Source organism: Peromyscus maniculatus, chromosome 20 (genome assembly GCF_049852395.1).
Source record: "Peromyscus maniculatus bairdii isolate BWxNUB_F1_BW_parent chromosome 20, HU_Pman_BW_mat_3.1, whole genome shotgun sequence".
NCBI lineage: Eukaryota > Metazoa > Chordata > Mammalia > Rodentia > Cricetidae > Peromyscus > Peromyscus maniculatus.
The window spans coordinates 73,286,835-73,390,370 of NC_134871.1; the positions used below are offsets into that span (position 1 = coordinate 73,286,835).

At 41.7% G+C, this 103,536-nt stretch overlaps 3 protein-coding genes across 7 annotated transcripts; 1 reads left to right on the forward strand and 2 right to left on the reverse strand.

Moving 5' to 3' along the window:
- Positions 1 to 3,479: 3,479 nt before the first annotated feature.
- Positions 3,480 to 25,089, reverse strand: Gtsf1 (gametocyte specific factor 1). Of its 4 annotated transcripts, none has more exons than XM_006981794.4 (9): positions 24,995 to 25,089; positions 23,128 to 23,172; positions 19,525 to 19,625; positions 12,415 to 12,541; positions 11,760 to 11,843; positions 11,231 to 11,294; positions 8,205 to 8,299; positions 7,369 to 7,402; positions 3,480 to 3,581 (listed from the first exon to the last, which is right to left on the reverse strand). In XM_006981794.4, exons 2-8 carry the CDS (start codon positions 23,141 to 23,143, stop codon positions 7,386 to 7,388), a joined length of 504 nt encoding a protein of 167 aa, XP_006981856.1. In that variant the 5' UTR covers positions 23,144 to 23,172; positions 24,995 to 25,089; the 3' UTR covers positions 3,480 to 3,581; positions 7,369 to 7,385. The 4 variants fall into 4 exon arrangements, with proteins under 4 accessions (XP_006981856.1, XP_042121046.1, XP_042121045.1 ...); XM_042265112.2 differs by having other exon boundaries at positions 24,919 to 25,026; XM_042265111.2 differs by lacking the exon at positions 24,995 to 25,089 and adding an exon at positions 24,154 to 24,217.
- Positions 25,090 to 42,962: 17,873 nt separating this feature from the next.
- On the reverse strand, positions 42,963 to 50,031 carry LOC102925177 (gametocyte-specific factor 1-like). Its single transcript, XM_006981793.4, has 7 exons — positions 49,871 to 50,031; positions 47,952 to 48,049; positions 47,649 to 47,769; positions 47,396 to 47,494; positions 45,235 to 45,301; positions 43,634 to 43,701; positions 42,963 to 43,120 (listed from the first exon to the last, which is right to left on the reverse strand). Exons 2-7 carry the CDS (start codon positions 48,042 to 48,044, stop codon positions 43,107 to 43,109), a joined length of 462 nt encoding a protein of 153 aa, XP_006981855.1. The 5' UTR covers positions 48,045 to 48,049; positions 49,871 to 50,031; the 3' UTR covers positions 42,963 to 43,106.
- Positions 50,032 to 53,579: 3,548 nt separating this feature from the next.
- Nckap1l (NCK associated protein 1 like) lies at positions 53,580 to 100,605 on the forward strand. 2 transcript variants are annotated; one of them, XM_006981792.4, is made up of 31 exons: positions 53,580 to 53,764; positions 54,832 to 54,942; positions 55,651 to 55,743; positions 62,239 to 62,295; positions 63,517 to 63,659; positions 65,034 to 65,124; positions 65,214 to 65,351; positions 66,900 to 66,948; positions 67,040 to 67,196; positions 73,846 to 73,902; positions 74,187 to 74,283; positions 75,244 to 75,353; positions 75,505 to 75,637; positions 75,975 to 76,056; positions 76,238 to 76,296; positions 76,503 to 76,648; positions 78,019 to 78,151; positions 78,414 to 78,533; positions 80,754 to 80,899; positions 81,188 to 81,319; positions 84,262 to 84,480; positions 85,822 to 85,952; positions 88,864 to 88,961; positions 89,073 to 89,166; positions 89,316 to 89,398; positions 89,629 to 89,709; positions 92,427 to 92,520; positions 93,352 to 93,468; positions 94,182 to 94,291; positions 95,988 to 96,077; positions 100,216 to 100,605. In XM_006981792.4, exons 1-31 carry the CDS (start codon positions 53,663 to 53,665, stop codon positions 100,345 to 100,347), a joined length of 3,405 nt encoding a protein of 1,134 aa, XP_006981854.2. In that variant the 5' UTR covers positions 53,580 to 53,662; the 3' UTR covers positions 100,348 to 100,605. The 2 variants fall into 2 exon arrangements, with proteins under 2 accessions (XP_006981854.2, XP_076413102.1); XM_076556987.1 differs by having other exon boundaries at positions 53,584 to 53,764; positions 84,247 to 84,480.
- Positions 100,606 to 103,536: the final 2,931 nt, after the last annotated feature.

Below are 103,536 nucleotides of genomic sequence, written 5' to 3' on the forward strand. Positions count from 1 at the left end.
CCCGATTTTTATTTTAAAAGAACTTATTACCTAGTAAGTTCCAGGATAGCCAGGGCTACATAGAGAGATCGTGTCTCACCTGCCCTCTCAATCAAATTAAAAAAAAATTATTGTATTACCTCCAAAATGCTAAGACTGCAGGTATGTGGACCACACCCAGTGGTAAATACCAAAACAAAATGTAAAAGTAAAAAGCTCTCCCTTCAGCTCTTACCTATTATGAAACTTAGTATGAATTATGAGGAAGACAGCTAAAGGATCTGAGAATGCCAGTGTGGTAGATGCTGTGGCCACCGCCTCTCAAGTGAAAGGGTACTGCAGGGAATCATTTCAAGTTAAATTTAAATATTTTCCCTCTTCAGCTCAGGTACTGCTACTAGGAGAGCTAAGCATCACTTATCATCTACACTTGAACAGCTACCGATTTTTAAAAACATTTTATTAGAAAAGTTTTATATGTATGGGTATTTTGCATGCATGTTTGTGCACCATGTGTATTAAGTGCCTAAGGCAAGGCAGAAGAGGGTCTCAGATCTCCTGAGACTGGATTTCTAGATGACAGTTGCCATGTGGGTGCTGGTACTTGAACCCAGGTCCTCTGCAAGAACAGCTGGTGCTCTTAACCACTGAGACATCTCTTCAGGCCCACTTTTAATTTTTGGTCATAATACTTGTTTTTAATGGAAAAGGAGGACTGTTTACGTCTTTCTCATTCTTCACATTATCCTCTGACAAGGATGTTCTGAGGCAAGAAGTCCCAGAGATGCCTTCCTCCAGTTCCCAACAAGCAGTAAAGAGAAGAGCTGCTTCTTTGGACTAGTTTTTGGGGACCCCAAACATTTCCAGCAAATGAAACCAGATGAGTGAGTCTTAGGTCCCCCAAAATTGTAAGCAGTCTGTTAAAGCTTGTGATCCAGACAGAAGGGTAGTTTTAATTATTAGTTTGCTGAAGAAAATAACATCCAAAGCTACATCTGAAAAGTCTCACCAAACATGACTGCACAAACATGAGCTGAACAAAGAGGACACCAATGAACTTGCCAAACTACAGGGGAAAAGCCCAGGAGGCCTCCACCCTACACAAAGAACTACAGGCAACTAAATAAAGCTGGGAGTAGCAGAGTTGTCCTCAGTGAAGAACACACCAATTGGTTGTCTAGTGCCAAACAGCTCTGAAAACATACATACAAGCAACATTATATGTACTCAACAGGTTATGTATATACAAATACATGTATACATGCAATAACAACTGACGAAAAAAGGCCATGAATTTGAAGTAGAGAGGGGAAGCATACATGGGAGAGTTTGAAGGTGGACAGGGAAGGGAGAATGTTGTAATTAAAATACAATATACAATCTCAAAATAAACAAAAAAGATAAAATGTAGACTATCCATACCAAAAACAAAACAATAAGCCTATTTTGTGAGCTACCTAAATTAACATATGTAAGCATTCTTCTATATTAAGTGCTATGTACATTTCAGAAGGCCAGGTGTTTTATGAATAAGTTCCAAGGAGTAGAGATGTTCCAAAATAGCAAACTACGGGGCTAGAGAGACAGAACTTGCTGCTCTTTCAAGAACCTGAGTCCACTAGACTCCAGCACCTATATTGGGTGGCTTACAACTATCTGCAACTCTAGCTTCAGGGGATCAAATGCTCTTTTCTGTCCTCCTTGGGTACCTGCACACATGTGGCATACACATATAGACACATATAGATCAATAAAAATCTAAACAAAAAAAAATCCCCAAAACTAAACTTTTTTTTTTTTTTTTTTGAGATAGGGTTACATGTATAATGTGATACATGTACTGAGATATTGTATCAAAAAACCCAAATCAAACCAAAACAGTATCCAGGGGCTGATGGTGGTGTGTATTTCTGCTGTAATTCCCCCCCCCCCTTTTTTTTTCTGGTTTTGTTTTTTTCAAGACAGGGTTTCTCTATGTTACCTTAGCTGTCCTGGAACTCACTATGTAGCCCAGGTTGGCCTCAAACATGGAGGCAATCTTCCTGCCTCAGCTGCCAAGGCTGGTTATATAAGCTACCGCACCTGGGTTAGGGTTTCTCTGTGTAACATTCCTGGCTGTCCTGGAACTAGCTCTGTAGACCAGGCTGAGACAGTCTTTTTTTTTTTTTTTTTTTTTGGTTTTTTGAGACAGGGTTTCTCTGTGTAGCTTTGTGCCTTTCCTGGAACTCACTTGGTAGCCCAGGCTGTCCTCGAACTCACAAAGATCCACCTGGCTCTGCCTCCCGAGTGCTGGAATTAAAGGCGTGCGCCACCACCGCCCGGCGAGACAGTCTTAAAAAGAGAAAAAAGGGGGTGGGATAGTAGGGATGTAGCTCCTTAGCATAATGCTTGCCTAGCATACATTTGATCCCTAGCCTCTCAAACCATGAAGGCCATCCTCAGCTACATAGTGAGTTCGAAGCTAGCTTGGGCAGGCTATTTGAGATCCTGTCAAGAAAAAAGTAAAAACCAAAAACAAAAACAAAACAAAACAACCAAAAAAACCAAAAACAAAAAACCCCCCAAAATATAATCACCATCCAAAAGGAAAAAAAAAATCAAATGACAAAACAAAATAAAACAAAAACCTTTCAGAAATAAAATGAGTTTAAAATGTCATTTTAAGGGCCTACAAGGTACTAGGATAGCCAGAGTTTTGGGCAATTTAGAAATCTAAATTGCTAGGCACACATCTGAAGTCAGTGACCAGGGCCTCTCATATATTTACATTCCTAAGCTGAATCAAATTTGACAGGTGGAAAGCCTATGCCTTCTCCAATTATCCATTTGAGCCTCCCTTTGTTTATATAGAAGCCACAGCTAGCTTGATAGTACATTTTCTAGCTAGAACACAGGGAGATAAAAAACAAAAGCAAAAACCTACCCTATGCTGGAAATACTCAAGCAGCAAAATATCTAAATGAGAATGGGGCGTTTTGCTGTACATAAGCTATTGCCATCTCAAAGACGCTGGATGAAGAGATGTATTGTTCAGAAAAGTCTAGTTTTTTAAATGCTTAAAAGAATTTGGTTTACATATGCCAGAGAACACAAATACAGAGTTACTTTTTCTTTTTTTGTTTTTTCGAGACAGGGTTTCTCCATGTAGTTTTGGTGCCTGTCCTGGATCTTGCTTTGTAGATCAGGCTGGACTCGAACTCACAGAGATCCACCTGGCTCTGCCTCCCGAGTGCTGGGATTAAAGGCGTGTGCCACCACCGCCCGGCATCAGAGTTACTTTTTCTAATCCAAGTTTTCTAGTTTATGGATCTTGTATGATAATTTCACATCATTATGTTTCATTAACTAGAATGGGAAGTGATTTTTTTTTTTTTAATTTGGGGCAGTAGGTATTTAACCAAACTATCAAGCTGTCTAATTCAGCAATGTGTAGAAGGTTCTGGCATCAAATAATTGAGGAGTCAAAGTCTCAGTAGTTAAAAAAAAAAGGTACTTGCCAGTTTGAAAGTCACAGACAGTTTACTGTTCTATAATTAGATAAAGAGAAAAAAGAAGAACCCTTGGGTAGCAGGAAAAAGCAAGAGTCTTCCACAGTCTGGCATCTGCAAGGAAATGAGAAAAAAGTTTTTACTTCCCTTCAGAAGTACCAACTACATCTGACAACAGTCCACACAACTGTAATCCCTCAAACTGTCTTATAAATGATCTTCCAGAAATTCACAGTTGCTAATAACAAGAAATCTTCCCCTCTTTAGTACCTCTGTGTACACGGAAACTTGCTAACTGAATTAAAAACATTCTTCACAGTCATCAATATGCATTTTTTGTGTCAACAGTTTCACAAGTGAGAACTGACTCTCTAGGCAGCTGACTACTTTGAACAATTCTGAAGAATTCTAATTAACTTATGTTGGTATTTTTCTTCTCAAATACTCTATCTATTACTCATTAACAGTATTGATATGTGTGTGTACCAAGACTTAAAAAATACATTCATCCAGGGCTGGAGAGATGGCTCAGCAGTTAAGAGCATTTGATGTTCTTGCAGAGGACTCAGGTTCGGTTCCCAACACTCACAAGGTGGTTCACAAACATCTGTAACTCCACTTCTAGGGAATCTGGTACCCTTTTCTGACCTCCATGGGTAGACATATGTGGTAGCCATATATACATGCAGGCAAAACATTCACAAAATATAAATGAATAAATCTAACAAAAATTTAAAAATTACATTTTAAAATTTATTGTGTGTGTGTGTGTGTGTGTGTGTGTGTGTGTGTGTGTGTGTGTGTGTGTACTTGCACAGTGGTTAGAGGTCAACTTTTGGGAAATGGTTCTTTCCTTCTAACACATGGATCCCAGGGATAGAGCTCAGTTCTTTAGGCTTGGAAGCAAGTACCTTTATCTGCTGGCCTCTCTCCACTTCTCCTTTTTTGAGAGAGTTTCATATAAACTAGGTTGTCCTTAAACTAAATAGCCAAGGCTAATCTTAAATTCTGGATTCTCTTGTCTTCACTTCCCAAGTCCTGGGATTACAGGTTTGTGCTATCACACCCAGCTTTTCATACTTGGTCCTTAAGGGAAATCATATCTTCTACTTCTTTTGAATCCTTCCACTAAAAGCTTGAAAAATTTGCAACAGGTTTAATAAATAATGCTTCTTTTTTATTAAGAGGATTAAGAAAGAGCTGTATATGTTTGTGCATATCTGTAATCCCAGCACACATAGAGGCTTAATGAGGCAGGAGAACCTTGAGTTTGAGGTCAGCCTTGGTTTAAATAATCTAGATGCTGTCCTAAATAAAAAGGAGTTATACAGAAAAAGAAATTCATCATGTAAGAGTGTGTAATAGCACTATAACAGTGAAGTTAAAAAGCCAAGTACCAGCAGATACCACTGCCTTTAATCCTAGTACCCAGGAGACAGAGAAAGGTGGATTTCTATGAGTTGGAGGCCAGCCTGGTCTAGTTCCAGGACAGCTAAGGTTATATAATCAAGAGACCTTGTCTGGGGTAGGGTGAGTGGAAGGGAATATCGTGTCTTAATCTTATGAGAAGCTTCTAGGTTTTCATGGAGTTGCCTTTCTTATTTACTAGACAGCTATATACTGTATTATCATCAGACATCTTGTGAGAGATGTAAGACAGCAATTCCAAGTTCATCATTTATCCAGGTCTGTTCTTTGTATTCTTTCTGACACATCTCAGTGCTGCTCTGTCTCTTCTGGGGCCAAATTTCATTTTCTGGTTTCCAGATACATTTAACAATTTAAAGTCAGAACCTACCAAGCTGGGCAGTGGAGGCACACACCTTTAGTCCTAGCATTCAGGAGGCAGGGGCAGGCAGATCTTTGAGATTGAGGTTTACAGAACAAGTTCCAGGACAGCCAGGGCTAAACAGAGAAATCCTGTCTGGGGGAGTGGTCAGAACCTACCAAAAGTGGCCAATTGCTAGAAAAACTATTAACAATTTAAAGTCAGAACCTACCAAGCTGGGCAGTGGAGGCACATACCTTTAGTCCTAGCATTCAGGAGGCGGAGGCAGGCAGATCTTTGAACCTGGTTTACAGAACAAGTTCCAGGACAGCCAGGGCTAAACAGAGAAATCCTGTCTGGGGGAGCGGTCAGAACCTATCAAAAGTGGTCAATTGCTAGAAAAACTAATAAATCTAATTGCTAATGACTAAATGGTGCTTCCTTTTATTATTATTATTTCTTAACACTTTTTGAAAACTTTTTTTTTTTTTGAGACAGGTTCTTACTATGTAGCTCTGGCTGTCCTGGAACTCACAATGTGGACCAACCTGGCCTTGAACCTACATAGATCTGCCTGCCTCTGCCTCCCAAGTGCTGGGATTAAAGGTGTGCACTACTACATCTGGAGTTTATTTATTGTGGTGATATATTGTGTACCCTAATAAACTTGCCTGAGGATCAGATGACAGAGCCAGCCACCAGATAGACACAGAGCCAGGCAGCAGTGGCACATACCTTTAATCCCAGCGCTTCAGATCTCAAGCCTTTGCTTGGGAAGCACACACTCTTTTAATCCCAGGAAGTAATTTGGCAGGGCAGAGAAAGGTATATAAGGCCTGAGGAAACAGGAACTCACTCTCTCTCTCTTTTTTTTTAAACATTTTTTTTAAAGATTTTATTTATTTATTATGTATACAGAAGAGGGCGCCAGATCTCATTACAGATGGTTGTGAGCCACCACGTGGTTGCTGGGAATTGAACTCAGGACCTCTGGTTAGTGCTCTTAACCTCTGAGCCATCTCTCCAGCCTGGAACTCACACTCTTTAGGCTGAGGATTTCGTAGAGGTAAGAACTAGTGGCTGGCTGTTCTGCTTCTCTGATCTCTTAGCTTTTACCCTGATATCTGGCTCTGGGATTTTTATTAAAAGACCATCTAGATTCGAACAACAACTTATTACTTATTATTATTTTTTGTTTTTTTGAGACAGGGCTTTTACGTAGTCCTGTCTGTCCTAGAGCTTGCTATGTAGATCAGTCTGGCCTTGAACTCAGAGATGCTGTTGCCTGTAATTCTCTGAATGCTGTGTGACACCATGCCTGGCTGGGTGTTTCCATCTAGCTTTTCTAACTTATCAGAGGAAAATATTAGGTCTGGTACAAAATGAACCCTACCACAGATTCATCTGCTTCAGTTTAGATGGGGACTGGACAGCAACAGACCAATCACTCATTCATTCGATAAATACACGCTGAAGGATTATCTGCAAGATAGCTGAAACAGAATCCTGTCCCAGCCTTCCTAAAGTCCTGCCACCAGTAGTAGGGCTGGGCAACCTCAGGCAAGACAGCGAAGCTTCGCTCTACCACGAGCCCACAGAAGGGCCTTCAGGAAAGGTTTCATCTGGGAAAAGTAAAGGATTTTGGTATTTTTGTGAGGTTCTGCACTTAAACTACTAGATAATATCAACAGTGCAAGACTCTTAAGAGACCTTAAACTTTTAAATACTCATTAAAAAAAGTATAAATTTTTTAAAAAATGAGAATTAAACAGTACTGTATAGAGAAAAAAATTGCAGAGCAGTGAGGCACAGCTGTTTGATTTATCTTAGTCCATTACAAGAGGCAGGATAGATCTAGATTGCAACTCTGATGTAAAAAAAAAAAAAGCAGTGTGTACTAACATTAGGGGAAAGAACTTAGCATGGTAACAATGGTAACAGAATTTTAAGTAGTAAATGCCTATTCATTAGCCTGTAAAGCCATTATAGAGGCTATATTTGATATGTAACACACATACACACAAAGCTTTAATTTAGTATGAAAATCTGAAAGAAAATTGTAATCAAATTGCTTTATGTCCAGTTAAATCTTGCTACCATCTGAAGAGATAGTAGAATGAAACAAATACTTACTTGAGAAAGATGTTCAGTTACTGCGCATTTCCATCTATGAGAATAAACATTTCAAAATAAGTATGCCATGTCAATTGAAATTCATTCCACCCTCAGTGCTTATTAACACAAATTACTTTTTTTTTAAGATTTTAAGATACATATTTTTTATTTATGTATACAGTATTCTACCTGCATGTGTCCCTGCAGGCCAGAAGAGGGCACCAGATCTCATTACAGATGGTTTGTGAGCCACCATGTGGTTCCTGGGAATTGAACTCAGTACCTCTGGAAGGACAAACAGCCAGTGCTCTTAACCTCTGAGCCAACTCTCCAGCCCAAATTACTTTTTTTTTTGAAACAGGGTTTCTTTGTGTAGTCTTGGCTGTCCTGGAACTTGCTCTATAGACCAGGCTGGTCTGGAACTCACAGAGACCCACCTGCCTCTGCCTCTGCCTCCCAGGTGTTGGGATTAAAGGTGTGCACCACGTCTGCCTGGCATAAACACAAATTACTTATTCCTAGAACATATGGGTTAATAATCTTAAAGCAGAATTCAAAATTAATGATTGAATTCCATTGAGAATCATGGGAAAAGAAAGCAGTTTTGCCAGGCAGTGGTGGCACACCTCCCTCTGCTTCCTGAGCTGGGATTAAAGGCATGCACCACCACACCCAGCTTTAATTTCTTGTTTGTAACCAGGCATAGGAGTACTGTGAAGTAAGTAAGGTGCTTTGAACACAAAATCTACAGTCACACTTACTTTCGGCATCAGGCTGGACACACCACAATAATCAAACCAATTGTTTTGTCACCACGAAGAGAGTAAGAATACTTGGACCTCTATGTGACTTACTGTTTTTCCATGGCAGAACATAGGGCAGAGACTTGGGAACTCGCATGCCTGAAGCCAGGTTACTCTTATGTTCCATAACTATGTTGTTTGCAGGACTAAAAAAGAAATAATTTGATGTCATCATCAATATTCTTCAGGCATACACACAAGACAATCAAAATGTGTTTTTAAGTGGGGAAAACAAGAACCACACAAGCGTAGTTCTTTCAAAATATTCTTGCACTTAGGATGATTACCATTTCTCTGGAATGTTCCTTATTTCATATGTGCATTATGATGGAATTAACTGTGTGGTGGTACACACCTTTAATCCCAGTACTTGAGAGGCAAAGGTAGGCAGATCTCTGAGTTAAAGGCCAGCCTTGTCTAAAAATTGAGTTCTAGGACAGCCAGGGCTACATAAAGGATCCCTGTCTTGAAAAGCAAAACAAAACAATAACAAAAGAGTTAACCATTTACATTTTATAGAAATTGAGATAAACACAATGACATCTACTGGTCAGTAGCATGATATAAAATCCCACTCCTGTAAACAAGAAAGGTGTGTCTATTACTGGCTGGAACTCTCTACCAGGTTGCCATCAAACTCAGTGATTTGTTGGTCTTTGCCTCCTGAGTGTCAGTGCTGGAATAAAAGCTGTTTCCCACCATGCTTGGCTGCAACAGATCTCTTTATAAATTATTTTTATGTGTATGAGTATTTTATCTACATGTATGCCCATATGCATCACTTGTGTGACTAGTGCCTACAGAGGGCAGTGGAGGGTGTTGGGAATCCCGTGGAGCTGGAGTAACAGAGAGCTGGGAGACAGTATGTGGGTTATGGGAATTGAACCTGGGTCCTCTGAAAAAGCAGTCAGTTCTCTTAACCATTGTGCCATCTCTCCAGCTCCTATAATAAATCTTTTAAGAACCGAAGTTAAAGTTGCCACCAATAAAATTAATCTAAGTTTTTGTTATTGACTAAAAATAATATGCATTTATTAACTGACCTCAGTAAGTAAGAAATAAAAAAATAAGTATTTTATGAGTGCTGGAGAGATGGCTCAACAATTAAGAGCATGTACTACTCTTCCAGAGGACCTGAGTTTGATTCCCAGCATCCACATTAGGTAGCCAGGGGATCTGACACCTCCAGCCTCTGTGAGCACATCCACTCATGTGCACATATCCACATACACATAATTAAAAATAAAAAATTAAGCATTTAGGGAAAAATAAAGTATAGCATTTTATTCCTTTATTTTCTAACCCTGAAATGGTCTCACTTGTATTTGAAACTTGATCTTCTAAGGCAAATTATTGATATAATGAGAAATCTGACTTCTAAATTGGATACAAAGTATTAGTAATAAGAGATATATTCTCTTTCTTACTCATTAGATACTTTGGATTTCCTAATCTCAAAGAACTTTCAGGATTTTAAAAAATATTTACGGACTGAACAGAGATAGCTCAGTGGTTAAGAGCACTGGCTGCTCTTCCAGAGGTCCTGAGTTCAATTCCCAGCTACCACATGGTGGCTCACAACCACCTATAATTCAAGTTGATCCCCTCCTCTGGCATGCAGGAATATATGTATATAACCGAAGAGTTTATGTGTATTACAGGGTACTCATATACATAAAATATATAAATAAATCTTTAAAAAAATATTTACGTGTGTATGTGCATATGTGTGTTGGGGTCCACAGAGCTTAGAAGAGGGTGTGGATTCCATGGATCTGGAATTATAAGCAGTTGTAGGTTTGGCTGATGTGGGTGTGGGGACTAAACCTGGTCCTTTAAAGAGCAACAAGTGCTCTTAATCCCTGAAGTCATCCCTCCAATCTCCTTTGAAAAAAACTTTTAGAAAAAAATCCTGCTGGGCGGTGGTGGTGCACGCCTTTAATCCCAGCATTTGGGAGGCAGAGCCAGGCAGATCTCAGTGAGTTTGAGGCCAGCCTGGTCTACTGAGTGAGATCCAGGAAAGGTGCAAAGCTACACAGAGAAACCTTGTCTCGGAAAAACCAAAAAAAAAAAAAAAAGAAAGAAAAAATCCTGTTTGTGTCTCTGTGTGTGAATGAGTGTGCACACCACAGTGTGTATGCAGAGGTCAGAGAACAACTTGCATAAGCCTATTTTCTTCTTTCACTATGTGCGTCTTGGAGATCAAACTCAGGTGTCAGGCATAGTCACAAATGCTTGCACTCATTGAGCATTCTCACCAGCTAGAGGATTTGTTCCCTACCACAGCTATTGGTGATCTAGGGTTAAAATTGTCTAAGTAGTATAACTGGAGAACTTTTTTTTTCAATCTTAAAACAATGCAAACCCAGCAAAAATATCAACAAAGAAGAAAGCCCCAAACAGTTAAAATACAAGAATATCAGGCACTATTGCTTTTCTTATTAGACTAGAATAGTAGTATTATATTTCCGGTATAAAGTCCATGATTTTATGGATCAAAGAACAAGTAAGGCTTAACAGTTAAGAGCACTTGCTGCTCTTGTAGGGCACTGTAGCTTGCTTCCCAGCGTTCATGGCACCACCCCTATCTCCAGCTCCTGTATTTGACAACCTCTTGTGGCCTCCAGAGGATCAAAGGAAAATACACATACACGCGCGCGCACGCGCGCGCACACACACACACACACACACACACACACACACACACACACACTTCTGACAACTTCTTCTGGCCTCACATACCACCCCCATCTCTCTCAAAAGAGCAAGAAAAGAAAAACCCTCACCAAACAGTATTTGTACTAGGTTATGACCATGAATCCTCATCAAGGAAAGATGGTACTTGCATTATTACTATTAGTTTTTTGAGATAGTTTCCCTGCGTAGCTCTTGCTGTCCTGGAACTCACTCTGTAGACCAGGCTGGCCTCGAACTCACAGAGATCCACCTGCCTCTGCCTCCCTAATGCTGGGATTAAAGGTGTGTGCCACGGCACCTGACTCTATTATTTATTAATAATATTATTATTAATTTTGGATTTGGGGAGGTAGTGATGAGAGTAAGATCATTTAATTTACCTGTTGTTGCCACAGAAGTTGGCTGTGCCCCAAACAAATGGGGTGCTGGTCTGTTCCCACAAATCTGCCAAAGGAAACAAAACAGTTTGTGATACTACTAGAAAAAACACCAATCCATGTTAGTTGAATTTGTTAGATGGGAAATAACACAGCTAGGTTTTGAGGGGTATAAGTGAAAACTGATTGAGTGCCCTGTCCAAGTAATACAGAAGCAGGAATTTAACATCTGAAGGATAAAACCGTAAGAGCCATAAATAATAGTAATTGTGCCTAGTAACAATCACGCACAGATGGTACAATAGAATTTATGGGGAAAACAGATGTAAAGAAATGCTTCTTCTAATCAAGTGGGATAGGCTGTTCTATGTGTCTGCACAGTGATACAAATGTGCTCATTTTGTGGCCCAATAAAAATAATACGGCATTCCAAACAACATGGTATGCTCATAAAAAAGAAAATCTTCCTTCTGTCTTAAGCAAATGATCTGAGATTTAAATTTGTGAAGAAAAAAATGTAGAGGCATCTCACCTTTATCCCAGTCTTCATCACAAGGAGGGCACTGCCATGTGCTCTCAGCCAGAGTCTCTTGTCCAAGGTTCCTGGTTTGGTTGACTGCAAGACAACAGAGATTTGACATAAAAAGGGCAGAGTGGGAGGACCAGCTAGGTTATTCTGTTTAAGGGATTTAAGGCCTTTAAAGGCTGCGGGGTAGCCTATTGAGTCTTTGTTTCTAAATATGGATAGGATGGAAGCTGACAGGAACAAGAAGCAGAAACAAAGACCATTACCATATTTTCGGCAATAACAGGATTATTTATTTATTGAGACAAAGTCTTAAACTAAAAAATGACCTTGACCTTCAGGTTCTCCTGCTCCATTTCTTGAGTTTGGGGATTACAGGTTAGTGCCAACCATGCCTATGATTTTTCTGGCACAGGAGCTGGAACCTACAGAGCTTGACCCACAGAGCTCTATCTCCAGCCTCAAGAACTTTATTTTTAGATGATTTATTATAATAGTAGAAAACAGTCTGACCTATATAAGAATCTAACAACCCACTGCTACAATGACATAACCATCTCAAAGGCGGAAAAATGTTCCTTTGAAATGGTGAAAGCCTAGCATAACTACAAACTGACCGGCTAACCCCCAGTACTGGAACATTTTAGCTAGTCAGACTTACCCACATCCTGCTCAATACAGCTCTTGTCATCACAACTTGAGATGTGATGACTGATTTCAGCCCGGGGAACCTGGTGCCGAGCATTGAAGGGACAAGTAGCCAATTTGTTTGCAACATCAGGATGATTCTGTGTAATCAAAATTAAGGGATCTATCAATTTTTTAGATATCATAAAATCCATGGAAACTAGCTCAGCCTTTTTCTATAAATGGCTCTGTGTAATTCCTCAGCAAGTTTTTATGTCTCAGCTGTGGTGGGTACACTCAGCCAAGGTGGGCAACTCATCACAGAAACCTAAGAGGGAATTAGTTATCACCCACATAGACCATGCAGCTACTATCTCAGTAGCGTCAAAATGCAAACCTTTTGGTTATGACTGTAGGGATTACCCTCCCCTTGGCCCCGTCCCCATACTGGGATTTTAGTGGCTTATAAAGAGCAAAGCAGTCAGTATGAGCCATCTCTTCTCCGTCTGTCAGAGAGCACAGCCTGCAATGCTGGAGCCCTCTGGGTGTCTTTGAAAGCTGACATTCAGGATCAACACTAACAATGAAACACAGCCTGCACTGCAGCAGGACCCTGCTATTGCAATGTGACAGTGCTGGGAAAGAGGGAGCTGCAGAGACAAGCTAATGATTTTTCAGACCAACACAGGGACACTTACTTATAGTATTGATGCCTGAAATGAGGTCCTGAACAACTTAACCTCTTTTGTTTGTTTTTAGGGAAAGAGTTTCTCTGTACAGCCCTGGCTGTCCTGGAACTCTGTAGACCAGGCCTTGAACCCAGAAATCCATTTGCCTCTGCCTCCCAAGTGCTGAGATAAAAGGCACATGTCACCACTACTTGGTGAACAATTTAACCTTTATTTCATCTATTTCACTTAGGAAAAACCCAAATGATAAGCACTTTGTGGGCTAGTACCTTGTTTTAACGCCCCCCAATGATTTATTATCACCTAAATGTCATGACAAATGTACCAGCAATTAAGAAATTTAAGAAAATGAGGGCCTGAAGAGATGTCTCAGTGGATCATTAAGAGTGCTGCTATCCTTCCAGAGGCTCTGAGTTTTTTTCTGGTACCCAAAGTGGAGGCCTTTTTTTGTAACTACAGCTCCCAGGAATTTAACAGTCTCTACTGGTCTCTGTGGGTACTCTCTCACACACACACATATTAAAAAAAAAAAAAAAAAAGAGGGGCAATAAGATGTCTCAGTGGGTCAAGGAGCTTGCCACCAAGTCTGACAACCTGAGTTTGATATCCAGGACCTATATGGTGGAAGGAGAGGGCTGATTCTCACAGGTTGTTTTCTTTCACAAGCACACTGTGGCACACACATACTTATAAACATATACATGCTAAAATGTTTTATTATTATTTTAAAGAGAAAGAACATAAAGTTGGATGGATAGGGAGGTAGGGAGGATCTGAGATGAATCAGGGGAAGGGAAACACAATCAAAATATATTGTATGAAAAACTTTTGTCAATAAAAAGTTTTAAAGATGTATCACAAACAAAACTCAAAATGTAAAACTAGTGAGAAGGAGGCTGGAAAAAAATGAAAGACTAAGAAATTTGCATGGTCTGTAGAGATGGCTTACTGGTTAAGATTGCTGCTTACTGAGCAATCATGAGAGGCTTGGTTTGGATTCCAGCACTGCTGGTGGCTATATCAGAGGAGCAGCAGGTGGCAATTAAAATTCAAGGTCAAGTTCAGGAGGTCAAGGATCAAGTTCAGGGGGCAACCCCTGACAGGTGAATCTCGGATAGGCATGGCCTCAAGACCACAGACCCTGGAATGTCTTTTGCTTCTGCTGTGCCTTTACATGTTTGCTTCTGCTATCTTTCTCTGGTATCTGGCATGGTGTGAATGGGTATGGGGAGATCCCCACTGTTTGTAATGTAGTGTGTTTATTTCCTGGAAACACCCCGTTCCATTGGGCATTTTTACCTGTGATTATGAAGATGATTACTCCCTAAACTGTACTGTCTAGCTGATAATATTAGTTTAAATAGAGTTTTGATAAAAAATAAAACAAGGAAGTGTCACACTGCTACAACACATGAGTTTCTACTGAGAAGCTGTATAGACTGTGGCTTAGGTTAATGATTAAGAAAAACAATTGAGTCCTAGGAGCCCAGCTAGTTTAAATTTTTTTAACATTAATGTTAGAAGATGTGTTCATAGGTTTTGGAGTCATCATAGCTGAAACAAAGCTTTGAAAATAACTTAAAGTTAGACTAAGATGTTTTTGTCAAATAGCTTTGAGATGAAAAACCCAAGAAGATAATCTAAAGTTTTAGAAAGGCACATAGTTGAGTGAGGAACTCTTTAAGGTCAGGGAACAAGAACAAAGCAGCCCAATTATCAATCATTAGCTGATGTGCCTTTCTTGCTAGGATTGGTTGGTAATCAAAGGTGATGATTAATTTCTTACACCAATTTCTGCCCTCATTCTCCTGATATAAAAAAACTATTGATGAGTGGGTATGCACTCTAAAGATTTAAAGTAGAGCTAGCTGACTGATTTTCATGTATAAAAGTTTAGGTTTATAATTTCTTTAAGATTCTTTATAAGATTATACCTTTCAAGATAATAAAGTAATTGGCCCTTTCTTTGTAACTGCAAAACACAGCCTGCCAATGAAACACCTGGCTAAGAAGAATACCTTGCTTGCCTACACAGTTAATCTATAACAAGTTGCTTGGGTATGAATGTACGTGGGTTCTTGGGATAAGTTACTTTTCACCTGTAATATGTAAAATGTTTAATGATGTAAAGGATATGGAAAACATGCTGTTTTTTTTTTTTACTTGTATTCATTATAGTCATTCACTTGAAAAACAGAATGTAACCACATTGTAATTTTTATATTGCTTGAAAGATTTTGCTGGGGTATATAAGCTGTAAGGAAAAGAATAAAGACAGAGTTAAATTGAGTTAAAAGGAAAACATCAAGAATAAGAGTTAAAATGGGTTAGAAGGAAAACATCAAGAATGAGTTAGAAGGAAAACATCAAGAATGGAGAATCAGGAGGAGAACATCAAGAGAGTTAGAAGAAGGAGGAAAACATCTAGAGAGACAGAAGGGACATTTCTGAATACAGATAAGAAAAGAGAATATAGAACACACAGAATAAAGAATACAGAAGAATAAAGAAGGAAACCAAGAGAATATGAGTGTCTTTCCTCCTAACCTCCTCAGGTAAAAAAAGTCTTAGTACATGCTGACTCTGGATTCCCTTTGAGCCCTGTGCTGCTGGGGGCTGGCCCCCCAGCAGCAAAACAGCACCCAGTAATAAACTGGGCATGGTCTTGCATGCCTGTAAAGCAGCCAGTGCTGGTAGGCAGCAAAGATAGTAGGTAACTTGCTGGGGTTTATTGGCTGCCAACCTAGTTGACAAAAGAAGCTCCAGGTTCTGGGAGAGACTCTGTCTCAAAGGAATAAGGTAGAGTGATAGATGGCAGCACCCTATACCTTCTTCTAGCTTCCTCTGTGCACACATATGCACATACACTTCATACACCACACTCACACAAAGAAAACTGGAGCCAGCTATAGTGGCATAGACCTTCAATTCCAGCATTGGGAGGTGGAGGTAGGGAGATCTGAAGGTAAAGGCTATCCTTAACTAGTGACTTGAGACCAACCTTGGCTACAAAAAGCCCTACTTCAAAAAACTCCCCAACAACTCCAAGCAAACAAAAAAAGCAGTTTGTGGCTCAGGCCTATAATACCAGATATAAGGAGTCTAAGGTAGGAGGATGAAAAGTTCAAAGTCTGCCTGGGCTGTGAGTTCAAGGTCACTTTGGACAACTCAGTAAGTCCTGTCTCAAAATTAAAGGCAGGCAACACAGCTCAGTGGTAAGGGCACTTACTCCTCTGATGTGAGGCCTTAAATTAAATTCCCAGTACTGCCTTCCCTTTCCCCCACAAAAAATGAAAAGAAAAATAAAACACAGTCTCCATTACTTACATAAGGCATGTTAGACATTAAAAGCAAAGGTTTTTGGAGACAGGGTCTTGTTATACAGCCTTGACTGGACTTGAATTTGTGGCAACCCTCTTGCTTTACCCCTGCAAGTGGTAGGATTACAGGCATGCACCACCGTATCCACTTAAGGAAAATAGCTTAAAAATTTTAAATTTAATTATTTTAAATGTGTATGAGGTGTTGGGTTCTCCTGGAGCAGTTATGAGCCACTCAATGCGAACTTGGGTGCTCTGAAAGAGCAATACAGGTGCTCTTAACTGCTGGTCATCTCTCCAGCCTCCACTACTTTTTTTTTTTTTTTTTTTTTGTTTTTTTGGTTGGTTTGGAACAGGGTCTCTCTATGCAGCTTTGGCTAACCTGGCTGGCACTTATTCTATAGACCAGGCTGACCTTGAACTCATAGATTATCTCTGTCTACCTCTGCCTCCTGAATGCTGGCATTAAACGCATAAACCACCATTCCCAGCTAATTATTTTTTTAATTTTATACGTGTGAATGTTTTGTCTGTGTGTATGTATATGCATCATATGTGTGTTTAATCAGAAGAGTGGGTCAGATCCCCTGGAACTGGAGTTACAGATGGTTGTAAGCCACTATGTGGATGCTGGGAATCAAACCCAGTCTTCTGCAAAAACAAGTGCTCTTAACTGCTGAATCATTTCTTCATTTTCCACCTAGTTTTTTCAGACAGGGTCTTTTTTTTTTGCCAGGGAAGAGGAGGAGTGTTTCAAAATAGGCTTTCTCTGTATAGCCTTGGCTGTCCTGGGACTCTCTCTGTAGACCAGGCTGTCCTCAAACTCAGAAATCCGACTGCCTCTGCCTTCCAAGTGCTGGGATTAAAGGCATGTGTCACCACCTTTCCTTGAGACCGGGTCTTATCATATATCCCAGGAGGTCACTATATAATTTACCTGTCCTTGACCTCATGGCAATTCTCCTGCCTCAACTTCCTGATTACAACGTCTGGATTATAGGTGTGTGCCACTATGTGTGGTTGGTTTGTGTGCTTCTTTGTTTTGAGACAGTCTCATGTAGCCCAGACTAGCAAGCTCAACTTGCTATATAGTTGAGGGTAACCTTGAACTTTTGATTCTCTTGCCTCTACCTCCTTAGTGCTGGAATTATAGGCTTGAAAAAAAATCACACATGGTTTTATGTGGTGCAAGGGATTGAACCCAAGGGCTTTATACATGTTAGGTAAACATTCTATAAATTAAACTACACTCCCAGCCCTAGATACTTTTTTAAAAATATTAAATATTAATTATATATAGTTTAGATTAAATACTAACCTTTTTTTGGTATCTGTATCTAATACTGGTATTCTTTAAAAAAAAAATTAGGAGCTGAAGAGATTGCTCAGAGGTTAAGGGCACTACTGCTCTTGCAGAAGACCTGGGTTTGGTCCCAGAACCCACATGGTAGCTTACAACTATTTGTAACTTCAGTTCCAGGGGATCTGATGCCTTCTTACAAATTTTTTTCTTGGGCACCAGGTACACATGTGTTACACATATGTATATGTAGGCAAAACACATACAAAAAATATAAATCTTAAAAAACTTCTTTTTTAAATATCTTACTTTAAAAACCACTGAAGTACATTTTCCCCTAAGATTTACTCATGTATTTTATGTATATGAGTGCTCTGTCTTCATGCACTGATCCCATTACATGGTTTTGTGGTTGCTGAGAATTGAACTCAGGACCTCTGGAAGAGCCAAGTGCTCTTAACTGCTGAGCCAACTCTCCAACCCCCAAGATCTTACTTTGTTAATTATGTGTGTGTGTGTCTTTGTGTGCATATGCGCACATGAGTACATGTGCCTGTGGAAAGCCAGAAGAGGGCACTGGATTCCCTAGATTTGGAATTACAGGAAGTTGTGAGCTGCCTGATATAGTTGGTAGAATTTGTGACCTCTGGAAAAGCAGTAAGCCATCTCTCCAGCTCTGACATCAGTATTCTAACAACCCTATAAAAGTATTTATGTATTTTTTTTTTTTTGAGACAGGGTTTCTCTGTGTAACAGCTCTAGATATCCCAGAACTTGCTTTGTAGATCAGGCTGGCCTCAAACTCATAGAGATCCACCTGTCTCTGCCTCCCGAGTGCTGGGATTAAAGTTGTATACCACCACTGCTTGGCTAGTACTTTTTAATTAACAGAGGACTAGAGTACATTATATTATCTAAGTCTATAAAGAAGTAAGCAGAGAGAAAACAAATTAGAAAGAAAAGAGATTTTGGGGCTGGAGAGAAGACTCATTGGTTAACAGTATTTACTACTCTTGCAGAGGACCTAACTACAGTTCCCAGCACCTACATGGTGGCTCAAAACTGTCTGTTAATTCCAGTTCCAAGATATCCGATGCCTTCTTCTGGCCTCTGTGGACTTCTGTGTACATTGTGCATATAAACTTACACAGACAGACATACATATACATAAATTAAAAAAAATAAAAAAAGATGTTGAAACTTGGAGAGTTACTTTTAGGAAGAATACTTTCTTGAAGTCAGAAAGAAATGTAAAAGAGGGATTAAAGAAGACCCAGTGGTTAAAAACATTTGTGTTTTCAGAGGACCTAGGTCTGTTTTGTAGCACCCACACAGTAGTTCAGAACTATCTTTTTAACTCCAGTTCCAGGGGATCCAATACCCTCTCTCTTCAAATCTCCACGGGCACTAGGCACACACATGGTGCACATATATATATCCAACCCATATACATAAATCTAAAAATATTTTTAAAAAATAGGGTACTTAGTACTTATCAGAATAAAGAACACATCAAATTTGTAAGGTAAGAGGGATTTCTCATTACTAGGAAAAAAATTAGTGATTCTTCTGTTTTCCAAAGGATAAGATTCTAGAGATATTGTTTATAAACAATGCTTTGTTGATAGTTAGAAGAAAGAAAAAAAAGACAAAAATTTATAAACTTCAAAGAATAAGACATCTGTAAATATTGGAACTTAACAAGGTAGAATCACCAAACAATCTGGCATTCAATTAAAATATTTATGTTAAACAATTTGTTGCCTATAAAGCTTGGCTCTTCAGAAGAACTCAAGGTGGCATGAAAGGTCATATTTATGAAAATAATACCCTACCTTTCTGCACTTGATAAGATGATAAGGAAACCTGCAGGCCCTGATCTGGTGATTTTTATCATAGGGGCACTGTAATAACTTTTCAGGGTCCAGGGAGTCGACTGAAAGAGAGAAAAAAATACAGTAAGTATAATGTATAATAGGATCCTGTAAAACTATAGTAGCCTTTAAGGTATATTAATGTTTTCAATAAATCCTTAGTGAAAGAATAAGGCAGTCTAAAGAAAACTTTGACTAAAATAAAGTGTGACTGGCCTGGCAGTGGTGGCATCCACCTTTAATCCCAGAGCACTTAGGAGGCAGAGGTAGGCAGATCTCTGAGTTTGAGGCCAGCCTGGTCTACAGAGTAAGTTCTAGGACAGCCAGGACTACACAGAGAAACCCTGTCTAAAAACAAAAAAAAAAACAAAAACAAAACAAGCAAACAAAAACCCAAAACCAAACGAAACAACCAAAAAACCAACCAAACAAAAAATACCCCCCCCCCCAAACTGTGACTAAATGATAACTGAGAAAATAAAATTGTGCTATCACTGACTCTTAAGCACAGTAGTACCAACAATGGCACGTTGAGGTCTCATTCACATTTCACTGAATATAGTTTTCATTCTTATTATAAAACAAACATGTTAAATGACATCCAAAGTATTTTTCTTCCTTTTCTTTTCTTAAAGGTAACAATTCGGGGTCATTTCTATTCTCTAGCTACTCCAACTGAGGTTTCTCAAATAGTCCACCAAAGGTGGAATGTACTGTTGGTGTACCAATAACCATTGTGGCCCACTGCACTTGGGAACTCTACTCTCCCAATCCAGCTGGCCCTATGGAAAGCTGAGGATAATTAGCATCCTTGTCTATTTCTAGTAAACAAGTTGATAGCCATAGAGTTTCAATAGCATGTTCTATGGAAGTAGTGATAACTAGAGCTTCCCCCAATCTGTTCTTTGCTTTACTCCTTTATGTTGTACTGGTTGTTCTAGTTTTCTTGTCCATGATCTCATTACTTTTGTCAGATAATTTTACTTTTCATATTTTGGAACATAGATGAGAAAAAAAATTCCTTAATCTAATGACTACTAAACCAGCCAGCAAAAATAACAATATACTATGATGATATTTTATTTGTACTGGATTGTGATTTTATTTGTATGTTAATAAATAAAGTTGCCTGGGGGTCAGAGCTAATAGTATGCCATAGCGGAGCTGGACGTTCATGGTATACTTTAATCCTTTAATCCCAGCACTTGGTAGGCAGAGCTAGGTAGATCTCTGTGTGGTCAAGGATACAGCCAGCATTGGAGACACACACCTTTAATCTCAATACCAACCACAGAAGACCTGGAGGTCTGTATAGACAGGCAGTGATGAGGCAGTCATATGGTTGGGTTTACAACCAATGAGAAGGCAGAACAGAAAGTCTATATAAAGACAAACACACAGGAAGTAGGTCTCTCTTGGCTGAAGAGGATCGCTGATGCAGGAAGGGTAAGGCTCTTAGCTCTGACCTCTTGGGCTTTTATCTTTACATCGGCTCTGTGTTTCTTATTTAATAAGATGGTTACTTCTACAATATACTGCAAAGACAGAGTCTCCTACAGCTAAGACAACTGTAGGCGTGGACTGCTGTGTCCAGAAAACCCTGCCCTTAGGCTATCCAAGCTGCCTTGGCTGTGCTCCCAATAATAACAAGCCTGGTTTAGGAAACAAAATTAAATGGCTAAGTACATTCTGAGAGCAAAAGGCAACCTAATAAAACACTCTTGCCACCCCTTGAAGGTAAGGATAAAAGATAAACAATTCACCTTTGATAAGCAGCTTATAAACCAGAAGACTGCAATGAAAATAAGAAACCAGAGGGGAATTGAAACAGACAGTTTCACTGGAAGAGTGGTAAACATGGAATAAATTGCTAACCATGGTCATGATGCAAATGAGCCTGAAAGGTTATCTGAAGGACAGAACGAACAGGGAGGAACAAGTCCTAGAGGACTGGCATGCTTATTATGCCAACTGAGCTCTTCTTAGGCTGCAATCTTATTTCTGAAGCTTCAGAACACCCAGGGAGCATTCACAGATGAAATTCTTATTAGTTTTCCTTCATTTAATCCATTCCATCACTAGCAAATGTCAGCAATTGACAGAATGGAGCACTCTATGATTCACACAAATTATAACTGCCCATATAGAGTATGAGTCAAAGTTGATAATGAGAACTACCATATGCTTTACTTCTTGGTCTGGCAATTTAGGTCAGCTCTGTTCTACATAGAAAAGAAATATCCATCCATTACCCATCCACCCATCCATCCATCTATCTATCTTGGTGTTGGTGACCAAATTATGGGTCTTAAGAATGCTATACAAATGCTCTACCACTGAGCTACAGTTCAGTCTTGTAAAAATTTTGTATTTATTATTGTATGTATGGTGTGTGTGTAGATCAGAGGACAACTTTATGAAGTCAGTTTTCTCTCTTACATGATTTCCGAACTCAAACTAAGGCTATCAGGCTTGTATGGCAAACACTTCAGTGCTGAGCCATCTAACTGGCCTGTTGGTTTGTCTTTTGATAATCTTGCTGTGAAGCCCATGCTGGCCTAGAAGTTATGATCCTCCTGACTAAGCCTCCTATGAGTTGGGATTACAGTGCATCCCATTACAACTGGTTCTCATAGCTCTTTAATTACTTAAAGTGTTTTGTTTCAGACCAATTTGTTCAGGGTGATATGGCTGGAGACTAAAGTGTCTTTCTTAAAATTTGAGTATTTCTTTTTAACAAAAATTTTTAAAAAATGATTTGTGGTTGATATATTGTGCACCCCAATAAAGTTATCTGGGGGTCAGAGAACAGAACAGCATAATATTAAACATAGAGGTTAGGCAGTGGTAGCACATGCCTTTAATCCTAGCATTCCAGAGGCAGAGATCCATCTGGATCTCTGTGAGTTCAAAGCCACATTGGAAACAGTCAGGCATGGTGACTCATGCCTTTAATCCCAGGAAATGATGGCAGAAAGCAGAAAGGTATACAAGGCGTGAGGACCAGGAACTAGAGCTGGTTAAGCTTTTAGGCTTTTAGCAGCAGTTCAGCTGAGATCCATTTGGATGAGGACTCAAAGGCTTCCAGTATGAGGAAACAGGATTAGCTGAGGAATTGGCAAGGTGAGGTAGCTGTGGCTTGTTCCATTTCTCTGATCTTCCAGCTTTAACCCAACACCTGGCTCTGGGTTTGGTTTTATAAGACCTTTTAAGATTTGTGTTACATTGATTTATTTTCATTTTGTGTGCATTGGTGTTTTGCCTGCATGGATGTCTGTGTGATGTATGTGATCCCCTGCAACTGGAGTTACTGACAGTTGTGAGCTGCCATACAGGTGCTGAGAATTGAACCCAGGTCCTCTGAAAGAGTAGCCACTGCCTTTAACCACTGAGCCATCTCTCCAGTCCTAAAATTTGAATTATTCTATACCTCAACACCACATAGACCTTTCTTTCTCAGCATTTCACAGAGAAATCTGAATTTTTCATAACATACAGTCTAGTCAGGCATCAAACTATGCATAAATGATGTATTATTTTCTAAAAGCAGCAAGTAGTACATACTGTAAGTGTCTTCCATGCTGATGGCAAAGGAGTCCTGTTCAAGTGCTAGAGGGAAAAACATGGTTCAGAGAATCAGAAGTGAGGAGCATCAAAAGGCAGCCCTAAAATGTAGAGTCATTCCTGGAACTGAGGCTGCCCAAGTTCAATAAAACAAACCCTTAGTACACGACCTCCTCCCCAAACATCTCTCTTCTTTGAAGCATTCTTTACTCCTATGACTAATTTTAGCATCATCACATAATTCATACTCTTGGAATAAAATCTAGGGCCCACAAACGGGCCAAATATGACTACTGACCTAAACTACATTCAAGTGACAACACAGCAAAGTATTTTAAGTGGAATTACAACGCCTGCCATTGTTCACCTGCTATTAGAGTTTGATGCTATTTAACATTAGCAATAGGGGGTAAGTTGAAGCCATAAAACACCATTATTTAAAATTTCAGATAAACTACTTTAAAGTTTTTCTTTCCAGCCAGAGAGATGGCTAAATGGTTAAGAGCTCTGGGGCTCTTGCAGAGGATCTGGGTTTGGTTCCCAGCACCTACATAGCTTACAAGTGCAGTTTTAGGGGATCAAATGCCCTCTTTGGCCTGTGTGGGCAATGCATGCCCATAGTGCACTCATAAATGCACACAAACACATGTAAAATAAAAAAAAATCTTATTTGATGATTTTTCTTAAATGTGATCAGAAAATGTCATACCAATGTTCTCCCTTTCTAGCAATGCTTCACTCTGTCCCTCTCATTTCTTACACAATGGCAAGATGAGTACTACTCCAGTCAGCACTGATTCTCTCTCTATACTGAGGGAACATGTGAATTTAAGAACTCATAGAGAACACGTAAAAGAACAATTATAACAGAAATGAAAAACGTTAAAAGAGAAAACGTCTCAGTTTGAATTCTCTTTTACTGGAGAGCTCTATTACACACTGATTTAATTCACTTAATATTATGGGAAAACTAATCTTGTATATAACCACTCCCATAGGAATCCTCTGAAAATTGGATGCACATACAGTTGTCTCCAGGCAAGCTCTCCTTTGGCCTCTCACACAATTCCACACCCCTTCTCCCCATTCTATGACATAAGCAGCATTAGAACCTTTGTTAGGAAATACAGGTGATCAGCTGAACTCTAGTTTAGTGCTTTGCTGCAGAGCCCACTTGTTAATGACAATCACTAGGGAAACTATCTGAAAATTATTCTTCATGTTTGGATTAAACTATCTTGACCTTTTGGAACCTCTACTACAATTATGTCATACTTTGTTAAAAATAAAAAAGGTTTGGAAGGACGAATCAAGCATTACTTTTTTAAATTTTACTTTAAGGTATAAGAGTGATGAACGCAGTATTCAGCAACTTAGGCAGTCGACCTGTTCTTTCCCAGAAAGCACATTGACTATAAGTAGGTCAAGAGCGCTGGAATTTATAACATCATCCAGCTGTCTCTTACTTCCCCATCAAACTGTTAACAGGTGATTCGATTTCTTTTCCTCGGTACTAGGCTGCTGTGAACTGGAAAAAGTGAGAATCTGAAGCCACTATTTGAACCCTGAAAAAAATCGCAGATCTCGGTAAAGCAGTAATTTCTCTCCCTCTACACAAAAGTCCCTAGATTCGAGAAGAGTCAAACAACGAGAGGGAAAAGGGGGCAGGCAAGGGGGAGGAGGTTACCCTGAAAACAAGGTAGAAAAGGTGCCGCCGGGCCGGCGTCGAGGGGACGATGGCCGCCGCGGCGGTGACCAGGGCTCACGTCTGGGGAGTAAGGAGGACACTACCTTGAAGGTATCCCGCCCGTGAACCGCTTCCAGGGGCTGACCAGGCCAAGGCCATACCACCTTTCCTCTTTCCTACCTCACTCAGACGCTCTCCCCACCGCCGACTTCGACTTCGCCTCACACCCAGGCCCCGGCAACGCCCACTTCCGGCCTGGCCTGATGCCAGGGCGGGGCCGCACTTCCTGTGACTGGCTTGCGCAGGCCCAGTGCTGCGAGGCCCACGCCAGCGACCCCTTCTGCTCTTGGCTCGCCCTCCTGCCATCAAGGCTACCTCTTGGGGATCTCTGGCCACTTTGCTTTTAGCCACCGTGCCTCCTTCACTCCCTGGCCCAAACGGCCCTATGTGGGTGGAGAGCTTCCTTTGCTGGCTTCAGGGCGGCCATCTTAGAAAAACTAGGGAAGAATGGGACTGGTTGGAGCTGGGTGCTGTGTGCAAGAAAGCCTTGTTTGTGGAAGTTGTTGAGACAGAAACGTAATTTAGATTTTGAGAGCTCCAAAGAGGAATGATGGAGACAAATACAATGGTTGAAGAAAAGGGAAGAAGGGCAGGGTTTTTGTGTTTATGTAGTACCTGTAGTCTCTCAATTGAGACTACACTTGATCTTAGCCAAAAGGCCGAGAAGCCATAAGTCTCTCAATTGAAAAGGCAACATGAGTCTCTGAGAATAGTTGGGAGGATGATAAGTTTCTTGGTGGGATTAAAGGGAGTTTTAATTTGGAGAGGACAGGTGGGTCAAAGAACTGGAAGCAGGAAACTCAAAACGCTGGGAGCCTTTGTTCAGAAAACAACACTATTCCAAAGCTGTATTTGTATACCTGCTTAAGACTAAATACTTGTCCTTAAAGTATTTAGGAAAACAGTTACTAAGTTGGACTGATGGTCCAACATATGCCAGGAACTGGCAGAGATGGTAAATTCCTGTAAGGAAATTAGTAGGGTCCGAGATGACCTGGGAAAGCATTAGGGAGAAAAATGATTTATATTATAAATTTTATAGCCTTTGAAAAGGTGTTGACACTGTGGGTAGATTTGGTGACACTTTAAAAATACCAAGTTGTAAAATATGTTATATGACAAGTTTTTTGTACTGTCTAAAGCTTAGAAGGCAGTCTAGAAGTTGGCTAGCTGCTGAAATATTGAGGCTTCTGACACATTTTAGTAGATAAGAGTCTAAATATGCTTTGAGGATCATCAGGATAGCAAAAACAAGGTGAATAGGATCTTAGGAGTGGGACATTTTATTTTTACTTGAATAATATGTAAATAAATGTAGATGTAACCAACCGTCTTATTAAATAAGAAACACAGAACCAATGCAAAGAAGAAAGCCAAGAGATCAGAGCTAAGAGCCTTACCCGCCTGCTGCAGCTAGCCAAGAGACCTCTCCAAAAGGGGCCTTCCTGTGTGGTTGTCTTTATATAGTCTTTCTGTTCTGCCTTCTCATTGGTTGTAAACCCAAACACATGACTGCCTCGTCACTGCCTGTCTGTAGAGACTTCAAGGTCTTCTATGGTATTGAAATTAAAGGCATGTATCTCCAATGCTGGCTGTATCCTTGACCACACAGAGATTTACCTAGCTCTGTCTACCAAGTGCTGGGATTAAAGGCATGCGCCACCACCGCCACACTCTTGCTATGGCTCTAATAGCTCTGACCCCCGGGCAACTTTATTTATTAACATACAATTAAAATCACATTTCAGTACAAATAAAATACCACCATATATCCCCTTTTCTATTTTAATAAAAAGAAAAAGGCAAAAGGTTATAACTAACAAAAGAAAAACTATATACAAAAGTACAACAACTATATACAATATATACAAGTAATAAATACCTAAACAATGTCTAGTCCATTTGTATTTCACAAATCAGAGAAAATAATTTCATTATCTATCCTATTTTGGTAAGTCCAAAATGTATCTAATTCACTTTCTATCCTAATTAATCTTCAACTATAACTAACTAACCTTCAACTATAACTAATCTTCAACTCCCTCAGAGACCCAAGAAGGAAATAATATTAGCTAACAAAAATAAAAACAGGAAGTGCATCAAGCAACTTCCAAAAAATTTGTGAGTTGACAGAAACAGCCAGCTGCCTGGACATTCACCTGAGGTTTCTCCGCAGTGTTGGGGCATCATCTTCAGCCTATAGGCTTAGCATATCTGACAGACTCATTTGTGAAGTAGGATGTACACAAGGTCAACAGTTCAACCTCACATTGGGTGAGAGCAGTCCATGTACCAGAAACACTTGAATTCCACTAGTGTCCTGTCATGATTCAGGATTTTAAATTCTGGAAATTGTTGACAGTTTTTGAATTCAGCTGTCCATTCTTCTTGGCTGTGCATATATGGCTTCACCTCAGCATCCCCTTCTTCTCCACATCCCTCTATTAAATGCCAGTCTACTATTGAGAGGCGTGAGCTTAGTTACTCTTCAAGAATAACTGTTTCAGCTGCTGTTCCATTGCACATCAGAAACCATCGGCCCACTGCCTGTTCAATTGCCTTTGAAGAAAAGGGCACTGTACCTTTTCTGGATTGGGAAGGCCACTTCAGATATGGTGCCATATTGTCTTGGCCTAGAAGATGCCTTTTGATAAAGCCATAACCACACTTGTTTTGGCAAGAATCAGTAGTCCTTTGTTTCGTGTTCTGTCTGTCCATTTTATCCTGTTGATTCGAGGATACTTTGTTGTCTAGTGGCTAACTTTTGCCACAATGAAAGTTGACTCCATGTGCAGTTTCTTCAATGCCCATATTTTCTCTGAAGTAGAATGGTACTGCCAAGAGCTGACATGTCTCAAAAAAGAAAAATTTCTAAGTTATTCTAACATTTTAAATGCCATATTCTGTAGATCTCTGAAGGGTTTGAAGATGACCTGTCTATCTAAAATATATCTGCTCAATTTTTAAAACATATCTAATATGACTACAAGTTCTATTGTAATGTCTAACTACTAACTTTCATTTCTTTATATCCTAATAGTTGGTAATAATAACATTCAAGGATCAGAAAATTGCATTACATTGTTAAATGAACGGTATAAGTACAATTAGAAATATACATATAGCATTTTCTAACAATATCAATTTCAATATATATAATTTGTATACAATATAAAACAATCCAATCCAATGTAAAGTATTTAAAACAAGTAATTGTCTTTTTCTTCTTTTCTTTTCTTTTTTACAACAAGAACCTTAAATCTAATGTCCTTTGCTTAGCCTTTTTCCTAACCCTTGACAACAACTTGTAACCAACCCCCCTAAACAATGAAAATTATCCCAGACCCAAAAACCATTAAAAAGACCAAAAAACCACCCACCCCACACCACCTCTTTGGGAATTTGGGCATCATATTCTTAAAATTGCTTCCTGCTGGGTATGGGCAAAGTTATCTTTATCCTGAAAGAAAAATTTTAGGTTAATTGTCAAATTCTAGGAAAGGTAACTATATCCTTCAAATAAATTACCAGTTCTGCTTCCCGCTCCAGTCAGCAGGCTGAAGAGTGCTTGCTTCATAGTTTTCAGTACAGAAGAGAGCTGGGGAGCAGAGGCACAACAAGCCTTACATCTCAGCACTAGGGGTGCTGAGGCAAGAGGATTGCCATGGATCTGAGGCCAGCTGAGACAGCCTAAGCTACAGAGGGAGACTCTGTCCTGCTGAAAACCTGCTTCGGTAGGGCATGGGGAGTGGGGTCCCAAAGAGGATCTGTGGAGTTGGGGAGGAGAAGGAGGAAACAGACACAATCTGAGGGTGAATTGGGATGGCTGCCAGCAACATTTAATTGAGAAAAAGCCACACCTTTTATACTGTATAGTTGCACATAGGATTAGAAGGTAGACAAGGGGCATGTGAGCTGGAGTATGGCTCGAGATCAGGGGTTGAGAAATCTAACATTGACTTTGACAATAGGCATCAGTCATATGTTAATGGAAGGGCCACCAACCAACCATCCAAAACCCCAAAAAGAAATAGGTTGTGGATGGGAGATGGGCTCAAGTCATTCTTGTTACAGGATAATGTTTTTTTTTCTGTTAAGTATATAAAGTATATAAAGAACTCAAGAAACTAGACGTCAAAATACTGAACAATCCAATTAAAAAATGGGCCAAAGAGCTAAACAGAGAATTCTCAAAAGAAGACTTTCAAGTGGCTGAAAGACATTTAAAGAAATGATCAACATCCTTAATCATCAGGGAAATGCAAATCAAAATGACTCTGATACAGCCTTATACCTGTCAGGATGGCTACGATCAAAAACACTACTGACAGCTTATGTTGGAGAGGATACGGAGCAAGGGGAACACTCCTCCACTGTTGGTGGGAATGCACACTTGTACAACCACTGTGGAAATCAGTATGGCGGTTTCTCAGAAAATTGGAAATCGATCTACCTCAAAACCCAGCCATACCACTCTTGGGCATATACCCAAAGAATGCTCAATCATACCACAAAGATACATGCTCAACTATGTTCATAGCAGCACTATTTGTAATAGACAGAACCTGGAAACAACCTAGATGCCCGTTAACTGAAGAATGAATTAAGAAAATGTGGTACATATACACAATGGAGTACTACTCAGCAGAGAAAAACAATGACAGCATGAAATTTGCAGGCAAATGGATGGAACTAGAAAACCCAGATGGTAACCCAAACCCAGAAGGACAAACATGTTATGTACTCACTCATAAGTGGATTCTAGATATAAAGCAAAGAACAATCAGACTGCAACCCACAGAACCAGGGAAGCTATATAGCAGGGGGGACCCTAGGATAACTGTGGTTTATAATACTTTTTGGTTTTACTCAATTACTGGGCAAGCCTCAATGAAACATTTTACTATTAGGATAAGAATTTTTACTGTCTCAAACTGATAATAGAAAAATAAATTAAAAGAAGATTTATTTATTATGTATACACTGTTCTGCCTGCATGTATGCCTGCAGACCAGAAGAGGGCACCAGTTCTCATTACAAATGGTTGGGAGCCACCATGTGATTGCTGGGAACTGAACTCAGAACCTCTGAAAGAGCAGCCAGTGCTCTTAACACCTGAGCTATCTCTCCAGCCCTATAGGATAATGGTTCTTTTTTTGTTTTTCAAGATATGGTTTCTCTGTGTAACAGTCCTGGCTGTCCTGGAACTCGCTTTGTAGACCATGCTGGTCTTGAACTCAATGAGATCCACCTGCCTCTGCTTCCCAAGAGCTGGGATTAAAGGTGTGCACTACTGCCGCCGCCGCCGCAGCCACCACCACCACCACCACCGTCACCACCACTGCCGGGCGGATAATGGTTCTTAATCATGTCTGCATATTAGAATCATCTATGGAGTGCTTAAGATATATCATGTAGCTGGGCGGCGGCGGCGGCACACACCTTTAAATCCCAGCACTTGGGAGGCAGAGGCAGGTGGATCTCTGAGTTTGAGCCCAGTCTGGATTACAGATCGAGTTCCAGGATAGCCAGGGTTCCATACTCTGAGAAATTCTGTCTCAAAAAACCAAAACACGCCCTCTCCCCCCCAAAAAAGACCATGTAAATTCGCCTCTTAGACCAACTAATCAGAAAAGAGCCAGGCATAGTTATTTTTAAAAACCTACCCAGTGGGGGTGGGGGTGGGGTAGGGTAGGGGACCCAAACTTACCCAGATGATTCTAATGTGCAGCCAGACTAAGAAATACTGACCTAGGCACTGTCTTGAATTTGCAAAAGCATTTCTTTCACTTGGATGGCCTGGATGATTCATAGGTGCAAGCTGTTAAATGCTTTTTCAGAAAGAAATTGCTTCATTGTAAACTTAGCACAAAGCGCTTTAGGAAAAGCTGTTTTTTTCCCCCCAAGTTCACTTCAAATCATTAGGAAACAGCTTAAAACAATTGTTTTTTGTTGTTTTTGAACTCACTCTGTAGACCAGGCTGGCCTTGAACTCATAGAAATCAGCCTGCCTCTGCCCCCTGAATGCTGGGATTAAAGGCGTGCGCCACCACCGCCCAGCTTTGAAACAATTCTTAGGAGATTCTGAATTTTGAATTTATCACAATATCACTCATGAAGAATTAGTGGGGCCAGAGTAGTGTGAACTAATTTCCCCCCCAGAGATCCGGTGCAATTTTTGTCACTGTTGCTATGACCCATTTAGATATGTACAGATCGAAATTTCTGAGGAAGAAAGAGCTAAGGGCTTGAGAGAATGGGAGCAGGGAGCGCCACTGCAGTCACTGATCCTTCCTTGTCAGGACGGCAGGGTCCTTAGCTGACACTACTGGGCCAGCCCACTGACTCACAAACAAAAGACAAAGCTGTCTTTCAGTGGTGATTTGGAAATAAGGATGCACCACACATCTGTTCCTTCTGTTCTTCAATGCTTTGTTTATTCCCTTTCAAGCCAAAAAATTTATGCTTTATCTGAGATCCCTGCTGAGTTTTCTTTCAGACTGTTTTTTTCTGCCCAGGTTGATAATATTTGAAAATGGAAAAACAATGAAATGAAGTAATTTACATAAGGGTCATTCCAGGAGCTAGCTGAGATTACTATCCAAAGCTGAATTTGGTCCTTGCTGGTTCCATCTGTGCATATATTACCATCCTTAATATATAATATAATAAATAATATAATAAATATAATATAATAATATAATATAACATAATACGATATAATATAACATAATAATATAATATAATAAATAAATATAATATATAATATAATAATTTATAATATAATTATTGTATAAATATACTATATAATTATATATTAAAATTTGAAATAAAATATGTACATTAAAATTTATAATAGCTAAAAATAAAGCCAATGTTCTAATCAGCCTAATCAGTAATAAGAACTCTTGAGATTCTTCAGAAACATCCAATGTTTGATGGATTGAGGAAATGGCTCAGTGGGTAAATGACTTGCTGCTAAGGCTGATGACCCAAGTTCAATCCCTGGAATCAACTCCAGAAAGTTGCCCTCTGACATCCACACGTGCACCATGACATGCATGCGTACACACATGCAAATAAATACGTGTAATAATATTAATACAAAGAATCAGTGTTTCAGAAAGCCTAATAGCCAGAAGACTCAGCATTTCTTTGTTTCTGGCTTGAATTGTATTGCATCCTGGTTCTCTTATCTCATTATGATTTCTGATTGTCAGTTAAGTGTATAATTAAAAATAGAAAAATTGTTCCATAGATGTAGTTGAAGAATCTGTCAAAATTAAGGCTTATAGAGCTGAAGAGATTCCCTGTGGGTAAGATGCTTTTCCTCAAGCATGAAGACCTCAGCACTCATGTAGAAGCCTTATGTAGTGATAAATCTAAAATGGAATGTATGCACTCACATTCTGTGTGTGTGTGTGTGTGTGTGTGTGTGTGTGTGTGTGTGTGTGTGTGTGTGTGTGTAGAATGCTTAAAATCTACTCAGTAAATTTCAGGTAATAATACACATTTATTAACTATAGCTGCCCTATTTTACATTAGATCTTTAGAACTAACATAATATAGCTGTATACTTGTAGGCTTCCACGAATATCTTCTTCTTACTTCTCTGCATACAGTTCTTAGTGTCTCAGAGTAGATCTTAACTGACTTGAGAATTCGTGTACTTGGGTAATGTTGCAGCATCTGTAAGAAATCATCTACCTTGTCAGAGTGTGAGAGGCAAGAAGAGAGTACAATACTTGAAGCTTTTTCTTTCTATTTTATACTTCAGCTGCTTGGAAAGCATAAGAGTATAGATAGACCACAGGAGTGATGATGTGGGACCAGTGAAGTATGTTCCAGAGCAATAAGACATGAAGAATGCTCCCCTCCCCCACTTATACCATGAATGAAGAGTGACAAGCTGATAACTTGACTTTAGGCAAGAAACTTTGTAGCTGGAAAGTCTTATTATTCTGTTGTGGAATAATCTTTTTGTACACTGTGAAGATGTCTTTGCCAAGGCACTTTCTGATTGGTTTAATAAAGAGTTGAATGGCCAATAGCTAGGCAGGAGAGATAGGTGGGATTTCCAGGGAGAGAGAGGAAGAAGAGAAGGAATCTAGGTGTAGAGAGACACCAGCAAGACACCACAAGCAAGTTGGACATATGGTACAGAGGAGAGGTAACTGAGCCAGGTGGCAAAATGTAGATTAATAAAAGCAGGTTAGTTAAGTTATAAGAGCTAGTTGGGAAAAAGCCTAAGCTAAAGGCCAAGTTTTCATGATTAATATTAAGTCTCCATGTTGTTATTGGGGAGCTGGCCATCCTACAAAGAAAGTCCGACTACATTTGAGAAAACATGCTACATTATTGTATTGATATAACTTGCCTTGGAAGGAGTTTTTGAAAAATGAAAACCTGTCACTAAGAGTTTTGAAAGGCTGATTTATTTATTTATTTTTAAAATAATTTATTTAACTTTATGTGCATTGGTGTGACAGTGTCAGATATCCTGGAACTGTAGTTACAGACAGTTGTGAGTTGCCATGTGGGTGTTGAGAATCGAACCTGAGTCCTCTGAAAGAAGAGTCAGTGCTCTTAACTGCCAAGCTATCTCTCCAGCCCTGAAAAGATGATTTATTATGAGAGAAATATTTAGCCCAGAGCACTGAATCTCTTTTTTACCTCATCATGTCTATAAAGGGTTCTTCACATTCAGCAGCTGTAGCTATGGGTTCAGGATCATGCCTGTCTTAAAATAGCCCATAGTTTAATGATAATAAAGTAGGAAGAAAAGCTATGTAAAGACATGTGCTATTTGTATGGGAGCATGTGGGCATAGCTGGAACATTGGGGGATTTGGGAATTCTTTGAAGTAATTATTTATTTTTGAGTGAGGTCTCTCTGTGTAGCTCCAGCTGCCCTAGAACTTGCCATGTAGACCAGGCTGGTTTAGAACCCACAGATATTCAACTACCTCTACTTCCTGAATACTGGGATTAAAGTTGTGTGCTCCCATTCCCAGCTTGAGGTAATTACATTAAAACTACTATTGGTCCGGAGAGATGGTTCAGCGCTGAAGAGTACTTGTTGCAGAAAACCTAGGTTTGGTTCCCAGTACCTGCATAACAGCTCACCACAGCCTATAACTCCATAACCTTGATGCCCTCTTCTTACTTCTGTAGGCAGTAGATATGCACATGCAGGCAAAACATTCATATGCATAAAATAAGTAAATATAAAAAGGAATTTAAAATTTACTACCTTTTTTTCCCCCCCAGAATAAATACTCCTCACCTCTGTAAGTTTGTTTGGGTTTTACTGAAGCTTTGACCAAATGTTAGAAGTTAAAAAATATCCATGTGGTGGCGCACACTTTTAATTCCAGGAGGCAGAGGCAGGTGGATCTCTGAGGTCAAGGCCAGCCTGATCTATATAGTCAGTTCCAGGATAACCAGGGTAACCCTGTTTTGAAAAACCAAAAAAATTTTTTTCAAGATAAGTCTCACTATGTAGCTTTGGCTGTCCTGGAACTCATTATGTAGTTCAGGATGCCTTATTTTTTTTAATTTTTTTTTTTTTTTAATTTTTGGAGACAGGGTTTCTCTTTGTAGCTTTGTGCCTTTCCTGGAACTCACTTGGCAGCCCAGGCTGGCCTCGAATTCATAGAGATCTGCCTGGCTCTGCCTCCCAAGTGCTGGGATTAAAGGCATGTGCCACTATGCCCAGTGAGTTCAAATCTTTTTAAAAATTATTATTTCATTATTGGTTTCTTTGAGACAAGGTTTCTTTGTATAGTCCTGGCTGTCCTGGAACTCACTCTGTAGATCAGGCTGGCCTCAAACTCAGAGCTCTGTCTGAGTCTCTCTTGAGAGTGCTGGGATTAAAGGCATGAGTCACCACCTCCTGGTTGCATCCCAGATCTTAAAAAAAAAAAAGAAATCACTCAAGGTGGGATGGCTAGGCACCACTATAATGAACAAGTATGTGGTGGAGAGAGGGGAGAGAAAGAAAAGCAGAATGGTTTTGGTACTATGAAGAGAGGTGCAACTGGAGACATGAAGGCATTGAGAAGCAGCCTGACCTGAGAGGCCTGTGCTACCATCTGAGGCCTTGGTGATGTCTGGGCTTGTACTGCCTCCGAGGGCCACAGACCTGCAGGTGGGGTCTGTGTTGTTGTTTGTTACCACCAAATGCCATGCAGATGTCCATGGTCTGGGCTGCTACCTGTAGCCATGGTGATGTCTGAGGGCCTTGCTGAGCTGTCCCTGACCCTTGTTTGGGCAGTGTGGGAGAGCTGGCCCCGGTGGTGTGAGCACAGGAGGGCTAGCAGGCTGACCAACTCAGCTACCACCCAGGCCCAGGGTCAGAGCTTTAAGTTGGTCTACCCCAACATCTAGATGGGGCCATCTATGAGCTACTGGAACTTGTGAAGGGGCCAGTTCTATGGATCCATAGCTGCAAAATCTCCATGACCCATGACAGCAGCAGGATATCCGAGAGGAATGTTAGTGAGGTCCAGTATTGTTGGTGTAGCAGGAGCCAGAGGACTTGAACCAGACCAATGACTCATTGTAAAGATGTTTGGGCAAGAATGTATACTGTGTGACACACCACAGCTTCCAATGCCACTATGATGAAAGAATATGTCATAGGCAGGAAAGATGGAGGAGCAGAATGGCGCATGCACAGCAGAACTGGAGACTTGACAGCTGTGATGGGAGTGAGAGAATGCCTCGGTTGATAAGAAAAGCAGGTCGTGCCTAGAGGGGTCGGCGAGACTTCTTAATTTTAATTTTTTATTTTCCTTTGGGGTTGGTTATAAAGAAGGAGGGTGGATATGGAAGGATTGGGAATGAGTGGGATTGGGGCACCTGATGGGTAATTCACAAAGAATCAACAAAAAATTATGTTAAAAATTACTTATATGTATGTGTGTGTTCTTGTCTGTCTGTATGTGCACCAGGTGCTGGAGGAGTGGAGGATTTGCCAGAACTATAGTTACAAGCTGCTGTGAGCCATCTGATGTGGTGCTGGGAATTGAGTTCCTGTTTTTTTGTTTGTTTTGTTTTTGGTTTTAATTATTTTCTGTGTTTGAGTGTTTTGCTTAAATATATGTCTGTGCAACATGTGCATGCCTGGTACCTATGGAAGCCAGAAGAGGACGTCAGATCCCCTGGGACTGGAGTTACATAAGGTTGTGAGTTGGAAATTTGAACCTGATTCCTCTGGAAGAGCAGCCAGTGCTCTTATGCTGAGCCATTTCTTCTCTACAGAACCCTGCCCCTGCACCCCCCACCCCGCCTTTTTTTTTTTTGCCACAGTGTGAACCTGATTAGTCTTATCAATAAAAACCAGGAGTCAGATATCAAAGTAATAACCTAAAAGATTAGAGAGGCAGAAGAGCAGCCACCAGTGACTTCTTACCTTTCCAGATAAGTGTGAACAAAAGGGGTGGAGATCCTGTCTCCACCCCACCTTACCACTTCCTGTCTCCACTTCTGGATTATGCTGGGATTAAAGGTATGAGCCTCCCCAGTGCTGGGATTAAAAGCATGCACCATCACCACCAGGCTGTATGGTTAACTAGTGGCTAGCTAGCTCTAGCCTCTGATCTCCAGGCAAGCTTTATTTGTCAGAACATGAACAAAATATCACACAACAGACAGGATTTCATTTTGTAGCACACCATGGCCTGGAACTCATTTGCTGTGGAATAATCCTTCTGTACACTGTGAAAATGTATTGCTCTCATTGTTAATAAAGAGTTGATTGGCCGATAGCTAGGCAGGAATTTTAAGGGCAGAGAGAATGCTGGGAAGAAGAAGGGTGGAGTCTGGGGAGTTGTGAGCAGATGCAGAGAGAAGAAAGATGAACTTATGTTGAAAGAAGGTACTGCCATGTGGCAGAGGGTGGAATATGGGTTAATTTAAAATGTAAGAGTTAGCTAGTAACAAGCCTGAGCTATTACCTGAGCATTTATAATTAATAAAAGTCTCTGAATGGTTATTTAGGAATTGGCTGACGGGACAGAGAAACTCTGCCTACATTTGCTATTCCTCAAACTTGTGGCAGTACTCCAGTTTCAGCTTTCTTAGAGCTGGGATTACAGATGTGAGCCTCCACATCCAGACGAAAATTTCTTAAAATTTTGAGTAGATCTGGCACCTATATTTTGAATAATACAACCATATGAACGATCTTTTATCTGTTAGGAATAGGATGACCAATTTGGTGTGTCCTGTTGTCCTAGGATAAATATTGGTAGTGCTTACTTTCATGCTTAAAAATGTCCTTGTTGGAGGGCTCCAATTTGCAGCAAGGCTCGTTAAGGAAGGGAATGGCTCAGCTGCCTTTAGCCTACTGGCTATGGGTGGGATAGGACCTCTGTTGGTCTTTTCTGTGTCGAACACACAGATTGCAAGCCCATTGTCACTTTGAGATCTTTGGCAGCAGTTAACTCTGCAACTCACACACGATTGAGCCTGTATGATAATGAGTATTGAGAGACGGGTAATGCCTGGGGGTGCTCACCAACCTAAGACAGAACGCCTGTGTGGCCTGGGCAGGCGTCTCCATGATGGGTACAGTGACCTGCTGACATCCCATGCAACGTAAGTCAGAAGCTCATTTTTTAGTAAAAAGGGGGACCTGCAGGACCCTGGCCCCCGTTTGCTTGCTGACCTTGACCTTGATATCCTCCCTATGCTAATTCCCTGCCAGGTTCCACCTCCTGAATGCTTAAGGGAAGTTCCTTGTCTGTGTATCCTGCATAATGGGCGTTAACAGCTTAGATGCAAGATTGTAAAACATTGGTAGTGAACTTCTGCCCTCCAAGGTTCTCCCAGTGTGCTGTAAGCCTGTATTTAAGACCTCTTCCCTCCTTCAATAAACAGCATTTAGCATTAAAAAAAAATGTCCTTGTTGGAAGAAAGAATATGTAGTTACTGAAACTAAGATTTCATGGTCTATTGATTCCACATAGAAAAATATAATACAGGTCTAAGATGATGATATTTGGCCTTATTCCTAGGGAAGATTCTTTTGTCTTTATAGTCTGTTAAGTCAAAGTGTATGCTAGGTGGCGATGGCACATGCCTCTGCCTCCTGAGTGCTGGGATTAAAGGCATGTGCCAGCCTGGTCTACAGAGTGAGTTCCAGGACAGCCAGGGCTGTTACAAAGAGAAACCCTGTCTCAAAAACAAAAGACAAAAAGTCAAAGTGTATTTTAAGAACCAGAATGTGAAGACAGGTATATGGTGGGGTAGGTGCCAGGCTTTTTCTTTTAGGTCACAAACCAGCTCCTAAATCATGACATGGAGATTTATTATTATTATTATTATTATTTTTTTTTTTTTCGTTTTTTCGAGACAGGGTTTCTCTGTGTAGCTTTGCGCCTTTCCTGGAGCTCACTTGGTAGCCCAGGCTGGCCTCGAACTCACAGAGATCCGCCTGGCTCTGCCTCCCAAGTGCTGGGATTAAAGGCGTGCGCCACCACGCCCGGCCGGAGATTTATTATTAGTTTTGAATGCTTGACTTAGCTTAGGCTTGTTTCTGGCTAGCTCTTTTAACTTAACATGTTTCTCTGTTAGAAATTTTTTATGGTTTATTAAAATGCAAAATCCCATGCACAAATATTAAAAAACAAAAGAGGAACTTGAGCCGAATCACAAGCCACTGCCAATATCTATCATTGCTCGCTGTTCTGCCGGACTGAGCACTCCTGCACTCTGCCTTTGCTCCTGGTCATGTCCATCCCCAATGAAAACCCTGCCTGTTGGACCAAAGTAAACAAACAAACAAACAAATAAATAAAAAATAAATGAAAATAAAAAATAAATGCTCATCTCAGTGGGCTAGCTGACTGGTGACAGAATTCCCGTAACAATCTACTTTGTGCCTGAGGCTTTTTAACTTTCTTACTTTCTGTATGTCTTACTTTCACTGCTTCTCCTGTCTGCCTCTTGTTCTATCTCATTCTACTGGAGCCTAGATTTCTCCTATTTATTCTTTCTGCCCTCTAGTCATGCCTATCCCTTTCTCTGTCTAGACATTGGCCATTCAGATGCCTTAAGTAGGCAAGGTGAAACAAATAAAACACATCTTTTCATAAACAAATGCAGCAGAAACAATGTAACACATCTTAGCCTAGTTAAAGTAATATTTCACAGCATAAACAAATGTAACATATCTTTGCCTAGTTAAAGTAATATTCCACAACAGGGGTATGCCTACAATTCCATCACTTGAAAGGTGGAGAGAGGAGGATTAGAAGTTGAAGGTCATTCTTAGCTATATAGTGAGTTTGAGCCTAGCCTAAGCTACGTGAGGACCTGTGTGTGTGTATGTGTGTTACATGCATGCTACAGTGTGTGTGAGGTTAGAGGACAACCTGAAGGAGTTTGTTGTCTCCTATGTAGATTCCAGGGATGGAACTTAAGGTTGTCAAGCTTGGTAGCAAGAGCCCTTGCAAGCTGAGCCATATCACCTTATTTTTCAACAGTGTCTTTTACTGAATCTTACTGACTTGGCAAGACTAACTGGCTAGTGGGATCCAGGAATCCTGTCTCTTGTACTTGGATTACAGCTGTATACAACCACACCTGGCTTTCTATGTGTGTGTTGGTGATGTGAACTGAGATCCTTATGCTTGTATGGAAAGCACTTTACCGACTGAACAACATATCAGTCTCCATTCAGACCCTGTCTTAAAAAAAACCAAAAACAGCTGGGTGTGGTGGTACATGTCTTTAATCCTGGCACTCAGGAGGTAGAGGCAGGTGGATCTCTGTGAGTTTGAGGCCACCCTGGTCTACAGAGCTAGTTTCAGGACAGCCAAGGCTACACAGAGAAACCCTGTCTCAAAGGAACAAAACAACAACAACAACTCAAAACTACAACACATTGAAATGTGTAATTCTTTAGTTAGGAAATGAAAGCAAACTGAGTATGACTGGAAACGTCTGTAGTCCCATGCTACTTGGAAGTGAGGAGGCTCACTTCAGTTCAAGAGTTCAAGATAAACAAAAACAGAGTGGTAAACACCTGTGATTGTAGTACATAAGGAAGCTGAGACAGGAGAATTTTGAGTTTGAGGCTAGCCTGGACTATGTATTGAGAAACCTTCAAAAAGAAACTAAATTGTTAATATTATATAAATTTAAGGGAGAACTTCAGTAGGTCTCCTTAGTATAACGTATGCAGGAGGACCCACGGGATATTAAATTGCTAGTTCAGTTTTGTTCTGGTTTTGCCATTTTTGGAGAAAACAGATCACTTGAAAAGACTCTAGTGAACTTGTACAGGGATGAGCCTCAAAAGGCTATAAATATTCATTTATGTGATATTTTTTTTTTTCTGTTGGGGGGGCGTGGTTTGAGACAGGGACCCTCTGTGTAGCCTTGGCTGTCCTGGAACTTGCTTTATAAACCAGACTGGCCTTGGACTCACGGAGATCCATCTGCCTCTGCCTCCCAAATGCTAGGATTAAAGTCATGTGCCACCACTGTCCCCGTGCATATATATATATATATTTTATATTTTTTATATATATATATTTTAAAATTTTTATTGAGTCTTTGTGGATTTTACATCATGCATTCCAATCCCACTCATTTCCATGTCCCCTCACCTCTGCCCTCTGCCCTTGTGGCCTGCCCCCAAAATAACCTAAAAACAAAACAACCCCCTCCCCAAAAAACAAAAAAACAAAACAAAACAAAAAAATAAAGGAAAAAAAGAGAAAATTTTTGGCTTGGAAGCTGTAGTGTGGCTCAGTGAGTCACACCATATACACCTTAGTCCATACATTTTTACTTGTAAATGTTCTCTGCAACAAATTGTTTGTCTGGCTCAAGGCTTCTGGCTTCTGCTACTCTATTGATACTGGGCCCTCACTGGGACTCCTCCTGGATATCCTGTTGTGGTCTAGTGTCATGGGGATCCTGTAGCTTTGCATCTGTAGATCTGGCCCCTTCACATGCTCCAGCAGTTCATAGATGAGGTGGATGTTGGGGTAGGCCAACTCATAACACTGGTTCTGGGCCTGGGTGGTAGCTGGGTTGGTCAGCCCACCAGCTTTCCTTCCAGGGTGAGCTTTCCAGTACTGCCCCAGCTAGCTTACCCAATGCAGCAGGCAGCAAGAAGCAGGGCCAGTTTTCCTGCTCTCATGCTCTCCAGTCTGCAGACTGCATATTTTTAAGTCTAACTATGTCTGGATTACAACAAACAAGAAAAACAAAACTAAAAACAAAGCAAAACAAAAAAACCTCCCAATGTCATTATTTAAAAAGGGTCAGTAAATTTAATAAAGTGATACAGCTTAGCGGGATGGCTCAGAGACTAGGGTAGAACCAAACATGAACAAGAGAAAAAAAGTCAATGTAATGATTCCTATCGCTATTCTGCTATACTCATAGACTGGTGCCTAGCCCAATTGTCATTAGAAAGGCTTCCTCTGGCAGCTGATGGGAGCAGATGCAGAGACCCACATCCAAACATTAGGTGGAACCCTGTAGAAGAGGGGGAGGAAAGACTGTAGGAGCCAGAGGGGTTGAGGACTCCAGGAGAACACAGCCCACAGGCAGACTCAACTAAGGAGGACTTACAAGGACTCCAGAGACTAAAGCAGCAATCATGAAGCCTGTGCTAGGTCCTCTGTATTGTGGGACTCCTAACAGTGGGAGAGGGGCTGTCTCTGATTCTTTTGAAGGGTCTTGGGACACTTTTCCTACTGGGTTGCCTGGTCCAGCCTTGATGTGAAGATTTGTGCCTTGTTTTATTGCATCTTGTTATGCAGTATTCTGTTGATATCACTGGGAAGCCTGCTCTCTTCTGAAGGGAAATAGAGGGGCAGTGGATCTGAGGGAGATGGAGGTGAGGTAGGGACAGGGAGGAGTGGAGGGAGGGGAGACTGGTGGGGATGTATTACATGAGAAGAATAAAAAAATATAAAAAAAAGATACAGCTTAAAAGAAATTTCAGTAGAAAGTATCCAGCACTTGGGTATGTCTTATACATACAGTGCCAGGCTGGTGTGTGGGAAATACAAAGAAACACACAATTCTGACTTTTCTTGAGATTGGTGGCATGGTAGAAAGGAGAAAATTGTCTTTTTAACTGCCATGTTAGAAATCACTAAAGGAGGAGCTCCAGGAGTCCAATTGGTGAGAAAGAGGAGGGTTTGTATGAGCGAGAATTGTTGAGACCAAGATTGGAAAAAGCACAGGGACAAATAACCAAACTAATGGAGACACATGAACTATGAACCAATCGCTGAGGAGCCCCCAACTGGATCAGGCCCTCTGGATAAGTGAGACAGTTGATTAGCTTGAGCTGTTTGGGAGGCACCCAGACAGTGGGACCAGGCCCTGTCCTCAGGGCATGAGCTGGCTGTTTGGAACCTGGGGCTTATACAGGGACACTTGGCTCAGCCTGGGAGGAGAGGACTGGACCTGCCTGGACTGAATCTACCAGGTTGAGCTGAATCCCCAGGGGAGTCCTTGCCCTGGAGGAGATGGGAATGGGGGGTGGGCTGAGGGGAAGGTTGTGAGGGGTGGGGGGTGGGGGGTGGGGAGGACAGGGGAATCTGTGGCTGGTATGTAAAATTAAATTATAAAATTAAAAAAATACAAAAAAAAAAAGAAATCACTAAAGGAGACAGGAAAGGTTTTAGTTCGGCAAGAGTTGGACTTAAAGCTAGAATAGGGCTTTGAATGCCTAAAGGGTTAAGGATGACATTTAAAAATAAACAGTGGAAAGTAAGGTGTAATAAGACAAGGACACATCAAATAAGGACACAGAGTTATTAAGGTAGGTTTAGAGCTTTGTTCCAAACTCAGCTTGTCATAAAAAGTGTATCCTTTAAAAGCACGGGAGATTTGTGTAGCAGATTGAAGAAGAGTGATTGGAGGGTCACACAACACACGGCAATAAGTGAGGGAAAACTTGGGGAATGAATAATCTAATCGTGGAATAGTTTCACAGCCCGCAGACCGACGGTAATTCCCCTTCTAATAATAGAAATAGGCAAATGAGCTCTGTAGCATTCAGGTGACTGACACATGCGGGTATAAAAACGAGGAGTAAGAAATCAAGCAAGTTTGTCAAAGGAAAATATTCTTTATTTAAATAAAAACATGTTAAGATGGCAGACACCAGGGTTGTTACTTAAAAGCTGAGATTTTCCTAAGGTTTAAAAACGAGTTCTAGTTGTTTGCTGGCACTTCAGTTTGCAATGTTTCCATCAGTTTTTCTGACCTGTAGGGGGAAAGAAAAAGATTGAAGTTGTGTCGTTTTCACAGCTTGAGCTGTGCCAGAAGCATTTAAAAACAGCCTTTTACAGCCTTGTCTCCAGTTCTGACCTGAAGTCCCTAGGACTTTCCTGTATCCTCTTGTGGGTTGAGGAGGAACAGAATAACATTAATTTTTTTTCCTGGGCATTGAACTAGGACCAAGTGCATATGAGGCAGGAGCACTATCACTGAGCTGAATCCCCAGACCAATATTTCAATAAATTATTTAGTTTTTGAGACGGGGAGTCCTATTCTGTAGCCCTGGCTGGCCTGGAACTCATTATGTAGACCAGGGTGGACTTGAACTCACAGAGATCTGCCTGCCTCTGCCTTCTGAGTTTGGGGATTAAAGGTGTACGCCACCTCACCCAATAGCTTTAATTTTTTTTTTTTAAGAAGTAAGGTTTGTCTAAGAATCTTTGAAAGTTTAGACCACAATGTTAGACTTTGATGTTAACCTGACAAAGGTGGACTTTACCTCTTCCCCAGGACTTGTAGCTGTTAGGATGTTTATCAGCCACAGCCTCTTGTAGGTCCCTTGAGTCACTGTAGGAGAGAATCACAAGAAAAAAGTTAATAGGGAAGCAGGAATGGGGAATGAGCTGATATATCCAGTTCCAGGCAGTCAGAGTAACATTATCCAACAGAATTGATGTTACTCAGGGTTAGAGTAGGAATAATTTGATTTCTGTCTTGTTCCACATGGTTCCTTTATGCCTTTCCTTCTCATGTGGTAGGAGACTCCATCAATGTCCCCCATAACTCTTGTATGTGCTCTCCAAGCTTGTTTGGCTAGGGATCCTGAGCTATTTGTGTATAGATGGTCCCCTTAATTCTGAGAAATTGGTCTTTTATACAGGATTATGTTGTATATACAAGGCCTTGATCCTCCACACACATTTATATGCGTGTATGTGGTATGTAATTATGTGGTGTGTATGTGTGTGCAGCTGCCTATGTGCTAGAGGTCAGTGTTGGATGTTTCTTCAACTGTTTTCCACTCTATTTATTTTAAAACATGTAAAATTTTATGTATATGGGTGTTTTGTCTGCATATATGTCTGCACACCACGTGGTGGGTGCCTCATACCCATGGAGGCCAGAAGAACATGTTTGATTCCTGGAACTAGAGTTATAGATGGCTGTGATCTGCTGTGGGTTCTGGGAATCAAACCTGGATCCTCTGGAAGAGCATCAAGACTCTTAACTCCTGAGCCATTGTGTGTGTGTGTGTAGGTCAGAGGACAATTTATGGGGTGGTTCATCTACCATATGGGTCTTAGGATTGAATGCAGGCTGCCAGGCTTGGCAAGAAGCGCATTTTACCCACTGGAACATCTGACTAGGCTTCCACCTTATTATTATTTTTTTTAAATCTTTTTTTTTTTTTTTCTTCCGAGACAGGGTTTCTCTGTGTAGCTTTGCGCCTTTCCTGGATCTCGCGCTGTAGATCAGGCTGGCCTCGAACTCACAAAGATCCTCCTGCCTCGGCCTCCCGAGTGCTGGGATTAAGGAGTGTGCCACCACCGCCCGGCCTCACCTTTTTTTTTTTTTTATATGAAATTTCCTACTGAACCTGGAGCTTACTGATTTGGTTAGACTACCTGGCCAGCACGTTTCAGGGAACCTCCTGTCTCTGCTTTCTCAGTGCTCTGATTATAGGAGCACACTACCATACCTGACTATTTTATGTGGGCCTGGGATCTAAATCAGGTCCTTGTGTTTGTGCAGCAAGCGTTTACCAACTGAGCCACTCCACGGCCCTGAGCACAGGGCTTTCAAGTTAGTGACTAAAGCTCATGCATTTTGAACCTATGGTCTAATGGCCGTCTTCCCTTTAAATGTCCAATTTTAAGACTGGTGAGATGGCTGAGTGGGCAAAAGCACATACCACCAAGCCTTACAACCTGAGTTTAAAACCCAGAGTTCATGGGTGGATGGAGAAAACTGTTGACAACAGGTTGTCCTCTGACCTGCCAACAAATGCCCTGGCCATGCTAAAAACAAACAAATATTAGAAAAAAAAAAAGAGTCAACTTATTACCTTGAATGATGGTGATAGCATATAGTTTATCTTACCTTTCACAAACCAGCATTTTTGGAGCAAAAGTCTCAAGAACAAATGAAGGAGAATGATGCATATGATCTGGAAAGAACGAGGAAGAAGAAACAAGTCCTGAGCATTTTCAGATTGTTGGTAGCAGAGCTTCTCTTTGTCCTCTTTGTTGCTGGTGAGCAGCTCTGCCAGAGACCGCATGTCCACCCCTTACGTTTAGGTATGATTATGTGACTGCTTTTACCAGGGGAATGGAAATATAAGTATCTTCTCAAATTAGGTGGTTAAAGGCAGTTGTACATTTCCATTTTCCTTTGTGTGTTATCTTTGGAAGCTAAATGTGGAAGGCTGACAGCCACAAGATGAAACGAGCTTATATCCTCATGTTGTTATTATCCACTAAATTACTGTCTTAGAGTTTTTATTATTGTGACAATGAACAAAATCAACTTGGGGACGAAAGGGTTTATTTCAATTACACTTCCAGGTAACAGTGTACCAGTGAGGGAAGTCAGGACAGGATCCTAGAGACAGGAACTAAAGCAGAGGCCATCATGAAGGAGTGCCACTTGCTGCCTTGATCAGCTTGTTCTTTATTTTTTTTTTTCTTTTTCTTTGGCTTTTGGAGACAGGGTTTCTCTGTGTGGCCCTGGCTGTCCTGGAACTCTCTCTGTAGACCAGGCTGGCCTTGAACTTGCAGAGATCCATCTGCCTCTGCCTTCTGAGTGCTGGGATTAAAAGCATGTGCCACCACCTTCCCAGCCCTCAGCCTGCTTTCTTATAGAACACAGAACTACCTTCCCAGGAGTGGCACCACCCACAATGGGCTGGATCCTCCAACATCAATCACTAATCAAGCAAATGTCCTACAGGCTTACTTTACCTATACCCTGATTTTGTGGAGGCATTTTCTCAATTGAGGTTCCTTCCTCTCAGATGATTCTAGCTTGTGTCAAGTTGACATAAAACTAGTCAGCACAATACTTGCCTTGAGATTTTAAATTATGATATTAACATAATTTAGATTTATATTATGGGAAGGAACATTGTTCTAACATACTCATTTAGTTATTTTTATTGTTTTACAGTGCTGGGAATAGAGCTTAGTGATCCTAGGCAAGGGCTGTGCCACTGGCCACAGCCCTTTTCTATATTTAATTAAGTTTGATTATGAGGCAGCCTTTTATAGATGAGCATTTAGAGGATGTGTTTAAGAAATAAATCCCTTAATAGCCAAGTCTAGTTTGGACTGAAACTGGTGAGGTCTTTTTAAAATTAGAGACAAGGTTTCTCTGTGTAGCCCTGGCTGTCATGGAACTCACTCTGTAGACCAGACTGGCCTTGAACTTGGAGATCCACCTGCCTCAGCCTCCCAAATGCTGGGATAAAAGGAGTGCACAATCACTGTCTGACAAAGTCTTTTTATTTATTTTGGTTTTCTTTCTTACTTTTTGAGACAGTGTTTCTCTATATAGTTCTGGCTCCCTTGGAGCTTTCTATGTAGACCAGGCTGGACTTGAACTCACAGAATCCTCCTGCCTCTGTCCCCTGAGTTTTGGGATTATAGATAAATCATAATACCTGGCAAGATAAACTTTTTTTTTAAATGAATGAATTTAGATTTTAGGTAGATGACTTTTTTTTTTTTTTAAAGGAACAATAGTTTATTGAATACACTTTGCTTAAGGAGCACTTGTTTATTGAGTATGATGAAGGAAGGCAGAGTGGCTGGGCATTAACAACAGTACTCTTGTAGCACAAGGCTGTGGACTACATGGAGGTGCAGGGGGGAGTGTCTCCAATTGGGGCATGTACTTGTTTGGTTAGGGCCAGTGTATGATATTAGGACCTTAGCGTGAGCTGCTGTGTCTGAAATTTCCAGTTGCACAATCTCTGCCATGCAAATCAAGAGGCCATGCTAAGTATGGCCACCTTGGCTGATGAAGGCTCAGCTCTAGTCAAAGGCTGCAGCCATGGGATGCTGGCCTTTAGCTCAGTGAGACTATTATTTTTAACTGGGCCACCCCTCTAGAGATAGGTGGCATTCTTAAACTTGGTAATTTAATGTAGTGAAGGGTTTTGTGAGATAAGCATAAAGATTTGTTACTCGGGGCTGTGTTTACTGTCTCCTAGTTCTAAAGAACACTTCTGTTCACAGCTGTGTTCAGTTTCACCCTTGCTCACCCACATTCCAGACATCGGGGTCAGTAATCTGATTGCCAGCATTGGAGTTTTCATTTCCTTCAAAACTTGGGCAAGTAATCTTTAGAAGATTAAGTGGCTCTGAAACAAAGTAGAAAAGAAAGTGTTGAAATAGAATAGACAAAATTTTTTATCTGCTCTGTATAGCTAAGGCTTCTAAGTAACTATGAGATATGGGGATGTAGGAAGCCATAGAATTTGGTATTACCTACATGTGCTCAAATGAAAAGCTTACCATCATCAATTGCAGTTCTGTTGACACAGTTGGCCTCATGTTCCTTGAGCCTTTTGATTGGGACCACATGACAAGCATTATATTTGCAGTTAGCCATCTTTTTAGCTATCTTTGGATTTTTCTAGAAGGAAAAATTCTTGTTAGACTATTCATTTCTGAAAATACTGAAAAGATATTATGTCTCAAGAATGACTAGTTTCTAGTTGTCAGTGGAAGCAAAAAGCAAAACCAAAGAACTATCTTTTCATATTCTGAAAAAAATTTCATCTCTTGTAATTTACAGCTATTATTGGGGAAACTTACCTTTTTGCATGATGCCAGATGGTATTGTAACCTGCTGGCTGGTATCCTGTGGTTTGGGTCATAAGGACAGAGTTCTATGGCTTCTAACTCCATTAGTCCTAAAAGGCAGGAAACATAGGTTGGAAAAGAAAAGATTACCACTTAAGATCAGGTTGTCTTGACATAGGCCTATTTTCTAGTCTTAAAATCAATGTGGTATTGGGGCTGGAGAAATAAGCAGTTAAGATTGGGGTCTGCTCAGTCATGAAGCCTAGAGTTCAAATCCCAGCACCCAAATTGGGTGGCTGACAAACTCTGGTAATACCCACTCCTAGGGATCCCACACCCTCTTTTTACCATCTGGGGATTCCTACAAGCGCGCGCGCGCGCACACACACACACACACACACACACACACACACACACACACAAAGACATACCACTCACAAAGACATATTTGAATAACAAAAGCGATAGTTTAGCTGGTTAGACCTTAGGGGAAAGTCTCTGCTTCTTTGTTTTGGGAAGCCAAAATTTAACATTATACATACTCATAGGTAGCTTTAAATAGAGTGCTTACTTCCCAAATAGAATTAAACAGGCAAGAATCCCTGGAAAAACAACAGACCTGACTATGATGAAATTCAACATTTGTGCACTATTTAAAGTAAGGCTGGGGAGCTGATTCCTTTAGTGTTTCCCACTCTCCCTTCCCTCCAACTTTTCTAAAACTGAGCTACTAATTGTCAGATAATTCAGCATAACCACTGAGAAGGAATCAGAAGAACCACAACATAAAGTCCGAGATTAGGCCACTTACATTTACCTAAGAATGCTAGCCTGAAATCACTAGACTTGTGGATATTAACATATAAAGACTCCTAGAACTGAGCTGAAAATAAACCATCTCAAAGTTGCTGCATTTTACTGCCAACAGGAGTCCCACTCTCCCCTATGGCTAGCTGTCTTTAGCTATCCAAGCAGACATTCATTTCAAGGACTACCAAGTTTCCAGGCAACAGCTATAGCTGAGATTTCTGCAAAACAGTTATGTATAGTTTGGTGGTGGTAGTGTTGTTGTTGTGTGTGTGTGTGACAGAAAAGATCAAGGCAGAGTGGCATAAACAATATGGATAGAAAAGTGCCCTAGAATAGCCCATTTCAATTTGGCTGTGCACCATGCCTGGAGCATAGACAAAGGGCATAGAGCTAGACTGTTAAATGTCAGATTTTCCTGACAGCATTTTGGTGATTAAATCCAGGGATTTAGACTCAGGTAGTTTTTGGGAACACAAGCCAGATTCTTTATGCCTTCACTGCTTATTAATGATTGTATTTGAGCCATGGATACTTAAAGTTAATCGACTTTCTGGAAAATTAAAGCTAGTAAAATCCATTATTATATATAATTATCTTTAGATTAAAAAAAGATAATGGAGCCAGGTAGTGGTGGCACACGCCTTTAATCCCAGCATTTGGGAGGCAGAGGCAGGTGGATCGAGACCAGCCTGGTCTACAAAGAGAGTTCCAGGACAGCTGGGGCTGTTACACAGAGAAACCTTGTCTCAAAAAAAAAAAAAAAAGAAAAAGAAAAAGAAAACAGAAAAAAAAAAAACAAAAATAAAAAAACACCCTTCCAAAAAAAGGATAATGAAAAATGTGTTTTAATATCTATGTGTAGTCTTCAGAAAATCTGTTATTTCAGCCCGTGGCCTAGGAAAAGTATGAATTTTGGTCACACTGATAAGTCTGGTCTTAAGAAACAAAGATTGCTGGAGGAGTCACAGTGACTACAGCTTATATTGGTTTGTTCATTAATCAAAAACTACATTTCCCATGGAGGGAGGGCATGACTATGATACAGGCCATTTGATTTAACATGTCAGACTCCTCAAAGTTACCTTCATACTTGAACCTAGCATAAGGATGGTGAGACTCACCTTATTCTCCAAGCACTGTCCCTCAATCCCAAGGGAAGTGTCAATGGAAGAAGTTTGAGAAGACAGAAAGCACAGTACTCTCCAGTTAAGAAAGGAAATCAGCTTGCTGTCTAAGCTTCCTGTTCAGTTCCTCTCCTCTCACCATAGGTTCTACGTTTCTCAGAAGTTTGGAAAGTTTTGATGTCATAGTGAAGTCTTAGAGAAGTGATTCTCAGTCTAGTTACATGTAGAAATCACCAGAAAGTTTTAAAGTGACAGATCCTTTAGGGCCATTCCAGAACTATTGGATCAGAATCTTAAAAGTGCAGGCTGGCTGAGTGTAGCTTTAAGAGTTCCTCAGGGGATTCTGGTTGATAGTTACTAGGTTACTAGGCTACTGCCACCATTGCTAGGCCTTGCTCTGGGGTAACTAAATATTTTTAGAAGGGTTCTTCAAGTTCACAGAAGGAACTAAAGTATCATCTTTTTGATAAGTTCCTAAAGACTACCTGTTGCCACATAAGCCCATCTTTCAACCTGTCCCCTTTCTTTATGGGGAGCCAAATATAGAATTCCACAGAAAGTGATAGGACAAGCTCAGTACACCTTCAAAATCAAAATTTTAGTTCATTTTTGGTGTATTTAATCCAATATACCAGGACCTAAGCTAAACATACACATGTAACACGTCATTTAATCACTTCCATAGTTGTGTAAGGGATTATCATTTAATTGATTAGGAAAACCAGTGAGGATAGCCTAAAGTTACAAGGCTTACCTGTTTCAGTAGCATTATTATTAATTATTATTATTATTATTATTATTGAGACAGGGTTTCTCTGTGTAGTTTTGTGCCTGTCCTGGAACTCACTCTGTAGCCCAGGCTGGCCTCAAACTCACAGAGATCCGCCTGGCTCTGCCTCCCGAGTGCTGGGATTAAAAACATGTGCCACCACTGCCCAGCTTCAGTAGCATTATTAATATTGTTTGAAGTAATACATGTAGAACATTGAAATATTGGATACGTAGCAAACAGTTAGGTTACACTTTACATATATTAATCAATTTAATAAAATAACCCCATGAGATAGAAATTATTAATCAATATAATCACATTTAAAGGTAAACTGGATCAGCTGGTAATTCGTAGAGTAGGGATGGAAAGTCAAGTGACCTGGGTCTAGAATCTGGGCTCTTAGCCACTAAGTCATAAGGTTCAGCTCACTGTACTGAGCTACATTAATCAGATTCTGATTAATGATTCTGAAGTGTAGGCTTTCCCTCATACCAGCTGGTATTGCCAGGCTCCAGAAGTTTTTCACTGAAAGTGGGGAGGGAATATAATACGAAATGTGTATTTAAAGGTAGAACCTAAACTGGGCGGGATGGTGCACACTTGTAATCCCAGCACTTAGAAGATGGAGGTGGGAGAATCAGGAGTTCAGGATACCCTTGGCTACAAATTGAGTTTAAAGTCAACCAGGGTTCTATGAGACTTTATCTCAAAATCCAAATAAATGAATAAAAATAAATAAATGGAGGCAGAATCTGATTTAGATGTAAAGTAAATGAGTACAGACCCAGTGTTGTAGGAATTTAGGAAGAACTGGGTTTAGGACTGTTGAGCAAGACCCTGAAGTTTGAATAGGATTTGGCTCAGCAACAGGAAAAGCTATATAAGTGAAGTCAGAAACAAAGATAGCACACCCCAGTAGACAGAGACCACAGTCCTCTTTGATGGGGGAGTGTATATCAGAGGGGCAGAAAACAAGATTGGTTTGGCATAGAGAGTCTTTAAATTTTTTTTGGACAAGGACAAGAATATAAGCGAGAGACAACAGAAAGATACTGACCCTGTGAAGGCTGTGGCTGGGCTGTTAAACTGCCTCTGACAGCCTGTTATTTATCCTCCCCCATCAAGGTAAAAGACCAATAGAACCCGCAGACCTCTTCAGTAGTACTTGGGTTTCCTTGATAACAGCAGGTGATTTAAATCTTCAGGGCCCATATCACGTTACTCTAGGCCCATAGCGTTTGAGGCCCCTATAAATAAACGAAGACAGAGTCTCTTTTCTAAAAAGGCAAAGTCTCTCTCAGAGGTGTTTGAAATTTTATACCTTAAGCATTTGATTGTTTCTTCAAAATAAAACATTCTCTTGGGAGCAAGCATGCTAAGTTCTTTCAGTAATAATGTTGATCATCCCTGACTCTTTTCTCCCACCCCCACCCAGGATTTTGGGCTCATGTGAAAGCTCTGGGTATGGAAAAAATGGGATTATTAAACAAGCAGAGAAAAGGCTGTGGGAAGGAAGCAGGTGCAAAGGCATCTCTGACATGGAACTTTCCTGGAACCTTTTACTCTCTACCTTGAAAGAAACTTGGAGTTGAAAGTTTCTTTAGGTAGAGAGTTGAGGCTTGGTTGGAATGTAAGAATTATCTCAGTGCTAAAATTTATTCAAACATCTAAGATTCAAGAGTCATTATTAATTTTCTCTTGCTAATTAATCTGGCTTTTCATCATGGGGCATATTTCATCGATTTAGTCTTAATAATTCAATAAATTATTAGTATTATGTCTTTAATTTTTTAAGACAAATTCTTATGTCTGAAGGGCTCTAGCAGGCCTGGTCATGGCAAACATGGTGCTGGCAGGCCTTGCCCTTTCCCTTCCCTCTCCTTGTAAACCATAGATTACATCCCTAGAGCTAGCCATCAAGGTCTATTCCCTTATTTGGATACTTTTTTTTTGTTGTGTGGCTTTTCAAGACAGGGTTTCTCTGTGTACCCTGGCTGTCCTAGAGCTTGCTTTGTAGACCAGGCTATCCTGGAACTCATAGAGATCTGCCTGCCTCTGCCTCCTGAGTGCTGGGATTAAAGGCATGTACCACCACTGCCTGGCTAAGAATTTGCATGTTTAGTATGCTTCTTTTAAAACACTTTTATTTTTTGTAGTATCTAACAAGTTTCCAAGGTGCTGCTGCTTCTGTTGTATCACACTTGCAGACTCACTGTACTAGATACTGCAAAGGAAATCAATATTGGGCATCATACTGGTCATTAGGGTGTGGGTGGGAGAGACAAAGCATATGCTTGAAAATATAGCAAGGAAGCTAGGTCTGATGTGACATGCCTGTAATCCCAGCACTCTGGAGGTGGAGGCAGGAGATCAGAGGTGGAAGGTCTTTCTCAACTATATAAGGAGATATAGATTTAGTATATCCTGGAGTTCACAAGACCCTTTCTCAACCCTCCCAATCTTTTATATAAATAGGTTTATACATAAAATAGAGTAGAATAGAACACAAAATTGAATGGAATAGTTGGAAAGAGATAGGATCTGACCTGGGTCCTAAAAGGATGCTGGGGCCTAAGGGTCAGTAGAAAATAACAGGCATTCTAGATGGGGATACAAAAGGGAAAGTGTAGAGGTGTATGGGGCTGGTAGTAGATATTTGTTTGGTGTAGGTTTTGTCCGGGACACTTGAGGAGGGGTAAGGCCAAAACGGTTGGTGCTGCTTTATGAGGAGCCTTGAAAGCCTGTTCCTCTCCTCAGCCTCCGCCCAATTCTTAACACAGTACTGCACAACCAGAAAGAGGAAGTCTCCTCTGCTGAGGGTGCAACAGGAAGTGCAAGAGGCCTCTGAAAGCCTGTGAGCCACAGTGACTGTTCTCCCCCAGGAACCAATTGCAGTGGCACCCGGAAACACGGTGCACCAACCAGGCTTCTACATAGAGGGTGTTGCCACCCAGGCTGAGACTATTTGGGGCGATTGGGTCTTGCTATCTGGATGATCCTCTTTCTCGGTGGCCATCATGTCTTTGACCTCTGCCTACCATCATAAATTAGCAGAGAAACTCACCATCCTGAATGACCGAGGCCAGGGAGTTCTCATCCGCATGTACAACATCAAGAAGGTAGGTACAGATCATTTTATCGAATCAGGGCAGGAGCCTGGAGGCCTACAGGCCCAATAGTTAAGCCTTTCCCCCACTACTGCTTTAAGTGGCTTTCAGGCACTCAGATGATATAGGGCACTCAGTCTGGGTAGCTAGAGGGAGGCTTCTTTTTAAGGCTTGCCCTTTCTAGGTATGATTCTTGCCTTTCTGAGAGCATCATCTTTCCCCTAGGACTGGGGGTAGGGGTAAAAATGGGGATGAGAATATTTATGTTCTGAGTGATTTGGATAAGGGTCTGGGATCTAGAGTTTTGGGTCTATTTATTGCTAATTCCTCTACTTTTTGAGATTTCAAGTTGGGTTTCTGTCAAAAGCTTTTTTTGTGGAATCATTTCCCCAAATAGATTTTTTTTTTTTAAAGGAGGTAGGTATCTTCTAAGGTACTTTGTGGCTGTGCATTCTCTCTCTCTCTCTCTCTCTCTCTCTCTCTCTCTCTCTCTCTCTCTCTCTCTCTCTGTGTGTGTGTGTGTTTAAGACAGAAACTATGAAACTGGGCAAAGCTGATGTTGAGAGGTGAGCCAGGGGCTGGGCAAGCTGTAGGAAGTAGAAATAAAGGTGGGTAATTTTGAGACTCTTCTGGGAGAAAAAAGAAGGGACTTATGGGAGGGACATTTGTGCACTTGTAGTAAAGCACCAGGAATATGGTTTCTGTGTCCTCATGTCATCTATGAAAGCCTCTTAGGGTGAGATCCTCACGTACTGGACAGAGCTGTGACACCGAGCTTTATGTGAAGTCCAACTTTTGAGCAGCCACTTTTCTCGATACTTCCGGCTTCAGCAGAGGGGCGAGGAAGAGGCTTCCTCTTTGTGTTAGAATCAAGCCTCTGTTAAGACGAGATGCCAGGTTGTTAGCTCTTAGGGGTGCTGGTTCATGTCTGGAACTTGTTTCTCACCTATTCTCATGCTTTTATAATGAATTCCCAGCAGTCATTCCCAAGAGAGATAGTGGGAATGAAAGATCAGTTAGAGGTGTGTATCTGAGTAGAAATATAACATGGTGGTTTTATTTTATTTTTGTCTGTGCAGACCTGTTCAGATCCAAAATCTAAGCCACCTTTCTTACTGGAAAAGTCCATGGAATCAAGTCTCAAGTACATCAACAAGAAATTTCCCAACATAGATGTCCGAAATAGCACGGTGAGAACTTGGGCCCATTTTCCCCCTTTCTGTGACATTATTCTTGCATGACTCAGATTCTCCACTTTTGCCTGCTTGTCTTCAAGTGTTGCCATCTCTTAGATTTTCTAGGCTCATATATAGGGCTTCAGGTATTGAGGATTGTGAGCTCAGATGGGAGTCTCCTATGGTGAGCTGGAGCACAGCCCTTATGAGCCAGGTTCATGAGGACACTGGTCCTTACAGAGAGGCAGCTTCATTAGCCTCACAGGGCACATCTTTTACTGTAGTTCTTGATACCCACACTGTGTTTCTTTACTGCTGGATGCTATGCATCGAATGGCAGTCTTAACTTTTCCCTGTCTTAACGATAGAGTTCTCACAATCTATGCAAAGTATTTTTATATTCTGCTTCTATTCCTATTGATTCATATAGCAAACCTCTTCAGCTGAAAGGAAATTGGAAATCTTTCGGCCAGCCTTCTGCTTATAGTCAGAATCACATGTGGCCATCAATCGAGATAGAGAATTTCTGTGTAGAGACTGGAGAACACTGGCAAGTTTCTGATTCCTCCCCAGCATGTTTTGCCCTTTTAAGAATGATTGGGTAATTAGCTGGAGAGATGGCTCAGTGGTTAAGAATGTTTGAGTAGTACTCCTAGCTTTTAGTTACCTGGATCAATCACTTTTTTTATTTTACATGTTTTGTTTTGTTTGTGTTTCTCTCAGCAACATTTAGGACCAGTACATCGTGAAAAAGCTGAGATAATTAGATTCCTCACCAACTACTACCAGTCATTTGTGGACGTCATGGAATTCCGGGTGAGTCCTTGTAGCCAGTGTTGACATGGGCTTCAGAGGCTGAGCTTCTTAGTAGTTATTCATTTCTGTTGCTTGACTCAAGTTCTTGAAAGAAAAGAGGAGAGAGGTGCTGATATGCAATGATGTTTAAATTGTATTGCTAATTAACTATATATGAAATACCATATTTTTACTTCAAGAGATACATAGGGTAGATGTAGTTGGTGGCACACACCTACAGTCCCAATTCTTAGGAGGTAAAGGCAGGGGAATCAGAAGTTCAAAGTCATCTTCAGCTACATATTGAGTTCTAGGCTAGCCTGGCTTACATGAAACGCTGTTTCAAAAACAACAATAAAACCCAAACTTATGTCAAATAGTATTAATATAGTCACACTAAGTACTTAGAATATTATGCATCAGATATAAAAATTAAATAATTTGGTGATGGATTATGGCTGGCTTCAGTTTACTGAGCCATAGTTTTCCCAGTGTTCTTTTATATTTGTTTTTTTTTTTTTCCAATCATGAATGTTTTATTATGTAATTCCTGTCACAAGAGTGTTCATGCATCTAAAAAGTTACAGAGATTTTCTCCATCATGAATTGGTTCATGTAACAAAAAGAAAGCATTGAAGTCAGAGAAATAAATCCTTTTCAGTCTATGATATCATTTTGGAAGATTTAGGAAATGCTTCCCTGCTAGATGAAATATGTCACTGGAGGTTGGCCTGAGAATTTACATCTGAACAGCATTTCTAATTTACACTTTCTTCTTTTATATTTGTATATGTATGTGTATTGTGTGTGTGCACTTGCAGGCGTGTTTATGCTGAGGAGTGGGTGTGAAGGTCTGTGGGAGACCATTTTCAGGTTTCCTAGTGGCTTTACCCAGCACATCTGCATAGAGAAGATGATTAGATCATGGGCCTGAGTGCAGGCGTCTGAGATGGTCTGCACTGGGCTGTGCTGGGGGGAGGTCTTCTGCTCCACCCCTTGGCATTTCTATAAATACCCTAGGGCAGAGACAGTTGGGCCTGTTGGAATAGGTTCCAGGTCCTCTCGAGGCTATCCTGTATTTTCTATCTGTTTCTCCCCACTTTAAATCCTTCTATCTAATATTTCCTGCTGCTTCTACTCAAGAGCAGGGGAAATGTGGGGGTGGTGGGTAGTCCCCCCACAAAGGTCAGAGGACAACTTTCGGAGGTTGGTTCTCTCCCTGCAGGTTTTACTTGTTTCTGCTACTGTGCTTCACATTCCAGGCTTGCTGGCCCATGTGAAGATCCTACCGAGTCTGCTATTGCTGCCTCCTATCTTGCTGCAGGAGTGCTGCAATTACAGATGTGTGCCCTTATATCTGTGGGTTCACTGGACTTGTAAGGCTAATGCCTTCACCTGCAGGTGTAAACTGTGTGTATGGTGCGTGTATGTGTCGCGGCATGGGTGTGGAGGTCAGAGAACACATTTCAGGAGTTTGTTCTGTTTCCACCTTGTTGAGCCATTTTCCTGGTCCCCTTCACAGTTTTTAGTGTGGTACACATACCATAAAATTTACTACCTTAACCATTTTAAGTATACAAATCAGTGATATTAAATGTCGTCATAATACATAACTATCTTTTCATGTTGTAAAACTGACATTCTCCACATTTTAAACAACAGTTCCTCATTTTTTCCTGTCCCTCAGCCCTTGATGGCAATCATTCTATTTCTGTTTTTATGATTTTAAGAATGCTAACTGTTTTTTGTAAGTGGCACCTTTTATCTTTTTGTGACTGGGCTTATTTAACTTAGTAGGATGTGTTAAGGCTCATCTATGTGGTAGAATATTGGAGAATTTCCTCCATTTTAAGACAGAACAATATTCCATCCTGTGGTTATACTCTATTTTGCTTCCCTATTTATCCATCCATGAACATTTGGGTTGCCTTCATGTTTTAGCTGTTGTTACTAATACTGCTATGAATGTAGGTGTTCAATTGCCTTTCAGATCTTGATTTTAATTCTTCTTTGAGATATCCATAAGTGGAACTATTGGATTTTGGTAATTCATTTTTTTAAAATTTAATTATTATTATTTTCATGTTTGGGAATGTGAGTATGCATGTGTCCTGTGTGCATGGGGGTCAGAGGAAAACTTCAGGAGTTGGTTACTATATTGTTTTCTTTTTTCATAGTGGATGTACCATTTAATTGACTACCAACAGTACATAAGGGATATATTTTATCAACATTCTGATCAACAACTGTTTTTGGATAGTGGGTATCAAACCTAAGGTCTCACAAATAGTAGGCAAAGCCCTAACCACTCAGCTACACCCTTGTCTCATTGCTGTTGTAATTTGTCTTGCTAATTGGCAATGCTATGTGTCTTTTATTATATTTGTTTGTTTTTAAGCTTTTCAAGACAAGGTTTCTCTGTGTAGCCCTGGCTGTCCTGGAACTCACTCTGTAGACCAGGCTGACCTCAAACTCAGATATCTGTCTGCCTCTGCCTCCCAAGTGCTGGGATTAAAGGTGTGTGCCACCACTACCCAGCTTCTTTTATTGTTTTTATTGGATATTTGTATATCTTCTTTGGAGAAATAGCTTCTTTAAGTTCTTTGTACATTTTTGAATCAGTTTTGTTTAGTTTTTGTTGTGAGTGTTAGGAGATTTGTATATAGGCCACACCTTTTTTACATTAGGATTTCCCCCCATATTTTATTATAAACATAGTAAAACATTTCAAATGTTAGTCTGGCATGGTAATGCACACATTTAACCCTAGCACTTGAAAGGCAGAAGCAGACAGATCTCTGAGTTTGAGGCCAGCCTGGTCTACAGAGTGAAAACCTGTCTAAACCTACTACCTCTGCCCCTGCAAAAGTAAATGTAGTACTGGTTGCTCATCTCTAACCTGAAAATTTGAATTCTGGAATACTCTAACACTGGAAACTTCTTGAGCATTGACATGACTGCTGTAAGTCTGACTATGTGACCAGTTACAGTAAAAACATAAGACCACAAAAAATTGCATAAAGTTATCATTAGGCTATGAATTATTTTTCTATTGTATGATAAGATACCATGACCCAGGCAACATATAGAAGATACTGTTCTAGAGGGAGAATCCCTAATAGCAAAGGAGGATGGCATTGGGGGAAGGAGCAAGAAGCTGAGAGATCACATCTTCGATAATAATCTCATTCAAACCCACATAGGCCATGTATATGAGCTGTGCATGAAACAGATGAATTTTATGTTTAGATTTGGGTTCCATCCCCAAGATGGATGGAACATTCATCCAAGACATTCTATATATACATGTAAACATTTCCAAATCTGAAATATACAAGATATGAGGCACTCTTGGTCCTAAGCATTTTAGATCAGGGATAGTCAGCCTGTATAGTAAATGCTGCTTTCTTCTGGATCTCCTAATTGTTAATATTTTGCCATATTGCTTGTCACTCTTCTGCCCCCGCCCCCACAAACCATTTTACTTATTTGCAGACATCATGACATTTCCTTCCCAAAATATTTTATCATACATCTGCAAAGGACAGGAATATTTCTTACATAATCCTATTACAATTATCCTGCTAAGAAATATAATATTCTACAATATTATTGGCTAATACAGAGCCGATGTTTGCACTCATTTTGGTATAATAATTCTTGCCTTTGTCTTTCATGTCCTGACCTTTTGAAGAGTCCAGGAAAGTTGTTCAGAATATGTCTCAGTTTGGATTTGTCTTGTTAAAAGCTTTCAGTAGCTGTAGCACATAAGTGATAATTTGTTTAGCTTTTAAAGGATAATGCTGCTTTTGGAAATTAAGGAAAATAATATTAAGGAAATAAATTAAGGAAAATAATTAAAAATTATTTCATATAGCATTCTGAAATGTAAATTGATGATGCCTTTCAAAACTGAAAAATTAATGAAGTAATTATACTTCTAGAACTTGTCTTTAAGAAATAGAAGTGCAAAGACACATATACAAGAATGTACTCTGATGCGTTGTTTGTAGTAGTGTCAATTTGATAATTAATATAGCCAATAAAAATTCAGTCAAAAGCTCAGGATCTGACTGTAAACAAATATTATGCAGTTGTTAAAGATGATAGCATATGTGTACATTAGTTGGCATGCAAAAACATTCTTTACATATTTTTTAATGTTGAGAAAATTACAATGCAGTTTAAGATGTAGTCAGTCTCTAAAATACATATTTACATAGATAAATATGCATATACAGAAGGTTGAAATTTCTGAGTGGTGGGATTATGAGTTTTAAAAACTGGGGATGGAAGGGGCTAGATATATGGCTTAGTGGTTAAGAGTACTTGTTGCTCTTTCAGGGGACCTGGGTTTGGTTCTCAGCACCTGTAACTTCAGTTTCAGGGGATCCAACACCCTTTCTGGCCTCCACACACACCTGCACACACATGGTGCACATAATACACTCAGGCACATACATTTACATATAAAATAAACGTTTTTAAATTGGTGGAGGGGTTGGGGATTTAGCTCAGTGGTAGAGTGCTTGCTTAGCAAGCACAAGGCTCTAGGTTCAGTCCTCAGCTCAAAAAAAAAATTGGTGGAGGGGAGATGGCTTAGTGAGTAAAGTCCTTACATACAAGGACCTGAATTTGGATCCTCAGAACCCTGGTAAAGCCCGTACACTAGTGTGTCTTTATCCTGATGCTATTAAGGTGAGTTGGAGACAGAGACAGGATAATCCCATGGAAACTAGGTGTGGTGGTTTATGCCTTTAATCCCAGCACAGAGAGATCTTTGTAAGTTCGAGACTAGCCTGACCTACATACTGAGTTCCAGGGTAGTAGGGGCTATGTGGTGAGACCCTGTCTCAAAAACAGCAAAAATAAACCCCACAACAACAAATAAACATACACACAAAAAATCAAGAGGCAATCCTAAACAAGGTGGAAGTTGAGAACCAGCAACAAAATTGTCCTCTGATCTCTACATTCCTACTGTAACACATGTATGGTAGTACTCACACACAAGAACATGCACACATGTGAGTGTGTGTGCATGCACACACATATGCATTCGAATACAGATTTAAAAAACAATTAATTGCTGGGCATGGTAGCTCATGCCTATAATCTTATCATTGGAGAGACAGAACTAAGATCATTGTGTATTTGAGCCAAGGCTATAGTCTCAAAAAGTCTAAACCCAACAAACAAAAGTAAAAAACTAATAGCTTTATGTGGTGGCAGATGTCTATAATCCCAGGACTTGGTAGGCAGAGGCAACATAAGGGATTTGAGGTCAGCCTGTGTTACAGCAACAACACTACCCTAATTAGAATTAAGCTCATCTGTATTTTCTAATTTTTACATATTGAACATGAGTTATTATTATTATTTTTTTCTGAGACAAGGTTTCTCTGCATAGCTCTGGCTGTCCTGGAACTCTCTGTAAACCAGGATGAACTTGAACTCATGGAGTTCTCTGCCTGTCTCTGCCTCCTGAGTGCTGGGATCAAAGTCAATGCTCAGCTACCCCTTGTCAATTCTTATCCTGCATTTGTGGTCTCAGGCAACTGTTAATCTGCTCTCTAGAATGACGTTTCTTTTCTAAAGGTTCAGATAAATGGAGTCTAATCAGCATGTATTCTTTTGTGTCTTGAGATTTGTCTACATTGTTTCATGTATCAAAGATTCACTACTTATTTTTGCTTAGAACTATTCCATTGTATGGATACAAATGGTTAATTTATTTACTGGTTGGTGGGTTGCTTCCAGATTTGAATCAGTTTGTACAAATTGCTATTAAAGGTCAAGTACAATCTTTGTAGGAATTTGTTTTTCATTTCACAAGGGTTGTTGAATCATATGGTAAGAATATATTTAATGTATTTGAGCTTTTTCAATTTTTAAAATAATTCATGTACATTATGCAAATGTCTGGGATATAGTGCTATCATTTGATATATGCATACAGTGTACTGTTGTTAAATTAGGATAACAAGCATTCCTATTTTCTTAAACACTATCATGTCTTTGTATGGAGAACTTTCAAATTTCTCTCTTCTTGTTCTTTAGAAAAGAATGTCAATTTTATTTTTTAACAAATGCCAAACTTTTAGCTGGGCGTGGTAGTGGTGTACACCTTTAATCCCATCACTCAGGAGGCAGAGGCTGTTCTCTGTGAGTTCGAGGCCAGCCTGATCTACAAAGTGAGTTCCAGAGCTATACAGTGAAACCCTGTCTCAAAACAAGTTTTCAAGTTTGGCTTTCTTTCTTTCTTTTTAATTTCCTCTTGTGGGAAAACGAGGCCCAGGGATCTTAAGTCAGATATTATGTTCATGAACATCAGTGCCTTGTGCCTGTGGCCAGGTAGCCTGACGGAGGTCACTGACAGCTTGTGAGAAGGATAATCTTCCCTCTTTTGAATAATGCCCTTCCTTAAGGTAGACCTCCAGGGAGGTCATCACTTCCTGTCTTGGTAGCTCACATTACCTTGTTCTTACTCATTTTCTTCTTCACTTCTACCCACAGGATCATGTATATGAACTTCTCAACACCATTGATGCCTGCCAGTGCCATTTTGATATCGTAAGAGCCTTTGTAACATTTTTTTATTGTAGAAGAAAATTGAAGAAAAGACCAAGCATACACTGAGACGAAGTGTGGGACAGAATTGGACAAATGATTATTTATTTGTTCCTTCTCAGGACTATGGTTCTTTTTTAAAAAATTAAAAAATGTATTTATTTATTGTGTGTATGTAGGTGAGAGGGTGTGTGCATTTATGTGCCATAGCACATGTATGGAAGTCAGAGGAAAATTTGTGGCAGTCAGTTCTCTCTTTCTACCATGTGGGTTTCAAGGGTCAGATTTAGATAGTTAGGCTTGGCAACAAGTGTTTTTTACCTACTGAGCCATTTTGATGGCCATAGGTACTGTAAATCTTTTAAAAAATGTGCTAAGGTTAAATGCTTTTAAATAGTGAGCAGATCATCAATGTAATTTAAATAACACAAAATTATACAGCAATATTTTTATTTCATTTCCTTTAATCCCCCAACAATACCTTATTTCCTAGTATCTTTGTATCCTTTTTTGTTTATTGTTCATACTGGGCTTTGAATCTAGGGTCCTGTGCATTCTAGGTAAGAGCTCTACTATTGACTTAAATTCTTACTTTTTTTTTTTTTTTTTTTTTTGAGACAGTTTCTCTGTGTAACCTTGGCTGTCCTGGAACTCTCTCTGTAGACCAGGCTGGCTTAGAACTCAGAGATCCTTCTGCTTCTGCTTTCCCAGTGTTGGGATTAAAGGTGTGCACCACTTCCTGGCTCCCACTTTTATTTTTTAACACTACTTTTTTTTTTCCCCCTCAAGACATGGTTTCTCTATGTAACCCTGGCTGCCCTGGAACTTGCTCTGCAGACCAGGCTGGCCTTAAACTCAGAGACCCACCTGTCTCTGCCTTCCACATGCTGGTTTTAAGGGTGTGTTTCACCATGCTTTTGTGAGAGTCTCACTAATTTGTTCAAGCTGGCCTGAAACTTACTCCATAGTCTGAGCTGGCCTTAAACTTGTAACTCTTCTGCCTCAGTCTCCTGAGCAGCTGTGATTATGGACTAGTGTGTGGCTCCAGGTTCTCCAGTATCTTGAGCTCATATTTAGCTCCTGCTTTTGTTTCAATTTTCTTCTGAAAACATATACTATTGGTTCTAATTCTAATAAACATTGAGTACTGTAGGGGATGGTTGGAGAAGCAGAGGGTGGTCTAGGTTAATACTGATCTGGGGGTTCCTATGTATTTCCTTGTAGAATCTCAACTTTGACTTCACTCGGAGCTACCTGGACTTGATCGTGACTTACACCTCAGTCATCTTACTCTTGTCACGGATTGAGGACCGCCGGATACTCATTGGCATGTACAACTGTGCCCATGAGATGCTGCATGGGCACAGGTAACTTAGGAGGAAATAAAGAACTTCACATGTATCAGGTGGTGGTGGCACACCCCTTTAATCCCAGCAGGGAGGCAGAGGCAGATGGATCTCTGAGTTGGAAGCCAGCCTGGTCTACAGAATGAGTTCCAGGACAGGTAGGGCTACACAGAGAAATCCTGTCTCAAAACCCAACCAACCAACCAACCAAACAAAAAGAGCCTCACCTGTGGTGCTGCAAGAAGTGGATGGAGACAAAGGAACTTGATATCATGATTTCTCATATGAAAACCTATAATCCATGTTGTGTCCCAGGCTAAATAAGATACACTTTCACATATAGTTAACTGTTGAATCTCTGCCAGTGGATTATCCACTCTGCATTATCTCTGATCTATTTATAATCCTTGACTGGCTTCCACTTTGCTTCTCAGGTTATTATAAAAGGCAAAGATAATTCTTTTTAGTATCAGTAGGACTAATAACAGTAAGGTTAAGCCATCAGAGGTAAGTAATGTAAGATAATGCATATTAAGGATAATGAATATTTGGAAACCAAATAGAAATGGATGTTGGATTATCTGCAATTCTGTCCATTTATTAATGCAATATAAATATTTAAAGGGTGAAAAAAATGAAGACTGGAAAGGCGAAAGTGAGACACAGAACAATGTCCTGTGTGTGACGTACCTTCCCCCATGTCTGTATCGGTGTCTTGGTACAAGCTTTATCTAATAGATAAGCTTTGGATGATTATCTCCCATTTGGGATTTTCAGAGATTTGGCTCCAGGCATGTTTGATACAGACTAGCAAAAGCAAAATTAGACTAGCTATTATGCATCCAGCCTTGTCTGCCTACAAGGGAGAAACTTCATGGGTCTGTCCAAAACCATGTAGTTTTTTCTTCCTTCCTTCCTTCCTTCCTTCCTTCCTTCCTTCCTTCCTTCCTTCCTTCCTTCCTTCCTTCCTTCCTTCCTTCCTTCTTTCCTTCCTTCCTTCTTTCCTTCCTTCCTTCCTTCCTTTCTCTCTCTCTCTCTTTCTTTTTCTTTTTCTTTCTTTTTTTTTTTTTTTCCAAGACAGGGTTTTCTTTGTGGTAGCCCTGGCTGTTCTAGAACTTGTTCTCTAGATCAGGCTGGCCTCAAACTCATAGAGATCTACCTGCCTCTGACTTCTGAGTTCTGGGATTAAAACATGTTCCACCACTGCCTGGCCTGTGTGAGTATTTCTAAACATAGCTTGGTATGCCTACAGTTGGACATTAGTATATGTAATTCACAGATTAGCATATCTGTCTTTGGAAGGGATAGGGAATGCCAGCCTCTGTACACATATACATCATCTCCTACATATATAGGGAAAGGCCCATAACTCCTCTCTCTTCTGCTTTCCTCCAGTGACCCCAGTTTTGCTCGCCTGGGCCAGATGGTATTAGAGTATGACCATCCTCTGAAGAAGCTGACTGAAGAATTTGGACCTCACACAAAGGTGAGCTCCCTGAGAGTGGGGAGAATCATCCAGGCAGAAGCATCCATCCCATCTTTGACATTAAGGATTTATTTATTTATTTTTTACAGGCTGTGAGTGGGGCCCTCCTCTCTCTGCACTTCCTCTTTGTTCGGAGGAACCAGGGTGCTGAGCAGTGGCGCAGTGCCCAGCTTCTAAGCCTCATCAGCAGCCCCCCAGCCATGATTAACCCTGCCAATTCAGACACAGTGAGTTCCCCTTTCCTTCTGTTAGGAGAGGAATTCTCTGCCAAGGCCCTCTCTCTAGAAGGTGCTTCTTTTAGGAAACATCAGCTCCAGGGCTGTTTCAGCATTCTTCTAGGGCCTGCTTCTTGGTTGGTCTCTTCTTAAGATAAAAAGTCATTACTAATTTTGTGCTTCTGATTGAACCAGTCAGTATGTGCTGAATTAACAAATGGATGAAACTGAGTTAGTGTGGTGTGGTGGCACATATACTTGTGACCCTGACTCTTGGGAGACTGAGGCAAGAGGACTGTTATGTGGCCATAGACAGCTCTGCTTACATAACAAGTACCCAGCCAGCCAGCCAAGGCTATAGTAAGACTTTGACTCAAAATTCAAACAAAAAAGAAAAGGAGTCATTAGGCATAAGAGGAAATTTGCATTAGGAGTCAATTGACTAATAAATGTTACTCATCTATGATGAGACTGGTACCTTCCTTCAAAGAATTTATAGTTTTGAAAGGAAGATATGCCATAGAAATGCAACTGATGTCAGGGCATAGTGGTGTATCCTGTAATCTCAGCACTTGGCAGGACGAAGTGGGAGGATTGCCACAAGTTTGAGGCCAGCCAGGACTATATAGTAAGAACATGTCTCAAAAGACCAAAACCAATAAAAACATGGGGGGTGGGGTGGGAGTGGGGTGTGGGAGATGATTGCTTTGCTATGTGACTTCAGATTCTTAGCAACTGTATAAAAGCTGGACACAGTGTGATGTGTGTAACCTCAGCACTGGGGAGTGGCGACAGGCACATCTTTGGAGCATCTGATCAGCTAAGCCAATCAGCTATGAGCTTTGTGTTCAATGAGAGACTCTGTCTCAGAAACATAGAGAGTGATTGAAGAAGACAGGTGATGTCATGAATATGCATAAATGTGTATACGTGCCCAAATTTACAACTGATGCTGAGAGGTCATGGATAAGTTGCAAATGAATGTTTACACTTCAAGTGTGATTAGAGAACACAATGGAGAAAGAAATTATGAGATTTTGAGTTGAAGCTTTTTGAAAGTATCTCAGTATTGATGTCATGCTATACATTTTGTTTGTTCTTCCTTCCAGCTCAACCTTGTTCTTTTCCTCAACTATGTCCTTTGCCCCTTAGTCCCCTTCCAGGGCCCCCTTTCCTTCATGACAGCTTTCCTAGCTGTTGTCTCATCAAAGTGCTTTAATCCACTCCAGTAAATGAAATGTTTTTGCTTTTAGAGCTGGGGATTTTGCCCTGGGCCCTGTGCATGCTAGGCATGAGTTCCTCCAGACTTTTATTTAGAAAACTTTAAATTGCATTTTTATTTATTTATTTTGTGACACATGTGGGTGGAGCACAAGTACAGAGGTCAGAGGACAACTTTCGGAGATCAGTTTTGTCCGTCCACCATGTGGGTTCTGTGCATTAAACTCAGGTTGTCAGGTTGGTAGCTGTCTCCTGTACCTGTTGATCCGTCTTGCTGGCTCTGTCCTTTCTTTAGAAGTCCTAAACAGCTACTTGGTCCTCTCTGTCTGCTTCTTGTAGATGGCCTGTGAGTATCTGTCTGTGGAAGTGATGGAGCGATGGATCGTAAGTAAGTGGTGGGAGAAGCTGGGAAAGGGCAAGGTGGCACTCTCAGAAGTGTGCTATCTAAAAGCCTCCCTCTGGTTCTTATTCACTTGTAGTTGGGTTTCTTCTTTGTCATGGGTGCCTCAACTCCAACAGCCAGTGCCAACAGCTGTGGAAGCTGTGTCTGCAGGGCTCCCTGTACATCACCCTCATCCGGGACGATGTGCTGCAAGTGCACAAGGTCACTGAGGACCTCTTCAGTAGTTTGAAAGGGTAAGTGGTTTGCAAGTCAAACTGATCTTTTGGGAGGTATAACCTCATCAATATCCCTTTTCCCAAAGTATGAGTGGTCATGGGTAATTCTAACTTTGAAATATTATCAAACACCTTTTCTTTGTTGGTGCCTCACTGGATATTAGGGATAGAAAGGTTACTAAGATATTGTGAGGCCAGACTGCCTGGTTTGAATTCAAGCTGAGCCACTTTCTAGCTCTGTGACTAGCTCTAGGTAGGTTACTTAATTTCTCCATTCCAATGGCTTAATTTCCTCATCTGTAAAATGTGAATAAAGCAATACCTTTCATCTGGTTGTGGTGGTGTACCCTTATAATCCCAGCACTCAGGGAGGCGGAGGCAGGAGGACCAAGAATTTAAGCTTGGCCCTTTTGCTTGCTCCACAGTGATTTCCAGGCCAGTCTGGACTACAAAAGACCCTATTTCAAAACCAAAACAAAATCAAGTAGGCACAAAGAAAACACCAAACCACAACAAAATGAAGTTGTATCTATGACCTCATAGTGTTCTGAAGAGTTCCCATATGTAAAGCATATGGAAAAAGACCTGGTACATTGTATTATGCACTTGATTTTTTTTCTAATGTATTAAGCTGAGTTTGGTGGCACACACCAGTAACCCCAGCACTCAGCATCTGAGGCAGGAGGATTAACATAGGCTACATAGTGAGACCTTATTATTATTTTTTTATTTTTTATTTTTTTTTAAATTTTCTTTTTTTTAATTTTACAATACCATTCAGTTCTACATATCAGCCACGGGTTCCCCTATTCTCCCCTCTCCCACCCCCTCCCCTTACCCCCAGCCTACCCCCCATTCCCACCTCCTCCAGGGCAAATCCTCCCCCGAGGACTGCGATCAACCTGGTAGACTCAGTTCAGGCAGGTCCAGTCCCTTCCTCCCAGACTGAGCCAAGTGTCCCTGCATAAGCTCCAGGTTTCAAACAGCCGACTCATGCAATGAGCATAGGACTTGGTCCCACTGCCTAGTTGCCTCCCAAACTGATCAAGCCAATCAACTGTCCATAGTGAGACCTTATTAAAATAAAAGGTAGCAGCTTCTGAATTACTCAGAAAAGCTTAGCTTTTTCTTTTCTGTTTTAAATGTGCTTTCCCTAACACTGTGAGCTTTCTTACGATTTCCCTGAAGTTTGTGATTAGGTTGATTGTCTACTGTGTGTCTGACTTCTGCTCTAACGCAAATGGTCTGGTTCTCTCTGTTTCTGTTTTCCTCCCTGTAGCTGCTGAGATTTACAGCTTGCCTGACTTGTTCCCCTCCCCCTTCTTCTTCTCTTAGACCCTAAAATTGTCCTTAAGCTTAAAAAAATGAAAGTTTACAAATTGTTGGAAAAAAGGCAAACTTGTGATAGAGTGGGGGTTGTGGTGTGTAAATACAAAGTGCTGTGCAAGCAGTAAGGGCATTAAGGGCATTTGTACTGGCTTTGAAGGATCTAAAGAAAACAGGACACAGGCAGACACTAGTTAGATAGTTGCCGTAAAGAAACTCAGCTCTCTCCCCTTTTCATTCTCTCTCTCTCCCGCCCCTGTATTTGAAGACAGGGTTTCTCTACATAGCCTTGGATGTCCTGGAACTAACTGTGTAGACCAGGCTAACCTCAAATTCACAGAGATATTCCTGGTTCCTGAATGCTGGCATTATCAGGTGTTTGCTACCATATCTAGCTTGAAGTTCACAGCCTTCGAGGCAAGAGAACAATGTGTTCAGAGGTTCAAGTTGCTCAGTGCTGGGACAGCGTGGGTTACAAAGGTGGGGCTGTAAAAGTTGGTTTTGGAGCAGTGAATTGGGATGTCATAAGCTGTGCCTTAGAGTTTAAATCTGTGCTCAAGAGAATGCAGAGTCATCGAATGAATTCAAACGAGGCAGTTGAAAGGATCAGATTTGCATTTTAGAGAAGATTACTGCTCCAGGGGAAAAAGATTAGATGGGTAAAGCTAGAGGCAGGGATTAATTTAGTAAATTAGGAAAAATTGAGGATGTCAAGATCTCTGGAATGGGCATCTGGTATTCCTTAGGGTAGAGACATGAGAGCTACAGTAAGTGTGGAGAAAGACTGTGATTCAATTTTTTATTTTTAGACTTTTAGTTTATTTTTATTTTATGTGTATTAATGTTTTACTTGAATATGTGTCTGTGTACCATGTGTGTGCAGTGCTCTTGGAGGCCAGAAGAGAGTGTCAGATCCTCTTGACAGGACCTGGAGATGGTTGTGAGCCTCTATGTGGGGGCTGGAACCCCGAAAAGTGCTCTTTACTGCTGAGCCATTGCTCCAGCCCTGTGGATTCATTTTTGAACAGACTGAATTGGAAATGTCTGTAGGACATACAGGTTATATATGTCAGGCCTCTTGCTATGTGATTCAGTAACTAGTCATACTATCTGGACTAGATGACAACTGGTGACATGGTAATCAAAGCCCTGAGAATGAATGGGTGTGATTGTTTAAGAAGAAGATCGGGGACAAAACTTTTGAGAACACTGATATTTAAGGGTCAAGCAGAGGCAGGAAAATCCATGATGGACATTGAGGAGAAAAATCAAGCCACTGGAAGAAAGCATGGCAAGATGGAAGGACCCGTCATCATCTGCTAGACGATGTAAAGAGAACAAACAACATGAGGGTTGGAAAAGTTCACTGGATTTCGCTACAGAGGTCATCTTTGTGTCCTGTGAACAATATCAATAGAGTGGTGAGGTTGAAAGTTGGTTTCAGTAGGTTTAGGAGTAATGGGAGATAAGGAATTAACTCAATGTCGGAGTTACAAGAGGAGGAGGAGGAAGGTATGGGATTAAGGGAAGGGTGGGTTTACCTATATTTGTTTCTGGTGACAAATATTGTACCTGGAAATGTGAAAAAAATGAAGGCTCTCTGTAGATGTAACCAACCGTCTTATTAAATAAGAAACACAGAACCAATGCAAAGAAGAAAGCCAGGAGGTCAGAGCTAAGAGCTAAAACCTTACCCTTCCTCCTGCAGTGGTCCTACCTCTCCGAACCAGAGCTACTTCCTGTGTGTCTGTCTTTTTATAGTGTTTCTGTTCTGCCTTCTCATTGGTTGTAAACCCAACCACATGACCGCCTCGTCACGGCCTGTCTGTGTAGACCTCCAGGTTTTCTATTGATTGGTATTGAGATTAAAGGCATGTGTATCCAATACTGGCTGTATCCCTGAACATACAGAGACTTACCTAGCTCTGCCTACCAAGTGCTGGGATTACAAGCGTATGCCACCACTGCCCTGTTTTCCTATGGCTTGTTAATAGCTCTGACCCCTGGGCAACTTTATTTATTAACATACAAATAATATTTGAATACAAATAAAATATCACCATAGCTCACCTCCCAGAATGGTTTGATGTGTGTGCTACAGGTGTGTGTGTATGTATGTATGTGTGTATGTATGGATGTATGTATGTGTGTATATTTGTGTACATATACAGAAGTATGCATGCATTTTCAACCTTATGTAAGAAGTTTTGGAAAAGCATTGGCTCTACATTTTACATTATATTTACAGATTTATTAAATTATTACTATATTTTGGTTATCTTTGAATATCAGTTTATAGAGACTTTTTCTTTTTTGTTGTTTCCTTGATATAGGTCTGACTTTGTAGCTCAGGCTAGCTTCAGACTTGCTGCAATCCTCCTGCCTCAGTCTCAGTATACTAGGATTCAGGCATGAGCCACGACACCTGCCTGAGACTTACTCTTTTTAATAGTTGAGGGGCTGGAGAGATGACTCAGTGGTTAAGAGCACTGGCTGCTCTTCTAGAGACCTGGATTCAATTCCTAGCACCCATATGGTAGCTACAACCATCTGTACCTCCAGTTTCATGGTATCTGACATTTCTGGTCTCTTTGCACACCATGCACACATGTGGTATGCAGACATACATGCAGGCAAAACATCCATACACATAAAATAAAATAAATAAATAAATTTGAATAAAACTTCATTATGTATTTATAATATTTACGCAGTCTCTCTCTCTCTCTCTCTCTCTCTCTCTCTCTCTCTCTCTCTCTCTCACACACACACACACACACACATTTTTTTTGAGACAGGGTCTCACTATGGAGCTCTGGCTGGCCTGAAATTCCCTATGTATACCAGGGTGATCTTGAACTCACAAAGCTGTGCCTACCTTTGCCTCCTGAACACTTGGAATAAAGGGCTTGAATTTCCTGTTGTGTGTATGTGTATCTGATGGGGGGATGCAAGGAGTTTTCAGAGTGGAGGTCAGAAGACAGTTTTGGGGAGTCTGCCCTCTCCTTCCACCTTTTACCTGTGTTTCAGGGATCAGAGGTCACCAAGCTTGAAGAGCAGGCTTGTGTAGCTCCTTAATTTCCTGTTGATGGACATTTGAACTGTTTCCATTTAAAAAGATCATTTTAAACAAATTCTGTTTGTTTGAATGTTTTTTTGTTTTTGTTTTTTGATATGAGGTCTCTTTATGTATTCTGGATATCCTGGAACACTCTGTGTAGACCAGGCTCGCCTTGAACACAGGGAGATTCCTTGCCTCTGCCTCTCAAGTTAAACAAATACTTTAGAGACTATCCATTGATATATTTTTGTGAACATACTCAAATGTTTCTGTAGGGTAAGTTCTGGATGTGGAGGGTAACACACTTCAAACTTTTCTTTCTCTCCCCACTCACAAGCTAGAGATCAAACCCAGGGTTTTGCACATGCTAGGCAAGCATTCTACCTCTGAGCTATATTCCCAGCCTGTATTTAAATAATAGCTTTTTACCAAATTCTGCCCCCCACTGGTTGTCTTAGTTACAATATATTAAGGAGTAGGACTATGACTTAGAGGTAGAAGGCTTGCCTAGCTTGTGCAAGATCCTAGAGTTTAATCCTCTGCGCTGAAAAGAAACAAACAGAAACACAGTAAAGAGAATACTAGTTCTTCAACAACTGATTAAAGTGATTAGGATTCTTGTTTTGAAAAGGTTGCCAAAGGACTAGTGAGACAGCTCAGCACTTGTCACCAGCCTGACAACCTGAGTTCCATCCTTGGAAACCACACGGTGCAAGGAGAAAACCTTCTCCTAAACACTGTCCTCTGACCTCCACAAAAGAACAAAGAAATAACAACATAGAAGAATGCATTTCCAAAGTTAGGAGAGAAGGACTCTTTAACAGAAGTTACCGGAAGTAGGAATGTATATATGAAGTTTTCTGGTGAGATGGAAAAAGCTGTTTGGTTCCTGCCACTAAGGACAGCAGCTGATATGTATGATATAGTTCAGGACGTTCTATGATCTTTATGACAACTTAAGTATACACATATATTTAAATATATACACAGACATACTATGTATGTATGTAAATAAGATGACAGGAGGCTCAGTCTGAATGTCCTACAGTTAGTGAGAGGTGAGAATATGAAATAATTCTAGATTTTTTTTTTTATTCTTAATCTTGTGTCTTTCCCTGTACTGGATGGAGGTTGAAACAATTATAAGCAGTGCTGTAGAGTTGAATCCTGATTTAATTAAGATAGTTTTCAATTCCAAATGCCTTTAATTTTTATGCTAAGTTCAATAAAGGGAGAGGCTTGGAGAAGGGAAATGAGAGGTTATAAAATCTCCCCGTTGCTGTGGCTGCAGCTGACAGGATGAATGAAGACAGCAAGAGTTGCAGAGGGCAGAGACCATTTAGTGTGGGATTCTGGGTGCAGGTCTCTAACAGAAAAAAAAAAAAAGATATGGTCAAATATTGCAGATGAACCACAGCAATGAAAAAGGTTATTTAATTTGGTGATTCAGAAGTTCACATTGACCTCAGAGGAACAGATTGTTCAGTGTTGAAGGTCTTGTGAGATGGGAAGGGTCAGTGAACGGTGAAGAGGGAAAGGAGTGTATCTTGGAGGAGCTGGTGATGTGGGAGAATGGGTGAAGTTCAGGGTGTTGGGGTCAAGTGAGGGTTTCCAGAATAAGAGAGGCTTTGAACTTGTTTGTTGCAAGAGGAGCCAACAGAGAGGGAGATAAGAACTGACAGATAATTGGTGAGCTAAATACCAAGATAAAGTGGGTGGGGCCTGGGGTAAGCAGGGGAGGGGGTGGGGATGGTGGTGACATTTTTACTTACAAACAGGGGTGGTATTTATGACTCCCTTCCTCATCCTAATCAAATTTGGAAGAGTGGTTGACAGGAAGGTATCCAGCAGAGTGCAGTGTGAGAAAGGTGGAACCCAGCTCACCACTGCAAGTCATTTCCTTCCCACGCTGGTGTACTGTCTCCTTTCCTTTTCTCTTCTTTCTTCCTACTTTACCCTTTCTTCTCCTAACTCCCGTACCCTCCTTTTTAAAAAATTTTTCTTTTGACGGATTCTCTGTATATATCCCTGGCTGGCCTTAAACCCATGAATTTCCTGCTCTGCCTCCTGAGTGCTGGGATGACAGGCATGCATTATCACAACCTGGCTTGGTTCCTGTAGTGATTGCCTTTGCAGAATGAAGCGTAGAGCAGGATGGTCTCTAAGCTGAGTCTTGTTTGTATAGGGTGAGAAGAGTGGGTGAAAGTCCTGCTGGTTAGGGCGCCTGTACTTACTAACTGGTGGCATGACGCCCTGCTGTGCTTGACATGTCAATTCCAGGTACAGTAAGCGAGTGGCAGACGTCAAGGAGAGCAAGGAGCATGCCATTGCAAACAGGTACGGTTGGGACATGGGCTCGGAGGGGCTGGGGTAGGAATCTCCCCAGACTTTTGTTTTCACTTCAGCACACTGAGTTTCTGTACAGACTTGTGTCCTCACCCCCAAGAACTTCTTGCAGCCCCACAGATGCTTGTATTTTCTCTCCAAGTTTGAGTTTAGCACTGAACCTTCCTTCTGCCTGACACGCCCCCCCCCAACTGCAGCTCTCTTCTGCACTACTTCTGGGGAACTTGTGAGGGAGGGAAAGACACTATTCTCCACTTTCCATTTTCCTCCCTCAGTGGCCAGTTTCACTGTCAGCGTCGGCAGTTTCTTCGGATAGCTGTGAAGGAGTTGGAGACTGTGTTAAATGATGAACCAGGCCTGCTGGGTCCTAAGGCAAGAGAAATGTTGGGGGAGGGATAGTGACCAATGACTGTGTGGGTGCTGACTTAGCATTTATGAGATACTGCATTTCCAAATCCACCCCCCCCCCCCCCCCCGTGTGTGTGTGTGTGTGTGTGTGTACGTGCATATTAGCATATATGAGTGTGGAGGTCAGAGGACAGTCTCAGGTACTGTTCTTTAGAAGCTGTCCACCTTGTTTTTTTGAGACAGTCTTTCACTGGCCTGAGGCTCATGCATTAGGCAAGGCTGATTGACCAGTGAGTTCAGGGATCTGGAAGTCTCCTGATCACTGGGGTTAGGAGTGCGTGCCACCGTACATGGCTTCTTTTTACATGGGGTCTGGGGACTGAACTCAGAACCTCATGCTTTCATGACAAGCACTTTACCAACTGTCTCTCCTGCCCCCTTCCTGAGTCTCTTGTGATCAGTTTGTGTGTGTCTGTGCTGATACTCTCAGAGTATCCAAATGTTTTGTGTTTTCCCTTGGCACCACCATAGCACTCCATCTAACAGCTGTTTGTAGACTTGGCCTATCTTCTATTTGAGTGTGAACTAATTGATGACAGAACTTGCTTTCTGTTTTAAGTCATATAAATACCCATAAAATATTTCTAAAATTTAGTTTTATGGGGAGGGAGGAGTATTGACTATGAGCCAGGCCCAACATGTGTGTGTCTGGTTCTGTGTCATATGGTTCAGCTTTCTGTGTGCCTGTTTCTAGATGCTATTGGTATGGCTACATAATTACACCACATATAGATTATTTCAATAGTTTTCTCTGTGTTTAAAACCCATTTTCTTTCCTGTTCTGGGGATTGAACCCAGAGCCTTGTACCTGATAGATAAGCACTCTATCAACTGAGTGCTTTTTTTTTTTTTTTTTTTTTTTTTTAGCCCACACTGAAATCCATTTTTAAGTAGAAAATTCTAATAGGCTTTGTTCTCTCTTAGGCCCTTTTTGCTTTCATGGCCCTGTCTTTCATTCGTGATGAGGTCACTTGGCTGGTTCGTCATACAGAAAATGTTACCAAGACTAAGACACCTGAAGACTATTCTGACTCGTTAGTATTTGCTTAAGAACCTGTCCTTAGACTGGGGGATGGGGGGCAAGGGGATATCAAATGATCCGGAACATTTCAATCCCTGCTTTGTATGGCTGTGTGTCTTCCTTCATGGTTTTGTTGATGTCTATCCTTGTCCTTATCTTTACAGGAGCATTGCAGAGCTCCTCTTCCTGCTGGAGGAGATCAGGGCTCTGGTTCGACGACACATCCAAGTGATTCAGCAGTACCATGTTCAGTACCTGGCCAGGTTTGATGTCCTTGTGCTCAGTGACATCATTCAGGTATGTCCTACTGATGACACTTTGGAGATTCCAGCATGATATCTGGTAATTTTTCCTTCTGGAGCCACTCTGACTGAATGATTGTAGTTTGGGTGTCAAAAGCTGCTGTACACTAAAGATGAATAAACTCAGCAGATTTTTTTCCCCCTAAGCAAGAAGAGAGAAAAATGAAGAGAAATTGGAGTCCACATGGCAGGGATCCTGGGCAGTGTTGTCTGTTCCTTTTCTGTTTTGGGAGGCCAGCAGTTCTACCTTCACAGGCTGACTGAGCCCGAGGTTGTACTTTCCATCCTGTGGAACTTGTGAGCACTGACAGTACCTCCTACTTTTCTTTTAGAACCTATCTGTGTGTCCAGAGGAGGAGTCTGTCATCATGTCTTCGTTTGTTAGCACCCTGTCCTCTCTGAATCTCAAGCAAGGTAACTGGAAGGAGTGAAGGTGTCAGGGCACTTACGAGGGCTAATAAAGTTTTTCTGGAAATATTGGTCTGTCAGCCAGAGCACTGGCTAAGAAAACTCTGAATGGGCCTGCCATTCTGTGTAGCCAGGTACTAGGTGCTGTTTTATCATTTTCTTTTACATTTGCTTCTTTTTTTTATAGTTGATAATGAAGAGAAATTTGACTTTTCTGGATTGAGGCTGGATTGGTTCCGCCTACAGGTAAGGCTCTTGTCTTGTGGTAGCCCCCATCCTCAGGTTCCTCCTCTTCCACAAGTCTCTCCCCCATTTTAATCTCTTAAACTCTGCTTCAGAGACTAAGTAATCCTTGAAAACTGCTGACTAGACAGGACACAACACACTGAGAACAGCTTATAGCCCCAAGGCTCGGCTTCATCCCATTTATCTTGTTTTCTTTCCAATCACAGGCATATACCAGTGTGTTGAAGGCACCTTTGCACCTACATGAGAACCCTGACCTAGCCAAGGTCATGAACCTCATCATCTTTCACTCCCAGATGCTGGACTCAGTAGAGCAAATGCTGGTGGAAACCTCTGACCTTTCTATTTTCTGGTGTGTCTTGGTTAATTATCAGTCCATTTTATTTCTGTTTTTTTTTTTTTGTTGTTGTTATTGTTGTTTGTGTTTGTTTTTCGAGACAGGGTTTCTCTGTGTAGCCTTGTCTGTCCTGGAACTCACTCTGTAGACCAGGCTGGCCTCGAACTTAGAGATCTGCTTGCCTCTGTCTCCCAAGTTCTGGGACTAAAAGGATGTGTTCCAAGTTCTCTTGTTACCTTTTTAAGTTTTTTTTTTTTATTTTGTTCTTTTGAATTTTTAGGACATATAATTTTAAAGATTTATTTTCATTTGTGGGTATGAATGTATGTCTCTCTGTGTATGCCACTTACATGTGGGTACCCAACAAAGGATGGAGGAAGACACTGGGTTGCCTGGAGCTGGAGTTACAGATGTTTGTGAGCCATCTGCTCTGCATTCTGGGAACTGAACCTGGGTCCTCTGGAACCCAGTAAATGTTCTGAACCACTTAGCCATCTCTCCAGTCATAACATTGAGATTTAAAAGACATAAAACCAGGTGTGGTGGCAGATATCTATAATCTCAGTACTTGGAAACTATGGAAAGGATGATCAGGAATTCAAGGTCATCCTTGGCTACTTACTTGTTTTTGGGCTACAAGGAAACTGTCTCCAAAAAACAAAGAAATATGAATACTTGGGAGCCTATCGGAGGAGGATTGCTATGAGTTTTAGGCCAGGCTAGGCTATCCAGTGAGTCCCAAAAGAACTTGTCTCAAAAACCCAAAATAAAATAAAATAAAAGAAACATGAATGTTATGGAAATTTAGTATTGGGAAAATAAGAAATAGTTGAGAGGGCTGGATAATAGGATTGTTGGAGAATGAATACTTAATTGTCTTCCACAGATGACACTTGGCAATAATTAGTTGACCAATGTGATGTGTAACTCTACTCCTTGAAGGATCGGGGGTGGGGGGGGGGAAGAAACATGATTGTCATGTCTGCTCTTTGCAATCTATAGAAATGGAGAGCTATAACACACACATGCTAAACACACATAAACATAGTGCTTCTGAGGGAAAGGCAAGTTTCATACAATTAATCTAAGTAGGTTTTCTGGAGCCCAAGCATCATTTTTTGAAGGGAATGTGAATTTGGAACTTCTGAATTAGAGGGGATGGCCTGAACCAGGCAATGATTGCCAGGGAAGAAATGTGAATTTTGTCCAGGAAGTGGAAGGATATCATTTTGCTGCCCTGGAAGCCATTGTAAGACCCTGGAAAGGTTAAGATTCTTTGGTTCCCTTCTACCTATAGGATAGAAAGTAGGAGGGAGTGCAAATAGAAGAAAAATTTTGAAAGGGTCTGGTTCTAAATCCTCGTTTTCAATCTTCTTTCTTTGCAGCTTTCATCTCCGTACCTTTGAGAAGATGTTTGCCATGACCCTGGAGGAACCTTCCATGCTTCGATACACCATCGCATTCCCCCTGATTTGTGCTCATTTTGTCCACTGCACTCATGAAATGTGCCCGGAGGAGGTGGATATCCTATCTCTCAAGTTCTAACATCTCTCTAGTCATGTCTCTTCTTTGTTTCTCAGAACACAGTTCCAGGGGTTGGTTTTGATCCTAGGAAGAGAACAGGAATGAGTGTGTGAATGAGTCCCCAAACATCTCAGTTTGATAGAGAATGTATCCTTTCTGGTCTCTGTTTCTTTTTCCGTAGGAGAGGATGGCTCAGGCAAGGAGCAAGGGCAGTGTGGGGAAGAAGTAGCCTTCATGTGATTCATTTCTCCCACAGTACACTCACCTGAAGAACCATGGTCTTCACCACTGCAAGTCCTTCCTGGAAGAGCTGGCCAAGCAGACCAGCAACTGCGTGTTGGAGATCTGTGCTGAGCAGCGGAACCTGAGTGAGCAGGTGGTCCTCATCCTGCTTCAGTCTTCCTTCTCATCCTCAGTGTCTTTTCCTCCGGCCACCCTTGTTTCTCTCTCACAGGCCAAATTTTCTTTCTTGAGTAAGGGTAGGGCTTTTGTGAACTTTGGTTTATGGCAGGATTCCTCTCTCAGTACAGTCACTCCAAGCACTCTCTTGGGTTAGAATCTCATGTACAACCTTTGGATATTGTGACTGGGGATAGCTATCAACAAAGTTCATGCTGGAGAACTCCTCAACTGAGTTACAAAATGGCAATCACACACAAAAAGTCCTAACGTTTTAAGTAAGCTTGTGATTTTGTGTTATTCTTGGTTTCACAGGACCTGTGGTGGTAGCTTGGATATCCTTAGTGGATAGAGGCACTTAAAAACACTCTTACTTGAACAGTTAAATGTCACTCAAATCTGTGCTCCATTTGAAGAGTTTTGGAAGATGAACTTTGTCTTCTTTGCATGGTGCACATATGCTTGGGACAATGTCCCCAGATCTCTGTCTTGTCTAATCTTTCTGTTCATCAGCATCCCAGTTTACAACTAACTGGAGATTTTTAAGCACTCCAATGCTGATCCCCAAGGTTACATTCTTGTCTTCTGTTTTTTTTTTTTCCTTCTCTTCTTCCCTTGACTGACTCATAATATCTGGTCATGATTAGATCAGAAAATCAGGAATAAGAAGTTAGTTTTGCTCTTGTCCCCTAGAGTTTTGAATTTCCCAGACTACCCACCCTTCCTGGGTTTGAGTCAGAATAGTAGCAACTTTAGTAGGAGTGGAAATAAGGTGTGTTTGTGTATGTGTTTGTACATGTACAATATGTGTAAGTGTGTGAGTACAGATAGACAGTTACCGTATTACTCAGCTTTTTCATTTTCTAACATGTCAAGTAAAGACAAAAATACTTTCTTGGTCTACAGAGTGAGTTCCAGGACAGCCAGGACTGTTACACAGAGATACCATATCTCGAAAAACAAAACAAACAAAAAATACTTTCTTTACAGTGGTATAATAAAGATTAAATGAAATAGCACACTAAATATTTGGTATACACTGTAGTCAATACATGTTGGCTCCTATATTAAGTGAAGCTTAATGAACACTAACTTCTTAGGCTAACAGTTTGGGGTGAGGATCAAGAAAGAAGGTACATGATCCCTGTCTCTGGGAATGTCCCAGTTTAAGAGGAAGGGAAGTACAAATACATGATTGAAAGAATGTAAGTAATTGATGCACAGAAGATATGCAAATAAGGACACTTACAGTTGTATTAATCATTCATTATGAATATCTACTACATGCATGGTAGACAGGCTTACTCAGTGCTGTATCTGGAATAACTAAGCCTTGTGTGAGTAATTGTTTGCTCACAGAACTGTTGCAAGCAAGTGTTAGCCCTTCAGAGTTAACATTTGAGTAAACAATTATTGATGCATTACTAATAGGGTTACATCTTTGGATACTGATTTCTGAATCAACCATAAATACTTTCATATCAAGGTGGATTTTATTTAATTTTTTGAACCAAATGAATTTAGATTTAAGAATAGGATGCATGACTACAAAGTAACAAAACTAGTTATCTTGTGTGGCTCTTATCTGTTCTAAAAGTAGTTCCAAAGTGATTCCTTGAGGCAACTTGAGTATCAAGTGAGAGCTAGTATTTTCTGTAGGGCTACATGGAGAAGGATAAATGCAGGATTGATGTTTGAGCTAGCTAGCAAGGAATATACGTATACACATATTTAAGAAAAATAAGAAACAAGGAAAGAATATTGAATACAAGTGGACATTGAGAATTTGGAGTGTGTGATAGTCTGAGCAACTATCTTCATGAGACATAAAGGGGTACAGCCTGTGGGATGATGGTTTTATCTAGCAAAAAGTGTTGTTTCCGCACATTGGGACCCTACAAAACAAGTGTAGCTCTCAGCTCTGACTGTTTTCCTTGGATTTATCTGTTAAGAAAGACCCCAGATGTGGGTGGGGGAGCAGTGCTCTCATCCTGGAAAGACATTGTCATCTTAGGACTTGAGGCTGTACATGGGGAAATATTTATGAACACTGAAAGAGGTAAGCACATTCTAAAAAGGTCCCATTAGAGAAAGAGAAGCTAGTTGGGTGGGGAGAGGAACAGATAATGATGGAGGAATCCTCTTACAGTTGTTAGCAATGACACTTGTGTCTCCCTCCACCGTTTCTGTTCCAAAGCTTCTACCTAAGCACTGTGCCACCACCATCAGCAAAGCCAAGAACAAGAAGTCCATGAAGCAGAGGCAGGCTCCCAGGAAAGGAGAGCCTGAGAGGGACAAGCCTGGAGCGGAGAGTCACCGGAAGAACCGCAGCCTTGTCACTAAGTGAGGCCCTGGCCCCTGAGGGCCAAATGGATTCTGCTTTAAAGGAGGGAGAAAAGGAAAGAGGGGAGGTAATACAGGGAGAGAAAGCAGAGGAGTTGGTGGGGATTGATAGTCATAGAAAAGCACCTGAGTATGAATTTTCTACTTCGATTTTGAAGAACATCAGTGTGTGCTAAGCTGAGTGTCCCTTAAGAGTGACAGGGGTCTGAGGATCATGGCGTGGCATTTCCTTCCCATATACCAACAGACAAGGCCAAACTCATAACCAAGTTCCATTTTTCTTTTCAGCATGGACAAACTACATCTAAACTTGACCGAATTGGCACTGGCAATGAATCATGTGTATAGTTTCTCTGTGTTTGAACACACCATCTTCCCATCTGAGTATCTTAGCAGCCACCTGGAGGCCAGGCTCAACAGGTAGCACTCTTCCTGATACATATTTGTACTCTGTGGCAGGCTTCAGTGTGGCTCTGTTAGAATCATCCTGTTGGTCATGTCACAGGCTGGAGACTGATGTGGTCTGTCATAGGTTCCAAGCACTTCTGTGAAAAAACAAAACAAAACAAAACACTTCACTTCTATAGGTTCTGATGAGTAGCTGGTTCATCCCCCTTGTTTGGTAGAGTTAGCAGAGAGAGAAGCCAGCACTTGGGAGAAAGATGCAGGAATGGCAGAAGTTTAAGGTCATCCTTGGTTACCTAGAGAGTTCTAGGCCAGCCTGATTACACAAACTCTTACCTCAAAAAAGGAGGGTGGGGGAAAGTGCAGTGCCCTTGCAGCCTACAGAGCTGTGCCCACATCCTGGCTGTTAGCTACAACAATGGAGCAGATTATCTAACTTATCTGAGTCAGTTTCCTTCCTATTAAGTCCAGGATAATAATATTTACTGTATAGATCATTGTGAATGACCTGCAATTGAGGATTAGTAGACAAAAACAGAATACTGTGAGTGCAAAGTTCCTGCCATATAATAAGCCTTGGTTAAATAAACTCCCTTCCTGGACTTTGCCCTCATTCTATTGTTCTCTGAGAAGGAAGACACTGCTTATGTTTGATGCACTGTATTGGTTAGGGATGAAAAGGAGTGATTATGAATAATTAGTTATCCTTTTGTGTTTTGTCTTGGAATATGAGCAATTAATGTAACAAGTATTTATTGAACACTTACTAAGTGTCAGGACTGTTCTAGAGGCTGTTGATAAAGTAGCATACAGAACAGCTCCATGACACTTACCTTGTAGTAGGGGAGACAGACTAACAAAATAAGAGAGTAGCATATATGGTAGTTTAGTGATAAATAATAACCAGAAAGATAAAGCAGGGAAGGGAGATGCCATAGGAAGTGTGTGTGGGGGGGTGGGGTGGGGTGTGAGGTGTGAGGAGTTGCTGCAGTTTTGGTGCGTTCACGGTGTCCAACACCTTGAGAAAATGACATTTCAGTGAACTCTTGAAGGAACTATGAAGCCAGGTATGGTGTGTGGCTGGGAACAATCATTGTAGACAGAGGAACCAGTATTACCAAGGTTGAGATAGGGACCTGTTGTTCTGTTTAAGGGACAAGGAGGGCAGTGTGGTGGCAGAGAGAGAGCCTGAGCAAGCTGGGAGGGTAGAGTGTAGGCAGCTGTGCATGTGTGTAGTGCACTGGAAGGACTGGGCTGCATCTAGATATGCAGCCTTGGCTGGTCTGGAGCAAAGCTATAATAATCTTTGTGACCACAGTTCACTCTGGCTTTATTAGCATGAATGAGAACAGGATCAGGAAGACCAGTTACAAGATGGTAAGATGTGCAGATTTATTTTCCTATTAGGGTTTTGCTTGGGTGACATAAAATAGTTTGTTTTTGTTCTGTAAGCATCAGCTCTAGGGGAGAAAGTGCTTCAGTTGTATACACAATGTCAAGGGGATGACAGTGTGATAATTGCCCATGAACACCTTCAGCAGCCATGGTAGTTTCCAGGCCCAGGAGCAGTAAAAGTGTGATTACCTAGCTTCCCAGAATCTCTGATTCTTGCTTCACAAAGTCATTATTCCAAAAGTTCCAGGGTTTTGTCTAGAGGTTTTAACTTTTTTTTAAGTTAAAGGAAATTTTATTTTTATTATTTTTATGTGTATGTGTGTTTTGCTTGCATGTGTTTCTGTGCACCACACACATGGTTTGGTGTCCTTGGATACCAGAAGATGATACTGAGTTCTCTGGAACTAGAGTTTCAGATGGTTGTGAGCTGTTCTGTGGGTGCTGGGAATAGAACTCCAGCCCTCTGGAAGAGCAATCAATCCTTTTTACAGTTGAGCCATCTCCCCACTCCAGTCCCCTGCTTTGAGGCAGAGCCTCTGTAAATAGTATGTAGCCCAGGATAGACTTTAATTCATAATCCCTCCAGCTTTAGCCTTCTGAGTGCTGATATCACAGATGTGTGCCACAACTGGCTAAAAATTCTAATATTGATTAGGCCTGCCTCTCACTTGTCCCTTCTATTTTATTTCCTTTAAATGGTACCCAGGATCTTCCCTTTGATTTGTGGGAATAGACCTTCCTGAATATCCTGCCATAAATATTTTGCCATAATACCAACCAACCAAAGAACTCCAAATATCTCACAGCTCAGGAAGAGTTTGAGGAACTCATTTATAATAAGGTGCAAATGAGAGACACTGTGAAGAATATGTTCTATCCTGACTGTTTGTTATTTTGTGAAGAAAAAAGTTGTAAGTCAAAGGACTGGCTGCAACATGAAATCTTAGCCCCATGGCTGTATGCAGAAGACATTTATTCTGTCTAGAGTATGCAGGCTACAGTACTCTATACAGTCCAGCATCCATGACCACCAGGGACTGCACTATGTTTCCAAGGATATCTAAGAATGATTTCCCATTATTGGTGGCATTTGGGAGCTCAGGTCTTTTACCAGCTGACCTAATTTCTCCAGAGAAAGAAATGGTTAGGAGTCAAATGTCAATGGACCCAAGTCAGAACTCTGCCACTAGCCAGCTGTGTGATCTTCAGCAAGTGATTTGCTTACCCAGTTTTATTATCTACAAAATGGGGTAATAGTGCCTACCTTACTGGGTTACCTTGGAGATTAAATGAGACAACATATGCTGGTGTTGCATATGTTGTCTCATTTAATGTGGCTGTCGATTTATTTATTTATTTGTTTGTTTGTTTGTTTATTGGTTTTTCAAGACAGGGTTTCTCTGTAGTTTTGGTGCTGGTCCTGGATCTTGCTCTGTAGACCAGGCTGGCCTTGAACTCACAGAGATCCGCCTGCCTCTGCCTCCCGAGTGCTGAGATTAAAGGCGTGCACCACCACTGCCCGGCCTAATATATTTATAATTATTAAGGCTTTTGTCACTTAGAGCCATCGTGACTTTGGCTGGTTACAATGCCACAACGCAGGAAATCCTTAGGCCTTCTGAGCTGTTGGCAGGAGTCAAAGCATACATCAGTTTCATTCAGTCATTGGCACAGTTCTTGGGTGCAGATGCTTCCAGAGTTGTCCGCAGTGCCCTCCTGCAGCAGACACAGCCATTGGACTCCTGTGGCGAGCAGACTGTCACCACTCTCTACACAAACTGGTCAGTGTTCCTTCTCATTGTCTCACCTCTAGTACTCTTTCTTTATATCGTAGAACCCACAACTAAGCATTTTAACCTCCAGCAGCTCACTGGACCTGCAAAGGAGGTTTTCTTCTGCATGTGGATGAGAGTAATAATATATGGGGTAAACTTAGACCTCCTTCTGTTCTAGCCTTCACATCTACCCCGTGGCTCATTGACCTTATTCCTCTTAATGTCCTGTCCTTAACTTTCCTTTTCTGGATTCTTGCTATTTCTGTTGAAAAGGATTCTACCACTTCTTTCTTTCATTCTTATTTCTCTTTTTGCTTTAGCTTCTCACACCAAGAACCATGCTGTCTACCATATCTCCTTGTTCTTAACCAAAGTGTCAAGTCCAGTAGCTTGTTCTGCATAGGGAAAGGGGCCCTTTTCCCAAACCAGAGAAAGCACCATTTTCTTTGACATTTTTAGGGGGCCAAGAGGCAGATTTCTCCCTCTCCAAGCCACTAGGTGGCGCTTTAAATCTACTATCAGCTTAGAGGGATACTGGGAAGGGTACTGTTGAGGTGGATGGATTTCATCAGCTAGGCTAGGACTTGGAGGATTTACAGCCATTTGCCTCTCACAGAGACAGCTACTTTTTAGTACCTATTGAATACTGCCCCATTAAATTATTTTTAATGTAAATTTTCAGTTTTAAAATTTTGACAACTAGTTGTAATTAACTGGGGAAAAAACGATTGGAAGCTGAATTTGGCTAACTGGTGTTTAGCCCATGCTACTGTAAAATACAGACTTAGAACTGGTGTCTGGGCTAGTGCTGCAGCTGGTGGGCCCTCTTCTTCAGACACTGCTAGAGACAGCTTCTCTGACTTGTCCAGGGGTTAGGAGGGAAGGTTTGGAGACTGGGTGATGGGTGCTCCTGTCAGCCAGAGGTTTGATTTGAGACTGGCTTCTGGGATCCTGGGTCCTTGGCCTAGCTCTTCACTGGAGAGGGTACAGCTTAAGTATATTTCAGAGGAACCTAGTTCATTTTTAAAAAATGCCAGTGTGAGCCTGTCTATCTGATCTGACAGAGGGTAAGGGCAAGGAGAGTACAGTTGTTGGAAGAGAGCGGGGCTGAGGGCTGGGATTGCGTGACTGTTTACGGCATGGTGGAATACCTGTGAACTGGAGCCCAAGTGGAATCACGTTCCTGCTTCTGACCCAACAGCTCTAGAGTGTTAAATAGATTGCTGTATTGCCCTCTTTCAGTCTTTCCCCTCCATCCCAGCTTTTAAGCAGACTTTCTTCCTGACTCCAGTGTGATGGTGGCAGAAATGACTGGATACTAACCTGAGCTCCTCCCACCCCCTGTAGGTACCTAGAAAGCCTACTCAGACAGGCGAGCAGTGGAGTCATCGTCCTCTCTCCAGCCATGCAGGCCTTCATCAGCCTTCCCCGAGATGGGGAGCAGAACTTCAGTGCTGAGGAGTTCTCGGACATCTCTGGTGAGCCCAGCACCCTGGTCTCCTTGCCACAGAGCTGAACTTCCCTCTTCAGTACCTTGGCCGAAATCCTCCTGCTTTCCTAGAGGCCCATTCAGCACTCTTCTTAGTGTTGCTGCTGGACTCTGCTCAACTTCAGGAACATACAAAAAGAGATTCTAAAGCAGGCTGGGGATTGAGAAGTGAGCTGGGAGATGAAGGTGAAGAGAGAAAAGGAGAGAGGTTTAGGAGTTAGGCAGGCTCACTAGTCATCGAAGGGTTCATTCTTCCAGGGTGGTTAGTACTCATTTTCCATTTCCATAGAATGCAGTTGACAGATTCATGTGGGGACAGATTAAGTGGTGATCTGATGTCTTGGCATCTTCTTCCTTGGAGATGATGTTCTGATCCTTGGCCAATGCTGATGAGATGATGGAAGACGTTATTATGGACCACGTTCTAAGTGCTCACACATAGAATTCAATTCACACGATAGCCTTGAGGCAGCTCCCATTGCTATTCCCATTTTTCACATGAACACACTGGAGGCACCGAGAGGTTAGGAGGTGCTGAGGTCACATATCCATAAATGGTAGGACTGGGATTTTAACTCAGACAGTCAAACTCCAGAATAGTGTGGCACTGCTTTCCTGCTTCCCAGTGTACAACAGTATTTTATTGATTGATTGATTGATTGATTGATTGATTGGTGTGTGTGTGTGTGTGTGTGTGTGTGTGTATGTGTACAGATAAGGGAGTTATAGTGAATTGGAAAGCCACCCCCCCTTTTGATTTTTTGAGACAGGGGTCCTCTGTGTATCCCTGAATGTCCTAGAACTATGTAGACCAAGTTGACCTCAGACTCACAGAGATCCACCTGCCTCTGCCTCCCAAGTGCTGGGATTAAAGATGTGTCACCACCACCTGGCACCATTCCCTTTTTAAAGAGGGCTTGAAGCCATATAATTCCTTCTTAACATTTATATTATGAACTGAGTTCTCATCCCCTTTTCTCTCACTTCCATGTAAATGATGGATTGTGCATGAGACCTGAGGTAGGTAGAGGTGTCCCATGACCCAGACTTTCTCATTCTCCTTTTCTGGGGACGCCAAGGAAGCAAAAATGCACGTCTATATTTTCCAGCTCTCTCTCCTTACCATTCCCTACATTCTATCGGTAAACAATCGATACTTTGCATACTGGAGGTTTTAGATGCCCCCTTTCATCAGCTCTACCCACAAGCTGTAGGCAGCCTGTAAAACCTGCTTTAGGCCTTGCTGACAACTGACAAGCAGCGGGAGGCAGTGCAATTCACCCTTCTGCCACCCCCACCCCAATTTCTCTGGGTTGCCATGGTGATGGGGCAATGCTACTTCAAAAATAGATAGGAAGAAAAGGATGCCATAGGGTTACTAACTGGGGATAGAGATGACTGGAGTAGGGGGTTTTGCAGATCCATCCTGTAGACCAGCTTGCTGCCTCTTTATTAGATCCAGAGAAGACAATTTTGACCCTCTTCCCTTAGGCAAGAGTGTTAGCATACTAAGGTGGCTAGTTAATTATAAAATCCTTTTACCTTTCTCAGCTTAGTCCTGTGATGGCAAATTGATGACTCTACAGATGTCTAGTGTTTACTTTGAACCAGGCATTGTATTAGCTGCAGTGACCAAGGCTGTTTCCTCTGTAGCTGATGGAGGTGGATGGCATCAGCTGGTCCTACCTTCAAAGACTATAGCCAGGAATCCCAGTTTCCCTTCTTTTCTGAATTCTGATTAATGATGTTGAATGTGTCTTCCCTATGCTGCTCTCTTGTTACTTCTGGTCTTTTGTGGTTTCCCCTGCTGGAATGGCTGATAGCCAAAGATCACAGCCAGAGCATTTTCTGTCTGAGCTTGCCACTAGGATTTCCAACCTGGGATTCCCTCAGGCAAGTTTGATTTAACTTAGAAAGGGCAAAAGCAGGCTGGGTGGGGAGTGATAAGGCCTTAGGGGCAAGACTAGATTTGGAAGAATAAAGAATTTAAAGCAAAAAGAACTAAGACTCCGGGGAATGTGTGTTGATTATGAAAAAAGAAAAGGCAGCTCAAGGGGAAACTGGGCCAATGAGATATTAAATACTGGAAGTCGATGGAAGACTGAGAAATGAGATCCCAGATGCACAAGCATGGTCCCTTCAGGGACAAAGGGCAGGAGGGCTTTGCACTGGGTTTCTGGACACGCCCCCATGTGATTAAGTGACCTTGGCCAAGCACCTAATCTCCTTGCCTGTAAAGCCATGGTAGAGTGATTTTGCCCCATGCCTCACAGGGCTTTTGGTAACTATCACTTAAGATACCCTTGTTTTTCTGTATCTAGTTTCCTACAGTGTTTGTCACTGTAGTTTTTAATGTTCATTCTGAGGGATTCGTGATGCTACAGAGGAGCAAAGAGACTCTGAGGGGCTTGGTGACTTTTTTGAGGCCTTCTGTCTATTAAAGCAAGTTAAACTAGTACAACAATAGCAAAAGCCAGAAAAAGGGACTGGGAAGTGCAGGGTAACATAAGAGGTAAATAGAGGCCTGGAAAGATGGCTTAGCAGTCAAGAGCACCAGCTGCTCTTCCAGAGGACTGGAGCTACATGGGCTGCTCACAAAAGTCTGTAGCTATGGCTCCAGGGGATCTTATGGGTGCTCATGGTATACATACACTCAGGTACATACACATAAATTTTGTTTTTTAAAAAAGTAAATAGCTATCATCATTTGAGGTGAGCCATGCTATAGGTACCAGTGGTAGGAGAGGAAATTGTCTCATGGGCAGCCAGACCTGCCACCTGTGTGTAGGACTGCAGACCTTTTTTTTTTCTTCTCAGCTGCCCACATTTTTTCCTTCCTGGACAACATTTATATATTCAAAGACTTGAGTTTCACTGGGAACTTTGAAACTCTATTCCAGAGATGCGAGCCTTGGCTGAAATTCTTGGCCCTTATGGCATGAAGTTCCTGAGTGAAAACCTAATGTGGCATGTGACTTCTCAGATTGTGGAGCTGAAGGTACTGTGGAAATGGCCTGGGAAAAGGTCTTGCCTGTGAGTGGGAGCTAGAAGATAGAGCATCGATTTCTTCTTTACCTACTGTATGCTTCTGTTCTCTGTTCAAATGCAGAAGCTGGTGGTGGAAAACATGGATATACTGGTTCAGATCAGATCCAACTTCAGCAAGCCAGACTTAATGGCATCTCTGCTGCCCCAGCTGATGGGTAAACACTTTCCTAAAGGAGCTATGAGGGAAGCATTGTGAATGACAGGGGCTCTGAGGAGCTGGGGCTTTGAGGAGCTGGGTCTGAAGAAGCAAAAACCATCACCATTCTCCCTTGTTCTCATCTCTAACAACTTGCTTTCTCTTCAGGGGCTGAAAATGTGCTGAAACGAATGACCATCATTGGGGTGATTCTCAATTTTAGGGCCATGGCCCAAGAGGGACTTCAGGAGGTGAGTAGGGAAGGCTGTTGCAGAACTCTAAGCCTCTCTGTGGGTGGTATTTGCATGAAACATAAGTATGGAAAGGAGGCAGCTGAGCTTGGCAGAGGTCCTTCAAATTGATGACCTTAAGAGACCTTCAGGCCTAGGTGATGGGAGCTGGAAAGCTGGCTTCTTAAGTCAAGGCCCCTTTCTGTCCATTTCTACCTGGTTTTGGACTCACTCATCTTTTCTTTCTCCAGGTTTTTTCTTCCCACTGCCCCTTTCTCATGGGCCCTATTGAGTGCCTGAAGGAGCTTGTCACTCCAGATACAGACATCAAGGTAAGGGTGCAACTTGGGATTCAGTTGGGTGACTTACTGAGGGCAAAGACTGTCTGTGGGGAGCTAGGGCTCTGAGAATTCTACAGGAACAAGAGTTGGGACTTGAGTGGGGAAACAGGTCAGGCAGACCTTGGGGCATGGAGAGGGAAAGGGCAGAGCTGGGGAGCCAGATGGGGTACAGAGGAAAGTGGGAGTTCTGAGAGAATTGGGGAAACATTCCGGGATGGGGGAGACAGGTGAGATCAGGGGTAGTATCTGTAGGTTTTCACTTGAAATGAACAATATGCAAATTATATGCCAAGTTCCTTGCAAGCAGGTACCCTCCTTAGTCAGGAATACTTTTTGTAAGATTTGTTCCTTCCTTTCCCACCCATCCCACCTACCTTAGAGTTTCCCCACCACAGCCTTTTATCCTTCTCAGTTCTTTTTTAATTTTTTTTTTTTTTTTTTTTGTTTTTTCGAGACAGGGTTTCTCTGCGTAGCTTTGCGCCTTTCCTGGAGCTCACTTGGTAGCCCAGGCTGGCCTCGAACTCACAGAGATCCGCCTGGCTCTGCCTCCTGAGTGCTGGGATTAAAGGTGTGTGCCACCACTGCCCGGCCTATCCTTCTCAGTTCTTAAACTTTCTGTCCCCTATCATCTATCTCCAGTACCCATGGGCATAGGAGAGGGAAAGTAGGAAAGAGGAAGAGAGAGTAAGAGAGAGAAGAGAGAGAGAGGGAGGGAGAAGAGCTTCTGCAGGCAAATGGAGTTAACTGTCCACTCCCTCCGCTTTTGGAATTAGCTTGCCTTTTGAATCCTCTAGTACAAACAAATGTGCTATTCAGGAAATATAGCCAAAGCCTGGGGACAAGTTCCTTCTGGTACAAGGAGCTGGCTATTTCTCTTATGATTGATTCCTTTAAAGGAAAGAGGTCTGAAGTAGTGAGCAGGAAGAATTGAAGTAGGATGTTAAGAAGAACTTCTTTACTTGGAAATCAAAATAGTTGTGAAGTTTCCTTCTTTTTATGCCTCAAATCACCTGGGAGTCAGGTGATGGGTTATGCTTGGCTGGGCTGGCCACCCCTGTTAGGTGGTTTTGATTTCACGCATAGCCTGGGTTTCTGGCAGTTGCTGATGTTGAGGCTGAGTGCTCCATTCTGTCAGGAGCTTGTCTAGATCATATCATCTGGACAGTTTGATCTTTAGGCTTAGCTTTCCTGGGAAAATAGGCAGGTGGGTAGAGGAAGGGGATGGCCTGGAGGAAGGTCAAGGGAAAATGAGACCTGTCAACTATCCCTTTCTTCCTTCAGCACCACAGATAATTTACTATGTTTCTGATCTGCTTGGCCTTGTAGCCACAGGCAGGTGGGTCTAAGGGATTTAAATAAAGGGCTAAGCAGAATGTGGCTTCTGTATTGGTACTGTACACAAGGTGTGCTGCTATAACATTTGTGGGGCCTTTGCAAAAAGATGTGTTTAAACAGAAACAAAACAAACCTTCAAAAGAGGAGTCAGGATTTGTGTTACATCCTGAGAACCCAATTCTAAGTACAACAAGGGATCTGGGTATCAATGAGTCAATCTTTATTGAATGATTTGTATATGCTCAGCCTTATGTGAAACACTAGGAAGATGAAGAAAAGTGCAAAGATCTGGTTACAGTAAAGGAAGCGGTGGAAAAACATAATTCTGTTAGTCACTAGGGTTGATGCTTTACCCATATGGTCTGATATAAGTATCATTGTCCCATTTGTACAGATGAGAATCCTGGGGCTCAAAGAGGTTAAACCTTTTAGACACAGTGACTAAGTGATGGTGGTAAGAGTTGAGGCGAGATTTGTGCCACTCCCAAAATGCCTTCTCCCTTCACTACACCATAGGATTTTCAAAACTTAGAATCAGTTTGGGGAGAAGCCACATGGTTTTGTTTATCCTCTTAAAAGTCAGTTAATATCAAGTGCTGTGTATGGTCAATGCTTGGTTCGTGGGACAAGAAAGGAAGGAGAATGGGTTTGGACTGAATCAGGGAGGCCTATGAGACTTGACTTGAGCTTGAGGGATTCATATGATTTAGATGTAAACAGAGAAGAGGAAATGATGTTAGAGAGCGCACCTGACCAAAGCATGAAAGAAAGGAAGTGGTAGTTAGAGACAAGTGAATAAATAACCTTAGCTGCATTATTTAAATGAAGCATTTGGGAAAATAAAGTTGAATGCCAAAGTGTATGTGTGTATATTCACGTGGGCTTGTGCATTTGTGCATGTGGGCATGTGTACATGTGCTTATGGAAGCCAGAGATTGACCAGGTGTTCTCAATTTTTCTCCATCTTATTTTTTGAGACAGGGTCTTTCATTGAACTGGGAGCTCATTGATTTGGTTAGGCTGACTGACCAATGAAATCCAGGATCTGCCTGTTTCTTTGCTCTAGACCCAGAGCTAGGATTATAAATGTACACCACTATGCACAGTTTTTTCCTTTTTATGAGGGTGCTAGGATTCAAACCCAGTGCTTATGCTTGTGCAATAAGCGCTTTATTGGGAGTCATCTCCACGGCTCCTTAAAGCATTTTCCTCCACTGCAGGCTGTGGAAAGATATGAAAAGACTATCTAGAAAAATAATAGTACTCCATAAGTTAAAATGCTGTGACGTAGGCATCCTGGCTGCTGAGAGTTTCCACTAAGTACCTCCCCTGTGCCAGAATTTCTCTCCAGATGTTGTTTTGTTTTCTGTCAGGTCACCCTGAGTATCTTTGAGCTGGCATCTGCTGCAGGGGTGAGCTGTGACATTGATCCAGCCCTGGTAGCTGCCATTGCCAATCTGAAAGCTGGTAAGATGGAAGAATGGGCAAGGAAGGGCTTGTGCCCTGCTTTTGGGCAGGGGAACACCAATATTAAAGAATTACTTATTTGGGGGTGTGAATTCAGAGGATATAAGCTGGGAGGCAAGACAAAATATAGCCCCTAACTTCCAGAAGATGCTCACAGAGGTTATTTAGGTTTGTTGATGAAACAGAAGAAGGTAGTTCTGAGTGAGAATCTCTTGTTCAGCAAAGTCTCAGGGAACTTATGGTGTGGTTGGGGAAATAAGATTTACACAAATGAATCAATGAGAGAACAGCCCTAGATAGCAGATGGTTTCGCACTAAGTTGTGTGGGATAGCATCCAAGTTCCCCACAGTGATCATGCGCATCTTCCAGTCCTTCACCAGGACCACTATTACACATTCCATTACACATTTCTCTGATTGGCCCATTTGTTGTTATATATACCTAGAAGAGAATTGACCCCAGGGATTGGTACTAAGTTCTTCAGATTTGCCAGGTTCACCCATTTTCTTCTTTCTTGGTCAGTGAGGATTTTTCTCTCCTTCCTGCTTCTCCATCTCTCAAGTTAACAGGTATCCTAGGGTGTATGTCAGCAGAGCCCTTGAGGGTTTTGCTCTGCCGTGGGCAGGGGTGAGACTCTAGGACTTGGGCCTCACTATAACTGGGTACTAATCCTGTCTCCTTCAGTCATTCCTAACTTGCCTACAATACATGCTAAAGCATGTCAGAGACATTTTCTCATGTGATCATGATACTGTGAAGTAGGACCCTTGCAGGAGATAATTCCAGTTTGTTGACCTTACTTTTCCTCATGTCCTGTTCTTTCCCCCCAGATAACTCATCTCCTGAAGAAGAGTACAAGGTGGCATGCCTACTCTTGATCTTTCTTGCTGTTTCCCTCCCACTCCTTGCCACTGACCCTTCTTCCTTCTACAGCATTGAGAAGGATGGTAAGTAAGGTGTGGGTTTGAAGGACCGATGCTATTCAGGTCTCCACTGGGAAGGGAAGTAGAATAAAGACAAGTTACCTGGAACATACAGACTGCTTTTTGTGGGGAGGGGTTGAGACAGGGTTATTCTTGTGTAGCCCTGGCTGTCCTGGAACTAACTTAGTACACCAGAATGGCCTAGAACTCACAGAGATCCATCTACCTCTGCCTCTGGAATGCTGGGATTAAAGGGTGTGCCACCATGCCTGCCAACATACAGACCTTTTTAAAGGCATAAATTTCTGTTTCAAAAGCAGTTAAGAATGATTTGTGCATAAAATTCTATCCCAATAAAATACCATAGGAACATACTTCTTCTAGTCCCCAAATATCATCTAGTTATTTTGGTGTCAGTTAGATTGGTCTAGGATGAAGAGGGAGGGAGGGAAAGAGAGAGAGGGAGAGGGAGAGGGAGGGAGGGAGGGAAACAGAGAGAGAGGGAGAGGGAGGGAGAGGGAGAGGGAGGGAGAGGGAGAGGGAGGGAGAGGGAGAGGGAGGGAGAGAGGGAGAGAGAGAGAGAGAAAGAGAGAGAGAGAGAGAGAGAGAGAGAGAGAGAGAGAGAGAGAGAGAGAGAGAGAGAGAGAGAGAGAGAGAGAGAGAATTGATTCTTAGGGCCAGCCTGGGCTGCTCACTTTGCCATTCTCTTTGTGTCCCCTTTTCCCATGCTAACCTAGGCTACAACAACAACATCCACTGTTTGACCAAAGCCATCATACAGGTGTCTGCTGCCCTCTTCACTCTGTACAACAAGAACATTGAAACTCACCTCAAGGAGTTTCTGGTGGTGAGTGGGTCTAGACCATGAAGAGTGGAAGTAGTTTGACTTCAGCTCTAGATAGCTGCTACCACAAGATCTTTGGAGTCTAACTTCCCACATCATTCATACAGGAGGAGTGGAGGCTACTTGTGAAAGGCAGGAACTTTTCTAACTTTCCTGACAGCTGGGACTTTAGCTTCTGTCCAGATACTTGGGGAGATCATTGGACAATGAGAAAATCTGTTAAGTCCGTGACCTCTGGACAGACAAACTTTTGAGGCCTCAGTTTTCTCATTTATAAACTAAAGAGATTAAACTGATCCGTGATTCATCATATTGGTGCACGTCAGAATATCCTAAGGAGCTGCTTAAAATAGATTCCTGATCTCTACCCCAGACCTCCTGAATTAGAATTCAGGGTGAGCCCAGCCTTATGTTTCTAATTTGGTCTCCAAAAGATCAGAGATACATTAAAGTCATAGTGATGCTGAGTTTCATGCTGTCTAAGGGCCTTTCCTACTCTGTACTGTCACTTACCAGTTTTCAAGCTTGGTTTTAAATCATGAAGCAGTAGTGTTCCCAACAAGTGGTCTTGGTCTTAGGATTTTACTTTGAGAACCCTGGATTGGGTTTCCATGGACTGGAGTTTATAACCAGGCAGTAGATTCTGTGTAGGTGAGGTCCATTTTGATTGAGAATTTGTTGAAAATGCTTTTAGCCTAAGTTTGACTCCCTGTAAATATCACCATTGATCTTAGTTTTGCCTCTGGAAAAATGTAGAATAAATAATATCCTTCCATAGTTGAAAAGACTCTGGAGTCTTCTACTCTGGATCCCCATGGAGGATTCCTGTTCATACACTCTGATTCATGGTCAATTACCCTCACCCTGCCTGAGCATTCTCAGCAATGGGAAACCTCTTCCTTTGTGAAGCATGGTCCTGAGTTAAGAATTAGGCCTCATTTTTCTCCTACCAGAAAGAAACAACAGATCACATTATTCTTATTCTTATTTTAGGAAATACACCCTTATTCTGGAAATACACACCAGGGACAGTAGTCTGGTTAGAGGGTTTCTGTTTAAACAGGGACAACCATCTAGACAGAATGGGCTCTAACCATCTTCAATATCAAGAGGATTCCCATCAGATTTTTGAGAAAAGGGACCTCACTTCCTTGTTCCCCTTTGCCCTGTTTGTTTGCAAGTTCAGCTTACCTGGGCCTGGGCTGTCACTCACATGTCTACCTACCTCCTTGATCTTCTGGAGGCCTGGCAGTGGAGATGGCAACTCCTTGGGAGTTGATTGGGGAGAATATTAGGAGCACTGTGTTTGAGGTCCATCCTGGCTTTGGGGTACAGAGTCAGCTGTAAACAGTCTGATGATGGAAGTATCTAGAGACTGCCAAGGAAAAGATTAATCTCTTGGTGTGCAGCATCACCAGCCTTTGTTCTAGGTTCTTCCCTGCCCCCTGTGCCCTCTTTCCTGGCATTTGATGAGCTCCTGTCTGCACTGGCAGGCTGAGCCATTGGGATTCATTTTAGTTTGCAGGCAGTGTGTGTCTCTCACACGTAGGGACCTGACACTTTCCCACCATGAGCCTTCAGGAACAGCCTAGCACTTCTTAATGCTCCTCCTTGATCTTTTCTTAAGTTCCTGTAGCCTGAGGCTGTCCTATTCTGACCTCCATAAAAATCTGTTTCTTTACAAATGCTTCCTCTGCAGGTGGCTTCTGTCAGCCTCTTGCAGCTGGGCCAGGAGACTGACAAGCTCAAAACCAGAAACCGTGAATCCATTTCTCTGCTCATGCGATTGGTATGTATCTGTTTAAGTTGGTCTAGGAATGGAGAGGAGGGCCAGCAGGAGACTCCTTTTTAGGGTCTTTGGGTCCCTGCCATGTCATCAACCAAAAGCATTAACTAAGAATTTAAGTCTGCCCGGATCCTCTGGATCCGTCCTCACATTTTGGTGAACATTCTAGACTTGTGATTCCAGAGCAGAGCATTCAAGGACTTCTAGGCAGAATGGGACCTCTCTGGCCCCTGGCTCATAGATCCCTTGTCTTGCAGTGCTCCTGAGTCTGACTTAGAGAAGGTCAGCAATGCCCTTTTTGGGTGGCTATTCAGTATGCTTTTGGTTTTCTGTGATAGCTTCCTACCAGTGTATTTGTCTTCAAGGTGCTATGAAGAGAATACTGGATAGTACAGAGGGGAATTAAAGAGGTTTGGTTATGGGGCTCCCAGGAAGGAAATAATTTTGGTTATAAGGCAGAGAGCTTGGTAAGGCCATGAATCAAGCAGTTCATGCCATCTCTTCTCCCTGATTCTCAAGCTGTGTGCTTGCCTCTAATCTGGCAGAAAGTTAACTTTTTAAAGTGCTTTCCTTATGACCTGTTTCCCTCTCAGCATATTTACTCACTTTTCTCGTCTGATAGTCTGATTCTCCAGGTTGGGCAGGTAGGGCTTCTGGGTCTGTCTAGAGGCCCTCCCCTAAGCCTCCTCTCACCACCTGTAACCTTCCCATTACCCTCTTCTGGCCTACTGGGAGAGGATGTACCCTAGCTCATAGTACACACTCAAGATATCTATGGTATTAGAGTTCTCTAGCTCACCTACAGAACTCCTTCCCCAAGACCTGGGGAGGACAGTGGATGTGCCTCTGCTACCCAAGGATATATGGCTGCAGCTGAGATGTGCAGGTAGGGAAGTCTCTCTGTGTGTACAAAACTCCTCAAATGACGTGAGAAAAGAAGAGGGACTAAACTAAAAACCGAGTTTCTCCTTTGTTTTATTAGGATACAGAACTCTGAGGAATCTAAGAATTAAAAAATATTTTTACATTTATTTGTGTGTGTGTATACATGACATGTGATGCATGTGTGGTCAGAGGACAACTTGCAGGAGTTGGTTCTCTTCTACCATGTGAGTCCTGGGGATCAAACTCAGGTCTTCAGGCTTGGCAGCAAGGGCTTTTATTAGCTGAGTTAGCTTTCTGGCCTAAGTCTATGCATTCTTAATTCAAGCTTAGACTTCAATGGAATTACAAAGGTATGTTTTGAAAGTGTGACATAATAAGTTTATTTATTTACTTAGGGAGAGGTCCTCATGTGTCCCAGGCTGGCCTTGAACTCCATATACAACCAAGGATGACCTTGACCTTCTGGTTCTCCTGCCTCTACCTCTGGAGTACTATTATTAAAGGCATATATCACCATACCCAGTTTATTTCTTATTTTTTTAGTTATGTGGTATGTGGGCTTAGAAATGTAGGGACCCATCCATTCAGGCTCTCTTCTTTAAAGACTCAGGCCCTGAATGCCATCTATGTCTCAGTTTCTCCAGCTAGAAAAAGGCCTACCTGTCTTTTATTATGATGGAGGAAAGAATGGGTTTGAGGTGTGTATATGCATGTAGGATGTGTGAGGGATCCAGGGAGGAGGATGTAGATGAGGGCAGTGGGAGGCAGATGCTAGAAGTGCAATAGGAAGCACAGCATTTAGAGCCTGCTTGCTTGCTTGCTTGCTTTCTTCCTTCCCTCCCTCCTTCCTCCCTCCTCCCTCCTTCCCTCCTCCCTCCCTCCCTCCTTTCCTCCCTCCCTCCCTCCCTCCCTTCCTCCCTCCCTCCTTCCCTCCTCCCTCCCTCTCTCCTCCCTCCCTCCCTCCCTTTCTTCCCTTCCTTGCTGCTTTTCTTTCTGGCTCTCTCTTTATACATGCCAGCACAGCATTTGTAGCCCACTCCTTCTTTCCTTCTCCCATTTCTGAGACAGAGTTTTACTGTGTTACTCAGTCTGACCTCCAAATCAAAATGCCCCTGCCTTAACCTCTGAGTGCTAGGATTGCAGATGTATGTCTTCATGCCCAGCAGTAGCATGATTCTTTGTCTATAACAGTGGATAATGATCCTCACGGTGGCATGGTTAGAGTCAGGAGATATTTGAGGAAGTACATTGTAGACATTAAGTGCTCAATAAATTGAGCTCCCTGTGCCTGCTGCTAACTTTAGTTTCTGGATGACTTAAGCATGCCTCTGTTTCCTCTGGGAGGTGGGAGGTGACTGTGTTGTGAATTGCCTTTTAGCCCCACTTCCTCTGCTGTGATCCCCACCTCCATGCCTGCCCCCAAAGATGGGGAGGTTCTTGCCCCTTGTAGCCTCCAAGGAAGAAGAGCAGGAGCAGAGCCAGGACCAGGCACATTTTGCTAAGTGAAGATTGGAGGGACTAGCTACTGAAAAGCAATTTAAATGCAAATGTTTCCACAGAGAAACTGGAGATGACTGGAGGGAAGGTGCTGTGTTCCGAGTTAAAAGGCTATCTGTGTAATCCCACAATCTGGCCAGCACTTCTCTCCCTGAGGTCTTCCTGTTCTCACTGTTCAGCCTGAGCACTGTCACCCTAGAGTTGACAGCCTGTTCCTGGCATGGGTTTTCTGGTGGAAGGAGATGGCACTCTCAGAATCAAGAACTCTGATGTCAGTCACATTTGATCCTGGCCATTATCTGAGACTTAAACGTTGATGTGGAAGACCAGAATGAAATTCAAGATATTCGGGCTGATTTGGGACTAGAACCCAAGTCTCTGTCTCTAGGGCTGTTTCCAGTGCCACAGACTCCTGCTATTCTCCTTGCAGAGAATAGGAAGTTATGGGCCAGTAGTCCTTCTTGAAGCTGTCACTCATTTCTCTGCATATGCTCCTATCTGTTGGCCGAGGCTTGGAAATCTCACCAAGAAAAGATCTCTTTGTTACTCTTGGGACTTAACAGTGAGTTTGTTTGTTTATGTATTTATTTAGAAACAAGGTTTTGCTATGTAGCCCTGGCTATCCTGATACTCAATATGTAGCCCAGGATGTCCTCAATCTCCTGGTACTCCTGCCTCAGCTTTGAGTGTTGGGACTGCAGGCATGAATCACCACTTCTGACTGGGGCTGTGGTTTTGACAGCAGATTTTCTTTCCTCCAGGCTGTGTTGCTGCTCCTTTGAGGCCGTTGTGCGTACTGTGTGTGTGTGTGTGTGTGTTTGAGAATAAAAAAATCTTACCAATGTAAAACTTGAAGGGACTTTGGAGAGAGAGAGTAACTTGTGAGGGCAGACATGGTAGATTCTCTTTCCCTAGTGGATCTGTAGAACTTCCACCAGACGTATTGGGGAAGGCCCACTGTGTGGACTGCCAGAGCATGTGGGAATCCTCTCTGGAGCATTAGTTTAGGCTCATGATTTCTTGAGAGAAGATGGTTCTAAGGAAATACATCCTGCTCCCACCCACATGGAAACAGTCCAGCCCTGGGTTGTGCTGCTGTTTTTGGAATATGGCCTCTCTGCCTATTCTCACATCCTTACTTCCATCCTTAGCTTTATCTAGGCTTCCAGTCTATCTTCTGTTTAGCTATGGGGATTGCCACAGCATGAAAGCTTCTAATTAAACTAATTAATCATGCCCAGTCCTTTATGTAGCATCCTTACTGCTTCCCAGGTGCTGTGCTGCGAAAGGGAGGAAGCTGAGACTCAGTATAAGAGGATCTGTGTGGTTTTAGGACCCCCTTCCTTGGTCTTCTTGGTGATTCTTTTCCTGGCTACAAAGCTTTGAGATGAATAAGCACTGCCATCCCTCTTTACTTATGCCTCTGCTTCCCAAGTGTGATTTAGTATTCAGGACAGGAGAAGAGGGGGCTGTCCCGACTCTAGGAAAATGGTTTGTTTTTCTTTTCCCTTGCCTTCTGTTTCTGTACCCTTCACATTAGCTCTGATAGAGGGGATGGGCCATTGAAATGGAGCTCAGAACACAGTGCCTTTGGGAGCCAAATCAAGGGAAGGAGTAGAGGGAAGAGTGAGTCAGAACCTGTTCACATTGAACTCTGGGTGTCAGAACTCAGAGCTACAAAGGGCCTGGGACCTGTATGATGAAAACCAGTGTCACAGGTGCCTTCTGGGAGTTCTCACCTCTTGGCTGTCTGTTTCAGGTGGTGGAGGAGTCACCCTTCTTGACCCTGGACATGCTGGAGTCCTGTTTCCCTTACGTCCTGCTACGCAATGCCTATCGGGAGGTTTCTCGGGCCTTCTACCTGAACCGTCTGCCAGCCAGTACCCACTGAAGGGCCTTTTGGAAGTGCCAAGAGCCACACCACAGTGAAAGCTGTAGCCATTTCTTCAAGAGGGGAGAAGAGTGGGAGGGTACCCAGGGAGAGACAGGGTCAGGCCCTACAGCTGATGACAGGGATATGGAAGAGTGTCTAGGACTGAGGAAGCATGGAGAAGTGGAATGGGCTGGGGCCATGACAGACAGTTTATGGACAAGGGTGTGGAACCACATGTACGAATTTTTAACAATAAAAAAAGCCAGTGACCTATAACCATATTGTATATATCTGGTGACTCCAGCTTGAGCTCTGACAGGCATGGGTCTCTCCGACCTTCATCACTATTCTGGGATAATGCTGGCGGGCAGAGATGATCAATCATCATATTAAAGCATAATGAGCTTATAATCCTCCCTCTGGAGCTGCTATTGTCTCCTGCACATTCATTAGGACGATTATCTCCTCTCTTCCTTTTCCAAATGTGTTCAGCAAATGTCCAGCCTGCTCCTACTGCTGCAGAGCAGCACAGAGACCTGCTTCTCCTTGAAGGGCTCTTCCTCCACCTCTGCTTGACTGCTTTCCCCACTGGGGCAGGGAGAAAGTGCCCTCCAGAGGTTTCATGGCCAGCTTACTCTCCTACCTACTGTCACCCCACCTGCTTTTCCTTGTGTGTCTCCACAACCCAGAACAGAGGTAGACAATCCAGATCAATCCTAGGTCACTTAACAGTCAAGTGAACCAGATTCCTGTGGGTTTTCCCTCCTAATGGGTGGGACTAACTTAGCCCTAAATCCCCTAGTCAGCCTGAGTACAGCTGTTGCTCCAGGCAGGGACTTCTCTTGTAGATCTGAAATTTCACAGACCTCATTAGGTTGGAGGGCCCAAGAGTAGGGATAATTGAGGGAGTATAAGCTGTTTCAACTTAGGCCTTTTCTGCACCAATTAGAATTTCAAGTGTCACAGAGCCTGGGGCATTTAAGATGGCATCTAACTAGGTTGAGTAACTCCATGGCAGAAAACACTAGCCCCATCCTTCACTCACACACTCATTGCCAGGGAGGGCTGAAGTGACAGATCATATGTGTCACAGGTCCAGAATAGTTGGAATGGGAAAATATAATTAGCCAGTTGATTAGTTAGGGTCATGTCCATACTTCCACTATGAAAAGGAAGCAATTGGCCGGGCAGTGGTGGCGCACGCCTTTAATCCCAGCACTCGGGAGGCAGAGGCAGGCGGATCTCTGTGAGTTCGAGGCCAGCCTGGGCTACCAAGTGAGTTCCAGGAAAGGCGCAAAGCTACACAGAGAAACCCTGTCTCGAAAAACCAAAAAAAAAAAAAAAAAAAAAAAAAAAAAAAAAAAAAAAAGAAAAGGAAGCAATTGTTGGCTTTCAGCAAAACCATCCGGCTTTCATTAAACCAATTTGATAGCTGTTTTGGGATTGTGTATGGATGTTTGCTTTTTATTTCTTCAGACCTGGGGTTAGTCAATATTTCCTTCTTTTGACACCCATAATCAACAAACATTTTTTAGTAACAACTGTGCTCTTTAGGGATAGATACAACGGAGATTCTTGCTTCAGGCCTTAGCTAATGGTCCTTCCTTTTTATGAAAAAGACATTATGAGCAAAGGGGGAGATTCAGTGTCAGACCTGCTGATACTGTAAGAACAGCTGATGAAGACACATCTTTCTTTTGAGACAGGGTCTTGCTATGTAGTTCAGGCTAGCCTTAAATTCATGATCCTCCCACATTAGCCTCCTAAGTGCTGGGGTTCCAGACATATACCGTTACACCCTGCTGACCCTACACCCCTGTATCTCTAGTTGGTTCTTCTGTTTGTGGAGGTATACAGACCCCTTCTCCATCTGCATAGAGACTCATTTACAAAGAACCTCCCGGAGGATTGCTAGAAAGGTAGGCAATGGAGGTAGACATAATGTCCCTTTGTTAATTAAAAAAAAATCAAGATACTTTATGTACATTTACTTGTAAGAAATAATACAGAAAGGTCCTGCCTATCCTTATACAGTTTCACCCAATGGTAACACCTCACAATTCTTTAGTTCTTGGTCACAACTAGGATATGGGGCATTAATATAATTCACTGAACTCATTCAGGTGTTCCAGTTTTACTTATACTGGTTCTCTGTGTATGTATATACAGCCCTATCATGTGCAGGCTTGTATATCTGTGACACAGTCAAGACACAGAGTAGTTAACTCTATTACCACACAGATTTTATAACTACTCCCATTTCCCCCTTGCAACCCACCCACCCACATCAACAGATTTGTTTTCCACTCCTGAAATTTTGCAATTTGACATAATCTCTTTTTATAGACATGTAATTATGTCCATCTATTTATCTACCACCTATACTTTTTCAAAGCGTTTTCCATACTTACAACAATTTGAAAGGTAGCTAGGGAAGGCTTCCATATTGTAGGCCAGAAAACACAATCAGCAACAAATGACTTAATGAATCAGGTCATGTGTTGGACTGGAACTGGAACTCAAATCTGATGCTTGGACTTTCTGCCTGACAGACTGCCTCTTTATAGAATCCAGAAAACTGTAGAAGGAACAAAGAGGAGAGGTGAGGATGCAATTACCTTTACTGGCAGGAATGAAAGGTGAATGACCTGCAGTGAATGGATGCATGAAAAATCAGGACACTTCAGCATTTCAGGTATTTGCTTCCTTAATGAGGAGGGTCTCTGACTTAGAGCCCAGGACACAATCAACTATGGCCTGTTTTTGCTCTGAGACCCCTCAGTTTGTTTAACTTAGGCCCCAAAAGAACTGAGGAGTGACTATCAGGAGGGATGCTGACCCCAACTGCTCTGACTTGGCAGGGAGAGTCAGTTCTAGTCTCAGGATCTTCATTAGTGTGCAGTGTTTTCATTAAGTCTCCATTAACTTCTTTGCAGTAGTGAGATGGAATTATTCCTCCCACCAGGCCTGGAGGGAGATGCTTACTAAAGTGCTGTCTTTGGTTTGGGCAGCAGAGATGCAACCTCTTCTGCCATAGTTTTCTATCCAGGAGACAGGTAAAGAGGGCAGCCTCAAGGTGCAGGCTGAGGTCTGGCCAACGAAAGTGAGGGTTCCCTCTGGCACTTTACAAAGAGGATGCAAATGTGGACTGAGTACCAGATCCTGAAGGAAGGGTGGTCCCAGCTAAGGACCAACTTCTGTAGTCTA

Coding starts and splice junctions, on each gene's coding strand:
- Gtsf1 (XM_042265111.2), bottom strand. CDS start 24,214: ATGGGGAGAAGGGGTGTGGAATTGTGTGAGAGGCCAAAGGAGAGCTTG. Junction 23,173..24,153: donor GAGCTTGCCTGGAGACAACT/GTATGTGCATCC, acceptor TTTTCCCTCTAG/CACTTGAACAGGACTCCTTT. Junction 12,542..19,524: donor ATCTTATCAAGTGCAGAAAG/GTAGGGTATTAT, acceptor TTGATTACACAG/AATCATCCTGATGTTGCAAA.
- LOC102925177 (XM_006981793.4), bottom strand. CDS start 48,044: ATGGAGTTAGAAGCCATAGAACTCTGTCCTTATGACCCAAACCACAGG. Junction 47,495..47,648: donor CAGAACTGCAATTGATGATG/GTAAGCTTTTCA, acceptor ACTTTGTTTCAG/AGCCACTTAATCTTCTAAAG. Junction 45,302..47,395: donor CCCCGATGTCTGGAATGTGG/GTGAGCAAGGGT, acceptor CGTTCTTTCCAG/ATCATATGCATCATTCTCCT.
- Nckap1l (XM_076556987.1), top strand. CDS start 53,663: ATGTCTTTGACCTCTGCCTACCATCATAAATTAGCAGAGAAACTCACC. Junction 84,481..85,821: donor ACCACTCTCTACACAAACTG/GTCAGTGTTCCT, acceptor CACCCCCTGTAG/GTACCTAGAAAGCCTACTCA. Junction 88,962..89,072: donor CTCAGATTGTGGAGCTGAAG/GTACTGTGGAAA, acceptor GTTCAAATGCAG/AAGCTGGTGGTGGAAAACAT.